The 137082-nt window shown below is 40.6% G+C and overlaps 1 protein-coding gene and 1 long non-coding RNA gene across 12 annotated transcripts; both read right to left on the bottom strand.

The window, feature by feature from the left end:
- Positions 1-2823: 2823 nt before the first annotated feature.
- On the bottom strand, positions 2824-99202 carry PTPRC (protein tyrosine phosphatase receptor type C). 11 transcript variants are annotated; one of them, XM_072128948.1, is made up of 34 exons: positions 99113-99202; positions 98933-99027; positions 57054-57080; positions 48701-48784; positions 45710-45856; positions 44336-44488; positions 41861-41932; positions 40722-40787; positions 40438-40461; positions 37804-38055; positions 36655-36768; positions 35055-35186; positions 30852-30983; positions 29141-29278; positions 27637-27836; positions 21806-21863; positions 21155-21263; positions 18883-18917; positions 18421-18530; positions 18126-18216; positions 17525-17601; positions 17299-17335; positions 17120-17217; positions 16239-16364; positions 14190-14344; positions 10544-10679; positions 10038-10187; positions 9137-9227; positions 8455-8585; positions 7509-7643; positions 7118-7243; positions 6085-6257; positions 5047-5182; positions 2824-4831 (listed from the first exon to the last, which is right to left on the bottom strand). In XM_072128948.1, exons 2-34 carry the CDS (start codon positions 98997-98999, stop codon positions 4577-4579), a joined length of 3837 nt encoding a protein of 1278 aa, XP_071985049.1. In that variant the 5' UTR covers positions 99000-99027; positions 99113-99202; the 3' UTR covers positions 2824-4576. The 11 variants fall into 11 exon arrangements, with proteins under 11 accessions (XP_071985049.1, XP_071985048.1, XP_071985051.1 ...); XM_072128947.1 differs by having other exon boundaries at positions 35055-35192; XM_072128950.1 differs by lacking the exon at positions 45710-45856 and having other exon boundaries at positions 35055-35192.
- Positions 99203-107875: 8673 nt separating this feature from the next.
- Positions 107876-130519, bottom strand: LOC140104532 (uncharacterized). Its single transcript, XR_011850352.1, has 4 exons — positions 130447-130519; positions 111367-111480; positions 108403-108531; positions 107876-108156 (listed from the first exon to the last, which is right to left on the bottom strand). It is a non-coding gene; the product is annotated as an uncharacterized lncRNA (long non-coding RNA).
- Between the last annotated feature and the right edge of the window lie 6563 nt (positions 130520-137082).

The raw sequence follows: 137082 nt of genomic DNA on the forward strand, positions 1-137082 counted from the left end.
TCAGTCTTAATCTAGTAGGGAGTTGGTGTATACTTCAGATGAATAACTGTAGTGTTACATTTGAAGATGCTAAGTATTTATTATATATTGTGTGCATTTGTTTACTATGATGAAAATTTTGGATCACATATTCACTCATGATAAAGCTCCCGAGCTGTCTCCATATATGTGAGAATAGACATATTCATTTTATGTGCTTATAGTGGGTATTGAAAGTATTCAGACCCCTTTAAATTTTTCACCCTTTGTTTCATTGCAGCCAATTGGTAAGATCATTAATGTACACGCTACACCCCATCTTGACAGAGAAAAACAGAAATGTAGATATTTCTACTAATTTAAACAAGAAAAACGGAAACACAAAACGGTCATAGGTATTCAGACCCTTTGCTCAGTAGTGAGTAGAAGCAGCTTTTGACCTACTACAGCCATGAGTCTTCTTGGCATAAATGATGCAACATTTATTTCACACCTGGATTTGGGGATCCTCTCTCTTGCAGATCCTCTCCAATTCTCTCATGTTGGATGGTGAATGTTGGTAGAAGCCTTTTACAAGTCTCTTCAGAGATGCTCCATTGGGTTAAGGTCATGGCTCTGGTTGGGCACAGAGTTGTCCTGAAGCCACTGCTTTGTTATTTTAGCTGTGTGCTAAGGGTAATTGTTTTGTTGGAAAGTAAATCTTCAGCCCAGTCTAAGATCCAGAACACTCCCAAAGAGGTTTTCATCTAGGACAGTGGTGGCGAACCTATGGGCCACCTGTGGGCACCCAGGCCATCACCCCAGCATGAAGTTCACCAGACAGGACTCAAAGAATCTTCCTACAGAATCTTCCTACAATGATAGGCAAATTTGCCCTACTCCTTTCAACTGCGTTGGTGTCTTTAGGAGGTTGAATGGTTGAAAGTTGTCAACGAACAAGGAGAAATACATTACTGCTTAAATTGCTGTGCTGGCACTTTGCAATCAATAAGTGGCTTTTGGTTGAAGTTTGGGCACTCAGGCTCTAAAAGGTTCGCCATCACTGATCTAGGATATCGTTGTAGTTAGCCACATTCATCTTTCCTTTAATTACAACCAGTCGTCCTGTCCCGGCAGCTGAAAAACACTCCATAGGAAGATGCTGCCACCACCATGAGATTGTATTTGGCAGTTGATGGCAGTGTGCCTGGTTTTCTCCACACATACCACATCAGACCAGAGAATCTTATTTCTTATAGTCTGGGAGTCCTCCATGTGTTTTTTGCAAACTGGATGCAGCTTTCATATGTCTTGCCCTGAGCAGAGGCTTCCATCGGCGCACTATGTCATAAAACCCCGACTGGTGGAGGCTGCAGTGATAGTTGACTTTTTGGAACTTTTTCCCCTGCTGCATCTCTGGAACTCAGCCCCAGTAATCTTGGGGTTCTTTTTTACCTCTCTCACCAAAGCTCTTCTCCCACTATTGCTCAGTGTGTTTGCACGACCAGGTCGAGAAAGAGTTGTTGTCATCCCAAACTTCTTCCATATAAGGATAAGGAACCTTGAGTGTTGCAAAAATTCTTCTATAAGCCTGGCCAGATCTGTGCCTTGCCACAATTCTGTCTCTGAGTTCCTTGGGCAGTTCCTTAGACCTCATGATTCTCATGTGCTCTGCCATGCAGTGTAAGCTGTGCGATCTTGTGTGTGCCTTTCCTAATCAAGTCCAATTAGTTTAATTAAACACATCTGGACTCTAGTGAAGGAGAAGAACCATCTCAAGGAGGATCAAAATGAAATGGACAGCATTTGAGTTAAATATGAGCTTCACATGTGGTGAATATTGTGATATATTTTAGTTTTTGTTTTTCTTGTTTAATAAAGTAGAAAAAATATCTACATTTCAGTCAGCATAGGGTGCAAAGTGTACTTACTATTTGATCTTTAGGTATCCTGGGCCTTTCCTGGCTTCAACTCTATCTACCTATGAAGTAGACGTTTGTGAAGCTGGAAGCATTTGGCTCCCTACTCCACCATTAAGCAAGCCTCTGCCATACATAGCAAAGTAGTATCACACTTGTTGGTTGTCTGAGCCATCTGTAGCCATGACAGGGGGAAAAAAGGGAGATTTTGTGTTAATATCTGATTCATAGCAAAAAGTAAAGAGGGGCAGGCATGACCAAAAAAGGGGCATTCTAAAGATGGGGATTACAAACATGGGGAGATGAATTGGGACATAAATACAGGATGGGGGGCATGAAGCGTCCATTTTCCTGGGATGTTCATTTACACATGAAGCAAGCAAAGACTTTGATGGCACTGAAGATGCTTTTACTGTTTAGTAAAAACATACTCAAGACTCAATATAAATATATATTTTTTGGTTTATTTTTTAAATTCCTCTTGTTCCAGAAATTTGTATAAATTAACAGTCTTTTCACAGAATATTAAATATTCTAGAATTCTCTGTTTCAGCACTAACATGTTTAATCCGAAATTTTTATATCACAAAACCATTTATATAAAATAAGTAAAAAAAATCAGCAAAATAAGCAAACGGTTCAATCATCAATAATTGACATCATAATATAACAGCTCAAAATGACTCTATATTGTTCCCTATATATTGAACGAAATGTACAGATGTGTAAGGATCTCTTTCATAGTAGGCTGAGTCTATGTATATATGGGCATAATAAAAGCATATTGGGGCAGATTTATCAAGCTGTCTGAAAGTCAGAATATTTCTAGTTGCCCATGGCAACCAATCACAGCTCCCCTTTAAAATATTCATGAGCACTGGTAAAACTCAAAGCTGAGCTGTGATTGGTTGCCATGGGCAACTAGAAATATTCTGACTTTCAGACAGCTTGATAAATCTGCCCCATTATCTTTAAAACTGGACAAATATGAAAGATGAGTAAAGTAAAATTGAAGTAATGTAAAAAGACAGCGTACATAAACAACACCTACTATATCATTACCTTTTACTCTAATCCTTCTTTTTTTCAATTATTGACATAATAATACATTTTTTATAGCCCTCCCCCACACAAGTTCATAGTATCATAGCATATTAGGCTGGGAAAAGACACAGGTACATGAATGAAATGTAATATAGACTAAGAAACTCCTTTATTTACATTATTTTGTGCTAATGTGTGAATAGAAACAATTAGGGCAAATCAACATGCAGGGAAAAGTGATTATTTCACCCAATAAACTATACAAATTAGTATATCTATCTTCTTGGATTCCCATATCTTGTTATGTGTGGGGTTAGAAATAAAATTTGTAATATTTTCGAGCTAAAATTCTATATATGTAATCAGCCGCTGGTTGTACCTCTCAGCATGTTGAGGGTTTGACAGCTAAAGTTCATAACAAAGTTCATTGTCTAGGTTGACTGAAGGTCTCTATCTTCATAGCAGGTAACACTGAAGGGCCTACACCCAGAGCAGTCAGCAATCAGCTGTTGGTCCTGGCAAAACACAATGCATGGATCTGGAGCTATGATCCCTTACTGCAGATCCCTTACTGTTCACTTCAATGAACCTGCTGGGCACAGTCATCACAAAGAGCAAGGAGTCATCTGCCTCCGTGCATTGTAATGGCCAAACCTGAACAGCTGATTGGTTGGGTGTAGGGTTCTCAACAAAGGCCTTTCCTTGTGTAGATACATCTGTATGTGTCCCTACTTGACCATCTAAAGTAGTAGAGGTATGTGTGAAATGTATTCTGACCTAGAATTAGAGGTTAGTGATAGTTTGTTTAGTCTTTCTACAAGTTGTGGAAATTGAGAAATGTCCAATTTTATAAGTAACTTTAACTATGAGGATTTCCGCAAGATGGACTTTCTCTCATGAGTATTTGAAAGAACACCTAACCATCCTAAAGGCAATACTGTAACATATGTCTCAGATCTCATCTAATGTTTGTCATATAACCTGTTTGGACCAAACCCAAAGGAGAGCAAGTCAATAGGTGGATAGAGTTCAAAGGTTACGTCATCCATTAAAAATAAAGTCATCTGTTTAAAATTAGGGTTCTGCTGCATAATGTGACCCAATATTGTATTTCACTTTTAAATATGTATTTACAAAGATGACTTACCTCTAGTGACCTATGTACCGCAATATATACTATTAATAAAAGTCAAGCTTATATTTCTTAAAAAAGCTTTAAGTTTACAAAATAACCACATAACATACAAAAATAAGCTAGAGAGCGATCTGACCAGCCCCTGCACTTTGCACATGCTAAGATTTGCCTGCTTGGAACATATCCGGATAATTATAGACAGGAACTAATACGTGGAGACATCAGATCCACAAGTGGAAGCACCTGGAGCGCAGCAGGCTGTCTATACCGAGCATAGGTTACATTGCATAGCATGTTGCCGTATTTGGAACACAAGTTACTGTGTGCTGAGAATTCTAAGGTTTGTCATATTAACAGATTTGCCTTATACCTCAATTTCTAAACCTACACATTGACCTTCCGCTTTGCTGTAAAACCATAAGGTTTGTTGATGAGGTGAAAACTAAGTTGACCTATCAGACCAATAAGGTGTAAATATGTTGACTATCCTGGTTTCCCGTGTACAGTATTTACTGGGTTGTCATTCGTCTATTCTCAGTGATACTTCTGTGAACACTGCTGCGCTGGGTCCATTGGGGGCTGTTTCGTCTACTTTAGGAGTAGGTGCAGTATCTTCTGTCACGCTGGCTGTAGCTGCCTGGCTCTCTTCTGGGGTTTTGTTCTTTGTTTCCTGCTGGTTGTCCTGGTCATGTTCCTGATGAATGGTTATCTGGACCTGACCATTCTGGGCCGGTATAGTGCTGGCCACGGTGTCATAAAGAAACTCATATTGCTCCTAAAAATGATACACCATAGTTTATACAAATGTCATATATTCTCATATATGTTCAAATATCAACAGCTTTTGTTGGTTGGAGCGAATAGTTGCCATATTACAAATATCAATGTTTATAGCACATTTATAGAGGGTGAAAGATAACATAGATATAATGACCCCTCCCATGTCTACCATGTCATTAATAAACACCACTTCTCTCTTCATGTACTTACATAAAAGGAAAGCATTCCTGATCGCTGGCGACGTAAATGTTTCACTGTTTGGAAAACATCGATAACTTCTTCAACCTTGGCACTTTCTAGAAGATTCCAGAGGGCACAGAATGTCCCGCTTCTCTGAGATCCATCACTTTGAAAGTTATATCACAGAAAGTCATGAATTACTATGCACAGTTTTTTTTAAACTTAAGCAAATCAATCTACCATCAAAATACATCATGATAAACCATCCCTGGTAAAAGTGTCCCTACTTACTCATAGATCCAGGCACCATGACGGTGGTCATCATGTGTTATCCATTGCCCTTTATGCTCATTAGCATATATTTAAAAGTTGATTTCAGAAGGAAGGAGGCCACAGATAACACATGTAAGAAGATTACCATAGTCACGGTGCCTGACTGTATGAGTAAGTGTCCCTGGTTTATCATGCTGTATTTTGATAGTAGATTTGCTTAAGTGTTTTGTAAAAAAATACATTTTGTATTTTATAGAGGAAGAAAAACTGAGACATATAGATTGATATGTGTACAAGTAAATGCTGACAAGACTCCCAAGAGAGAGTCTTTAGCAGTTACATGTGGACATATATTGATATAGTGGGAACTTTTTTTACCATGTAAATCCTACTCCAAGTCATATAAACCTATATATCACTGAGCAGAGTTATCCAAAAACAGTTCATGAGCAAAGTTAAAATTCCTAACATAGCCACTAAGAGGCAATCTAGTGATTTGTCTTCAAAGGGGTTATCTTCTGAATACAAACTTAAACCCTATTCAAATTGTTGGAGGTCCTCTAATTTCCGTGTACCACCATCTCAATGTAGAAACCCCCATATAGTAGCAATGTCACTTATTTAACTTCTTTGGGACTGGAAGAGATGGTTCAACACCTAACAAGCTCCAGCAATTCCATAGAAATATATAAAGCAATGTTGTGCCTGTGTACAATATGTTGCCAAACCCCTTATTTGTAGAAACATTTCTAAAGTTTATTTTATTTATATATATATAGCAATAGTCAAAATTACCTGCAGTGGACAAGAAGAGGGACTGATCTGTCATGCCGGCCATGCTCCTCCATTCTGTTGCATGGAATGTTTTCCCTGATCTTCTCAATCATCTCCAGAAGCCCGTTGGTGTCTTTGGGCAGATCCTCCCATTGATTATAATGAAATTGTGAAACTTTTCGGATATCTTTCCTCTAAGGGTTAAAAGAAATATAAGACAAATAATAATGATGTATTATTTGTAAAGGATATGGGTAATAGTAACATATGTAATAGTGGACATACACATAAGATTTCCCTGATTTCCCCTAGGTATGCACAGTTAGGCCCGTTCCACACCTGCGAGTGTGATGCGATGAACTTGCATCACACTCGCAGCGCATGCTACCAGGAACACACGGCCCGAATGCTGCACACTGGGAGTGAACTCAGCATGTCAGTTCACTCCCGGTGTGCAGCGTTCGGGCCGTGCGATCCTGGCAGCATGCGTTGCGAGTGTGATGCGATGAACTTGCATCACACTCGCAACGCATGCTGCCAGGAACGGGTCTTACAAAGAGGGTATTACAGGTTATTAAAGGCACCCGACCTCTTGTCAGTGATCACAAGAATAAGAGTCCTCCCTGTGAATGCAGCTATATTTTTCTTATGTGATCTCTGAACCATTTACTTTGATGTGGCTGATGGAGCCATGTACTTGGCTATTTGTATCAGGAGTAAAGAAGTCAACAGCTGCGACAGTACTTGTGAACAGTAAAAACAGCCACTTCAGCTTCTGACAGATATTTCTGGTGGTGATTGTTCTACTGTGTGAAGCCATGTTAAAAGAAAAACAAAAAAAGTGAAATAAAAAGTGATACATGGGGGGGTGGGGGGGCTTACCAAGGCTTGTTGGGGGGACACCGTGTTCCAGTGCATTAGCTATAGCCTGGTCTGGCCACACAGTCCTGAGCCTGGTAAACACCAGGGTTTATTATATATCCAACATTTTATCATCGCTAGAACATAAATATCATTGGCAAATAATGGGACTTACCAATCCAAATGGTCTCACCTTAGTATGTCTGATCTCAAAAGTCCGTTCAGTGTAGGCACCACATGGATTTTCATCAGTTAGCGCTACCTCAAGATCATCATATGTCTTACTCTTTTCTTTCCAATATTGTGCACATTCCTGGTCCTGTATAGCCATAGAAGACAGATCTATAGTCACTTCATGCATTTCTGCCATGTACAGTGCATTTTCTATTATATTAATTACAAAATTAAAAAACTGTGAAGTTTTCTATTATATTAATAACAAAATTAAAAAACTGTGAAGTTCTTCTCTAAAGGATGAACATAGAAGCAATGGCAGTAAGTCAGCAGTAAATGTGCCCATAAAATGTAGAGTGAATTTCTTATGGCAAATCATGTGGAGGACTTCATGCATTTACATTACTCACACTGCTCTCTTGGTTTGGTCCAGAAAGCATCACAATTGCTTTCATTTTCCTTTGGAAGATCATTTGCCAAAATTCTACCATTGTGTTTGGTAGAGGTGACTGTGCTGCTATCATTGATCGTGTGCCCCAATATCCCTGAAAAGACAAATTTCCAAACTGTATTACAAAGGAAAAGAATCTCTCATAAATCATAACCCTTCCATGATTTAATGTCAGTTTGGTGGGAAGAGACATCCATAGTCCTCCACCTATTCATAAAATACCATATTTTTCGGACTATATGACGCTTCTTACTATAGGACGCACCCCAGATTTAGGCTTCCAAAAAAGGAAAAATATTTTTACACCAATTAAAATATCCCTGTTGGTCGCACTAAAGCACAGCATAGACAGATCTGCATCATCTATACATTTACACACACTGCTCTGCTTCATCCATACATTTACACACAAAGCTCTGCTTCATCCATACAGTTACACACACAGCACTGCTTCATCACATGATTCTGACATCACCGCAGGTCCTGTAGGCAGAGGGAGAGAGCAGTGCGGAGGCTCTCCTCTCCTCTCTGGGAGATCGGATGCAGCTCTATATCAGGGCATCACCCGATCTCCATTACAGTGGTCAGGAGGGTCTGGCAGTGCTGAATCCTCCTGACGCAGGCACTTTTAAGCAACATTTTTTCTTCCTGAAAAGTCCATCTTATAGTTCAAAAAATATGGTAATTGTAAACTCTTGTGAGGACCTTCAATGCTTGGACATGTCATAGTTATCCTTTCCTCGTAAATACATGATGGTGCAGAGTATTATTTATTTTTCTAAGGATTGCAATGCAGATCTGGCACATTCATTTCAATCCTTGTTTCTGTAATTTCCAAATATTGAATAATGTAGAGTAATGTGTACTAGTCACTAGTCATTCACTGTCACTAAATGACAACTTACTATTATGTAAGATGCATTGATGTAGATAGATTCCTCAGATTCACTGTCCTGGTCTGTAGACATCTCATCGTCCTCAGTGTTTTCTCTTTCTGGCTCATCATCCACTTTGACCTGGACACGGTTAAATTCATCTGAAAATGAGTAAAGTAAACTATGAGCAGTTATGCAATTTGTAGTTTTTCATTTGATATGAAATTCCTTTTTTTAATAATAAAAATTTTCAAAAAATCTTGACTCCTAGCTCAACATGTCCGAAAAGTCTAGCATCGGGGGACTTAAACCTCCTTAGAAAATTGATTCAAATTGTTTACAATATTTTACAAGGTTTTGTGAATGATGTAGGGCCCAATAAAGTTCTTTGGGTGTTATATTACACCTTTGTAACATGTTAGCATTACAGCCATTGATTGGGTAAAGTATCTATTGAAATGTAAACCAACATAGTAATAATTCTCTCATTCCTTGCAGTTTCATAGTTATACATGAAGTGGTGCCATGTATATACAACAATCACAGGGGATCACTAATACCTAGACATGTTTTCTGCGGCTATATATGAACTTTAGAACATTTGTGAAAGTCCTCTATCTAGTCTATAACAGCATAGCATTTATGGCATGCAGAATATATATACACATACATATAAATATATGCACACATATTATTACATAGAATCACTTACATGGAACAACTGAGGCGCTGCGATTTTTGTCTTTGTTGTCCTGGTGGTTTCCTACTGTCTGTGGTCTCCAGTTTTTATATGAAGGTAATCTCTAAAAATGTAAATTAACCAGTAATAAGTTCTGTTCAGTCTTGTCATGTGAAAGAACTCAAGGCATTTTTATAGGATGTTAGGCTCTGTTCACACTAGAACAAATTTGCATGTATTTCCATTTTTATATAACAGCATTAAAAAATCTTGTTTTCTTAAAGTAGGTAACCCCCTACCAATGTTTGTGGAAGCATGTCACAAGTCTGTATCCTGGGATATATGCAAATAGGTTTCCTTAGATGGGACAACCACACCTCTTTTACCACCTTGTAAGGCAGTCCCCTTACCATTAATTGTGACTTTCAGGAACCCTGAAATGACATGATGTGGGATTGAAGCCAAACCAATATATCTATTCCAAAAGGAACAGATTCCCAACTGAAGACAGAACTGTTTTGATGTCCTTGCTTCTCATCAGTAAAGTGTAGGCAACTGGTTTACCTGAGTGAGAGGCTTTTGACTAGATGGAGAAAGAGTTCGCCTCACAGAAGCTTTAATCCCATTAGGTAGCAAAATAGTTGTGTTTTTCTTATCCCATCTAGAAAACCTATTTGCATATTTTACAAAATCTCCTAGTAGAGCATTAATGGCTATAAGTCCCCATTAAATCCTTTAATGACATTTTAAAGTAACTTGTGCCACCACCTGCAAAATGGAGCATATGATAGTGCCCACTGTTGAATATGTAGGCAGGTCATCCAAAAAGACACTCTTTTAAGCCTCTCTATTCCAGAACGACTGCCCAAAAAGGATATTTGAAATGAGTTTTGTAAACTAGACAACCCTATTAAATTATCATTTTCCATTTTACCTGGAATTCAGAGGTCAGTTGTGATGGTTCAGAGGGAGGGTCATTTTTCTTCATGTTGTGAAGTAAATGTGGTAACTCTGATGTGATGATTTCTGTCTCACCAAACTGATTGTATTCCACTAACGACTTGTGTATGAAGATGTACTGGGCCTGTAATTGAGGAAGAAACATTTTACAAAATCATATATCTGAATTCAAAGGGAACTTGTGAAAAGATTTAACAATGCGTAACTACCGACAGTGTTAGGAAGAAGTACTGGAGATATGTGTAACCATTACTTTTTGTATAGTTAATAGCAGCAGGACTGTGATAAATGAATTGTTAGTCTAGGATTGCACCTTCAGTCACAAACATTGGTATGCAACAACTCTCCCAGTGTCCTGGAATACTAATGCATATTTTACAGTCCTGCTGATACTAACACCACACACTAAGGTATCATTTCACAGCTATTATACATGAATGATCATATTAATATTATTGTCATGGTTGTTTCTATAGTCACCTCCACTTGGACCATCAGGCAACGTTGGCGTCTCAGCTGTACCACATAGCCATAAACATCCACCCTGCTCTCTGCCTCCAGACCTTCCAACATTGCATCAATGCTTATATAAGTTCCTGTGCGTCCAACTCCAGCACTGAAAATAAAATGAATTATAGGTCATAGTTGTGCATTATCTATAGCATACAATTAAAGGGGTTGTCCGTCAATTGAAAAACATGCCTGGTCTCTTCCAAAAACTGCTCCTCTCCTGGCCATGTGTAGTGTGTGGTATTGAAACTAAGCTCCCTCTACTTGTATACATCTGAGCTGCACTTTCAGTGCTTACAAAAAATTATAATGGGCAGCAATATAATGGGAACAACTCCCGTAATTGTTATTGTCATAAATGTCATTTGTACCAGTTTTGATAAATACCTCCCCGATACAAAATCCCATTGTACACTATACTATTTAATTTTCTTACTTTTTACATACCTATAATTGTAATGGTAAGCAAACAAAAAATTTAAAAAACGCCAGCTCACCCTCGAGGTATACTTCGGGTCAGCAATCCTCCCGGTGCATGGACCACCGTGTAAGCCTTCCACGGAGCAGGAAGTGTAGCATCCAAGAACAAATCCAGCACTTTCACGGGAGATGCAGATAAAATCAATGATTCTTTATTTCCAAGCTTTAACCCCTAGGGGACACAGCCTATTTTGGCCTTAAGGACGCGGCCCCATTCTTCAAATCTGACCTGTGTCACTATAAGTGGTTATAGTTTTGGAACGCTATGAGATATCCATGGGATTTTTAGATTGTTTTCTCGTGACACATTGTACTTCAAATTAGTTTAAAAATTTGGATGATATCTTTTGTGTTTAGTTATGAAAAAAAACAAAATTTGGAAAAAATTTGGAAAAATTCTTTATTTTCAACGTTCTAAATTCTCTACTTTTGATGCAGATAGTCATAGCACCCAAATAAATTCATAACTTACATTTCCCAAATGTCTGCTTTATGTTGGCATGGTTTTTTAAGATTCCACATATTTTACTAGAATGTTATGAGGCTCAGAATTTAGGTATCATTTTTCACATTTTTTGTAAAATCACCAAAACCTGTATTAGATGGACCTGCTCAACTTCTAATTGACACTGAGAGGCCTAAATAATAGCGAGACTCGTAAATTACCCCATTGTGGAAACTACACACCTCAATGTATGAAAAACCACTTTTAAGAAGTTTGTTAACGCTTTACGTGTTTTATAGGGGTTAAAACAAAATGGAGGTGCAGTCTGCAAATTGTAATATTTTTTCACAATACACCCATTTTGGGTGGAAAATTAAACATTTACAATGGATTAAATAAAAAAAGGCTCCACAAAGTTTGATACCCAATTCCTCCCGAATGCACCGATACCCCATATGTGGTGGTAACCTGCTGTATGGGCGCACGGCCGGGCATAGAAGGGAAGGAGGCGCCATCCAGATCAGATTTTCTATGTCACATTGTACAGGCTATAATTTTTTTCTTTTTTTTAATGTGGACCTATAGGGGCTTATTTCTTTTGCCACATGAGATGCACTTTTCTGGTACGTAATTTAGGGGAATCTATAGGCTAATTGGTGAGATTTTATTAACTCTTTGTTGGTGGAGGAAATGAAAATCATCACTTTTCAGGAAGATTTTTATGTTTTTTTTTTTTGCCCGTTTACCATACCATAAAAATAGTATATTATTTTCATTCTATGGGTCGCCACGATTACAAAAAGACCTCATTTATATAGATTTTTTATTTTTTTCCCATTTTTACTGCATAAAAAGTAATTTGGCAAAAATGTTGTTAATTTTAGCATCACCGTCTTTCATATGCATAACTTTTTTATTTTTTGCCTCACAAATGTGTTTAAGGGCTTATTTTTTGCGAGAAGGATTGTTCTTTTTAGTGGTCTTATTTTAGAGTGCATAACATTTTTTAAATCCCTTTTTAGAGCATTTTTATAGGGTATTAATTGAAAATGATCTTTTTTCTGGAGCTTTTTTTTGTTTTGTTTTTTACGGGGTTCACTTTGCGGAACTAATAACGATTCTGTTTTATTATGCAGATTGTTACGGACGCAGGGATACCAAATATGTGGGGGTTTTGTGTATTTTATTCAATTGTACTGAATAAAAACCAATTTGGAGAAAATCTTGTTCATTTTAGCATCACCATCTTTTCATATGCATAACTTTTTTATTTTTCGGCTGACAAATCTGGTTAGGGGCTTATTTTTTGCGAGAAGAGTTGTTCTTTTTAGTGGGCTTATTTTGGAGTGCATAACATTTTTTAAATTACTTTTTAGAGCATTTTTTGATAAGGTATTAATTAAAAATTATCTTTTTTTGGAACGTTTTTGCGTTTTTTTTCTACGGCGTGTACCGTGCGGGTCCAGTAACGATTCTGTTTTATTATACAGATTGTTACGGACGCGGCAATACCAAATATGCGGGTTTTTTTGTGTTTTTGTGTTTTTTATACTTTATTAAGTGTTTTTATGGGAAAGTGACATTTTAGGGGCTTATATTTTTATGTATTTATTTTTTATTTATTATAATGTGTAGTGTTAAGTGTTTTTGCATATTTTTACTTCTACATACTTGAACTTAAACCAGTGATGCTCTGATCACTGGTTTAAGTTCAATACACTGCTCTACAATACTATTTTATTGTAGAGCAGTGTAAACTGTCTGAGCAAGCTTGCGCATGCTCAGACAGTTTACAGCCAGACCCGGAAGGGGTCTGGCTGCCATGGAGACTGGGCAGCTCCGGGGCACATGCCAGTCCTCGGAGCTGCCCAGAAGTGGATCGGATCCCCCGGTAAGCGGCACGGGGGATCCGATCCACAGCGCAAACACCCTTACACGCCGCGGTCATGTTTGACCGCGGCGAGTAAGGGGTTAACACCCGCGATCGGAGCCGGCTCCGATCGCGGGTGTTAGCGCAGGCTGTCAGCTGTACTAGACAGCTGACAGCCGCTGCTTCTGGTACCGGCTCCGTTCGTGAGCCGGTGCCAGAAGCAGGACGTTATAGAACGTCCCCGTGCGCTAAGCATCTAGCGCCGGGGACGTACTATAACGTCCTGGTGCGCCTAGGGGTTAAAATCCATAATACAGCAAAGTGAAAACGGCACACATCAGACCTACGCGTTTCGTCATACTGACTTAGTCATGGTCATGGTCATGACTAAGTCAGTATGACGAAACGCGTAGGTCTGATGTGTGCCGTTTTCGCTTTGCTGTATTATGGATTTTAAAGCTTGGAAATAAAGAATCATTGATTTTATCTGCATCTCCCGTGAAAGTGCTGGATTTGTTCTTGGATGCTACACTATAATTGTAATGGTAGTATAATAATGAAAAGCCTGGGAGCCTCTATACTTTACTTGTTCATGTCTCCTGTTACCGCAGGGATTACCAATGGTTATTATAAATCTTTTGATTTGCTGAACTTGTTTAAGACTCATTAAAGTCTTTTTGAGTCTATGTGGCGTAGTTTGTGTGTTTATATTGCTTTGCATTCTAATATTTCATAATGCTGAATTGTGAGAGCTTTCTACATTGTTATTTTGACCTTCCAGAAGTCTCAGCAGCATACATGGAAAGAAAGATCAGTATTACCTGCAATGAACAATTATTGGACCACTGAAGAAATTGCTCAAAGCATTGACCCTCCGACGTAGTTTCAGCAACAGGTTGGGATCATCTGGAACGCCATGATCTGGCCAAACAGTGAACTGGATGTGAGTGATGTCACGCTCTGATTTTTCACGCCTCTATATTATGAAAAAAGTTTATTGGTCAAAATTGTAAATATGTCCATTGTATTCTGGTAAATAATGATATTAAGACTATGAAATATATATACTACAATAATGGAATAAACAGGGATACAATAAAATTGAGTCATGCTCTTCCCTTCAGGTCCAACACTATGCATTATTCAATGAACTAGCTTTGACGGGAGTATTTCTTTAAGCAGGATTATTGTGCCAAATTTTTTAGACCTTTAAAGGAGCTTTTCATATGTCATATGTATACTAGTGGCTTACAGCTTGATCAAGTTGTTAATGTCTGAATTGCATTTCAGACTTTCTGGTGAAAAGTAGCACATTTATGATTCCTGAGTATTTCCTATGCCAAGAGGGGAAGGAAAGAATTTGTAAAGTCACAATTCCTAATCCAGTATACCACATCAGCAATTATCTGGCGTAAGTCAGCTGAAGTGGAAAGTAGGTTGGCAAAAGTTGCAATAAAAGTCACAAGTTTTTGGGACAACTGTGAGACATTTGTACATCAGTAAACTGATGTATCTCCAATCATAAAGAACCCCAATGTTTTTGCTATAAAGATCTCCACCCAAACTCGAATAAGCGTTGAAATTACTCCTATACAAACAATGGGCAATTGCAGTCACATGCAGCATTTCATGTTGTGACACAATGGGGTATATTTATCGCAATCTTTTTTGTGCTTCTTTTTGTGACTATTTTGAGTGCAATGGTAAATTTGCCCAAATATTCTCAACCAGCAAAGTTAGCCGCTATCGAGTTTTTCCAGTGTTGTGTCTGATTTATCTTTAGATTACAGTTATTGACTTGTAAAAAAGATCTTTTTGCAACCAAAAAACTACTCCACGCCCCTGCTGGTGTAGCAAGAATGTTAAAAGTAGGGACTTGCCTACAAATTTTATCTAGGCACTAAGAGCAGTGTGCCAGCGTATTAATGTGCCCCATCATCTCATAAAGCAGATTGTTTCATGCCACACATATCTGGCCAGATCTAACCAAAAAGAGAGGTAAGGAAGTTCACAGCTGATTGTGAGTACATTTTTATCACTTCATGTCATATGCAGGCAAGAAAATCTGGAAAAACCCAAAGCAGAAATATCAAATTTATACAAATTTTAAATGTAAACATCAGAGGAGTTTATGGTGTTCCCATAAACATCCCATAAACATCTCCTGGCTACTTTTATCAGTGCATTAATTATTAATGCATTCATTATTTTTAGCACACCAGGAGCAAATATGCAATATACATGGAAATGAGATTTGGAGGGGGAAGGGGGGGGGGGGAGCAAACATGAAGTGCCTGTATGAAAAGTGGTTAACAGAGAAGTGGGGTTAACTTATGCCAGAACCAAAGTGAAAAAAAAACATCCCTGCTGTTTAAATTCCACAGGAGCCCATCATTTAATCCTTTGCCAATAACATTTATTACCATATTAGCAAATGTTTAATTGGGTTAACTGGTTTAATTGAAGTAAAACCATTGGAGGTTGGTACAAAAATAATTTACCAATAAAATGATTTATAGCCAATACGATTAGCCAACATCAGTCAGCAATTTGTTGTGTTGTTGAGAAATCTTCGATATGTAGTTCAACTCATTGAGGTAAGAGAGATACAGATATTCTCTGGTACCTGTGCTACTATAGTCACCAGTCTAAGAAGCATCTATTGGGGCCAGAGGAAGATACGTTTTGTATGGGTCCGTGGTGAGAGACAATGGGGCTGCTCTGTTATATGACATAGCATCTACTTAGTCTTACTTTTTCTCAGGAGGTTATTAATATGACCATCTAAAAGACTAATTCAAGTGAATCTGCAATGTCCTTGACCACTGGGTGAGCAGTGACTTTGTAAGTGAAAAGATGAAGTAACTTACATTATTGATGTGCAATTTGCGAGTAATGTAGTCAGGAAAAAATTTCTCCTCAGTGATCTTCACAGTTACATCTCCATAGTCTTCTAATTCCCCTTCACATTGAGGCCAGTACTGGGCACACTTGTTCTGGAATTCAGTATCATAATTGAGTAAGAACAAAAAAATGAGGAACCGGCTTCCCCTAGATACATAAGACAGTTGGAGAGTCTGTCACATGGCAAAGTATTAGACAATAGGGAATGTTTCTTAGAAGAGGTTGAAGAAACTCTTCCCCTGTCCACAATATGGGGATTCAGAATTCTTGGGGGTCAGACGGCTGGGATTGTATTTTATTCATTACATTTTTGCAATTCCTATGGTTTTGAGTCCAACAGGTTGGGCTTGATGGACCTAAATATTCTATAATACTATGAAGTATTAATCCAGGAATAAATCTGAAGCCAAAAAAATTGCATTTACTCCTGCATATTACCAGCCCATATAAATAAATCATTCAACAAAATTATTTGTAAAGTTGACAATCCCTTTAAGAGACTAGTTATACTCATTTAGCTTCAAAAAGGTATCGCCTGATTTCCTTACTCTTATTGTGCTCTCTATGGCTCCTTTCAGACCAGGACCCGGACATAGCACACTGCCAGCTGGAGAAGCACCTCTTACCCCTTTCTTCTTCATAAGGAACCATGGGGAACCATGCAGCCGAGCAGTAAGTTCTGCAGAATCTTTTTACAGCAATTCAAATGGATAGCCATATTGCACATTGAATAGAGTGGGGCAGTGTGCTACCATTGCTGAAACGGTGTAGTATAGATAGCACTCAAAAACGGTAGTGCGAAAGGGGCCTAACTTGATACAAGTCTACACTACTAGTTTCCACTTACACGGTTTCCTTCCTCACAGCGAGTGACCATCACAATGATTGTTGACTTCTGCTCCCAGATCATCCTCCAGAAATCATTCATTGTTTCCTCCTTGGGTCCTTTACAATATTTCAAAATTCATATAATTAAAACATAGCTTTTTATAAATTCAGAAAAGAGTAACACTTTTACCAGTTTACCTTGGGCAGCAATGTATTTTCTTGGTTCCTTAAATCCCTGCAAAAAGAAAAGAACCCAATCAGTTCAGTGTAATATTTTACAGAAAATTAATTAATGATGAAGAATTGTATATGATTAAGAGATATTATCATCTACATTATTATTTTTGATATTGAATGCAAGCTGAGCTGAAGTGACATGTCTACACACAACATGGAGCCATGGGCTTCTAACTTTTTCCCTTACATTGATGTAGCTGGCATTGATGTAATCAGATCCAGGTTCTCCATGTATCTCAGACAAGACCACCCTGTTATTATCATCTGTAAAATGAATTAAAATTTATGAGTAATTTCCACAACAACACAAAGTCCTCCTTATAAATGTAACATAACACAGCACAGTGAATATATATATATATATACATATATATATATATATATATATATATATATATATATATATATATATATATATATATAAAATGCCTGTTACCCTCCTTTTAAAATCCTTTTAAAAATATCCACCAGATCCCTTCTCCTTCTGCACTGATTTACAATGGCCACCAGCTTTTTAGACTACCATATACTCACTAAGCACTGGAAGCATCAAACACTTCCCCCTTCTTCTGGATTGGCCAGCACTTATCACACCAAAAGCAAGAGGGAGTGTCCCGGACTACCAAATCACAGTGTCTAAAGAAGCTGGTGGCAAATGTAGATAAGAACAGATTTGCGACAGAGAATTTTAAAAAGTGGGCACCATGTAATTTACCTATAAATTGACCATGTTTATATAAACCCCCGGGACATTTAAAAAAAAATTAAAAAATAAACCTTATACTTACAAGGAAGAATATCAATGTAGCGGTTCTTAGACTGGTTGCAGGGTTTTCTGGCTTCCTTGATGGACAATTTACTAAAAACACGTGGAATGCTCTGAAAATAAAAATGTGCAAATTCAAAAAATTTGGTTTGTGCTTTATTTTTTGAAGTGAATATATCATTCATTTGTATAAGCATTACAAAGTTTTTACTATAACTTTTATAACCAAGAAAATATCTCATAAAATGTAAGAGCCCATGAAAAGGCAGTTGAATTCATTGAAAAAAAAAAACTGAAGTATTTTTAATACAATGTACCTGGAATTCATCGAGGAAAAAACGTCCCTCATCTGCATTTTTTCTTTTGTATGCCTCTAGGAGTAGATCTACTGGGATGGGCTCAATGTTCAGCAGCGATCCTTCATCATCTTCAAAAAAAATGCAAAGAACAGTGATGGCATGTAGATGATGCCTGCCCTCCTCCCCATTCCCCCCTGGTGTTCAAGGAATCGGATTTTGCAGAATATATATATATACACATATATTTAAAGTGCACTCACTCTTGAACACTATAGGAACAGAAGGCAGAGTTGAGAGGATGGTTAACACTCTCACATCCCACAGAATGGGAAAGATTATGATGAAATGAATAATTTTGTTGTTATACAAGGATTTTAAACCAAGACCACCACCGCTGCACCTGGATGCATGTTTCACCATCATCTTCCGCCATAGTAGATTACAGTACAGATAGTAAATATCATTAATAAAACCACTTACCATGTGCAATAAGTGGATAGTTGTCTCTCAAATTGCTGAAATAGGGAAAATACAAGTTAACACAGCTCTAACACATGGATGTATAAAGAGAAACACCTCATCTTACAGTGAGTATGTATCAACTTACAGGGGCAAGGCACTATAGGAGAATAACTATTTCTCAATTATTGAATTATAAGAAGTTTAGTGTTTTTAATTTGACTCAATGGAGTAAATTTCGGCAATGTAAAGAGTATTCAGAGGGAACCTCATATTCACAAATACAGCTAGCGACAGGTTCCTACAGAGGCCTATTTACAACCTTATAGCTAAAAATGATTTCCCTTACATTCCCATAAATCAATTTAATGTTATATTCCCTGGTATCAGAGGGGGTGTATCCTATTCAGACGGACCCTCCAATCTACTCCTCACCCATGTCCCATACCTCTTCTAAGTATTCAGCTCTTCATGTCATGTGACCAGGGTGATGTCATCTAAGCTCCTGTTACATCTGCAATGTCTACCCCATGTATGTATCTGATCACATGAAATCACAGCATAGGGAGGTGTAGAATTTCATGGAGGCTTCTGTGATTTCTAACCCCTTAAAAACAAGTGACGTATACTGTAGTTACATCACACGTCAGCTACGGTTGTTTGGTAAGGGCTCACTGGCTGAGCCCTTTCCATAGCCAGCAAGCTTTTGCTGCATAGTGCAGCAAGCACCCACTGGTGACACCAGCGATTGGTGCTAGCAGACAAACATCCATTACATAAACATCTATGAAGAAGGGAGTAGTATTGCAGAAAGCAAGCAACTTGTTTTCACCCACCAGGGAAAATCAAAAATTAGAGATAGAGCGTACAGGGATGGAAACTGCATAACTAAGTACCATGTGAGAATAAGAGAAGTGATTATAAGACTATTAGGGCAATGTGTTAAAGGTATAATTATGCTATAAAGGTAAAAAAATTAATGGCCAGATGTATCACAGCTTTGGCACACTAGTTCAGTTTTTGCGCTTTAATTGTTACACCTGAATTATCACAGTTGATGCCTCTTAATAACAATAATAATTCTTCATTTATATAGCGCACACAGATTAAGCAGCGCTGCACAGAGCTTGCCAAATTGGTCCTCTTATTAATCACTTGTGAGTCTCTACATTCTCTCCCACACCCCTGCATAAAAATGACATTCATAGCAGAGCCCAGCTGTGTGACAAGCTGCACCCAGTGATCCTCCTCAGCAGTGACTTCTATCATCTCCTGGAGAGGATCCTCCAGTGCTGATCTTCTGCTGCTCTCCGGTAATTCTGGCCAGTATTCCTAATGTAGTCATCCTGCTATCCTGCTACACGGTTACACTTCTCTGTACTGTCATTCCCACTTTCTCTGCTTTCCTATCTTGCTTTGAACTGCTGTTTTTGCAGAATATTTGTAAACAGAATCTCATGACTATATACAGTGGCTGGATGTAGTGTAAACACTGGCTGAGCTCTGCTGCTGTAATATACAGGCTCTACACTGTTGTGATGGGAATTACGTCTCTTTAGGCTGGCTCTTTCGGCTCCTGAACAGCTCCCTATTAAATACACAATGGGGAGCCGCAGGCCAGTCAATCACTCCATTCCACACCACTTTTAACCTGTTCGTAGCAGGTTAAAGGGGGCGTGGTGAGCCGGTTAGGGGCTGGGTTAAGTGAGCCATCGGCTCACTGAGGGGAGCCGGCTCGTGTCATTCATGAAGAAGAGCCATCTCTGCAGAAAAGCTCAGTGTCTTGCTTCTCAGTTTACACCACCTTTGGGCTGGAGTACTTTTTGCGCCAAATTTGTGCCTAAATCAAAAAGTCGCTAATAATGAATCATTAGTAGGTGCAGCAAAACATCTGGATTGATAGGATAACTGAGGAAAACATTGTTATATTTGATGTTCAGCTAGTTTGGTGGCACAATACTACAGCAACAAAATGAAAAGTCAAACAACAAAAAAGTGATACATTTGGTCCTAAAATTTGAAAAGGTGAGCTTATGTTATATATTTATATAGTATTATACTTTTTTACTTTTTCACAGTCAAAAGGAAAGGAAGGTAGGCAAAGGTAGGTAAAATTGCTTCTACAAGAAAGAGGACATTATAATGGGGTGTACAAGAAGGGGTGCATTATAAAATAAGGGACTACATATATTAGAATTTTTGGCACTCCCTCCTCTATCCCACCAGTCCCTAAAAAACATTGAAAGATAACACAATATCAGCCATGATTTAAAAACTATGTTTACTACATTACCATGAAGATTTCTTTTGCAGTTTGTAGATTTTGAACATAACAAAGATCAGGGCCAGGCATGTTAGAGTTATGAAAAAAGCCAAAAATCCAATAAGAGCCTTATCATTATCTAAAAGACAAAAAAAAAGTTTATAAGCAGCTTCCTCTGTACGTACATATATTAACATATACAGTATTTTTCGGACTATAAGGCGCACCGGAGTATTAGGTGCACCATCAATAAATGCCTGCTAAAACGTGTAGGTTCCTACATAAGGCGCACCGGATTATAAGGCACACCTGATTGTAAGGATGAATAACCAGCAGGTGGCAGACCTGTGCACAGTTCAAGGCAGCTGTTGTCTGTCAGTACGGTTCATACATAAGATGCACTGTATATAAGGCACACCTTTGATTTCTGAAAAAAATCTAAGGATTTTTTGTGCGCCTTATAGTCGGAAAAATACGGTACTGTAATCCTTGAAACTACATTTTAATCCATATCCTTACTTGACTCAATACTGACTACTATTAACAGACAAGACCAGTATATGGATTTTTGCACTGGTGTGACAAAGGACAAAGTGCATCTAAAGAAAACTGGTGATTTAATGTGCCTCAGCATAAATCAAGTTTATAATATAATAGAAATGGATCATTCTGTGTACTTACACTTTGTATTTACTTCTCCTTCAAATTGCTTTCCTTTTTCTGTATGTTTATAATAAATCTGCAAAATAAATGCAAAATTAATTTAGTTATTGGTTTATATGTGGAACGATTCCCTAAGAGTAGTTTTTATAAGAACAGACAAATGACTGTCAAATGAATCATGGGCGACATTTGTCTGTTGGTCAGAATACTGATAAACATATGGGGCATATTTATAAAACTCACATAAATAGATGACATTTTATAGGTGATCATCATAAAGACCTTTAAAGGGGTATTCCAGGAATAAGCATAATTCATATACAGATGGGTACTCAAAATATAAGATAAAGTGTTAATTAGTTGTTATTTAAAATTTTGTTCCCCTTAACAGAAAATGCTGGTGACATACAATGTAATGGAGAATTAAAATGCTACTGGCCCTTTAATCAGTCCGTTGAGTTCCTCCGCGCGGTCCGTTGCAGGACAGAAGATGGCCGCTGGTCACATGTCCACATCACATGTCCTGCACCTGCCTGGGCAGGTCATGTGATCACCACTATGTTTGGCTGTAGTGGGCTGGTTGCAGTGCATCCAGTATGGCCGGTGTTTTTGTAATGTGCAGTGATAGCAGTTACACATCATTACTATGGTAACACAGCAAGAAAGTCTGTTACATCATCACTGGGAGCAGAGCATAAGAGGTAGGAGGAGTTACTGGGAACTAAAGGATCATGAAACTTGTAGTTTCCAGTGGCGGCCATCTTAGTGATAACTCCACCTACTTTAGAGTAAATCATAAAATCAAACTATTTAAGCTCAATTTTGTGACTAATGACATTGAGTATTGTTGTACATATTTATTTATATCATCATGGTTTTTTGCGTCAGACGTTCATATTCCCGGAATACCCCTTTAAGGAACTGAACACTATACCATCCACCTTCCATCAGACAACTCTTAGCTTAGACACTAACCAGGCCCAAAGACCATGTTGGAAAGACACTATTTGACTTCTATTGGTTATATATTGCAGGGCTGCTATACTATATGCATACATGGGTTTTACCCCTTATTACGAACATCATTTACAGCTCCGCCTGGTCAAGACCCCTCTGTGGTGGGTCCTGTAGTGACCCATCCAGGGTCACTAGCTGCCATGTTATCTAGTAGTGGAAACTATATGGGAGGCGGCCAGACAAATCACTAACATTGATGACATTGTGGCAGATGTGGCCCGATAGCATAATCCTTCTGTCCCCCAACTTACAGGTGCATGCTTTTGGAAAGTCCTTTTACATGATCAACAATCAACATATATGCTACATTAAGGACCTGAAGCAGAAATATGAAAATATTTCAAATATAAAATATGTGAGACACGCACATCAAAATATCCTAAAACCCATTGATTTTAAGACCTAAGACCCAAGATCACACCTAACAACCTTAAGGATTTCTAAGGCTCTCCTTATTAGGTATTTATGGGTACCGTTGCAAGACATGTAGTTCCTAACCTGTAAATGTATAGCCTGCAGATGGTATGCCTAAAAAACATACCCAAAATGACCATCAAGTGAACTTGATCATACATTATGAGGCTGTCATGTTTATACACATAAGGTGCTCAAATAAAATCCTTCGAAAGAGAAAAATCCAACTTACTTGATTGGTGCCAAGGACACGTTAAAGAGGACCTGTCACCCGAAAATGACCCCCACAAAATGTGCCCCCCATAATCCTCACCCCAGTCCCTTTCTCCCCAGCCAGTTTTTTAAAAAATTTATTCGTGGTAAATTGATTTAAAGCGATCCGACCTCTTGCTAAATAAGAGGTTGGATTCTCCTATCTTGTGTCCAGGCAGTCGGCCTTATTCATAAGGGGGGCGGCCGACACACCCCCTCCACGCCCCCTGTCTGCGGAGACCTGTAGGAGAAGCCGGCGGCATCGCATGTATTGCGTAATCACTGCCGGCTCTCCGCGATTCGGTGCTGTATGTAAGCCTGGCGTGCCCGCAGCTGCAGTTAGTGCAGCGCGGCCGGCCAGCAATGTGAAGGAGAAAGTCTTCGGCCACAGCCACTGTCAGTGCGGAGTGGCCCCATCTCGGAGAGTCGGCAGCGATTACACAATGCATACAATGCTGCCGGCTTCTCCTACAGGTCCCCGCCGTCAGGGGAGTGCTGGGGGGGTGTCACCGGCCCCCTTATGAATAAAGCCGACTGCCCGGACACAAGATAGGAGAATCCGACCTCTTATTTAGTAAGAGGTCAGATCGCTTTAAATCAATTTACCACAAATAAATAAAAAAAAAAATACTGACTGGAGAGAAAGGGGCTGGGGTGAGGATTATGGGGGGGCACATTTTGTGGGGGTCATTTTCGGGGTGACAGCTCCTCTTTTAGTATTTAAAAAGTCTTATTTTTTAATTTACATATACATCTACAAACACAGGTATTAAATGGGCACCACTTCCTACGTGGCGCGAAAAGACACGGCACTTCTGGGGTAAACAAACATTTGATTTATAGTAAGTCAGTCTTCATTTATAAAATACAATTTATTTAAACATGAGACCATATCTAAATTACTTATTATATTTGAACGGTACACCCATGGTGCATTGTATCTATGTAAGCTCCCTTGGGCTTGCAATTGTACTGTTTTAAATGCATTGATAATAGGGGGATAAATAATAATAATCTTTATTTATATAGCGCCATCATATTCCGTAGCATTTTATGATTTGTAAGATAACTGTGCTTCCCCTGTTGTGTACTGTACAAAGATGATAAGATGCTTCCCATGTAGTGTACAGCCAACCTCCATGTAGTATACAGCCAGCCCCCATGTAGTATGCAGCCAGCCCCCTGCCAAGCGGATAAAAACAATAAACGTTATACTCACCCCCGATGCACGGCGCAGCTCCCGATCCTCAGTCGTCCTGGTGGCTCCTCTTCTCTCTTCTTTCTTCTCTAGCCAGCAGAGTTGCGTCCATGTGATTTGCCGGCGGACGAACATTATGATGCGACACTGCCGCATCATAGTGTGCGTCCACCTTCAGATCGCATGGACGCGACTCTGCCGGCTAGAGAAGAAAGAAGATTAAAGAAGAGACGCTGGGACCCGTGCCGAGGATCGCGAGCCGGGCCAAGGATCCAGGCACCGGAATGTGAGTTTTAGTTTTTTTTATTTTTTATAAGCCGAGGTGAGGTTTTTCAGCACATTTTTTATGTTGAAAAACTCAGCTTATATACGAGTATACAGGGTATGTCTCCATCGCATGCCCTGACCTTTTCCACTGTTGCATTCTGTCCATATGAATTAATGAGGCCTCATGCACATGAGTATGTACACTCTTTGATTTATTCTTGTGGAACTGTCGAAGTGTTATTAGTGTATTGTGTATGTTATATCCAGTAAACACAATCACAAAATTTATATTATTCTCATTTTTATTTTGTAATTTGATTGAAAATATTTTTTGTCCATTAGTACATATGTGTCTAGTCTTAGTGGCTGAGATGTGAATAGCCCTGTCTCCACCACGCTGAGGTGGTCGGAGCTACAGCCAAACACCCATTAAAAAAACTAGCGTAAGCAGCTCCTAGCGCTACCCCATTTTTACCAGTGATAAACTGTTAGCTTTATTGGAACCCTCAGAAACTGCAGCGCTGTATAATAGGAACGCCGGACGAAGCTGAAATCGGTCCTTTTTAATCTCCATGGGAGTGATTAGGAGTAACAGAAACAGTGGGGAACAATGAGCCATGGTGTTTCTGTAACTCCCAATCATTGTAACTCAAATATAACCCTAAGGGAACAGTGTAGGAAAGCAGTGTTTGGCTGCTTCTGTATTTCTGACAACCACTCTAGTTGGGCAAATATACCAATGCTAATAAAACCCTTTACAGGTTGCAATTTTCTGGCCAAATTGGGGAAAGATAGCATACTCTATTACTTTATAATAGCAAGCAATGCTCATCTCATGACATGCAAATCTGGACCAGCCTAGTCAAAAAAAACTCCTACTGACTACTGTCCTTAATTTTCAGGGACAGTAAATGGTTTCTAGAGCTAGCTCCTTTAAAGTTGGGAATCACCTATTCTAAAAAGCAGGTGGGACTGGAAAAAAATCTGCTTCACAAAGGGCATGGCTGGCTGGACAAACCAAGTTGACAAATATGGGTAGAACACAACGGATGTTGGGCAGTGGGAGTGGGAAACGCATTTAGGACTGTTGTCTCCGGTACTGAAAGTGCAGTTCTAGTGTAATTCTGTGCTTCTACTCAAAAAGTACAGCACGATTTTCTGAATCTGTACATAAACTAAATGCTTGTAACAGCAGTAAAAATGAAGCAGCTAAATATATGGCCTTGCGGACAGATACTGTCTTACACAGCGGTGGTTGTGTTAGAATACCATGACCTATAGACAGGGGTAAGGATTCAGAGGCATGCCAGGGTAGGAAATCACGGTACATATTTGAGGTTTTAATAAAAGAGAATATATCATATTAACAATTTATGAAATGGCAACAGAAAACGACATCACCCTCGAAGTACTATGACCAAAAATTTTTTCTCTGGCCCAATAAACATAAGTGATATACCTGACTCTAAATGTAAGTTGGAATGCAGGCAGATCCCGGGTTACGTACAAGATAGGCTCAGTAGGATTGTTCTTCAGTTGAATTTGTATGTAAAGTCAGAACTGTATACTTAAAGAGAACCCGTCAGGCAAAATAACCCCCCTAAACTAAATATATTTTCATAAACTGCCATTAAAGAGCATTGTCCCTATCCCTTCATTGTCCCCCTACATGCCTGTAAACCTAAGCAATGAAGTCCTAAAGCTGTATGCAAATGACCTGTGAAATGTCCAATGAGTCATTAGCATATTCAAGCTGTCCAGCTTATTCATGAGTGGGAGGCACGGCCACACCCCCAGTGCTTGACTGACAGCCTGTATAATGATGTGAGGCTGTATAATGATGTGCTTCCTGGTGCTGGCGCCCCCTGTAGCCTGAGTGTGTATAGGAGAGATACAACAGTTCCAGGCAGCCATGTTATAGCAGAACATGTCAGGTACTTGTGTAGCTGATGTCTGTGTCTATCACATGTGTATTAGGAGGATGCAGTATGTCAGCAGATACAGCACACACACTAGCCATGCTTTACTATACATTACACACAGACATGAGCAGGGGGAGGAGAGGGGAGGGGTAACAGGGGTGACATCACTGCCTCTGACCATGTGACCAACCTCATTTACATAATAAAGAAAAGATGATTTTATAATGATTAATGTATGAAATAACTAGATAAAGGCTGGAATGGGATCCTTGTGAGCTGCTCCAACAGCTAGTAATGACAGGACAAGTGACGCAGACCTGATGACAGGTGTCCTTTAATAATTGTAACCCAAGTCTAATTTTTTTTGCTCTCTGTGACAATTGGATTTTAAAAATGTTGGGTTGTCATAAGAACTAACAATAAAGCTTCGTTATAGACACCGTTGATGACTGTTACAGGGGATCACTGTAGATCAAAAAATATTTCCAAGCTCTTATAGCACTTTTTTGGGACCTGGGGGGGGGGGGTATGTTGCATGTGATTCAGTTGTAAAGGCATAAAGTTTAAAAAAAAAATTTTGATAGAAAAGTGGTAGAAAACTTTACGAGTGTCTATACCAGTCAGTTTCATATATAAGTGAGAATCACTGGCAGTGGAGAAGACATTCATGTACAGCACTCTGGGGTTGATAAATGTTCTTTGAGGTGTACCAGCATGTTATATAAGTAAAGCCCCAACCACCCCCCACCACGGCCCCATGATAAAATTGTTAGTCTTACCTTAAACTTATAGGTTGTCAGGTAGCTCAGATCTTTTATAACAAATAGACAACTTCTTTCAATTCTTGGAGCAAGATTATCAAATTCAAGTACATATTCTCCAACAGGACCATTAAGAGAATTAGGTTCTTTACATTTTATGGTGACACCATTATTCTGTGGTCCAACATATGATTTCACATTTGTTACTTCACTTGGTTCTGAAATGAAAATATAAGATGAAAGATTTACAGAAACACTAAATTAATATAACACACAATTTTTTTCCTGCCAATTTTATCAACTGTGATCTTGCAAAAGACATTTAAGATTTTTTCTTCAAAGTAACAGCCTATTCTGGTCAGGTCTTTAGCATTCACTGCCTCAATTAACAAAAGTATATGTAGAATAATCTCATTGTGGGACATATGATCCGAATGGCAGTTATATTCATAGGTTTACTGCATAGATTATGCTACCTGCTCCCAAATCACACACAAATAAAAACAGCATTGGGACATGTAATAGATAATTCTGCAAATCAGTTTCTAAACGCAAATGGTTTGTAACCACCTCTATACTATAATTGACATTCCCTGTGGAAAGTTCTTGATCTCTATAGCGCTATTGCTCTACAGTGATTTCTTGTGTTGTATACCAAATTGTACCCCGAGGGGAAGGGAGGACAAGACCATGCACATGAGAGAATTGCGATAAAAAATAATAAATCTTTATTGATACATTAAAAGCTACATAATGTTAACAATAGTGGCACTGTGGGTGAGGTACCCAAAAGATACAGTACAATCAATGATGATGAAGCACAGGGGAAAGACAATCAAACCCGGACATTTCATGGAGAATATTCATGAAAAAGTCAAGAAAAAATTGAATAAGAAGTATCATGGCCATCGGTGGCCTCCTTATTACTGTTACATCACAGTTTTTCTGTGCAGTATATGCTCAATATTTAAATGTTATCTAATAGGTCCCCATGATACTTCTTATTCAATTTCTTGAATCGTGTGATCTTAGCTGTCCAAAACCAATCTACCTTATGGTAGGTATGAATACAAGGTTAAGGTCCTGGTAGATTGGTCATGGACAATTAGGATCACATGATTCTCCATCCATGGACAGGAATAACTGCTGATTAATGGAATTAATAAAAGGCATTTCTGAACCAACGAGCTTTACTTTACAAGCAGCCGTGCAGAACATTTATTAGATTATTTTGGTAAATTACCTAATATCCTAACCTCCCCACATTACAAAGAAACATAAAGTAAACTGGACAACTTAAACTGATACAATGATAATGGTGGCACCAAAAGTCACCAATAAGGATGACCTATTCAGTCAGATCAATTATCAACACTTTTAGCCCAGAAAACCCCTTTGATGTGGGAGTCAATGTGACAGATGCCACTGACTGGTCAAAGTTTTGACAAATTCTATAAAATAAAATGAATTGACACTGCAATAAAACATTTTCTTTTGTAAAAATAAAAGTTGAGAGACTTACCATCTTCTTTTGTCTTACAACGTATTTCCTTACTTTTACCTAATAATTTTTGGGATCTGTTATTGAATGCCGTAACATTAAATGTATACTCTGTAAAAGGTTTCAGGCCACTAAATGTGTACTCTGTATTGTTTACATCTACAATATAAAGAAAAGTAAAACAAATTGTTACACAATTCAAACACTAGAGAACAATTCTAGAATATTTGTAATGTCAAAACCTAATAAAGATACTAAACAATATCATGGGGCACATGTATCATAGTTTTTCGGCTGCCACTTTTCAAGTTTCCTGAAGTTGGCCTACTGAATCATTGCAATTTATCTTTAGTTTTTCCCCTTTGTGATACATGTGAAATTTGCAATTTATTTAAAAACAGTACAAATCTACAGAAAACACCACTAAACATTCTCTACATTTACATCTACAATAGATGATGTCACAGTTTATCTACTTCACACCTCTGTACAGAGCATTCCTACAAAACTCCAGATCATTGCTATCTATAGCTATGAGGTTACTGCAAAGCATAATACTAAATACCATTTACATAAAAACATAATTTCTTATAATGCTCATATAGATACATGATAGAGGTTCTTTACTGCTCAAAAACTGGTTGTCTCTCTGTATTGAGAAAAGTAGAATAAAAGTACAGACTTTTTATGCTTAAATAAGGTTGATGGTAGTCTTTTAGGGGTAGAATAGGAAATAGGAAATAATAATTCCTATGACAACATTGAATTATCATGGACTTGGAAAACTGGGAAAGTGTGTTTTTTATGTAAGGAAAAGAGAAAAGTAAGCTTAATCTTGTTCGATTCTAATTTTGAAAATAGGAGTTTGTATTTGTAATCTATGATATATTGTTGCATATTTCAAGTCAAAATAATATAAGAAAAAATATTACAAAAAAACGAATTCATAAATACATGGGTGTAAAATAGAAGAAATAATCTACATTATTAAAACAAAAACAGCTTTGGAAAAATGTGGAAAGTATTTGGTCAGTTAATAAGTAAAAAAAAAAACACAATTGATGACACAATTCATTTAATAAAACCTATTTTGGCAAATCTTTAAGAAGATTATCAAACAGCTACTCAGAATGAGGGCTCCATATCTCACCATCCACTACACCTTTGAACATGAGACTAACATCATTTTGTAGACAATCGTCTTGGCAATCTAATACATAAATTTGAGTTGCAACTATTTAGCATATGTTTATTTATGAAGATTCTTGTAATGTAACTGCATGTTACTGTTTAGCTCTGGGTGGTGATGTGGAACCTCAACCCAATTGACCAATTTTGTGGGTAGAGTTTAACAAAACATTTTTTTGCCAGTTGATCAGTATACATAAAGATTGGGAATGCACAGAAGAGACCTGAGATCAGATTTAGGTCAAATATATTCATGAGATATCCAAGATGGTTGTCTACAAAATGATTTAATTTAATGTTTAAAGTTGAAGGGGATGGGGAGATTTGGGGCCTGAAAATCAAAAGTTCTAAATGTTGTTATTACCCTTTTTCTCATCAATGTATATTAGCCTAATCAGATGGTTCTATGTCAATTGTAAAGCTTTGGACCAGTTAATTATTTCTATTAGACTCTCTGATTGAGTACAGTGTAACTGAAACTAAACACAAAAATGTGTCTTAGATCAGAGTAAAGAGTGTTAAAAGGAATAAAAAAGTATCTTACCTTTCCATTCCCCCTTCAAACGTTGAACTTTATATCCATCCAATGGGCCGTTGGGTTTGTTTGGCTCCTTCCATCTGAGTGTAACATTTTTCTTAGTTGTGTTACACTTCAAATCTTGTACTTCTTCTGGATCTGAAGTAGAGTAAAACAATTTGAGTTTTCATCTATTTTAAAAGATTTTTTATATTTATAAATATAATATACACAAGTATGAGCCGACCAGACTATAAGCCGAGGCACCTAATTTTACCACAAAAACTGGGAAAACTTATTGACTCAAGTATAAACCTAGGGTGGGAAATACCGCATCTACTGGTTAATTATAAAAAATAAAAATGGATGCCAATATAACCTAGTACCTTGGATTTATATAATGGGGCCCCTTTCATTTAAATATTAGGATGTATATACACTCACCGGCCACTTTATTAGGTACACCATGCTAGTAACGGGTTGGACCCCCTTTTGCCTTCAGTACTGCCTCAATTCTTTGTGGCATAGATTCAACAAGGTGCTGGAAGCATTCCTCAGAGATTTTGGTCCATATTGACATGATGGCATCACACAGTTGCCGCAGATTTGTCGGCTGCACATCCATGATGCGAATCTCCTGTTCCACCACATCCCAATGATGCTCTATTGGATTGAGATCTGGTGACTGTGGAGGCCATTTGAGTACAGTGAACTCATTGTCATGTTCAAGAAACCAGTCTGAGATGATTCCAGCTTTATGACATGGTGCATTATCCTGCTGAAAGTAGCCATCAGATGTTGGGTACATTGTGGTCATAAAGGGATGGACATGGTCAGCAACAATACTCAGGTAGGCTGTGGCATTGCAACGATGCTCAATTGGTACCAAGGGGCCCAAAGAGTGCCAAGAAAATATTCCCCACACCATGACACCCCCACCACCAGCCTGAACCGTTGATACAAGGCAGGATGGATCCATGCTTTCATGTTGTTGACGCCAAATTCTGACCCTACCATCCGAATGTCGCAGTAGAAATCGAGACTCATCAGACCAGGCAACGTTTTTCCAATCTTCTACTGTCCAATTTCGATGAGCTTGTGCAAATTGTAGCCTCAGTTTCCTGTTCTTAGTTGAAAGGTGTGGCACCCGGTGTGGTCTTCTGCTGCTGTAGCCCATCTGCCTCAAAGTTCGACATACTGTGCGTTCAGAGATGCTCTTCTGCCTACCTTGGTTGTAACGGGTGGCGATTTGAGTCACTGTTGCCTTTCTATCAGCTCGAACCAGTCTGCCCATTCTCCTCTGACCTCTGGCATCAACAAGGTATTTCCGCCCACAGAACTGCCACTCACTGGATGTTTTTTCTTTTTCGGACCATTCTCTGTAAACCCTAGAGATGGATATGCCTGAAAATCCCAGTAGATCAGCAGTTTCTGAAATACTCAGACCAGCCCTTCTGGCACCAACAACCATGCCATGTTCAAAGGCACTCAAATCACCTTTCTTCCCCATACTGATGCTCGGTTTGAGCTGCGGGAGATTGTCTTGACCATGTCTACATGCCTAAATGCACTGAGTTGCCGCCAAGTGATTGGCTGATTAGAAATTAAGTGTTAACGAGCAGTTGGACAGGTGTACCTAATAAAGTGGCCGGTGAGTGTGTATATATATATATATATATATATATATATATATATATATATATATATATTATCTATTGTTCCCACTTATATTTTAATATTATTATACCTCTGGAGTGGTGGCCATTAAAAAAAATATAAATAATCAGCTTACCGCTTCCAGTCTCCTCCGCCTCTCTTCTCTGTACAGCCGGTGAAAGGCGGGAATGACGGGAACAGGATGCATGGAAGCGCAGTGTCATCATCATGCAGCCGTGCCATTCTGGGTCAGATGGCGAAGTGCTCCAGGAAAGCCTCTCGAACAGGTCGTACTTACATTGCCAACATTATTTATTTTCTGGTATATAGTAGTCTAAAGGAAATCTGCATGCAAAATCTAGCATGATTAACCAGAGGCATTTACTCATGGATCCAGTCACCGTGACTGAGGTAATCTTCTTATGTTTGTTAGCCATGGCCTCTTTCCTTCTAAAATAAACATTTTAAATTACGCTAATGAACCTGAGGGGCTACTGGGGTGGTTCCCAGAGTGCCTCCATGCTGAAGATTCACAGGCTGTTACAATAAGAACTTTCCCCCATCCCACTGTCTGTTGAAACTACCTGTTCTGCAGTGAGATTACATCAGGCAGAAGGAGAAAGACAGTCTAACAATCTGCAAATCTACAACATGGAGGGGGGTCTGACAACCACCCCAGTAGGTGCTCAGGTTCATTAACATCATTTTAAAAGTTGATATCAGAAGGGAGAAGGCCATGTATAGCAAATATACGAATATTATCTCAGTCACAGGGCCTGTATCTATGCATAAGTGTCCCTGGTTTATCATGCTTGATTTAAATGGTAGATTTCCTTTAAAGTTTATATGTGATAGTTGTATTTTGTTGTGTTGAATGCTTGCATCTCTTTTGTGGCACAGAAAATAATCATTTGTTGGCAATATATGACCATGTTTAAACAGGTAAACTGAATAGCGGGCTAACAAGTGTTTAGTGGTCCCCATATTGTATGCATCTGCAAATGTGTACTATTAAATAGGGCACACAAGCCTTGGTTTTGGCTTTGTTTTGTCTTTTCTTTGGGCAACTTATTGTGCACCTAAAGCAAGACTACACCTCCCTTCAAAGGTCGCCATGACAAAAAAAGTCGTATATACATAGGAAATAGTTTAGAGCATTCAACTTTTTAGGGATTGTTTTGCGACTTTTGTTCACAAAATCGCAAATTCGCTAAAGACCTTAAGTCAGATGTATTAAAAAGGCAAAACTCCTAAAACACATCTGAAGAGCAGAAAAAGAAAAAAAACGGTAGGAGCAATAGCCAAACACAATATACATGTACCCCATTTTGGTGAGCGATACAGGGGCATAACAACAGTGGTAGCAGCACAGCAGCTGCTATTGGGCCCATATGTGTATACAGTGTATGGTGTCTATATATACTGTATGTGATTATATATGCTCTATATGTGTGTGCATTCATGTATAAATGTGTGATTGTAACTTGCATGAGTGAGTATACATATATGTATATTTTTAATTGGAAATGGGGTCCCCGTGCAGTCACTTGCTAGTTATACCACTAGAGTCCTCCTCCCTACATCGCCAATGTAATTGTTCACTTGGAATAGGCCTAAAGAGAGAAGACTACCTTAACCCCACCAAGCATCAGAACAATGGAACCACTGTATTTGTTAAAACTTCTTTTCTTTTAAAACGTCTTTTCACAGTGACTCATGATACACACAACTTGACTGTACTGCAACTCATTCTCAACTGCACTACCATAATTCTTGTATTTGACAGGCTCCGGAGCTCAGAAATCATATAACAACTTCCGCTTTGTAATGTTGACCCTTCTTCTTCCAAGATTTTACACACAAGGGCCACTGTCTTCCAGATATACAATATAAAAGTAGCTCCAAGCTATGATCTGCTAAATACCTCCACTAAGAACACCGTATGGTTTTATATAACATTGTTGTGGACTATTCATGCAAATTTCCCAAAGAGGCTACTGGGGCGTGGAGTAGTCAGAGCCGAAGCTACACGGCGTGGCTACTCCACGCCCCATAAGCCTCTTTGATCCTCCTATCTGATTCCTCAGCGAAGCCGGAGCTACTGCGCATGCACAGAACTCTGGCTTTGCAGATAAGTGTGTGCAGCTACACGTAAATGCGCGCTGAAGATTTCTGGGTAGGAGGATCAAAGAGGCTACTGGGGCATGGAGTAGCCGCGCAGTGTAGCCTCAGCTCCATCTACTCCACGCCCCAGTAGCCTCTGTGGGAAATTTGCATAGATCGATAATTAAGGAATACAAAAAAAAACAGGGCTATCCTTACATACATTAGATGCACCTGCCACCGGATTAAGATCTGTGGTGGTAGGTTTCCTTTACAGTGCCAAAGTCACTTTAATAAATCTGATGGGCAGCGTAGTTTCAAAGACAGTCATGAAACGTTCTGTGATAAATAACCCCCTATGGCTCTGTGAAAACAGATGCACTATGGGATGAATGTCTCACATATTTATTATTGCAGTAACAGATATCTATAAACTTCATCAAATTAAATAGTTAAGAAAGAGCAGCTTACGTCCAATCAGGGTCGTAACGTTTATGTTTTCCCTTTTCACTGTTTTGCCACCATATAATAAATCTGAATTACAGTTGTATTTTGTGTAAGGGTCCAAACCATCCACAATGTCTCCGCCTTCAGTGATGTTGCCTGTAACTAAAAATAATTTAAAAATCATTTTAAAAAGCTATTACTTACATACATCTCATTTTTACATATACCCATATGTACATCACATTTTTTGGCTATTTTTCATGCACAGTATTAGTGACTAGGTCAGGGTACTTTCAATCTATTTGTCATCTGTGTTCCAACCTGTCACATAAATTTGTTATCTTTTTAACTCTTCTTTTTGCTTTTTTTGGGGCACAATGGTGGGCAAATTTTGGGCAAATTTGTTTCCTGCATTTGTGAATTTCTTTTTTACAATATTTGCCGTTTTTTAACCAACACATTATGTAGGCATAACAATTTTTCATAGACTTCTCTATAGAATAAAAAAGAAATGTCACAAAAAATTTTACACCCCACCCAACAACAAAAAAGAGAAAATTGGAGAAAGAAAAAGAGATTGCTGAAATGGATCCTAACTGTACAGTCGCTACAAATATTACAAGTATACAATTTTTCTGGTGATGCAGAAAGTTCCCAATGTATCCAATTGTCAAATTCAGTTTATAGATTCCTATTTACACAGTGCTTTTAAAGAGGTTGTCCAGCCAAAAAACAGCTCAAAATGCTCTAAAATAGCAAATGAATGCTCACATTACTAATCTTCTGCTGGCCTTTACTTTCTGTTCCCTCTTGGTATTGACATGAGACTAAAGCAATTAATAATGGCTGTAATGCCTCATCTTTGCGGCAATGTTTGGCATCAGTGGTAACATGTTTGTTACCTCAATGGAGCAGGAAGGTGCAAAACAGCAGAGGCAAAGTAGCATGGGAGGTGGTGATGTATTCGTAAAGTGAGTATTACTATTACTACTTTAATAATAATAATACTTTTTATCATTTACATTATATTTTTTAAATACAGGATAGAAAAATATTTATGTATGACTTCATTTAGACCTGGTAGCCTGACAATTTGGATGGGAGTGGAATTATATTGACTACAAGGAGAACTGAGCTGTCATTTTCTGTGCATTGGCGGTTCAGAAAGGCTGATGGGTACCTATGACATCACATTCTTTTACCAAAGTTAATAGATTCGAAATAGGAGATGTAAGAAGGTAATAATCTATTTCTGGCTGAAAATATCCACAATGTGGCTAAATAATGTTACAAAATCAGCTATATACCTGATTATATAAAAAATAAAGGGTGTTAATGGTGGTAAATGTAGAAAGGAATTTAGAGAAAATGTGATTTCATATTATGCTTCAAGATAAACTTTCCTGGTATATTTTATTGACGTCAGAATTCATAATTGTAATGGTCTTTTTCCATATTTAAATTTTTTTAAAATCTGTTTTATAAGCCAAAACTATGAGTGGATCAAAAAGAGAGAGAACAGATACCACTTTTCCCTTTGTAATCACTCCTGTTTTTGGCTTTTGGCTTAAAAATTGCACCTTATAACCAGAAGAATTATTAAATTATCAAAGTTACAACTTACCGTCCGAACAATTAGATTTCACAACCACATGACACACGGCTTCTTTTTGGTTGTGCCATTTGAAATGAATTTGGTTTGTGGCTTCAATGACTTTTAATGAATAATTTTCACGTCCTGCAAATAAAAATGACATTAACATCTTTTTTTTGTCTATAGCACATCATTATCAGATGGATCATGGTCCTAATTTTAATGGCATCACGTCCAATCCTCACATGGCTATGCTGTTGGTCAGCCCAGTTCAAATGAATCAACAACGGATTTAATACCAATGTATGGCCAATACATTTCCCACCATTGGCTTATACTCGAATCATCACAGATTACATACTAATGTTTCTAGTTATCATTTAAGTTTAAAAATAAGAAGGCAACAGAACATTACGCGGTGGTAAACTTTTGATCTAGGCCTCTGTCATCATCGGATTGCTCTGCAGCTTCTGAATTGACTTAGACAAGTGCGGCCATCTTGGGAAATGCTGTGGTCAGGGAGGGCTATTACAGCCTTGATACTTGTTGCTTTTGTGTCGTTTGTTGGGTCTTGTCCTACTTTGATGGTTCCCCAAATCACTGCCACCATATTTGACCATGTCTAAGCTGCAATCTCTTGCGGCGTCAATCTCTGTCCTAAAATATTCCATATTTTTATTTAGTTAATGCTTGTTAATATTGCAATTCACCTATATGTTGATGCTAAAATTTCCAAAGTGCTACTGAACAATACCAATCATGAATCAACATACCATTAACACAGCAGACAGAAGAGACTGGAGGAGGACCAGCAAAGCATCAGAGCAGGAGCAGCTTTGTTATAATTGTTTTGTGTGTGTTCACCATTTGTGTCTATTTATAGTGTGTATAGTGTGACTTTTCAGCTGGAAAACCAATATTGTGGCACCGACACTTCATAAATTAAAACGCAAAAGGCACAGAAAGGAGAAAAAACACAGCAGGTTTTCCTTTTCACATGCCATACTAAATGACCCTCATTGTCACCAGCTTTTACTTGACTAAACTACCAGCACCCATAAAATTCAATCAATTCTAGAACATAATAAAGTGATATAACTTGTGATTGAAAAGAGAAAGATTGCACTTAATTATTATTATACATTGTTACTAATAATTTAAGTTTCTCTTCTTACTTACTTGGTGGAACATCCAAATTTGTGGAAAAGTTGAACCTTTCAGTACACTCCTCAAACCAGCACCTAATGGTTATTGAAGTGCACATGGAAACACTGAAATTGAAGTTTAGAAGTTCAAACGTATATTCCCCTGAGCTGGAAATGTTTAAACACTTTAAGGTATTATGTGTGAGGTTTTTCGGAATATGTATCTTCAATCTCTCAAACAGTTCCTTGTACACAGGAGGGTCCACCTTTATGTCTTTTATTTCCCCTGTGAAATAATAAAATAGGCATTTTAAATTAAATATGCTAAATATTCAAATTGACTGTCCACCAACACTATGCTGTTAACCTAAATAGAGTTAAACAATCTATTCTAAGTAATATGTCTTAAAGGAATTTTAGGTGCATGGATGATTTCCTGCAAGCTACACCCCTTTCTCGCGAGGCCACGCAAATTTTCCCGAAGGCCACGCCATTTAATCGGACAAGTCGGAAAAGGGCACAGAAAAGGTTTAAAAGCCTTGATAACTGTGTTGCAAGGCATTTTAGACAGTGTTTTTGGCGCAAAACCACCAGAATTGTGGCGCAAGTGGGTTTATAAATCCCCCCCAATATGTAAATTCCCCCAGTCCAGAAATGTCTTTTACCTAATCAGCTGCCATTCCTGTCCATAAAATAGCCACAGATGGAGGGCCATGTGATCTTACCAAGACCTTATCACAGTGTTCATAAATACAAGCTTTACATCATGAAAGGGCGATTGTTAATGGATATTTAGGAGGGAATTTATTAATGTGTCACATAACGACCTTCAAGTTCTGTTACGGTATAAGACTCTCGAGCTCTACTTTTAGATCTGCTTTTAGCGGTTCTAAACTATGCACCAACACTTTTCCAGAGACCACATTCTCCATTCCTAGAGGCCACATCCCCTTGATGAGTCAGAAAAGGTCCAAAAAATGGTCTAAAAGCCTTGATAAATGTTCTGCACTGCATTTTAGACAGTATTAGATGTTTTTGGGGCCATAATTCTAGTGCTAGTGCATTAATAAATTCCCCCTTAGAAATCACTTGTCTCTCCGGCTGTAGCATTTTATAGGCAGGAATGGCAAAGGAATGGCAACTGATGAGGTAAAAGACATTTTTAGGACTAGGAGGTCTATAGGGGTTGTGACATGACTGTCTGACTTTATGGGTTTATACCGGATTGACCATGTCTAGGGTGCATTTATCCATTGTGACACAGGGGAAGAGAATTAACAATGGGGGACATTTACATAAAGTCGGTGTCTGCATTGGCTTTATTACCGAACTGCTTTCGGAAAGAAGATACACATTTAATATTGTGGAGCTGTGCAGATACATTTTCTGTCCCTGGGACCAAAATCTGTCCCGAGCACCAGAAATGTGTCCAACAGTCGGAGAACAGGCAACAGTGTTTTGTGTCCCTGCTAGACCAAATTTCTTTTGGTCTACTTTCCGCCAGTTTACAGCACCCAAAAATGGCTGCGACACATATTAATTGTGCTTGAGTTTCCACTCCACCAAAGCCACGCTCCTTTCGGAGAAGAGTCGGAGCAGGTGGAAAAAATCATTTTTTTTCTGGTGCCGCCAGCTAATAAATAGCTCGGAGAGCAGAACATGTGGTGAGAGCGCCACAAAACTGGCAGAAACGGCATAGTAAATGTCCCCCAACGTGTCTCAGGTTCTGCCAGTTTCTAGCTGGAAAACACTGGTCTTCTGCTGTGTCAGATTTATCACTGTGATGATGAATACTGGTGCAGTATAAAACTGTGTGCTATTTAGAATTTTGGACGCATGGACGATTTCCCACATTTCACGCCCCTTACTCGTGAGACCACGCCCATATATCAAAGACCACGCCCCTTAATCGGGCAAGTCGTGAAAGTGGCAAAAAAAATGGTCTTAAAGCCTTGATAACTGTGGTGCAAGGCATTTTAGACAGTGTTTTTGGTGCGAAGCCACCAGAATTGTGGCGCAAGAGTGTTTATAAATCCCCCCCAGGCTCTGTGTTTTTGGCATGCAAATTGTGCTATAACCCTACACCGGGATGTTAGATTGTGGCGCAAGGGATAATGAATTACCATACAACCAAAAACGTTTCGAACTGTCTCCACATTTGCAAAGATAAAGTAGAACTCCGTAGACCAGCTTTTTGCAGCTTAAAGTGTGCTTGAAAAATTTGCACCAAAAAGGGTGTCATAAACAAGAAGACTAAGAATATTGGTGGTATTTCAAATGTGTCCCGAAATTGTGTGCCTCCCCCCCCCCCCCCCCAATGAAAAGTTGTAAGTGTCGGTAAAGGATAAATAAGGCGCAGCAAGGCAAAAAAAACTGTCGGAAAGTGAATAATAAATGTCTGCCAAAGTGTCTGATCCTAGACCTCTGGCCATAAAGAACCACAGCGATTACATGCACTGAGGTCTCCATGTGTTACATGTGAATAGCGCTGTGGTGACTGATGAAACTATAAAATCCAGTCCCATAGTATAACACAGAGCAGTGGTCAAGCATGTGCAAAGCTGGCTCTTCCAATGGGGCATCTGAGGAGCCCAGTTTTTGCGATTGTGGGCAGTCCCATTGGCAATCAGACACAAATGATAACTGATCACGGCACAGTGTTACTTACTGCAATTGAAAGGAATTGGTTTATCTAAAAGACAAAAAATGACAAAACAAAATTAATACATTAGAAATGAAGTAAAATCAAATAATTGGAGAATTTAACTCTAGAAGAGTGGATCATAGATAGAAAGATTATAGATAGATATATTGATATATAGTAAGGAAGAAGGAAGGAAGGGAGATAAGGTGACAGAAAGGAAGGAAATGGATGGATAGGATAGGGTTTATGGGAAGTTATTTGCATGCAAGTCAAGCAGTGATTGCTATGGTTGCGAGTCTGCTTGTCACCTTCTGGAGTAGAAGGGGAGACGTCTTCTGGTGATATGGTCTTGTTGAGATCAGTGCGTGGAGTATCTGGAGTGAGGGGACACGAACAGAAGTAAAAACTTATCTTAGAAAGATTCATAAAGTATAAGTATTACAGACAATCGGAATACATAAGCAAGATACTATAAGCACATCTACATGTGCGATAGTAAGAAACAAAGTTTCATTGTTATATTTGAAATTTTCTTGTAATTTAAGTAGTACAATGTTGTGCACCATTCGGAGGTCCATTGATCTCCACATTTATCATTCTTTATTTTTTTTTTAGCTGAATGCTACATCCTGCATATTACTTTTGCTCTGGAGACCTGCAGGCACCTTGCAATGTATTTATGGAGATTTATCAATGCATCATACATTACATCAGTGCAGAGTACAGTTAGACATACTGCTGGATGATAAATGTGGTGTAGTTTAAAGCTGTTGGGTCATACTTTACACCATCTATTAGTTGGTCTAGTATATTGCGCCAAATGAACTCATTTTTAAGCGCACACAATCTTTTCAGCAAGGTCACGTCACTTTTTTGTACCAGTCAGAAAAGTACCTAAAAACTTTGTACAGCCCTTAATAAATATCATTTCAGACAGTTTTTTGGTGCAAATAACTCCAAAATCCGAATGCAGACCACATAATAAATCTCCCCCAATTGAACAGCAATGCTTCAGGGTGAATTAAGCAGTTCTTTCTCAGACATAGGGGGGGGATTTATCAGAGCTTCTGTGCCTAGGCACTGGCTTAGAAGTGCTGAAATAATTGCAAATGATAACGTATTGCTTGCACTTGCAATTATTTTCCCCTTGACACCACTTCCATGCCAGGGGAGGCGGCAGAAATGGGGAGTGGGCAATGCTGGTGGGGAGTTGGCCAACATGGGACGTTCCTGTCTCCATGGTGGTGCACTAGCTGTTAGGACCTGGGTTGGAAAATAAACCCCACGCAGCCCCCCGCCAAGTACATCAAGAGGCCAGAGCCTCACTCATTCTCATATCATGTCTTGAGGTTGTTTTTCATTTACAAGTAACGTTTTCCATTTTACTTTTTATTTGAATATGTTGGATAGTATGTTGAGAGGATAGTATGCTGAGATTAAACCAAACCTGTGACTGGAGATGTGAGGTCCATGGTGGGGGTATGAGTGGATGCTTGAGTGTCAGAAGAGTTTGAGTCACCTGTTATAAGATATGAAGCATGAAATGATGATGAGTCTGACCCCATGGTTACTAAATCTCACATACACCCTGTTCACTTACAAGAAGACCATACATTTTATAGGCATACCATTTATCATTATTTTGTTGTCTATGTTTGTCATTATTTTGGTGCAGTTGTGGCACAAATGAAGTTTTCATTGTGCCAAATGAACATAGAAGAGAGCAAAGTCCCTCTGACACAGACCCTGCCTGCACCAAATGTATTCTTTGCTCAGACCAGTTTTCACAATAGAACTGCATTCATGATTTGCGACTTTGCTTTTAGGCACAAGTTTAGGCGCAAATATATTAATATATTGTGACTTGTCATACCAATGTCGCACACAACCCACATAGCATAAGACACTGGCAGCAGATTTATCAAAGCCATTTTAATGAATCTGACTGCAGCAGAGCTCCAAAGACAGACATAGAACTGATGCAAGGAGTTGGTCAATGATAAATCACCCCCATGGAATGTAACCAGAATTGTCTTCATCACTTTTTTTAGACTTCTCTGCATTTATAGTCAAGTACAGCTCTCTGTCCACATACATTATATAAAGTTGTCAAATCTAATTAAGAATATAGTAATCTGTCTTCTATGTATCCTGGACCTCTCTTGGTTCTCTACAGATTTATTACAATTACATATGGCAGAAATTTATGAAAGTTGTACAACAAATACAGTATGAAGTAGTTGATTGGGTAAAAATCCCTGTTAGCAATTGTTTTTTTCTATAACAATTGTGTAGCATATTTCCAGATATCTAAAGTCTTCGATATGCTCTATATTGTGCTGTTCCTCAGTTATTACTCATTGGGGGAAACCCTACACACTGTCCAGTTAGTGTTAGAGTATAGGGACACACCACTTTGACAGCCAGTTGACAACTTATTCATAATAACAAAACACAGCAGGACACAGAATAAGAAATTATTACTTATATTATAAGGAATACAAATAGTTATCTGCTTATTTGTCAGCTAATTTATTTTTTTTTCATCCCAAAAGTGAATGTTCTATAGAATCTACCTGCATAGACTTCCACATGGGTGAAGGATCAATAAACTCTGAAGGTGAAATAATATGGTGTCCCTCTAGCATAGAGGAGATTCTCTATATTCCCTAACAGTAAGTTTATGCAAAAACCCTGCCAATGCATATGGCAGGTAGGTGTTGCAAAAGTGTCCCTCTCCTTGACTGGAGCTGTCTGGTGAGCCTGCAGCTTTAAAGGGGTTATCCAGCTGTTAAAAAATACTGAGGGCCGGCCTGGGGTGGGCTAGTTAAACATAATAAACATGTACTTACCTTCTCCGGCGCTGCCGATGTCCCGCGGCGCGGTCCCTTCTATCCGTCCCCCTGTTTGTTTACAGGGGCACAGAAGCCGCGCACAGGGTAGATGGTGTCGGATGGGAGCTTCCAGCCGGCCGGAAGCTCCCTGTGTGCCCCTGTATACCAACCGGTGCACAGATGAGACGGACCGCGGCACGGGACATCAGCAGCCTCGGACGAGGTAAGTACATGTTTATTATGTTTAACTAGCCCACCCCAACCCGGCACTCTGTAATTTTTAACACCCAGATAACCCCTTTAATAGTTAACTTCTCTATGCAATGATATGCTTTGTACTTGCTGTAAGGAAGGAATAAGCTCGTTGGAAGAGTGTTTGCCACCTCACAAGGGGAGGATATACAACCCCATGTGGGAGTCCTTTCCTCAGCTCAAGTTTGAGAGGTCCTTCTTACCCCGGAAGCCAGTGAGGTCAGACTCACACTCAGTCAATGTTCCAGAGCAGGAAGCAGAGGTGTCACAGGCAATATGCCTGACACCTTAGCCAGCCCCAAGAGCCTAGGCCTGAGACAGAGATCCACCATCAGGACTCTGTCCCATCTTTACCAGCCCAGCCTAAAGCTAGTATCCATGGTGACCTGCACTCCGACCAGCTATCTCCTTCCAGCTGAAGTTCTGCTGATGTTAAAGTTGTTGCCTGCTGTTTGAAGCTCCAATTGAGAAATGTAAGATATTTTGCACCAACGTGCCGGGCCCTGGCTTCATCCAGGCCACAAGAAAGGCTAGGCCCCGGTGGGGGATGTTGCATTTACATACACACAAGTGTTACTTAGGGATGTGTGCTTGCCACTGTTTCAACTTATAGCACACAATTCCATATTTTTCTATGTTTCTATGTGCTCATGCATTCGGCTGGCTAATTCTGCCCAAGTTTGTGTAAGTTCTTATTGTAGTTATTGGTTTGTCACCGATGATGTATGGGCTGCAAACAATGGGCCACAGGCATGGTCATTGTCATATGCATATGGCCTAACTGGAATGAAGAGGATACAGCATACAGTATTGGTCCATTCATTGCTTTGCCAGACCTATGAAAGATGACATAGAGGACATAGAGGTGTTGATGATTGGAGCAGTGAGTGCCTCAGGGACAGCAGTGCTGTTGTTTGCAGGTATGGGAAGGTTCAGAGGGACACTGGTGCTGAGTGCTTGTGGGTTAAAAGGGCCACTGTGAGTCTGACCTGCAATGAACAAAAAGTGAGAGGATTTTCAGTTATTTTCCAAGGAATAATCAATAATAGGTTGAGGACCACGTAAACTGTTATTGATGTTTAATATACTTGACAAATACTTTTCATAACTTCGTATGACATCTCATTTTCATTAAGTACAAACTTAACTTTATATGGAATATTCAGTACCAATAGAAGAATATCATTAACCATTGATATGTGAATTAAAGGTATGCATATATTCATATGATAAAAATATATCCTAATCTCTTTTACAGATGTGCAACATGTTCCCTACACAATATAATGTAGGCTTGTGGCTCCCACACCATATAATGGCCCCTATACTGTATAATACAACCAGGAGTGAAGCTTTGATGCACTATGGACACTTACCTCTCTTCATTGCACCAGGGCAGTTATTTTCTGCTCTCTGCTGTCATTGGCTTGGAGCAGCAGGTATAATAACATTACTATATTGCACCTGCCTTTGTCCAAGTAGCTGTGGCACAAGGTGATGGGTTTTTATTAATAAAAAATCTTAGAAAAACACTGTGCTGCATTTTCTGCATGTCTGTATAGAAATTCTTTCAGAAAAATTAAGGTTGTGCTCCCTCTACTGGTGGCTAAAGGGAGCAAAGTCACTTCATATTAAATATTTTTGTAGACTGAGGCCCACATTTACTAAGGACCTTGCGCCAGTTTTCTGTTGGACTTTCCACATTCTTTTCATTGCAAACTGCTTGCACATGTATTTAAGAAGTGTCAGCACTGCGTGTGTTTTGCACGCAACCGATTTGTGGCACGGCTGCGCTATTCTTCATGCAACACAAATTGGTGAAATGAAATTAACATGTAAAATCCAACAGAATTGTGTCACAAGCCCCATGTTAATGGTGCACCAAAAAAAGTGCTGCACTCGGTCGGGGCATTGCAGGGGGTGCCATATTAATGATGAACGGGCGCCAGAAACCCTCAATCTGGCGCCCCTTGCACACCTCACAAGCATTGTTAGTAAATAATGGGCTCTGACCATTTCTGAGATATGACATAAACCAGATGAAAACATTGTTATGTTCTACATGCGCAGCCATCCCCATGTGTGAAAGATTAATACACTTTCACTAAATTCACTTTAGTTCTTACATTTTCAAATAATTTCTCTGTATTTGAATAAAAGCAGAATGAGTATTATGAGACAGCATTTGTGCATTCATTGCTTAGCCAGACCTATAGAAGTTGACACATAGGTGTTGATGGGTGGAGCAGTGAGTGCATCAGGGACAGCAGTGCTGTTGTTTGCAAGTATGGGAAATGGTGGGACAATGGTGCTGGGTGCTTGTGGATTAGAAGGACCATTGTGAGTCTGAGTCTGACCTGAAATGAATAAAAAGTGAAATTAAATTTCAATGAGAATCCAATAAAGATCTTGATACCAGTTTAAACATTTTCATTGGTTTCTGAAATGTCTGAGATAGGGCACAGATACAGCACACATCTCACAAGGCAGCACACACATCATGCCATGGAACAATGTGAAGTTTTGCACAAAGATGCCAGGACCACATGAAGCAATCTCACACTGCTGTGCTGTGCTCTCTGCATTGATCTGCACCATAAAAGTTCTTGTATTCAGCGAGAAGAATACTAAAGAGGGGAGGCGCTGTGGAGCAGCTCAATTTAGAGAGCTAGAAGCTACTTCCCCCTCCTCTGGGCCCCAGTGCATTGCTTCATGTTCATCCTTGGCCAGGAGACCAGTAAAAAGCTGTTTATATATGTACTATATATGTCTATACAGATGTTTTAGAGATTTGTATCAGAAAAATTGAGCTATTTGTACAATCTGCTCATCTTCCACTGTTCTTCATGTGCTATTATATCAGGGCCGCATCTGCCAGTAGGTGAGATGAAAATCTCGTCTCAGGCGGCAGATGCCCGAGCCCTGAGGGAGGCGGCAAAATTTGGGGCTGTAATGTGGGCTATTTGGGTGGCCATTGCCCCCAAATCGCCCACAGGAAAAAACAATTGTGCCTGTATCTTTAAGATACAGACACAACTGATGTACAGAACGGCACAGATCCTTCTGTCTGTGCCACTCTATTGCTCTGGAGGACTCAGGCAGTGTGGGATGATGTCATGCTGCCTGCGTACCTGCACAGAGTACAAGGCATTAGAAGAGCCAGAAAAATACAGAGGACACGAGCGGCGGGGGAGCGTGACTGGAGGCAAGGTGAGTAATTGCTTTATTATTTTGTATAAAAAGGGGGGCTGTATATAATGCAATGGGGTCTGTATATATTAGAAAAGGGTTCTATAATAACAGTAAAGGGGGGGCTGTATATTATAGAAAAGGGGGGCTGTATATGTTAGAAAAGGGGGTGGTATATATTAGAAAGGTGGGCAGTATATATTAGAAAAGAGGGACGGTATATATTAGAATAGGGGGCTGTATATAATAAAATAAGGGAGGCTGTAAATCATACAAGGGGGCTACATATTATCTAATATATATCATAATACAGGGGCTGCATATAATAGAATAAAGGGCTGCATATTATAGAATAATGGGGACTGCATATGATATAATAATGGGGCTACATATTATGTAAGGGGGTATATTATATATATTATAACAGAGGCTGCATAATATATAATAAGGGGGGCTGTATATTACATAATATGGGAGGTGAGCTGGACTTTATATACCCAGGGGGTGGCTTTTAACCATAATATAACTACATATTATATAATCAAGGTGGGCTGTATATTATATAACTTCATGGGCGGAATAAGACGTAATGATGTCCTCTTCCTGATGGAGGAGATTGTCACCTGTGAGGTACTAGATGCCACTATTGTCTGTGTCACTGACTGACTACTCGCTGCTAGCACGTGTGGTGTCACAGAGGGCCATTGACTAATTTTAAAGGGAACCTTTCACTAAAGACAGGTTGCAGCAGCCCGTGACACATGCATTGCAAATATGCCTCTCTGCCTTTTATAAGAATTTACATTACAATATAATTATTTGTTACTTATCCTTGCACCCTGACAAAATCCTGGCGTAGTCACAGGGGTTGGGCTTTGGTTTCAAAAAACACTTTTCTGTGTTACTCACTCCTCATATCTTGGCCCCCACTTTTGTGCTCCTGTACAGCTCCTCCCTCCCCCACTGATGTCAGCTCACCAGGTTGTGACCTCTGTGAAGCAGCAGGAGGGAGGAGCTGTACAGGTGTGATGGCTTCTGCAACCTGTCTTTAGTGAAAATGAGGTCCCTGGTGACAGGTTCCCTTTAAGTAATGTACAATCTGTTTAGCACCTTCTGCTCCATAACATGGTACCTGCACATATAATATTAAGTACAATCTGCTCAGCTCTTTCTGCTCTATAACATGTTGCCTGCACATATGACACTGTATACAGTACAACCTGCTCAGCTCCTTCTGCACTATAGCGAGTTGACACTAGATAAGAGGACACTGTATACAATTTGCTTAGCTCCTTTTGCTCTATAAAATGCTGCATGCACATAGGACACCTTTAACAATCTCCTTAGCTCTTCCTTCTCTATAACATGCTTCCTGCAGTCAGGACACAAAGGAGGGCATTTATTATTGCCTTTTTTCCCCTTGCTGTGCATTGTGTGCCATATTTATGAAATGTTGGTGCCACAATATTGGCCGCAGTTTGGCAACAACTTTTTTGGCACACAAATCAAAAAAGTGGTCTACTAAGTTCTATTTCACCTTCATGAATGTAAAAGTTGTGCGCCAATTCATTAACTCCTTATGCCAGGTTAAATTACTGCACAATTAGTGCTCCAAAAATATGGACCCTGAGCCACATTTCTTAAATGCCCCCCAAAGTATAAGTCTGCTCAGCACCTCCTGTTCTATAACATGTGAGGGCATCGTATTCTGGGGAAAGATAGGGCACGTGTGCTGCATCGTACCGCTCCTGTATGGCACCGTGTATGGGGAATGTATATACGCCATATATACGTCAGCTGTATATACGCCCCCCCCCCCCACACGGCAGTGTTAACATAGTATAAGCTGTATTTTATGGTGCCAGGTTCGCTATAACTTGGACTTTAACTATATACACATTAAAGGATTAAAATAAATGTAGCCTGTGGTTATTTTGGGTAAATTACACCACTGTAAGATTGACTACTCAGGCAGTATCATGTACAGTATGTGGGAAGTAAGACTGCATTACTTGACGTGCTGGAGGTAATGCGTGAGGAGTCATTGGAAAAGTTCTGGATGCTGGAAGTGGATTGAGGTGCAGGTGAGAATGTTCCTGAAAGAGCAGAATATAACATAAAGTCAATGTACACAATCAGATCACATATTTTACCAATGCATTTTATTAGTTAGAGATAACTTTCTAAGAACTGATATTGTCTAACTTAAAAAAAGAAAAATTTAATTACATAAAAACTCTAAATCTGTCTGCGAGTGAATGTGAGATTTAAGTTTCCCCACTACCTTCTTCTTTGTTTAAATGAATCACCTTTAAACTGGATGGAACCCAACTTAGAAATGTTTCCATTTAATAAGTGGCTTTGCTTATTTTTGGCTTGCAACGGTCTGATCCGCCGCAGTCACGTTTCTAGAGACAACTGGAAAGTTTACAGCTTTGACTTCATACACGGCAGTTCCCATTCACAGCTAGCTAAGGTGCGCCCAAAGGTTGCCAAAATCCTTTACATTTTACATATAAATTTATGAGTGTAATAGGTAGCTGTTTTATAGAAGCCAGTTTGCATTTGACATTTAATAGCATTTTATAGAGGAAAGGGGAGCAGTATAGAAGTAATGGTGCCTTTAATATCCTGTCGTTGAAAACGTCTAATCCACCTTACATGTAAAATTGACGAAATTATTAAACAGAAAGAAAAAAAAAATCTGCAAAGCCAAAAAGGTTATTGTTAATGAAGTCGATACTTGATCCACGTGATAAGATGATAAAAGCCTATTGTGGTCATCTAAGGAAAAATATCAGCATATCCACTTTTTATATTAAAGGGGTTGTGTCACCATAGCAAATGGCTGTAATTGGGTCCAATGCATTGTGACAAGTACTTTCACCATTTACACAAAATCTGCAGCCTTACTGAGATAACTCCTTTTGTCCTGGTTGCTGGCGCCCCCTGGTGGTAGCTGTGTCCCGTCCTGAGCAACAGCTGATCTGGCCGAGTCTGCGCACAGGGAGTCAGCAGCTGCTCTGCACTACAGATCACTCCACGGGCTCACAGCTCCTCTCCACACTGAGATATCAGCTGACACACTGCAGCCAATAGGAAGTGAGACAGGGGGCAGAGAGCTCAGCCGTCTACACCAGTGAATGAGGTGATTTCCACTGCTCCACAGTTGCTTCCAGCAGCAGATACAAGGTAACTGCACCCAGACATGACTATCTGCTGCACAGAGGAGTCCCCCCTAACATGGATCATAGCAATATAGCAGCCCTCTCCTCCCTCCACCATTAGTCAGGTCACACAGGAGGCTGCAGAGATAACACAAGTAACAGGCTGAGCTCTGACCTCTCCTGATGCAGTCCTCCTCCTGTACTCTCCACCATTCACTGTCCCTCCATGCTACACTGCTGTCCTGCAGTCCTCCTGTACTCTCCACCATGCACTGTCCCTCCATGCTACACTGCTGTCCTGCAGTCCTCCTCCTGTACTCTCCACCATGCACTGTCCCTCCATGTTACCCTGCTGTCCTGCAGTCCTCCTCCTGTACTCTCCACCATTCACTGTCCCTCCATGCTACACTGCTCTCCTGCAAAGGGGCCCCTGTCCCTAACTAGCAGGGAAGTAGCTAAAGATCAGTAACATGTGAGAAGCTGTCACCTATTTATCTATGCATCCATGCATGTCAGCCTGACCGACCATGATGCTGTGAGAATACATAGTACATGTGTACTATGTGCAGTGTCCTCTGTAGTGTGCAGGGGGCGCCAGATTCAGGATTTCTGGCGCACGTTCTTCATGAATCTGGTGCCCCCTGCACTGCTTTGACAGACTGCACCAACTTTTTTGGTGCACTTTTAACATGGGGCGTACGACACATTTCTATTGGACTTCTATTGGATCAATAATGCAGGGACTATTTGAGCACAGCAGGTGGAAGGAGACTCTGACGGCTGAGCGCTCTGTAGCACTGAGTTGTGCAATAACTGCCGCTGTCAGTGCTGTGCATGTGCCTGGCTAGGCCCCTCCCACATCTGCTTCTGTGTGGAGAAGAATAGAGGCTGAACAAGCATCATAATAACAAATAGAAAGGAATCTTTACTTCCAGGTAACCATTACAAATAGATTTTTGAAATATTTTAACCTCTTTGACAGCTTTTTGCAGCCAATTGTTTTGTGGCATAACCCCTTTAAAAGCCTTAAAGGGTTTGCCCACTTTCAGCAAATAAATGTTATTGTATGTATAATAAAAAGTTGTTTACTTTATGTGAATGGAAACCAGTCCCTGTTGATTTGTGCACACAGGTGCACAGCTCGTTATATTCCTGGTCATATGATGTCACACAGGTGCACAGCTTTTTATATCCCTGGTCATACAATGTCACACAGGTGCGCAGCTGGTTATATCCCTGGTCATGTGATGTCACACAGGTGCACAGCTTTTTATATCCCTGGTCAAAAAATGTCCCACAGGTCCACAGCTTGTTATATCCCTGGTCATGTGATGTCACACAGGTGCATGCCTCATTATAACACACAACTCTTATTACTCCCTGTGATATAACGAACTGTGCACCTGTGTAAAATCACATAACCAGGGTTATAATGAGCTATGCACCTGTATGAAATCCCATGACAAGGGATATAACGAGCTGTGCACCGGTGTGGCATCAAATGACCAGGGTTTACAATGAGCTATGCACCTGTGTGACTTCTCATGACCAGGGATAAACGAGCTGTGCACCTGTGTGGCATCACATGACCAGAGACTGGTGTTTATTCACAGAAAGTAAGCAACGGGGCTTTCTGTTCAATGACAGCAAGCAAAGATCTAAAAACTGTGAGGTTTATTTGCTAAAAGTGGAAAACATTTCAAGGCTGTGTTCACACTACTGTATACTTTTCCTACTAGCTTACAACAATAAAGTACTTTTGACTTGAAAATGGAAACACAAAGCAAAAAAAATCATTCATTCCTATCTTAAGAGAACTAGTTTATGTTGTTTTTTTTTCTATTTTTCTGATCCTATGATGGCTGGACAAACAACAGTAGTGTGAAAATATGTTCTGGCCACTTCCACATGGATGTTTTTGGTTGGTATTTTGCATTTGTGTTTATACTTTTAGTATCATGAGAACATGGCCTTAAGTTGTATATTTATGAAGACAAGGCTCCTTTCTACTATGATAATTGTATAAATATTTTTATATTGTACTTGTATGTAGGGAATATAAATCCCCTATAGTTATGATAATTATGCTTTTATAATCTTATGAAAATGCAACATTAAAAAGTCTGTGTTGTACTGAACACTGCATTGTAAGCATTCAAAAGCTTTGAAGAAGTTTAAAGAGACCCTGTCAGGTCATTAAAATACTTTAGCTGCTTATACTAAAATAAGCAGCTCCTAGCCCTCCCCCAGTTATCGCATTGGTAAATCGGTAACAGAACATATCGATAAGTTAGGAAAGAATCCACTACGTATTGGTCCAATCATCGGACCTAGCTTTCAAGGGGATTGTGGCAGGTGGCAGCAGCAGCAGCAGGAGCCCACAGAGTTGGGGCCACGCATCAAGTTTGGCTTCCCAGTAGTTCAGGGGATCTTCTAACTGGGGTGGTAAAGTGCTGTCCAAGTAGGCCACCACCTGTTGGTGCAGGGTCTGCTCTATGTCCTGCTGCTTCTGCTGGTGGCAGCAACCCTCTTCACTAGGCAGGTGAAGGAAGTTGCTCAGTAAGGACTCCAGAATTAAGCTTCTGCTGATGGAGTTGCTACTGCTCCTACCCCCCATCTCCCCACAGCAGCCGTGTCAGTAGTACATGAGTGATTACTTCCAGGAATCCCTCGGTCAGACCTGACAGAGGATGGACAATGGCGCACAAAGGCAGCGGCCAACTGTCTTTTCAGAATTTCTCTGTAGTACGCCTGGAAAAAAGTCACCCATTTTTGCCCGGTAGCGAGGGTCCAAGAGAGTGGAGAGCCAAAAGTCATCCCTATGCCGGATCTTGACTATTCGGCTGTCACTAGTTAGGCAAAGCAGTATGCTGCGGGCCATCTGCGCAAGTGACTCGGAGCGACTCTCGGCCTCCATCTCCACTGTATATTGCTTCTGGGTCCTCAGCCTCGTCTACCTCCTCCGGGTGCTCCTGCTCCTCCTCTCTTGTCATCTGAGTGGAAAAACCACTGATTTCACCAGACTCTGCTTGTGCTCTTATGTCCTCATTCTCCAGTTAAGCCCCCACCGGACTCATGTGGCCATGAGATGTAGTCTCCACTTCTCCAGTGCCCTGACCAGACAGATTTTGCAGCATAATTTCCAGGACATGAAGCAGTGGAATGATTTGGTGTGGCTGGGCAGGAAGCACATTCACCCATTGGGCCGTAAAGGACATGTACTGGTCCTGACCGTAGTTACAGCGCCACACATCCGCACTGCCGTGCACCTAGGAAGAAACTGGCCCTCCTTCTGTTCTACATATTTGTGAAGGGCTGGCACTGCATTTTTGGAAAAATAATTGCGGCTTGGAACTCTCCACCACGTTTCGGCACAAGCCATAAGTTCTCTGAAGGGTGCAGAGTCCACAACTTGGAAAGGGAGGGACTGCAGTACCAACAACTTGGACAAGAGCATGGTCAGATTCTGTACCTTAGGATGGCTGGACGCATACAGTTGTCTCTTTGTAATCGCCTCTTTCAATGACTGCTGGCGCCATGGGTAGCGAGGAGCAGGAGCATCTGGGCGGGAGATGATGTCAAAGAAAAACAGCTCCCTTTGACAGAGGTGCTGGAGCCTTGACTGGCTGAAATGGCATGTGTGCCACTAGGTTCTGCTGCTGTTGCTGCGGCGGTAGGATGGACCTCCACATCTGTTCCACATTTCTCCCAGGCTATTGGATGGTGACGCTGAGCCGTGGTGCCAGTGTTAGCTCCCTGGCCACACTTCACTGTCTACCCGCAGATTCTACATATACACACGCTCGGCTCCACTGGTGCCTTAACAAAAACTGCCACACCGCCGAGGTGGTGATTTTAATGCCAACACTCTGCACTGTGACTACTAATGCTACCACTGCTAACTTGGACCTCCGAAGTGGGGTTTGTACCCCGTGGCCGTTTGGTTCCCATCCTCGCACTGCTGCCAATCTGCTGACTCACAGCCACGGAAGCGACTTGCTGCCTGCTCCCCTGCCTGACGCGGAAGCTGATACTCTCTTCGCCCAACAATGATGAATCTCTTGCTACACCTGGCTACCTGCGATGGGCTACATCATCATCAATTTGCTTTTCCCTGTCACTGCTTTTCTCCTCAACGGTGTCAGTAAGCACAGCCTGTCTACTGTATGAAGCAGTGGATGTCTGCCCCACCTCTTTACTGCCAAGCAGCTGCTGGCTGTCCTCAAACACTTTGTCCTCGCTATATAGTGGCACTGAGCCCAGACCACCTAGTAGCTCTCTGGCTGAGGGAAATGAACAGGACAGAAGCTGGTTGAGGACAGGTGAGGGCTGCAGACCTGCTCCTGGGCCATGCCAAATTATTGTTGTATCTGACGAAGCCATGGACTTGGCTGGGGTTGTCAGATGTTATATTTGAGGAACTGGGTGATCTAGTCAACCAATCAACAACCTTTGGGTTGTTGATCAACACACTGCCGCTAGATGACAACAGCAGTTCTGGCCTCACAGAGTCACCCCTGCTGCGAGTCACTCGTGCTGTGACCTCTGCCTGCTCCACCTGCCACCTTTCTGTTTGACATAGTGGTTAATCAACTACGTGGATTTGAAACGTATTTCTTTCTCTCAACTTTAGCAACACAAAAAGTTTGGGAATTTGCGTTACACAGATACCCCACAACGGACACCCTGTAATTGGAACGAAAATCCCTCTATAAACTACGTGGATTTGACACATATTTCTTGCTCTCAACTTTAGCAACACAAAAGTATGGGAATTTGCGTTATACAGATACCCCACAACAGACTCCCTGTAAATGGAGCGAAAATCACTCTATAAACAGATATACAGATCCCCCTAAAGGCACACCCTGGGAGAGAGGCATAAATCACTACATCATCTGTGTGGATATTAAACAGATTTCTTCCTAGTGGTTTCAGTAACAAAAAACCTGCTAATTGGGGTATACAGATCCCCCTAAATGCACAGCCTTGGATTGGAGCAGAAATCACTACAGCACAGTATGGTAGAAGCAGCTGCAGAGATTGCAAATGGCTGACAGTTTTTATAGGGCTGTGTGACATCACATAAGCCTGCCGGTCACTGATTGGCTCACAGGTCTGCAGATGTCATCGAGGGTGTTCCTTTCTCCTTCCCAGAGTTCTCTGCCCCATGTAACACGTTGTGCTCGCGGCCATTTAGCTAAAAAGCGTGGGAGAAAAAAAACTTTTTCCCCATGAATCAGCGTAAACTCCAGATTTGTGACGAATCAAATTTTCTGTGAAATTCATATCAAATTCCTCTTCTTTCGAATCGATTCGACCATCTCTAGTTGATACTGAATCCTTAAAGGAAACCTACCACTGCTCGCATGATAAAATCATGCGAGCAGATGACCTGGTAGGCTATTTAATACTAATGCCGGCACATACTTTAGTTAGGCACGGCGATCGTTAGTTTAGCTAAAAAAAACGTTTTACTTACATATGTAAATAGCCCTCCGGTGCTACCATACGTCATCTTCGGAAGGGAGATGGCTTCCGATCTTTAATTATTCCCGCCTCCTTCATTGTAGCCATCACCAAACTCTCGGCACCTATCGCGCATGCGCAGATACTAACTCTCGCACAGCCGGCCGGCGATAGGTGCCGAGAGCTTGGTGACGTCACGGCTCTCGGCACCCAAAGGAGGACGGTTACACTGAAGGATGCGGGAATAATTAAAGATCGGAAGCCATCTCCCTTCCGAAGATGACGTAGGGTAGCACCGGAGGGCTATTTACATATGTAAGTAAAACATTTTTTTTTTAGCTAAACTAACTATTGCCGTGCCTAACTAAAGTATGTGCTGGCATTAGTATTAAATAGCCTACCAGGTGGTCTGCTCGAATGATTTTATAGGGTGGTAGTGGTAGGTTTCCTTTAATGTTGTCTGTCCACAACACATCAATGGGATGGCAAGTAACTAAAATAGGACTGGACTCACAAATATTTTAACAAAGAAGCTGTCAGTAGTTTTATTCAGTCAATTTCCGTAGACTAGTAAATTTAAAGGACATCTTTCACTAGATCATGGATTGTAAACCAAACATACAGACATTCTGGTGTGTGCCCCCTCTGGTAGAATCTTCTGTTCTTTAGCTTCTTATGCCCTTGTTTTTAACTGCTATGGAGTCTGGAGCCCCTCAGGCTCATTTGCATAGTTTTAAAAGCCTTTAAAAAAACAGGGCATAAGAAGCTAAAAGAAGAGCAGATCCTGCCAGAGGGGGCACATATCAGTATGGAAAGTGTCTGTGCCTGGCTGTAGTTGCTCCCAAAATAAGTGCAGGTCCCAAAGGTAGGACCCACATCAATCACCTATTTATGACATATTCTGCAAATAGCTCATAAATAGTCTAGATGGAAAAAAAGGTTCTATCTACTCCATATCCCTTTAAATCCTTACAGGTGTCCACTGGACAGCCGTATAAATGTACATAAACAGCAACATGATGGAAAGTGTCCATTTGGTTTGTCTTCTGATATAATATATCATGATGACGTTATCACATTCCACAAAGTCACGTTAAACTTTGCTACAATCTCAGGTTGCAGAATTGGAAAAAGAATTACACATATAAGTGTAAGCACCAATTTTCTGGAATGGTCTACCTCGGACTATCGGACTAATTCTGAACCTCCAAAACTTCAAACACACTCTTAAAATCCCTTTCTTTGGGCACGCCTATCACAACTACTGCATGAAACTGCAACTATCTTTACTAACCCATCCTCTGTTCCCCTCCTGTCCGTTATCCGGGAAACACCAGATACCAAGCCCCAGGATTCTCTGCGGTCTCATTGACCTTTATATATTGAACTTTATATATAAGATGGCGGCTGATGACTGGTTCGAGCAGCAGCATTTTTTATTTTTTAAATTATTTTTTTTCTGTTTCCTTATAAAGAATGTCTGGACCATTATACAAGCTCTTATACCTCTTGTGTTACCCCTTATCCACATAGACTGTAAACTCTTGTGATCAGGACCCTCACTCCTATTGTTCCATATAACAATTTTTTTACTGTATATTGTCTTATTTTATTTGTAAATGTACCCCGTGAATTTGTAAAGTGCTATGGAATATGATGGTGCTATATAAACAAAGCTTATTATTAAAACACAACCCTACAAAAGTTATATATGTGATATTTGGATTACCTTGTCCTCCCGATGGTGTATCTTGTCCTGAAAAGAAAAAAAAAGAACTTTACCAAAAGACCATAACAACAAGCTGCTAGCAAAGCCAAATCCCTAATCTGAAACCTGAAGTCATTCCTGACCCTGAATGTTTAGGAAACTTCCCAGGGACTAAATTAAGAGCATCAATTTGTCGTATTTACCCACAGAGGACGCCAAAGTACGCTATTCCCTAATTCAGAGAGCAATAAATAAAAAACTGATCTTATGAAGTGCTGTTATAAACTGACAGCCTGCAGGGGGCACTCTTATCCCAAAAATATCAAGGATTATACACGCACACATTTCATGGGTCCTCTCATCAGCACTTTCTTTTTACTATCAGACTTCATAGTGAAATAGAAGGAATAACAGTAAGGTTCTAGATCGTACATGATGAAAACACTTCTCATTAACTTATAATAAAAAGAAAGACGACATTTATTTGAATCTCTGGAAGCTATTATAGATTACAACGATATCGGTAACCACCATAATGACACATTCCTGTAAACTCACATTGTAATATAAAATACATCCTCATAACTGTGCTAAAATTCCCTGTAGACTGCAGATGTGCTAATGAAAGTAAACTTACAGAGCAAAGATTCCTATTAAAAAGTTGTGACTTGGCTTATATGATACTTCATTTACATTGTGCCCTAAAAATGACATAGAAACAAACACAGTGCAAAATCCCAAAGAATTCACTGGAGACGCTGGAAAACAACTCAAAATCATCTGACTTGGAAAAAATCTAGCTCATAACTCTTCAACAAAATCTCTATTTCCAATATAAGCAAGCCATCCTGGTCATTTAGGGGGCCCATAAACCAAAATCCATCATGGTTTTTAAAGGGAATGTCCATGGGATTGAATGACCATGAATATCTGATGTGTGGCCGACACTCAGTCCCTGCAATTAGATCCTGTAGTCAGTCCATTATAAACAGAACGCACACATCCAGAAGCAGATGGCTCCCTGCTAACTGTAGTGGCTGGAAGCTGTATCGATGGAGGAGGTTACAGGATTGAATTCCAAAAGTTTTTATTTTCATCCAGGCATTAAAAACACTATGGGGCACATTTACTTACCTGCCCCGTTGACGCCGCCGATCCGGAATGTCAGACGAGAAGACAGAGCTGCCGTGATTCACTAAGATCTTGCGTCCAATTTCCTGCATGTGACGCTTCCCCCGCTGAGGTCCGCTGGAGTTCACCTTCTTCTTCCTGCTGCATGTGAGTGCTGATCTTGCGAAACAGTTTGTTTTTTAAATTCCTTGGTTTGTTCGAATTAGTCGGGTTGTCCGATGTCCACGCCCCCCCCCCCCCCCCGATTTGTGTCGCATGCAAGCCGGCGCCAATGCGCCACAATCTGATCGCGTGCACCAAAAACCCGGGGCAATTCAGGGCAAATCGGAAAAAATGCGAAACCCGGCGGAAATGCGTCCAACAGACCCTTAGTAAATGTACCCCTATGTTTCGATTTTTAATTAATCATTTTCAAGCACGCTTAAAATTAATCCTTTGGGTGCTGTGGCTTCCTCCATCGATGACTGACCCTGGATTCGAGCACCTGAACCCTCAGCTGCAAGCACCACTTTTACAAATTACCGTACAGGATCCGGGTTGCTGCCATACTACTCCCTTTGGCTGGAATCTGTAACTACTGTACAACAGCAGTCCCTATTCTCATCAGTAGGAGCCGTGGCTGCAGTTGCACATTCCAGCCACTACACAGAGAGATGGCTGTACAGCTGACTAGGTCAGCGATTGGTGGTTTATGATGCATATAGGCTATTAATATTATTTTCTGGTCAACCAGAAAGCTTTTTTGACTTTCATGGTCTGGATCTACTGCTCCTCTCACTTTTGGTCATTATTTGAAGACATATTCAATCTACAGATAACACAGGACATTCAACATCTATAGCAGTGGTGGCGAACCTATGGCACCGATGCTAGAGCTGGCACTCAGAGCCCTTTCTGTGGACACCAAGGCACAGAATTTGCCAGACAGGAGTCAAGATGTCCTCTTGCAGTCCAAGACAGCCCAGGACATGCCATGCTCAGTGTTATTTTAAAGCAACACCTCCTTGGGTGCCAGCACTACAGGAGGAGCAAGAAGGTGTGGGCAGAGATAGATTATCATTAGAGCTCCTGCTCTGGGTCCTTTGATTCTTCCTCTTCAGGAGCCCTTAGAGGGAAGCTAAAATTCAAATTTCTACATCTTTCTATTGTTTTGGTGACCTCAGGACACCAATATGATTGAAACTTGTGATACAGTAGGGATAAGTATGTTACTGCTTAAATTGTCATGTTGGCACTTTGCAGGTGTTTCAGGCACTCTGTCTCTGAAAGGTTCGCCATTACTGATCTATAAGTTATCAGTTGATAGTATGACCAAAAAAAGTAAAAAGACAGCAACCAATCTATTTACTAAAAGCTGTTTGTTTGATGCACGCAGCCCAGGGTCCTAGTGTGCAGGATCCATAGTCCAAGACAAAAAAAAGAGAGAAGGCCACAGCATCCAATATGATGAAAAAAGGTTAAACCTTTATTCACACAGGCATAGAGAAAAGTGCAATGTTTCGATTCACAAAGATTCATTGGGGGTCATTTACTAAGGGCCCGATTCACGTTTTCCCGACGTGTTACCTGAATATTTCCGAATTGCGGCGATTTTCCCTGAATTGCCCCGGGATTTTGGCGCACGCGATCGGTTTGTGGCGCATCGGCGCTGGCATGCACGCGACGGAAATCAGGGGGCGTGGCCGAACGGTAACCCAACGGATTCGGAAAAACCGCCACATTTTAAAAAAAAATTGGTCGCACGGGCCATACTCACATGCACCATGATGAAGACGATGAACTCCGGGGCACCGCGGCAGACTTCGGCGCAGCAGCGCCACCTGGTGGACATTGGGCGCAGGACCTTCATGAATCGCCGGAAGACCCGAACGCTCGTCAGAGAAGCCGCCGCTGGAACGCGAATGGACCGGGTAAGTAAATGTGCACTTTTTTCTATGTCGGTGTGAATAAAGGTTTAACCTTTTTTCATCATATTGGATGCTGTGGCCTTCTCTCCTTTTTTTGATAGTATGACCGTCACAACCAGAAATTTGATGATACCTGGCGCTGATACAAAATGTTTAAAATGTTCATGTGGCCTTCGTAATAATGAAGTCTTCTAGAGCACGTCAGAAACCAGGAATTAGCTTGTAAGTTGCATATCAGTAGCTAAGCCCCATTGGAACTATAACTATAATGTAACACAATTGTAGTAGTACAATACAGTGGCATAAACCAATTTACTTCTTTCCATTCTCTTGTCTTTAATCCTTTAGTCACCACCCTTACAGATCTCTGATTTGGACCTCAGGCTAGGTTGTTGGATTTCTCCACTTTTGAGATTTCTCCCCAGAAAGAGTGAATAAAATGTAATCAAAAAGTTTCATATTCCGCACAATAGTTCCAATCTACAAATCATCCCACAAAAAATAATCTGCATATGGGTACATTGCTTTTGGCACGCGGCAAGATAAAGTTTTCAAACAATGGGGCACATGTATCAAACTTTTTGATTGCCCTTTTCTTTTTTTTTGTGACATTTTATGGTGCTTGTGCTCATTCGCGTCTCTTTTTTTGGTCTAAGACAGTCACCCTTTAAAGTTGCCATTGTCTAGTTTTCGGCAGTGTACCGTGTAACTTTTCAAAAAGTGGCAAAAAAGTTGCAAATGTTGGCGCAAATCTACAGTTGCCCCTGACCAGGCGCATAAATGAGCTTAAAGCTGACTTTTGGAAACTTTTTCTGACGTTTGTTTTAAAACCTTGCAAATTCACTAAAGACCAAATGTCACATGTATCAATAAGGAAAAACCCCTAGGATTCATCTGACCAGTAGAAAAGCCAAAAAAAAACCCAAAAAGAGGAACAAAGCCAGACTTATGATACCTGTGTTCCAATGTCTCTTTACTAAGGGATTAAAGGAAACCTACCATTTGATTTGATGCATTGTGAACCAAACATACCTTGAGAATGCTGTAGCTACACTGATGCAGGATCATATCTTGGTTACTCTCTGAGCTGAGTGGTTTTGCTGAAAAAACTATTATAACATTCAGGACCTTGGGAAAGCTGGGTCAGTATGTAACACATTACACACAGGAGCTTGGAATTACAAATGGCTGCTAAGGAAAGAATGATTAAGCATGACTAGTCAAGCACTAATCAACCTGAGCTTGATAACTCATACACGGCAGCTGGTGAATGGTGCAGCAATTGATTATTTTGTCTGGCAGGAAGAAAACAGCAGGAGGTGATGATGCAATCAGAGAAAAACTCCCATGCTATGAGAAGCAGAAAACAAGCAAGAGTCAGAGCAGAGATAGAGGAGACAGAGCTTCATTATCATAGTGTTATATCTGTTTTATCAGCAAAACCACTCAGCACAGGAATTAACCAATATATGTTTCTGCATCAGTGTAGCTACAGCACTCTCAAGATTTGTTTGCTTCATAATGCATCATAATGTTCACCAAGCCAGGCCGGGTGCAGGTAAGCGCGTATCATGTGGCGGTTTTCCCGAATCCGTCGGGTTTTCTAACAGCCACGCCCCCTATTTCCATCGCGTGCATGCCGGTGCCACAATCCGACTGTGTGCGCCAAAATCCCGGGGCAGTTCAGGGAAAATCAGCGCAAAATGGTAAAATTTGGGTAACCCGACGTAAAAACGAGATTCGGGCCTCAATGACCCCCAATATGTCTGCTATCTTGACATGTTGTAGGCCACATGCACTATTTTTCGGAAATTATCCGGCACATACACACAGAAAGATACACAGAGACTTGTAACGCCTTCTTGGCAATTTACACAGAGAGCTGTAGGTAAAGATTTTTTTATTTACTCAAAAATGTCAAGAAAGTATTGCTGTCCTGTTAAAGGGGTATTCCCACGAATACATGATTCTTTAATGTACTAAGGATAATTCTCTAAACCCTGTTATTAGCAAAAATATTGCATTTCACAGATATAATTTCAAGCTGTCTCTATCAGTCCTGAAGTTTACAATCATGGTTGCCCCTGGATGCAACCATAGATTCTTCTCATGGATAGCGTCTCTTGTATGCTTCCTGCCACCCTTCACCCCCCCCCCCCCCACCACCACCACCACCTCCGCATTACAACACCAGCTCAGACACAGGCACTTCCTGCTGGTAAGCAGCATCCTAAAGAGTTTGACAAGAAAAGAGGGAGGGAGAGAGGGAGGCATACAGCAGACCTTATTGTGTGTGTTATAGGTGAGAGAGCAGAGCTGACTATGTGTTTAATTGATTAGGTGAGTTAGCAGAGCTAAGAGTGTGATTGTGTTTTATATCCATCTTATGGATCTCATAATCCCTCATCTCTGATCTGTCTCATCTCTCCTTTTCTATGTTTCAGATACTAGTAGAATGTTCAGAGGCTAATTAAAAGTGTAGCTAAACCCTGTACCCTGATAATCTAAGCACATTGTCAGCACACAGCATATCATAGTCATAGTCATCTCTAGTCAAGGGGTTAAAACTTATCTTTATTGTGTAAACATCACTAGGAGATTAAAAAATGGATAACTTTCTTTCATGGGCAAACACTTTTAAGGCTACCTGCGCACATAGCATATTTGCTAGGTTATTACAATGCCACCCTTGTAGATGATGCTTTACCAAGTCTCATGTGAAAATATCCTTACGTATGTTTGTTTCTTTTTTTAACATAAGGCTTTCACCTTGACCATCTAATTAGTTTTTTTTATGTCTGCTTCTGCTTTTATTTAGCCTCTTATCCTATGAGTCCACTACCATAGATCCTATTACCTACCAGCTTGTTGGAGGATACTCTGTATAGCAGCTTCCATTGCTTACTGCTTTGGGCATTTTCTATGACTGTCATGTATTTGAGCGCTAAAGCCTGACAATCATATGAAAAACATGAGACTTGACAGGGCCGCTTTCTTTGACCTGATATACAGTTTCAGCATCAAACAGTTTATTATGATCACATAGAATTTTCATAGGATATGTTATGCTGGCACTAGAGTTAAGAACGCTATGCATTTTTCATAGTTTGTGTCTCAGGAAATCCAAACAAAACAGGATTTCTTTTGTCATTTGCCTTTTCTATATCATTGTTTATCATATTGTCTAATAATGGAACAATTCATTATGGCTGTTCTACTTTCAATCAAAATTAGAGGTGACCCAGATTATACTCTGATTCCGGAAACACCACAAGGAAGCATGAGCAGAGTTGCTGTAGGTCAGACCATTACTCCTCAATGTCCTGCACTGACCAAGTCATTATTATCTCCAGGAGACACATTGGACCCAAGGGTTTTAGCACGTTTGCTTGTCCTATTTTAATTGTTTTATGAAAAACATATCTCTGTAATTGTGCCAACCCACAGAATAAAATAACATATTATTTTTATGGTATGGTGAACTGCCCAAAAATTACCTTACCAAAAATTCATGATTTTATCTTTTCCTCCACCAACAAGAGTCTCTCAGTATGACATCTCAAGAGTAAGAACCACTATGCTGAGACCGAATTAAGTCATGTAGAGGTTAGTCTACATTATCAATAATCCTATATACTTTCTTATCAATTAACTATAGCTGGCCCAAAATTATGTACCAGAAAAGTACATCTCATGTGGCAAAAAATAAGCCCCTATAGATCCACATTAAAAAAAAAGAAAAAAATTATAGCCTGTACAATTTGACAATGCAAATCTGCTCTGAAAGGCGCTCCTTCCCTGCTATGCCCGGCCATGTGCCCGTACAGCACACGGGGGAAATCGAGTATCAAACTTTGTGGAGCCTTTTTTCATAATCTATTGCAAATGTTTAATTTTCTGCCCAAAATTTGTAAACCTCCATTTTATTTAAACCTCTATAAAACACCAAAAGGGTTAACAAACTTTTTAAAAGTGGGTTGTAGCTTCCATAATGGGGTAATTTGAACAGGTCCCTCTTAATACAGGTTTTGGTGATTTTCCCCAAAAATGTGGCACCCAAATTCTAAGCCTCATAACATTCTAGAAAAATATGTGAAATCTTAAAGAAATCATGCCAATGTACATGAGAGATTTGGGAAATGTAAGTTATGAATTTATTTGGGTGCTATAACTGGAGTTTGCCTGAGCAGCATGGGGCAACTGCATCTCATTTAGGGATAGTAAGAGATTGAATAAAATATTTAAAAAATCAGCTTCAATTTTGGGTCTTGCTTTAGAGGATTGGGATTGTACACTACAGCGAAAAATATTAGAGAAAGTATATAGGATTATTGATAATGTAGACCAGCCTCTATATGCTTCAAAATAAGAGAATTTAGAACTTTGAAAATGAAGAATTTTTCCAAATTTTTGCCAAATTTCCATTGTTTTCATAACTAGACACAAAAGATATCATCCACATTTTTTAAGTAATTTGAAGTAGAATGTGTCACAAGAAAACAATCTCCAAATCCCCTGTATATGTTAAAAGATTCCAAAGCTATAACCAGTTATAGTGACACCGGGCAGATTTGAAAAATAGGGCTGTGTCCTTGAGGCCAAAATAGGTCCTGAAGGGGTTAAAAGACAACAACATCACAACATTAAAAAAATAAAAAAAACATTAATAAGATACATACATCCTATTTAAAAATTATAACACTCCTGCATTCATAAATCTGTGTTAACAATAGCAAGAGCTGAGGGAATAAATGATCTTCTATGTCTCTCAGTATGACATCTCATGAGTAAGAACCGTGAGCTGAAACCACTATGCTGAGACCGAATTAAGTCATATAGAGGCTGGTCTACATTATCAATAATCCTATATACTTTCTCTAATATTTTTCGCTGTAGTGTACAATCCCAATCCTCTAAAGCAAGACCCAAAATTGAAGCTGATTTTTTAAATATTTTATTCAATCTCTTACTATCCCTAAATGAGATGCAGTTGCCCCATGCTGCTCAGGCAAACTCCAGTGTCCTCACGGTGTGGTAAAAGGAGTAAAGCATCACCTTACTCGTGATAAAATATGGAAATCTGGTTAAAAAGTTGTATTGTTTTTCCACTTGCTGACACCAATTTAATTTTTCATTGATGATGACACCTAATACTGAGTCATCTGAATATTTTTGTAAAAACATTCAGATTCATTTTTCCTGAAATTTGTTAACAAGAATATTCAGATCACTCAGTGTTAGTTGAATTTGGAAAATCTGAAAGCAACCACGTTTGGTGGTTCAAAACTCTACAAATCTGAAATCCTATCCCTATCCTAAGAATAAAAAACATTCTACTACTTTGTGTCGTTTGTACACAGGTTAGTTGGTTCGACGTGCTAGCTCTTTGACAGGTATTTATTAATTTGGGAGGAGGTGGTGAAGGAAGCATGGAACATACTATAATTTTCAGTGGGATGTAAGTGTGTGGTGCAAGGGATAAATGATTTGGCACACAAACAAAAAGGTTTGGAACTGTCCCCCCCCCCCCCCCATTCAATGAAGGTGAAATAGAACTCTAAGGCCCCTTTCACACTTGCATTTTTCACACACGTTTTCTGCGCGTGCTTTTGCAGAACTTGCATTGCACTCTGACTCATTGGGGGTCAATTACTAAGGCCCGATTCGCGCTTTCCTGACGTGTTACCCGAATATTTCCGATTTGCGACGATTTTTCCCTGTATTGCCCCGGGTTTTTGGCGCACGCGATCGGATTGTGGCGCATCGGCGTCGGCATGCACGTGACGGAAATGGGGGGGCGTGGGCGAACGAAAACCCAACGGATTCGGAAAAACCGCCGCATTTTTAAAAAAAAGTGTCGCTCGGCACGCGCTTACCTTCACTCAGCCCGGCTCAGTGTACTCCAGTGCGTTCAGATGCTCTTCAGCGCAGCAGTGACATCTGGTGCACGTCGGAGGAAGTGCCTTAGTGAATCGCCGGAAGACCCAAATCCACCGCAGAGACCGTGCCGCTGGATCGCGAATGGGCTGGGTAAGTAAATCTGCCCCATTGTAATCAATGGGTCTTTTTTCAGACTCACGCACAAGTCTATGGAGATGCATCAATTGTGTTTTTCACGCAGCAATTGCCATAGAAAAGATAGAGCTCAGTCCTGAGTCCATTCATGCGCATTAGCTGCGCGTGAAAAATGCATTGAAATTGCATTGAAAATACGCATGAAAAACTGAGACACTGAACAAACTCTGACTGAAAACTGATTGCACTCTGATGCAAAATGTCAGTTTTTCACTGAACAAACCCTGATCGCACCCTGATCAAACTCTGACGTGATCTGCAACGCAAGTGTGGAAGGGGCCTTATTGTGCACCAAAAATTGTGCCACAAAGTCCTAAACATAGAAGTGCCTGAAAACTGTTGGATTCACGAGTAGCGCCACAATTTTGCTGCCAAAAAAAGAACAAGTTGTAAGTGTAAAAATAAGGCGCGAAGGAAAAAAAATTCTGTCAGCTTTTTCTGTCAGGATTTACTGGCCACATGTAGAACTGCTGGGCTGAAATGACTTGTTCAGTTCAGAATTGGACTGGTAAATCCCAAACACATGAAGCAAGTTTTTCCAGAATCCGCTGTCCTTAGGTCACAGCAGATGAGTGTTGTGACAAGCCCAAGTTTTCATGGTGCCATATATAATAGATTTGTGTTCATGTGTTATGTTCATGAACAGCACGCCTGTCTAATAGAGGAAATCTACTCAACCTACTCAAGCAGCTCCAGACACAGATTTCTCAGTGCTCACTCCGTCCAGGAAATCTTTTTTTCTTTGTTCCACTTTTTGTTAAAAATCCACTTTTATAAATATGCAAATGATCTCCTGGTGCTTCTGCCCTGCAACACTGGCAAATACCCACCGCCCAGAGCACTGAATACACCCCCTGTGCCATGCTCATGCTTCTACCTGCCACCTATGTCACAGACGCCTGTGCCTGCGCCTTAGACCAAAGCCCATTTTTGGTCAGTTTTTGGCAACAAATGAATGTTATACTATATGGATCAGCAAAAGGCACAAACAGAACACAGATTTCATCCTTGTGTTGTCCACAATGTCTACAGACAAATTTAGAGGTTCCATGTGGAAAATAGATCAACCATTGACCAAACATGTCTATAATGTAAGTAGTACTGTGTGCTGAAGCCTTCATAGGTCATCATCATTAACGGATTGTTGGTGTCCAACCCCCAATACCTCTTTTGACCAAAAGCAGCAGGGATAGGTACACTTAGGCCTGTGGAGGTGAATAGGACTGAGCTTGCAGTAATTTTCCCAGCCCCGAAAATATGTATGGAAGATATTAAATAGAAGATATACATCTGATTGGTGTGACTCTGATCTCAATCCATTAAGAAGTTGCAACACATACATAGGATCACTTCAGATCTTACCACTATTTGTGCAAACAAGACTTATACAAGGTTCCTTCTTAATATAATATAACCAATACAATATTATCGGGCAACACTATAATAAACATCTGGTAGGATTAGTTTTATGGTGGTGATGTGCTCTTATAGAGACAATGCAGCTACAAACACTTGTAAAATACTTGTGAAATACTTATGACATTTTATTTCCTGCCACAGACTTGAGGAGAACACCTGCCCCAACCCCTTCCCCCAAGTATAGATACATGCATGAGCCCTAAACTGCTGCTTGTGCAGAAGTATGTCACAGAGGTGCCACACCTAGCCCTAATACAGCTGTGAATAAAAAGTGTTCTTATATAGTATAAGAATAACCTGATTTATGCTTCCCACACACATAGGGCTTTTTGTCCGCTTTTCTTTTAGCTTTTTTGATTGCAGTTCTTATGAGATATTACAAGTCTTACAGTCCTACAGAAAATATATCATTCCCCAAAACGGTGACATACAATGCAGATATCTATTAAAAAGTGTATGCTGTATTTTTTTAACTAAAAAAAAATTAGATTTTTTTTTAAAAAAAACCTTTGAAGCTAAATCTACTTTTCCAAACTAACACTGATCACATCTGCCCAGAAACACAATTGACATGTCTACAAAGAATCCCATTGTAGCCATCGTCGTAGACAGACTGTGCAGTGGTGTTTCCCAACCTGTAACTCAACAACAACTACAATGGGCAAATCCTCTTGATGGAAGTTGTATTTACAGTTGGAAAGCCACAGATTGTGATTTTGTGTTTTGACAGATATATATATATATATAGTTACCATATTTTGTAAATATTCCATTATGTATTTATAAACTGTTGAGCGTCGGGCATCCACTCTACGTACATTGTTCCCTTAGAGTGCTGAGAGATTAAGTGAAACAGTGTATGTCTGATATGTTATTGAGAAAAGTGCATCCATTACAAGCTAAGTACAGAACATCCAAAGAAAAGGAAACCTTTAAAGTGTGGACTGTCTCAAAGCCTGGATATAAAGCATTCCAATCCAACGGCTATCACTAGAGCTCCCATAGAATAGAGTGGAGTAGCAGGGTACATGCTTGGCCTGCCACCCATTAGTGAGAACAGGATCCATGTTACCTGCATTATAGAAGATCAAAGACCATTTTCTAACTTTCAGTGAAAAACCCTTTCAAATGACAGAACTTTGGACTTATAGAGGAAGATATCAAGCTCTGAAATCCACATTCTGGCTTTAGAGTTTAGTGTGCTGCGGCTTTGACAGACTGCAGCACGATGGGAGTGACGAAGGTAAGTACAGTTTTTTTTTTTTAATACCTCCACAGCCTGCTTGCTGAAACTGTGGGAAGTCTTTAATGCACTCCTAAATCCTCACCATCCCCAAGTAATCAATATCATTAGCTCCATCCCAGGACCATGCATATGACAATAGAGACATTTGCACATAAAAGTTTGCAGATAATGACATTGATTGATCAGTAGTGGCAGGGATGTAAAGAGACGGCATTGAGTAGTGAAAGGTTGTCAGATTTTAGCCAAAAAAATGCCAAGGAAAAATATAGTCACTTTGATGCTAATGTGAATGTAAGAGAAACCCTGCTGAGGTCCACAAATAAGAATGGAACCATATAGAGCACCTGAAATTAAAGGGCAGGTGCGTCTGGATCTAAATTTAAAGGGATATCATTCTGGCAATAAGAAGGACCTAGCTGGTACCTAGGAATGAGAAGAGAGCCATGCTATGAATGATGTTGCCACCTTGAACTCTAAAATGGATAGGTCACCATGACGGCTGCTTTAGCGACTACATTTTTGCAGACTCCATTGATCACTTTGTCCTGCATTCTTTATGTTTTCCTTTGAGCATGATCTTATTTAATAATTACAGTGAAACATTTTTGAGCTCAAAAAGGTTTTTCTGTAATTATTAAATAAGAATGTCCTGCCTACAGAAAACTAACACCGATGATTAATACTATGAGTTACTTTTTATAGAATGGTGATTGTCGTCTATTCTTAAGTCAAACAGGATGTGCCCACATCTTAAAGAGCAGAAGTGACAGCATGAAGTCACATGCACAACTAATGCAAATGAATTGTATGCGCAAGGTTTACAGCGGATCAATAGGAAAGAATGAAATTGGTCAGGACCCCTGCTTGGATTTCTCAGATGTTCTAGAACAGATAAGTGTTCTGACGCTTCTAAAAAAGATAAAGCACGCCTTTTTCCTGTGCACTGTGCGATACGATGGCACACATTGCACTGTGGCCAGACGCCATAGACGTCTATGGGGAAGTGTATCTGGCAAAAAATTTGCGTCATTAAAAATATGTCTCCGCAGTGGCCTTGTGAAAGGGTATGTCTTAGGGTATGTAAGAATCTCACAGAAAGTATATTAGAGAATTGTAGAACTTCCCAGAATATAAGAAACTACATTTTAAAAAATCTGAAGCCCTCTTCCGCCTTTTTACTATGCCCTCCTGTGTAGAGAAAAGAGCCTGGGAACAGGACCTTTTACTTTAGACAACACTTCTTACAAGAAATTGGCTTCTCTTTGGCCTGAACATGTTTTTTACTTGCAAAACTCCTATAAACCACTTCCTCAAACAATGCTGATAAATATCAGAAGATTCAACCAGTGAACATACAACCATAAACATTCCATGTACGGCTGTTTTAACAAATTAGTAGAACCAGTGGAAAGGAAACAGTATACTATATACAGGATAAAAGTACCAGTGTGCAGTACTATAATTATATAGATATGATAAGAGTATTAGTATTGTGCAGTGCCCAAATATACATGATAAGAGTAGTAGTACTGTACAGTGGCCATATATTATAAGGGTAAAAGTACTGTGCAGTGCTCATATATACATGATAATAGTACTAGTACTGTGTGGTGTCCATATACAGTGGTCCACAAACAAGGAATAACTCCAGCACGTCCACAGGAATACTTTAAAAAAAGTCTTCTTTTATTTCTTGTTCATGGTTGACCATGAATAAGTCAGTTTAGGATGAAACAGTCTGTTTACACTACGTCCAGGCTGATAATGTATTTGTTTCTCGTGGATGATGTTTTTTTACAGCAAGAAATAAAAGAAATTTCTTAAAAGTATTCCTGTAGACGTGTTCTATAGACTCCGTATACAGTGGGTACGGAAAGTATTCAGACCCACTTTTTTCCCTCTTTATTTCATTGCAGCCAATTAGTAAGATCAAAAAAAGTTCTTTATTTGCTACACTCTGCACACCATCTTAACAGAAAAAAAACCCAGAAATGTAGTTATTTTTGCTAATTTATTATAAAATACAATTCATGTAATTAAAAAGAAGAAAGCAAGGCTACCACAAGGCGAAGTGAAAGTAACAATGTTCACAAAAGGCAGATTCCACAAAACTCCACAAGTGGTATACAAAGAAAAGTTCTAAGTACTGTTAATAGATACATTAGATACACTGCCTATATAATATTAAAATAATATAATTAAGGGAATCCTCCGGGATGATGGCACCCTGACACACGTTTCAGCTTAGATCGCATTTGTTAGGTGGATCGAGACAGTATTTAAATTGTAGCCGTCATTTGAGATTATTTTTAATATTGTATATGGGTTTATTTGTGGTTGACATTTTTTAATGTGCTTCATTAACAAATTATTCTTAGTTTAAAAATAAAATCAAGCTACTCCCTCCCATAGAGATACACATTCCAACCTGCACAGTGTGTGTCTATGGAGGCTGCAGGAGCTCACATCTAATCTCTCTGTGTTTGGTTAAACAGCTCTGGCAGTGAGGATTAACCCCTTTACTTTCAGTTTGATGTTTAAATATATTGGGGCAGATTTATCAAGCTGTCTAACAGTAATAATGTTCTTAGTTGCAGATGGCAACCAATTACAGCTCTCCTTTAAAGGACATCTACCACCACATTTAGGGGTGGTAGACTATCCCCAAACGTATGCTCGTTACCTTAAGGGTGATGGGGGACTCCTTATGGCATGCTCCGGGCCGTCTTCTGTAAGGAAATATAGAATTTTTAAACTTTATGCAAATGAGACGGAGGCACTCACATCTCGGCTAGCTGAGCGCCTCCTGGTGCCATCGGAATCTAATTTATTCACACCCCTTCTGTTTCTCTCCTCATATGTAGGCCGCAAGTGTTGTCACCTGGCTGTCTGTTAACCTTGCGCATGCGCTTGAGGAACCTCCCTTGCACAGCCAGACGGAGACAAGTGCGGTTGCTCAAGAGACACACACAGGAATTTGTTGTGACTTCGCGCCAGAGAAGGGGGACCTCGAGAGGTAGCTCACGGGAATGTGTGAGTTTACCCACTGCCTGCTGTGCTTGCGGCTATCCTACATGGGGGGGAAGAAAACAGAAGAAGCATAAATAAATAAGATTGTGAAGAAGGCAGGAGGTGCTTGGCTAGCCAAGATGTGAGCGCCTCCGTCTTATTTGTATAAAGTTTAAAAGTCCCTATTTTGTTATAGAAGACAGCCCGAAGCATGACAGAAGGAGTACCCCATCACCCCTAAGGTAATGAGCATACTTATGGGGATGGTCTACCACCCATAAATGTGGTGGTAAATGTCCTTTAGTGTCATATTAATTTTATCAAACTAGTTTTTTGCGAGTATATCCAATAGACTCTCCTTATAGGTTCAGAAATGGGAAGTTTGCAGAGAAAATCAATATGTTTCTATGAACTACTGTTTCTGCATTGTGGCACTGCTCAAAGATTACTGGTATTATTTTTTACAAGTAGAAATATATTGGTATAGTAGGTAGTATCAATATGAGAGAGAACAAGTCAAAATAGGGGAGCAACCAAAAATGATCAGTGCTCAACTCCTTATAAAGTCAATTCATGTTGATTGTAGCTAAGATAGAGCAGTCTCACCACCCCTCTGTACTGAGAGTAGAAAGCAAAATCAGGGTTAAAGGAAATCTACTATTTGTTTCTATGCATCGTGAACCAAACATACCTTGAGAATGCTGTAGCTGCACTGATGCAGAAACATATCTTGTTTAATCCCTGAACTGAGTGGTTTTGCTGAAAAAACAATTATAAAATTATGATGAGACTGTCTCTCCTGTGGCTGTGGCTTCTCTTCTTACCCTAATTATGCAATACTTCAGAGAACACTGTATTCAATGTGTTGTTCCTGAAAGGCAGAAGTAATCAACCACTGCACTATCCTGCAGCTGCTGTGTATGAGCCATCCAGCTCAGGTTGATTAGTCCTGTCTGGACAGTTCAGGAAGCTCAGAGAAAGACAGCTGCAAATATGCACCAAACTTTCCTCAGGTCCTGAATTTTATAATTGTTTTTTGAGCAAAACCACTCAGAACAGGGATTAAACAAGATATGTTTCTTCATCAGTGCAACTACAGCATTCTAAAGGTATGTTTGGTTCACAATGCATGAAAACAAATTATAGATTTTCTTTAATAGTAGGTACTTTGTATCAAAGTTATTTCCACATAAATTTCATTACAAACAAAGACCAGCACATTACAAAGTTAGCCTTCTTCTCATAGTGTATAATGGCTTCAGTTAAGAGACATACTCATGGCCATCCACCGAGCACCTTCTCCCATTTCTCACACGTCCGTTTCTATTGCTTAGAAATGCTCTATACAGGCGGTCCCCTACTTAAGGACACTCGACTTACAGACAACCCATAGTTACAGACAGACCCCTCTGACCTCTGGTGAAGCTTTCTGAATGCTTTACTATAGTGTCAGATTGCAATAATCAGCTGTAAGGTGTCTGTAATGAAGCTTTATTGATAATCCTCGGTCCCATTACAGCAAAAAATGTTTAAACTCCAATTGTCACTGGGGCCAAACGTTTTTTGTCTGGATCTATAATTATAAAATATACAGTTTCGACTTACATACAAATTCAACTTAAGAACAAACCTCCAGACCCTATCTTGTACGTAATCCGGGAACTGCCTGTATATGTACTTTTGGAAGAGGGCAAGAGTCAGCATACAAACCATAAAAACCTGACCATAACATACAAGATGCAGTGCATAAAGTTCATTTGAGAGATAGGTGTGGGTCCTGGAGGTCGGACTTATATCTATCAGAGATATGTGGCATAATCTGTGGATTTTTTCTTAGGAGATTGAAACAGGTTTGGAAAAAGTACCTATTGTCAAGACCATTTGCAATGACATAATTTCTAAGACCTTACAATAGGAACACACATTGTTAGATGTAGCTACAGTATGTTATTTAATAAAACATTATTTGCTGTAGTTCATGGTTATGGTTTTGTTCTTAGGTTACATATTTTTATTATCCCAATGTTTTGGGATAATACATACCAGTATGGCCCTATCCCTACTGATGAACGATCCCCACCATGTTATACAGTTCAGCTACATTTATGAACATATTTCCTGCAATGCGTTGCCTAGCTTCCATCAAGCCTGGCCAGAGCCGGCCTCCTGCCTCCAAATTGTTTTATCACAAGCTGTCAACAGGAACAACAATGCAATTAAAGTCTCTCCACGGTATCAGCGATCAAACCGCAGCTCAGTGCCAGCACTTGTGGCTTTCAGCTCTTTCCAAGCAACTCTTGTTATTCAGCTCCTCTTCCTTCATCTTCTCTGATACACAGAGATAAAACACATTCTCGCCTCATATAAATCTAACCATCTGCGTTTCTGAATCTACTGTCTCCGTTGAGGATTTTTGATATGTCTGATTTTTGTCAAGAGACCTAAAGCTCAATATGCTATTTATCTATTTTCATTTTATTCTTATGTCTCCATTCAGCAGCACTAGACGGAGGTCTATGCACGCGATCAAGCGATCGGCACAAGCCAACCCCTGGGCCAGTGTTGTATCATGTGACAGCCGCAGGTTCCCCGAGGCAGCAGCTGTTAGTATCATCTTGTGAATTTAATGTGTTACAAAAGCAGCATCACAGAGCTGAAACATATTTCAACCATTCAAAAATATTTCTTAACCCTAGACGGGATACTTATTAAAGGGAATCTGAGACCAGGACAGGCATTGTAAAATAAAAATATACGTAGATAAATTAACTCCCCATGAAGTTCCAATGTCCATGAATATTTTATTGAGAGGGACAGGGAAGTAAATTGTAGCAGATAGCTAGTTGGACGTTCCCTTTGCTTTACTGAGGTCCTAATAGAAACAACTGAGTATAACTTTGGACATTTGGTATCAAATAAAATAACCAATCTGTCAGTAGTCTCCTTCCTGCAGTGGTCACACCTCCGCTGCCTCTTCATCCTCTAATCAGATGGCATCTACTGATCTGAGGGAAGCACAGTCAGACAAAATCGTTTTACCATAAAAGGGCCTCAAAGCTTGTACAACACAGAAAACTTGTACTAAAAACTAATTCTTGTTGTTCTTGCTTTTACCATTACCACCTCATCCCCCTTTAGATTTCAACTAGCAATGGCTCCTAGTGATGCTTTCTCCTTACCAGGCCATCACGTCATCTATATGAATGTGTGATTATTTCTTAAAGGAAACGGTCACCTCTACCCAGCTAAAAAGACCCCACACCCTAGAGAACACTGTAAAGTTGTTTCAATGCTTCTAATCCAGTTAATCTGCTGTGGGATTAAAACTATTTACAGAAGCTCTGGCTCGTATCCCATGCCCCTCCGCATTGCCCCAGCTTTACGTCACTACACTCCAGTTTGAAAGCGTGCACATCCATGGCCGGCTCTACAGGTGCATCATGCATGCAGTGCACCTGTAGAGCTGACCATGGATGCCGCCTTCGAACTCACAGGTTGATCGTGCATGTCTAGAGCGTAGTCACATAAAGTTCGAGAAGTGTGGAGGAGCATGGGTCCGAGCCAGAGAAGCCATGAGGATGTGGGGAGCTTGATTGGACCCAGAAGTTCTGCCGCCTCCTTGACTGGATAAATGAAAGAGGACAAGAGAAATGAAAGTTGTTTTTATCCCACAGCAGCAATGCAAATTAACTGGATTAGAAGCATTGAGGAGACTTAACAGTGTTTTCTAAGGTACTGTCCAAGACTTTTTTTAGCTGGTCGGAGGTGACAGGTTCCCTTAAATTTCCAACCACTCCCAAAGAATTGAATGGAGCGGCAGGACACATTCTCAATTACAACAGGAATCCCATTCTTGTGAACGGTGGGGGTCCCGTTATGCCTTTATCAGATAGTCATTCCCTAGGGGATAATAATAATACTTGTTGCAACCCATTTAAGTGTTGCTTCTTGTCTGGTTTAGGATAAAGGGATATTGTTAATTGGGTATTCACTTTTAACTTAATTCATCTGCCATATAGAAACATTTGTTCAATTGGATGTTATGAAAAAAATTTACCTGTGTGAAGAAAATTTCCCATAATTATAGCCATGTTGTCCCTTAGAAACAAGATTGTTGTCATTGGATACAAATAATCCAATCCTTGGCACTCAAAAATAATGCAATCTTCTTTTATTGTAGAATATTGTTCTCAAATTTTAAATTCAGTACAGCAATCCAAAATAAATTATAGTTTCGGTCAAATCTCTGGATTTTCATCAGAATCTGATTGCCGTATAATATGGAAATCTCCGTGCAGGTGAAGGTGATATAGCGTCTATGGAAAAGGAAAGGAAATAGTGTCCTTTTCCATATTCACCTTCACTTGCATTCAAGCTTTTCTATTCTATGGCAATTAGTTGCTGATGAAGGTCTAGAGATTTGACCTAGACCATTAATGTATTTTGGATTGCATTGCTGAATATAAAATGTGAGAACAATTTTTTTATATAAGAAGATCAAATTTTATTTTTGAGTGCCTAGCATTTAAAGGAAACCTACCAGTTAGATTGGCAGGGGTAAGCAGTAAGTACCGAGCACCAGCTCAGGGTGAGCTGGTGCCGGTGCTTAGTTTCGTTAGTGTTAATAACCGCTGTATCGCGGTTTTAACATTGTTTAAACTTCAGAGCAGAAGAGGCTTCAGTGCTGCGCGCGACCGTGCGCACGCAACGTCTCCGGCATTTCCTACGTAGGCGCGCGCAGCGCCGAAGCCTCTACTGCTCTAAAGTTTAAACAGTGTTAAAACCGCGATACAACGGTTATTAACACTAACGAAACTAAGCACCGGCACCAGCTCACCCTGAGCTGGTGCTCGGTACTTACTGCTTACCCCTGCCATTCTAACTGGTAGGTTTCCTTTAATTATTTGTATGACTGAGGGTGGCTCCTTAGTTTGGGCACCAACTTGACCATTTATTCTCAAGGACTGACGTATATTAAACCATTACTACAAGTTGTCTTTGGAAACTACCACAGCTGCTAGAGTTATTGCACAAAGAAACAAATAGTTTTTGCTTATAAAATGTCCAGGATTTACTGCATGTCCTCCAGCCGTTCTGTGGTAAGGAACGCTGAATACAGGTGGTCATGCAGGCATCATTACTGCATGTGTGGTCTCTGCTGTCAGGGTACAGGGGTGGTCATATCCAAGGACAACATTCTTATTTCACACAGATACTTTTTTATAATAGCATCAAGTTGAAGAAATGTATATCTATTGCAGATGAATTAAATTAAATGTATGAATGCCGAGATGGGGATAACCTTATCAGGTGGAAGTCCCCCAATAACAAACTTTCTGTTTTCTTTTTGCAGTGATACACTTTTGAAGAATCCCATATCTGCAGTCTACAGTCTTTTCTGCCTAATGGCCTCTCTATAACTTTGACAGAAACTTTCCTCTTAACTGTTCAGCTTGGTGGTATGAGCCACCCCAAATCAACCACTTAGTCTCAATCATTGTGATCTGACCAGTATTGTTATTATATTATTTCCCCTACAAGTCTGGAATCACTTCTACTTCTTGACGAATGGAGGATGAGTCCCTTCTGCCTTCTTTCAATATGTGGTTCCGGGACCTTTGGAAGACCTTTAAAGGTCCTAAAATGGCTTTTTTGCACATGTGTATTAAGACTATATAGAGATATAAGAGGATTTCATGGGTGGGGACATGAACTACCGCCAAAACTGACTATATTATAATCCACCACTGTTACAACAGCTTAAGGCCTCATTCACACTGCCGCATGGGGGACGTGTATATACGGCCAATATACGTCCCCCATAGACGGCAATGGGCGCACGGCACCCTACGGGAGTGGTACGGTTCAGCACATGTGCGGCACCGTACCTCTCTGTACCCCGTGAAAAAATAGGACATGGAGGGGGGCCGTGTTGAGCGGCGCTCTCCACCTCCTCCTCTCCCTGCGTGCTGCCGTGTGCCCACCGTGCTATGGTACAGCAGGCAACGGTAGTGTGAATACAGCGTAAGAGTGTCAAAAGTACATGGATGCTATAGGATGCTACCTGCATTCCACATAACTATCTATAATTAAACCATCTATAATTAAACTTAGCTTCAAAAGTCAAAATAACCTAAATAACCTTTATAGCTGCTATTTTTGGACTCCTCTCTGTTTTTATTCACTAGAAAGATAGGTCAGGGGCCTTTGGGTCAGTAAACGAACAGGCTCTTATGGACCAGTGGCTAAAGTGTCCCATAAAGCCTACCCTAACTCTAATACTATGACGGTATAGGTAGTATACATTTTTTGTTCCTTTCAGGTCCAGACAGATTTAGGATAGGGCTATTCTAGCCACTAAGCCATAGTTCCATAAAAACATCTTTTAGTGTCCCGAAACATCTTGACCGGTTCCCTTGAGTTATCATGGTGGTTGATTGTATTCTAGCAGAAGTGTGTCACTATCCTGTTGTAACTTTTTTCCAATCTCCAACCTTTATTTTGTAATTTTGAGTGCATCATGTTTCTGTACAGTAACAGAAAAAGAAACTCAATGTCAGGGGTGCCCCTGCGATCCATGTCGCGGATCGCAGGCACACCCGTGAACCTCTCCGTGGCGGAGCCCCACTCACCTCTCCCCTCTTCTTGTTCCTGCTCCTGTCTTGGCTGGCCAGTATGCACATCCCTGCTCCCACACTCGCAGATTTAAAGGGCCACTGGCCACTTCCGGGTTTCCTTATAAGCCGGCTTTTCCCAGCAACCCCCGCCGTATCTTAGAGCTTCAGGCCTATGAGAAAGCTTCCTTTGCAATTTTCCTGTATTCTGACCTCCTATTGTGACCCTGGACCTGACCCTAACTTCACTGGCACATGTATCATAGTTTCAGCTCTGCAAATTGTCAAATTTTAGCGACTCTTGACGTTTTTGCACCATTTTTGCAACTTTTAACTCTGTTCTTTTTCAATTACGCCTTATCTGCACCTTTGTGCAGTGTGCCTCATGTATCATTGTTTTCCAGATGTTCCATGCACCATTTTGCACCATTTTTGCGACATCTTTGCACCATTTTTGGGGCAATTCTGCACCTGGTCCAGGGCAGGTGCAAAGAAAGTTTTATTTTTCATGGACCCAATTTTAACATGTAAATTAGAATTATTTCACATGCTTTAACTGTTTAACATTTTGCACAGTAAAATTTTTACTTTTTTTTTTTTTTCATTGGTTACTTCTAAGGGTGAGGTCACACATAGCTGTTTAATAGCATTTTTAATGCATTTTGAAACTAATTACAACAGCTGAGGAGAGGTGATTTCCCTTATTTCATTACTGTTAACATTTGCGTTTACAAAACACAATAAAACCGCCACGTTAACGCATGTGTTAACATTGCGTTTACTATGCGTTTTGTACATTCAAATATTAACAGTAATGTAATTAGGAAAATCAACTCTCCTCAGCTGTTGTAATTGGTTTCAAAATGCAATTGGTAAAATGGAAGGAATCTCACGAAGGTTCCATGTGTAGGAATCCAACCAAGAATAAAATTTTCCTGGAGTTTGTATATTTCTTTGTTTTTCCTCTGACTCTGGCAACACAGTAATTTAATAAAATTGACTCAAGGTGGGAGATGTAATAGGACTTGCACGCCAGATTTCTAGTGACAAGTTCAGAAATAATTACAATTCCTAATGAACTGCCAGTTCTTGCGAAGGGGACATGAAGGGGGACTGAAGGGCTGCGGCTGTTGGCATTCCTGTGCTGCGTCTTTGGACCAGCTATAGCCTATGACGTTCAGGCCGGACAGGCCAAAGCCTCCTGATGTATCCTGCACTTTATCACGCACAAGCGCCACCACATGATAAATGTCTCTTAAGGTGCCCATTGACTTTAAATATGCATTGTATGAACATTTGCTTGGATGAACGCTATTTGACGCAATGACCTCATGCTCATGCCCGCTTAGTTCAGCAGTAGCTTATTTACCAGGGAAGTAAAAGCTAACATCATTACATTCCTGATACTTATTCCCCCAACCCTCAACTTATAAAATGGTCTAATAATTCTGCAGACTTTTCTGTTATGGCTTTGAGGGCATTTGCACAGCACAAAACACATAAATTAATAGGAAATGTTAAAAAATATTTATAAATGTATTATATGTTAAAGGGAACCTACCACCACGAATCTACCTATAAAGGTAGATCGGGTGGTAGGTGGATGTATGGGACGTGAGGATAGCCCTTTTTAGAGCTAATCCTCACGTCCCCGCTAGCGTAGCATAAACTTTATTGCCCTAATATGTTAATTTAATTAAGCGGCTACCGGGGCGTGGAGTAGCCGGACACGAGGCTACACGGCGCGGCTACTCCACGCCCCAGTAGCTGCTTTCCCCCGCCTACCCTGTGATCTTCGGCGCGCAGCTCCTGGCAGCTGCGCGCCCTCGTCCGAGAAGCCGGAGTTCTGCGCATGCGCAGTAACTCCGGCCTCGTTCCCGAGATCGCGCATCTTGGCCGGAGTTACTGCGCATGCGCAGAACTCCGGCTTCTCGGACGAGGGCGCGCAGCTGCCAGGAGCTGCGCGCCGAAGATCACAGGGTAGGCGGGGGAAAGCAGCTACTGGGGCGTGGAGTAGCCGCGCCGTGTAGCCTCGTGTCCGGCTACTCCACGCCCCGGTAGCCGCTTAATTAAATTAACATATTAGGGCAATAAAGTTTATGCTACGCTAGCGGGGACGTGAGGATTAGCTCTAAAAAGGGCTATCCTCACGTCCCATACATCCACCTACCACCCGATCTACCTTTATAGGTAGATTCGTGGTGGTAGGTGCCCTTTAAATACAAAATCGGGAGCCATTTTACTGTCACATCCATTTTGTACTTAGTGACTGCGTTCTATTTCCTCTATTTCATATGCAGATCTCATCACATCCTTTTGTATGATTGTTTATATGCACAAAGATAAACTCAAAAATCACAAATCCTTTCTGTTTCCATTTGTACCCACATTCTATTACTTCTTTTAAGACCCACCTCAGGGGGGTGGAGGGCGCAAACGGGGATCAGTTTTTCTCTATGAAGTAAAGTTTCTATATGAATCATAAAGAAAGAGGTGTAAAACTAGCCATGGTATGTGGAAACTTTACTTCTCAATTTCTCAATGCACAGGAAGTGCTTGTTCTCTATATGTGTTCTCACGATCTTTATACTGTCTCATTTTCTTTACTACATGACTTCTGTAGTAATGGTTGATAGAAGACATGCACTCATTAGAATACAATAGGTTTTTCATATAATTGAAACGTCAGAACTTTTGCTTACTTCTAAGGTATTTTCATGCCAATGTTAATATTAACACAATTAACACAAGAAGGCCTAAGTCTTAAAGATCATGATCCAAGGCTCAAGGCTTGGCAGCTACAGGTGCAATTTGGTATTGGGCTAGGGGGTTACAAAGTTTCTCTAGTAAAGCCTAGACTAGTCTTCCAAGAAGGGGGATGTATTTCTTGCAGTAGGACTTTCCTGAGATAATCCATAGAGGATCTTCTCAAATCTGTCCAGGTATGCACAAATACCTGTGGTTAAGTCCTATGCAAGGCAATAGCCCACTGCAGGTCAAAATAAAATAGATTTCAGGAAGGGATTATTTACTTAAAGTGGGCCTATCCCCAGGAATGCCATTTTATTTTTTTGGTTCCAATATCCTATGCTATGCTGATCTTAAAACTGCCTTTGACAGCATTTTAAATCGTGTTAGTACTTTATAAAACTTTATTTCACGTTACCCGATGAATCCTGGTTAGAAGGGGAAAGGCAGCTACAGCCTGTGTGTGCCTGTGTCTCCTTTACTCCACACTCATCCAGCTCCCTCCCACTTCCTGTCATGTGCTTTGAGCAGGCAGGGGAGGGGGAAGGTGTGGAGTAGCGGAAAAATGCATGAGGAGATTTTATAGTTTTAGGTTATTCCTCAGAGGGCCCATACTTTCTGGGGTTTTTTTACTATTTATATTTTTAAATAATCTGGGATTATTTTCACTTTCCTTGGCAATAGTTCTTTCAGTCTTTTTTGCTTCCTTTATATGTTTATTTTTCTCTCTCTAAACATTGTTTTAGGAACTTACACATTTAATCTTTCTCCTTTATTGCCCGCTAACTGTACCAGTCAACCACATTGTTTTTTATCAAGTTTCTATTAAACTTATTCCCATATGCTATATGTATTTCACAGGACCTTTTTAGAATATTTTTAAAAACATACCATTTATTTTTGGTGCCTTTATTTTTGAGAACATTTTCCCAGTTTATGACTTCAATGTCCTCCTTTAGCTGTTAAAGATTTGCCTTTCTAAATTTCAAAGTTGATGTTGCATCTCTTCTGAAAGTCATATTGAAAAATAATGGTGTCACTGTAATTTTGATATTCTGTCAGGGCTAATGGTCAAAATATGGCCCAGGAGTGCCCCCCCCCCTCCCACTTCTTTGCTAGTGTACTAGTTCAATCTCTCTTTAATTATTTTAAATGTCTGATCACAGAGATCTGAGCACAGACCTTTTGTAACTCCATATCACTTTTCAGGAAAGGTCTACAGTATTATAAGCATGACATGAAGATGTTTTTGAGGTGACAAAGTAATGTATTTACCGCATGGGTAGAACTGCAGTACCTACATACTGTAGGGCAGTGATGGCAAACCTTTTAGAGACCGAGCGCCCAAACTACAACAACGACCCGCTTATTTATCGCAAAGTGCCAACACAGAAATTTAATTTGTGATTTATACTCCCTGCTCTGTCACAGTTTTCATTGATACCAGCACCCTGAGCACACCAATAAAGCAGAAAATAGTCCCAGGTAGAGCTGTCACTTTAATATATATAAAATAGCTCTGTGTACAGAAAGTCCTGGGCTGTCTGGGACTGCAGGAAGATGCCTGGAGTCCTCTCTGGTGATGGCCTGAGTGCCCACAGAAAGGGCTCTGTGTGCCACCTCTGGCACCAGTGCCATAGGTTAGCCATCACTGCTGTAAATCAAAATTGAGATTGTTCAATATTAAAACAAAAATATTAAGTAGAATTATTAATTACCCTGCCTAAATATAACAACTATCAAAAGAGATCCTCCAGAGTTCACCTTCTTCTTCCCGGTGCTTGTAAATGCATGTCTTGCAACACAATTCTAAATGTTAAATCTTACGCGTTTTCCGAATCCGTCGGGTTGTCTGACGGCCCGCCCCCCAATTTGTGTTGCGTGCAAGCTGGCACCAATGTGCCAAAATCTGATCGCGTGCGACACAATCCCCGGCGCGATGCGGCGCAAAACAGAAATCGTCGAGAAGTCCGACGAAAATGCGCTCTGCGGACCCTTAGTACATGACTCCCATTCTGTCTTATAAATCACGTTAGTGGTTGGTAATCCATTAGTTAATGTAGGATTTAAAAAATATACTATAACAATTTTGAAGCATATTTCTCCCATCGCTTCCATGGCATCGCTTCCGTTGCAGTAGAATTATACTAGTAAAAATGGATTTATCTTAGTATTTCCTAGACTGAGAACATACACACATATATATATATATATTTCTTATCTTTCTACATTTCCATTTAAGAGCAAAAGAGGAATTGGTGAACATGGCGATCTTGCAGATTTTCGTTCCCATTTTGCAATTATCTTTTTTTAATCTAAGTTTCTTTTAACCTCTTAAGGACCACGGCTGTTTTAGTCTATAAGAGGTTGTCTGTCAATAAAAAAACATTATGTACATGGAGCGCTGTAGAAATAATATTATTACCTTTATGACACATGCCGTTAACAATGTTTGAAGAAGGCTCACAGACTCCTCTTCGAATATAATGCAGCAAACACCCACCAGTAATAGCGCGATTTTTAAAAAAAATTTTAAAAAAAGAAAAAACCTAAAAGTTTAAATTGTCCCCCTTTCCCTATAACTAATATAAAAATACATTTTAAAAAACATAAGTTCGTTCAGATGTTAAAAAAAATCTAAAAATGATAATCCCTGGAGGTGAAGGAAAGTAGCACCCAAATTTCCAGATGCCAACTTTTTTGCCACTTTACAATACATAAAATTTAGAATAGAAATTGATTAAAAGGGTCATACAGTCCCCAAAATTATAGAAATGAAAGCATTATTTTATCCTGCAAAAAATGCAGTCCATATTCTGAAGTATGAAAAGATATTGGCCGCTGAATATGGAGAAGTGAAGAATTAAAAAAAAAAAAAAAGCTATTCAAATCTAACAAAACCTACATAAATTTGGTATCTCCATGATCATATCCACTAAAAAATAAAGGGTATGTGTCATTTGGAGTGTACAGTAAAAGCCATAAAATAACAGTACCCAAAAAAAATGGCATAAAATGGCTAATTTTCCACAATTTTACCGCATTTAGAATTCTTCCCTAGCTTCCAAGTACATGCCATTAAATATGAAGTACTTTCAAATGGAAGTACAATTTGTTATAGAGAAAACAAGCCCCCATACAGCTCTGTACACAAAAATGTAACCCCTTTAACCCCTTAACGCTCTGCGCTGAGTCCTCTTCATACAAAGGTGGGGGTTTTTGCATATTGCAGAAAACCCCCACCGCTAATAACCGCGGTTGCACCGATCGCGGCTATTAACCACGGCTATTTAAAAGACGGCGGCGCGCAGGCGCCGCCATCTTTGTTACGATCGCCGCGCCCCCGAACGTCATCGGGGGGCGGCGATCGGTTGCCATGGTAGCCTCCGGTCTTCGTTTGACCCGAGGATACATGGCTTCTGCATATCCATTACAATGAGCCTGTGGCTCATTGTAATGTATAGTGTGCAAAAATGCCATATATTGCAATACTGTAGTATTGCAATATATGGTAGGAGCGATCTGACCATCTAGGGTTAATGTACCCTAGATGGTCTAAAAAATAGTGAAAAAAAAAAAAAAAAAGTTTAAAAAATAAAAAAAATTAATAAAATATTAAAAGTTCAAATCACCCGCCTTTCCCTAGAACGGATATAAAACATAATAAACAGAAAAAATCACAAACATATTAGGTATCGCCGCATCCCAAAATGCCCGATCTATCAAAATATAAAAACGGTTACAGGCGGCGGTGACCTCTGAGGCGGGAAATGGCGCCCAAATGTCCGAAATGCGACTTTTACACCTTTTTACATAACATAAAAAATGAATTAAAAAAAGATCAAAATGTCGCACAGACCTCAAAATGGTAGCAATGAAAATGTCGCCTCATTTCGCAAAAAATGACCCCTCACACATCTCCGTGCGCCAAAGTATGAAAAAGTTATTAGCGTCAGAAGATGGCAAAAAAAATTTTTTCTTTTTTGTACACATTCGTTTAATTTTTGAAAATGTATTAAAACACAATAAAACCTGTATAAATTTGGTATCACCGCGATCGCACCGAACCAAAGAATAAAGTAGGCATGTTATTTGGAGCGAAGAGTGAAAGTCGTAAAAACTGAGCCCACAAGAACGTGACGTGCGGGTTTTTTTCAATTTTTCCACATTTGGAATTTTTTTTCAGCTTCGCAGTACACGGCATGTTAAAATAGATAACATTACGGGAAAGTAAAATTTGTTACGCACAAAATAAGCTCTCACGCAGGTCTGTACACGTAAAAATGAAAAAGTTATGGATTTTTGAAGTTGGAGAGCGAGAAATGAGCCGAAAAACCCTGCGTCCTTAAGGGGTTAAGGACCCAGCATTATTTTCCTTTTTCCATCCCTGCCTTCCATGAGACATAACTTCTTTTACATTTTTCTATCAACAAATGCAGGCTTATTTTTTTTTTAAATGAGTTGCATTTTTCCAAAATTTTTATTTATCATAATACATAATGTTTATTAACTCATGATGAGGCAGAGAATGAAAAAAAGGCAGTTATGCTGCCTGTTTTTAAAATAAAAATTTTGCACCATAAAAATAATGGGGCACATTTACTAAGGGTCCGCACGGTGCATTTTCGTCAGGTTTCCCAACTATTTCCGATTTGCTCCGCATTTAAGTGGGGGTTTTGGTGTACGCGCTGGCTTTCATGCAACAAAAATTGACTAAGCGCGGGATTTACAATTCAAATTGTGTCGCAAGACAATGCACTCACATACACCAGAAAGAAGGTGAACTCCGGCGGACCTCAGCGGGGAAGCGACACATTCAGGAAAATGGACGCACGATCTTTGTACCAGTAGGGGACTTTCATAGGTGATGCCATGACCCCTTATATTATATACGGCAATGCTACTGTGGTGCAATGTATAACTGACATTAAACCAACTAGATCCAGCCTTTGTTTGGGCTTTTGTAGTTTGAAGACCTTGTTGGTAGCAGTTAATGGGTCGATCTTTGAAGAACTGAGCTTTTTATATTCAGAGATGTAGCAGGGGCAAGGCTGTGTGATACTGTTGGCTTCTTGCTGCTGCCATGGGTACATTGGCAGTGCCCATATGATCTCCTGCATATACATGTTTGTTGTAGGGTGGGATCTGCCCCATCATTAGGGTACACATGTACCTCTTGGGTCAACCAAAAGTTAAAGAAAAGCTGTAAATATTTGTATTTCACAGGAAATAACAACTGTGGATTATCTTTTTCCATAATTGTGATTTATTATTATAGATAAAGAATTATTATTATTATTTATAAGTGATTTATAAATGAAATTGACGCATGGGCGCTGCCATTCCATACACGGTCTTACACTGGCTACGCTTATTGGACAGTGTAGGGACATGCTCTAGACTGGTAAATTATACTGGTATATTTTAATTGAAAGGTTCCCTTTCTATGTCAGGGACTTCTAGTCTTGTCACACATAAAAAAAAGGGTTGTACAATCCCTAATAACTAAAAGGGTGTGACAAAATTAAAGGGGACCCTGGTCACAGTAGGAACAAAAAGAGAACTTTATCTTGTTGCATTTCTCAGTTCCTACAAAGTGGGTTTTAGACCCTGTACCTGACCAAAAGTTCCAGGGTGTCATGGGGTCCACTTTATTCAATTAGTGGCCTCCTCGGCCTAAGTGGCATCAAAGGAACATAGAAGTCACATCTCCTGTTTGAGGAGACTACTCAATAGATAAAACTTCAGCTTGGCCACAAGGCAGGAAACCAGAAGTACTGCAGTAATGCTGCATTCGCTGTTTGTGGAAAACCCCTTTAAGCAGATAACAAACTGCTAGGAATATTCTGTAGAAGAACCCAATGATAAGTATTTCATTTCACTGTCACATTACAATAATGGAAATCATGGAGGTGATGGGTGGTGTAGGACTCCATCAATTTAATATTACTTATGCCTCCTATAGATTTCTATTCAGTGGCACAAAACTGTGACTTATACACAAAATAATTAGCAATTATCAAATTGCAAAAGTTGCTGGCTCCAACCACTTTTACATATACAGAAATATTGCTTTATGTTCGGAGATAAATTAAAACATGAAAGCCCAAACAATAATATGTAACAGAAACTAAATAATGACATCACATATCACAATCTAATATTGACAGGCTGCAACTCACACACTCAATGGGTAGCTTCACATTAACAGGATATTGCTTTATGGAACAATATTATAAAAATCTAATCTAATTATAGTACAGTCCCAGATGATTGGTTAGGAACAATTCCCTGCAGCTGGGACCTCCATGTACAGTTCAAAAGAACTTTTGCTTTTCTTCTTTTTACGAAACCAGCACCTACATATGACTGATTTATGGACAATAGTGGGTTATAATATAGGCAGTTTGGCTGGTAGTCTGTTGGCCAAGCTTTCTAGAAGGCCCATGGCCACCCAAATCACTCACCAAATTGTATACTGAAAAGGACCTTCACCCATCAAATCTTTGAAGGTCCTCCCAAGGTCCTTAAACTGTAGACTGAAGGCAGGCATAAGAGACACGTTTTATTTGGCACAATTCACTGCTTAAATAATGAATTAAATAATGAATTAATAACAACATCTTCCATTTATGAATAATTAGCTTACACTGCCCTGGATTTGTCCTTTTCGTTTAATAACACTAATATATTTTGGTCTAATGGACCTTTTTGCTTCATATTCCTGTTGTCCATACCCTTTCCAATACTTAAGATGGACGGGTTATGCGGTTGTCTCGGAGGGCATGCATATTCCGATGGTGGGTAGAGACTTCTGGATCACAGTGATGTGCTAATGATGTGCGCCGCACCTCTTCCAGTGGTGACGTCCCAGCCTTCGGAGGTGGGGGTGCTGACCGCGACAATGCACAAATACATACACCCCGTCCATTGCAACTTATTTCAGGTAAAAGAACGACATTTATAGGCTCATTTAGGGTGTATATACCATCCGCCGGCCACACCGGTGGTCTGGGAGTTTATGTACTGTTGGTAGGCATTTTATATATACTACGCCCTTATGGGCAAGTATATTTCCCTCCCTTGACTTGTTTCTATGCCCATTGTAGTGGATATATGTATCATGAACTGACCACAACCACTTTTGTGTGTTTGTTTTTGTGGTTTTTATGTGATGTTTTTAACATTCATGTCTTTTGATTGCCATGTTCAAATAAAGATTGCTAGTTCTTATTGTATTGGTCATTATGGTTTTGACTAAAATACTATGATCCTATATACTGGCAGTCCCCGGGTTACATACAAGATAGGTTCTGTAGGTTTGTTCTTAAATTGAGTTTGTATGTAAGTTGGAACCGTATACTTTATTATTGTAACCCCCGTCAAAAAATTTTTGGTCTCTGTAACAATTGAATTTTAAAAATGTTGAATAGTCATATGAACCAGGATTAACCATAAAGCTTCATTGCAGAGACCTCTGTTAACTGTTATATCTGTTTATTGTAGCCCACGGCTAAAGTACAATAAATTACCAAAATCCAGAGGTCCGTTTGTAACTAGGGGTCGTATGTAAGTCAGGTGTTCTTAAGTAGGGGACCGCCTGTACTGGAATTGGTACTTATCTTCTGGATTTATTATATTTGTAGTGGATATCCTTATTGGTATTGATAAGGGACACATCCTCCATTCCCCAAGAAGCTGATTCTAGTACCAGATGTAGGAAGGAAATTCCAGACTTATAAGTGCTATAATATCCATACAGCCCAGTGTCTATGGCAGTCTTAATACTCCTCAATTTATGGAGATGGAGGTAGATAGCAATTTACTTTTCAAACATGAACACTCCCTACATCATTTCTCATTTGTTGTGTATATGCAGCGAACAGTACAAGGACTTTTCACTTGCAACTTCCTTTCTCAAGTTTAATTTGTATAATGTATGAAACATTTCTCACTTCCTCATTTTGCTGCAGAGACTTCTTACATACTGGGAGGGGTCAGTGTCATACAAGTCTAACTGGGTCATATATGTCACTTTAGAAGTAAAGATAAGAGAATTTATACTGTAGGGAAATATGTTAAAACCTGAATACTGCACTTTTCTTGAAAGGCTCCAGTCAGTAACATATTGAAGTGTCTGCTAGCCTTTCAGTACTTGGTAACTGTCTCTGTCTAAATCTACAGAGGGATCGGTATCAATCACTAAGGAAGTCACTTAGTCCCACTGGACTCTTTATCATATGAAAGGGCAGATATCAGATCAATGAATGACAAATTAATAACGCTTTCCATAATGCCTTTAGTTACAGAAATAGCATTGTTCACTCTGTTGTTTCTTGGACTTCTATTCACTTCTATTGTAGCAACAGACAGAGCCTATAACAGCTTTGCTTCACAATGTCGTCTGGAGAAACTGCTGCCATGTTTGTCTGAATTAATATACCCCTTTAATGATTTATTCATTAATCATCATATGAGATAATTTTTATATTGTGTGTGTGGGGGTTGGGGGTGAACATTTTGCTAAAATACTTCATTAAGAAATTCTGCTTAGTTTGTAAATATAATCAATGAACTCCTTCTCATAGAGATCTGTATTCCAGCCTGTACAGTGTGTGTCCATGGAGGCTGTATGAGCTCACATCTGATCTCTTTGGTTAAACAGCTCTGAAAAGGGAGGATTAACCCCTTCACTCTGTGTAATAAACAAGAAATTTTAACTTTACAGGAGAGAGAACCATATTCGATCTGGTAGACTCAATTTTGTCATAGCAATGTGGAAGTAATATTGTAACTAAGGGGCACATTGCAGCCTGTTTCTTTACAAACTAAGGCTCCATGCACACTGCCATTGTAGGGGGATATATACGGCTGAAAGCTTTCAGGCGTGTAAATGTCCCCATGAAGCCCAAGCATAATTTCTTGCACATCACTAGGGATTACAATTATTTTCCCTCTTGGAGAGGTGGGAAGGGCGCCGTGCCGGCTGGCAGAGTGGGAAGGCACAGGGCTTTTTGTTCCATGCCTGCACACTAGCTGTAACCCGCACCCCTTCAGGAGCCACAGTGCATCCAGTTGCTGGATGTCTCAAGGGGGAAGGTGGAAGGCCTTACATCATACAATGCCATTCGATAAATGCGCCCCCACCAAGAGCCTTAAATTTTTAACTTTACAGAGTCTTTTACTGACTCTCACTTGTCAAAACTGGGATGAGATAGTGCGGTAGCTGCTGTAATGTCAAATAGACATTCGTTGGACAACACACAGCGGGGATCGCGCAGGACCGGGTAAGTAAATGTGCCCATTGTGTCTGGTTAGAAATATCTTAATACAAAATTAATGACAATAAAACTGCATTCATTCTTAAAGGGAACCTGTCATCAGAAACTGATCTAATTAACCAGTAGCAGTATGTTGTGTAGAAACACCATCCAGATTATGTTTCTTTCATGGCTCAGTGTGGTGGCATCAAATCAGAAAATCAACTTTGAAGTGAGTTATAAAATGGTTGTATAAAGTCACGGAGGTGGAGAGCTCAGCATTAAAGTCAAGCTCTCCTCACCTCAGAATGAAGGAAATCTGGTTAGTGATGTGTCTGAATATAGGAACATCAATTACAATGAAGAAGGCATTCTGTAGTGCGGAAAACTTGACTTCAGTGTTAAACTCTCCGCCTCCTTGACTTTATACAACCCAATTTCATCTCACTTCAAAGATAATTTTCTGGATGATGCCACCGCGCTGGGCCATGAAATAGACATAATCTAGAAGGTGTTCAGCTGCTTGAGGTAGTGGTTTATCAGGGCAATTTCTGCTGACAGGTTTCCTTTAAGACAAATTTCTTTACATGTATTCGACATGGTTAGATGCCTCCCCACCTGGCACAACCAGCAGAATACTTTCCCTTTTACCATTTTCCATGTTCACATTTCTCCCCTTATTATTTCTCCTATTTCCTCTTCTCTCTCCCTTCCCTTTGTATACTTCTTCTTGTATCCTTTCTTTCCATTCATATTTTTTCTGGTTGTTTAAATAGAGTTTCCCATTACACCATTTTTATCTTATCCTCCATGACTTTACCCAGAAATTTCATTGCTCAATTTGTGTTTCCTTTTTGCAACATATATATTACATTAGAAGCTAATTTATTTTGCCTGTTAACCCTCTGCACATATTTTATGTACATCTTGCTAACGGTAATAAATATTATAGTGTATATAAAAAACAGCAGAAGATGTGGTGTCCTGATATCAGAGACCTTATTGATGCATCAACTGATGCCAACAGGGGGGCAATATTAATGAAGCAAGGACAAAAATGCACATAGAGAGTAAGGCACGCGTTACTATATATCCTGATATGGCAAGGATATAAAAAGCTTTGGGTGTTTGGTCTGTCATATTTCCATTTAAGTGAAAATCTCCATGGCAACAACCAATCTGCAGGTGCTAAAAGTCATATTTGTGGGAAGCCAGCTTTCAGATAAAGAGGGAATATTCAGTATACAGGCGGGGAGAATACCTGCACCCCTCTAATGGAGGACACTGATGTGTACTGTGCTTATACAATTATTTTATCGCTTCTCACTTCTGTTTGACAGGGCGCTTGATAAGATATGAAAACAAAAACAAAAAAGATAGTACACGCTTCATGCATCCATTTTTCCATGTGGCACATTTTTTAGCTTTGCATTTAAGGGTATGATTTAGGTTGCCTATTATATTGTCACATCCTTCGGCAGCAGATTTTACCCTTTGCTGTACAAATCCAAAGCGCAATTCACATGTGGAGTCACTGTAGGCCATACCAGGACCCTACCCAAATATCAGCTAATAAACAAGTACGTTTAGACTTGGGGTTTTTTGATACCAATTAAGTTACTTTTTGCACTTATGTTCCTAAATATTCCTTCCTTAATGGTGTTGCACAAACTATTTAAGTTATCCCCCTCCAAAGGATACAGGATAATAAGTTCATAGTTGAGGGTCCAACTGATAAACCCCTCAATCAGGAGAACAGCAATCCAGAGAACAGGGATCCTGTTGTTATTAGTGGGTTGAGCAGAAGGATGAGCATATCCCACTCCAGTCAGTTGTAAAGGAATGACAGAAATAACCAGGCACAGTGCTCAGCCAGAAATGCAAGGGAGTTACAGGGATAGCCAGGAGCTGTGTTCAGCAATATCCAACACTACAATACAATTTCATGGATCCGCAGGACAGATGCTCAACCTACCACTCTATATAATGCAAGGTTGTCCTGTCTGCCGGCGAACAGCCATGCCAGAATAGTATTCACCATTATAGTTCTGACATGGCTGTTTGTAATATATTTCAATATTATACTGAGACTTCCGTCCATAGCACTATGTGCAGTGTGTGGCATAGGGACACCCTACAATAGGGCACATTTACTTACCTGGTCCTGTCGCGATCCCCGATCTGGACTGACTGTCCAAAGAGGATGATGTCCAGCGTGATTCACCAAGATCGTGCGCCTGATATCCTGCATGTGTCGTTTCCCGCTGAGGTCTGCCGGAGTTCACCATCTTCTTCTAGGTGCATGTGAGTGCATGTCTTTGAATTTTAAATCCCGTGCTTAGCCCGAATCAGTCGGGTTGTCCGATGGCCACACCCCCCCATTTGTGTCGCATGAAAGTTGTCGAGTCGTCGCCAAAATCCGATCGCGTGCTCCAAAAATCCCTGTTAAAGGCGGAAATAGTCAAGAAACCCAATGGAAATGTGGTATGCGGACCCTTTATGACTTGTTCAGAGCCAACTTATAGGGAAATAGTGGAGACCTGTCTATGCAAATAATTAAGTATATTAATGAAAGTGACATGAAATTACAATTTTTAAGCTGTTTTTTTTTCTTTTTTAGAAATTACTCACTGTATTTAAAAAAAAGTTCTACGTCCTGTTACTCTAGCCACTAAACTTATTAATAGCCAGGGACTTGATAATTCTTTAGGAATATTCAAAACAAGTCAGACATATTACTGTACATAAAGTATCAACTCAATTTACATTACTTTGGTTGAGTATTTTGCTAACTGTATTCCCAAATTTGTTAATTATTTGTTATATTTTGCTAATCCTCACACCTGTACTGTAGTTTAAGACTTGGGTTTGTCCAATATGCCTACTCTGTGTAAATGATCAACTTGCTAAATAATAATAAGTCTGAAAATATGTTTTCTAGCTACCATCATAGTTGTAAACAATTTAAAAGGAATGGAATGTATGAGGACGAAATTATATATTATGCCCTAGATACATTGTTTTGCCTATTATATTTGAGACCTGTTGTTGTGATAGGTATTTGGTACTTATTCTGCTTGTACTTTACGTGTTACATGTATGTTTGTACAATCTATACTTATTTGTACAGCGCATTCCTGTATAATATATTGCACATTTTAGTATTTGCTCCAGAATACATGAGTGAACCCTTCAAGGTTTTTTGTAAGATTCAATTTGAATTTGAATCTATTTGGTCTGAACTAGTGTTGCCTTAATGTTCCTGGAAATTGGTATTTAACCGTTTCTAGTCTTCTAAAACACAGTTTTATTTATAATTTTTTTGTACAAAGGTTCTATCTTGTTTCAATAATATTTTGCATTTGGTCCAAAAGGAATCTGAAAGTATTTGATTTGATGCCTGAAAATTGTTAGATTGTTAGTCGAATTTACAAATTGAAAAACTAGGTACTATCCCCTTCACTCTTCCCGCTTCAATCTTACACAGTGGGGGGAAGTGCTCTTGCACCGTGTAATAGCCTTTGCCTTGCCTTATCCATTCTGGCTCATTAGCATAACAAAGAGTTGATTTTAGAAGGAAGGAGGGCATGGATAACAAATATAAGAAGATTACCACAGTCACTGTGCCTGGATCTATGAGTAAGTGTCTGTGGTTTATCATGATGAATTTTGATGGTAGATTTCCTTAAAAGTATCTATTCTATTTTATATTTCAATTACTATTTAAGAAACACATGAGAATGCACTCAAGTTGCTTTATTTGCTTTGCCCTTTTCTATGTTAGTTGTATTATACACTATGTAATATACACACATTTTGTCTGAAATTTTACACGTCATGTGTTTAGCAGAACAAGGTCATTGTGACATGACAGGAAGCAAGCAGTGGAGTATTACAGAAATGTGGGTGTTACTTAAATGTGAACACATTTTGAAGAAGAAGTAGCAATAAATAGATCAGGTTAAAAAAACTTCGAAATACATAAAATAGAAAAATATATCAGTAGATCAGATGTGAGATGCTTTAATGTGCTCTAGGTCTCCTTGGCATATAAAGGGTAAAACATCAGACGGGATTCCAGACATGAGCATGAAATTGAAGAGGCCACCTTGTTTCAGAACTGTCGTACTGCTAGAAAATCACATTTGAGAGGTAAAAGGCCTCAGGGTTTTTAACCTAAAATAAAAAGGCCCTTTTTACCGTTGAAAGTTGAGTTGATGCTGGCAGTGCCACATCAATAGAACACAGTCACATCTATCAGTCTTTACACTGGAGGAGACAATCATTGCTTGTGATAGAAGTGAAGGAGGAAGAATAAAAGTTTTCCGAGTCACACTGTAGAGGAAAGCTACTGGGAGGCAGAGAGACTTGCACTAGCAGGACAGTCACTAGAGGGTCAATGTTCACATGGAGAATAATACTGGTTGTACGGTGGCTGGGGGTCTGACAAAAGGATTGGTTTATAGGGAATCTGTAGCTGTCACTCTCCATTACACGTCACAAAAGCTAACATAACCTCCACTAATATGTCAAGTGTAGATACTGCAGCCTCTGTATCTGCCATATGAGTTATATTGTTAGTGCATATAGGCAAAAAGAATCACTCGTATGGCTAGAATGGTTCCTAATTTACCTTAGCATAGCCCCTCTGATCATCTAAAGGATGAATTTTAGTATATTCATTATTTATTATTTAAATAAATTAATTCTTGAAATTTAATTTGTATAAAAAAAATTAAATAAATTTGGCATGTTGTAAGAAACAATAGATTGATTACCGTAATTCATTGATTTTTGTTGTTTTCATGGTCCTTGTAGCATATTTGTTAAGCTTTACAAGAAAGTCTGTGGGTTTGCCATGCATATGATCAGGAAAAGACTTATAGGGGGGATTTTATTAAGACTGGCATTTTGCACACTACTCTTAATATTTTACCCCTGCTGGTGTAAAACGTCCCTGATCTACTAAGAAACTTCATCCTCCTAGTAGATCCGAAGCCCTTTCTAGCCAAGTCGATACGGTTAAGATCAGGTCTGACTTGGTGTTGATTGTAGCTATAGTCTCTGCCAGTTTTCTGCCCCCCCCCCCTGCTGCCCTTCTGTTGGCCCTGTCTCACCCAATGTGGCATGCGGGGCAGAAAAGGCAAAAAAGTGGATGTATTCCCTCAGCCAAAAAACTGGTAGATAGGCCATAATAAAACAAGGCCATAGTCCGCTCCGAGTCCCGGTTCCCACATCAATCAGGGGATGAAGTGCGTCCAACGACCCATGAAATTTCCCACTGGACACAGGCCTGAAAAATGCAGAGTGACTCTGAACCAGGAGCCAGAGTGGGATAAGTATATGTTTCACCACTTCACTTTAGTAGCTCCTTTTATTCATGAAATGGCAACTGTCATCAGCCACATCAGTAAGATCTTTTGCCAAAAAAGTAAAAATCTGTTTCATTGAACATTTATTCATCTGATGTAGCAGGTCATATACCAGTGTAGTTAAATCTCACTTAAAAAGGTTGTCCCTCAAAGCAAGTTAGTGCTCGGCCCTTGGTGTATGATATCTATGTAAACAATTCTTGAAAATGATAATATACCCCTTTTAGCTGATGTCAGGGTCTAAAAGCCTATGGTATGCCTTTGTCAGCAGTTTGAATCATTTTCAGTAGTTTAAAATAGCTTATTTATAAACTACTGAAATGATACAGAATGTGGATAAAGCTATTTTTAAAATCAACATCACATAGGCAATTGGAACCAGTCACCAGCTAAAAATTATATTCCTAGTAACAGATATCACTTTAAGATTTCTATATATAAGGCCTATGGCATATAACAAGCCCCATTCACACTATTTTTAAGGCTTTTCCACCCTGCATGTCACATTGGGCGTGGGAGAGCAGGCGGGAGGGGACCTTAACACCTAGACCACTTTATGGTACTACCTACTTGCCTATCCTACACAAAATAGTAGGTGACAATTAGGGGAAAACACAGAGAATAAAACAGGACAAACAGACACAGAAGAATAGTCATATAAATACAGGCCAAAACCAATGAGTCATTACAGTATAGAATCCAAAGACAAATTATATGCGCGTGAAAAACGGATTGAAATTGCATTGAAACGCGCATGAAAAACTGAGACACTGAACAAACTCTGACTGAAAACTGATTGCACTCTGATGAAAAATGTCAGTTTTTCACTGACCAAACCCTGATCGCACCCTGATCAAACTCTGACGTGATCTGCAACGCAAGTGTGGAAGGGGCCTAAGAGTGGAGGAAGAATAAGACGTGCATGACTCCTTTAATTACTTCAAAATATTTGAAGAATCCATTAAAGGTACATTTCAATCTGGAGTATATATATATATATATATATATATATATATATATATATATATAGTGTTTGGGAGGGGGGGGCTATAAAGGTTAGCATAAAAGAAGAGGTATTTTTCTACTTAATCAGAATCATGCAAAAGAATAATTTTGGAACAAAACATGTAAGATAGCAAGATAAGAAGTAGTGTCAAAATAGATGTCAGCACAGGTGTCACAGAAAGCTAAGGTAATGCAAAAAAGCAGAAAATATGACAATATGGGAAAATAACACTATTAAAATAATTGACCAATTAGAGCAGAAATGGGAATGTTAGTGGGAAATCAAATAAAATAATACAAATATACGCTTGATTTTTAAAAATTGTATTATTTATGTTTTTTACTAGGCTTTCTTTTTTTCTTGTGTTAGGGAATATTAAAGAATGTGCATGGGGTGAGAGACACATTATAAATCCTTATGTTTGTTTATGATGTAATATTTGCTGCTTATGATTTGACTATATTCAAATACTTTTTGTTTTGTAATATTTATATTATGTATAATGCACTTGTATGTTTAATCCATGCAGAGCATCAGAAAATGGTTACACATCTTTTTTTAAGCCTTGGTATATTTTTGGCTAGATACCTATACTGCATGTAGTCCAATCCCAGTGAAGTCTTTATAATTGGTTTTCCTGGGGTTTTTTTGGCGTAAAAAAGTCTCACAAAAGCCAGATTGAGTTTTTTGGGGGGACTTTTCACTGCTAAAATGTCTTGCATGGCTATTTCCATTACTTCATTTATCTGGCACAAACATACAACTACTGCTAGTGCAAACCAGTGCAAAGTCACATTCATGACTTGGGACTTTTGCAAAAAGTCTCATAAAAAGTCTATTAGTTACTCCAGTCCCCTGCTGGTGTATGTGCTGGGACTTTTTATGCATTTTGGGACTTTTTGAAAAGCAAAATCCCAGACAGAAAGTACACCATAAGAACATTTATTAAAATGTTTGGCCAAACTCAATTTAGTGAACCTGATGTGCAGCAGATGGTCTGTTGCAGTATAAGACTGTCAAGTTCTACTTTTAGACCTTTACCCTGGTCTAAACTGTGCGCCACAATAAGGCACACCCTTCTAATTTTTTGGGCACATAGACTATTTTCCATATGGTCACACCTCATTTTTCCAATGCCATGCCCCTTTTCATACGGCCATGCCACCTTTGTTGGATGAGTCAAAAAATGGTCTAAAAACCTTCATAAATGTGTCAGAAAGCATTTTAAACTGTTTTGCAAATCTTCTATTTTTGGTGCAGGTGCGCTTATGAATTTCCCCCCATTGACAACCATCTATCTAATTTTACCTCTAATACATTTTGGAAAGCATCATAAAATGTAACAAAACAACCTAGAAATATGCTAGTGCATTAATGAACGTAAAAAAAAACAGCAAAATAAAATACTTGAAGTAGAATTTGTAAAACCTTAGCATAAAACTCTCAGTAAATGGAAATTCCCTTTCCTATGTAGGTAACATGCATCATGTCAAACACGCAACTCAAAAACACCACAGCGATGCCGATATAGTAACAGTAACCAATATATAAGTTTATCAAACCTTGGGCATAGTTAATCTTTATTTTATGAATTATTGCTTAATATATACCATAAAAGCCAAGTTCATCACCCTACACTGTCTTTACACAACCATGCACATAGTCTATTGTCTACTAGTCTACTAGTTGTATACAAAGATGACTATGCATGTAACACATTTATATAACTAGTATATATGGCTAATGTAAAGAAACTCAGACATGTCTGATAGCTCAACATATTGGGGTTCAGGGTGCTGTACAAGGTGCAGTGACATGGTTACACCACAAATTGGTAAAGCCCCAGACAAGCATTTAGCAATAGTTAGAAAAACGCTATGAAGATCAATGATGCTGTCATAATAATTTTTTTAAAGACACAATTTGTAACAAACACAAGCACAAGATTTTTAGATCTCATCTCACAATCTGTCACAATATAATGATACAAAGCGTAACTTAGTAAAAAAAATCGAGTCACTGTAGCAAACACCAATGTCAGTAAACACTTTATGATCATTAATGTTAAGCGCCACAGTTACTATACAAGCACAAGGTTTATTACAGCTCTTACCTAGAGTAGAATAATTTTGGTCCCATAGAAGAAATCCAAGTACTATCAATTTTAGATATAAATTCATGACGATGAACCACCGAGTGCCTCTCTCCCTACAATATATACCATCCAGTTAACATCATGTTAATAAAATTTCAAAATGAACTTAGAGAAGTAACATTTTCATGTACAGGAGACCTTTGTTATCAATCCTCTTGCAGCTTCCTCTGTGAGTTACTGCTGCAAGTGCACCATGCAATGAAACCTTCAGACCAGAGCTCAGTTTCGTCCTACCTACTTCTTCAAAGCTTCCAGGAAGTTGGTTTTTAAACCGCGTTGTCATTTCCTTAGCAAAGTTATGTGCTATGAGTATGTCAGAAAGTAAGACCAAGTTGCCTAGCCCGCTGTCCAAAGTAGATACATATTTATATAGCAGGGTCTATATGTGGGAGCAAATAAAGGTTGTAATTTTGATTTTCACGTTTTTCCAATTTCTCGTAAGTCTTCTTTTGTGACAATTGGTAATTGGTAACACAGTAGTAACATTATAAAATATATGTAGCAATACTTGATGGTTCATAACTGTATTACCAGGATCACCCATTCTATGTTGATCTGATCAGAGGGTTTTATGTTGCTCTTGGTTTACTTCATTGAAACTGAATGGCATTTGGTTGTTAATTGGATGAATTTCATCTGTTTTACCCTATAGGTTGCTATCAGAATTTTACTTTGTGTTAACCCTATTTGTTTTAGCTCAATCTATCTTAGATCTTATTTTTATTCTAGGTTTTTTCACACTACTATATGTTACCGGTTGTTCTGAAGCTTGGTAACACTTCTGTTTTTTAAAGGAAATGACAGGCCAAACAGTAAGCCCTAAAGCTGGACCCGCTAGGCTGGTACTACCTACTTGCCTATCCTACACAAAATAGTAGGTGACAATTAGGGGAAAACACAGAGAATAAAACAGGACAAACAGACACAGAAGAATAGTCATATAAATACAGGCCAAAACCAATGAGTCATTACAGTATAGAATCCAAAGACAAATAGATGCTCAAAAGTTAAGCAAGTGTGAGAAGATCAAAACATACAAAAGTCCAGAGAACGCTAGCAAGAAGACTTATAGTAAGTACTGGGAAGTGAGTAGCCAATCAGAGAGTGATTTGACTGGTCCCATGACATCGAAACAAACCAGAATAGCAGGGCAGGAATATGAGTGCACACTGTCCATCAGAGCTAGCTTAACCATCTGCTGCCCAGAACAAAGTCAACTGGAGAGAGAAGGGTGTGGTAGAAATGAGACAGTGGTGAAATAGATGCACAGATGTTACAACTTTCTTTAATTGCTTTTTATAATTTAACTGTGGGAAGGTGAAATTTGTAAAATGCCCAAATGTGCCCTGCTCAAATATGCATAGGGAGCGTGGTTTGGTCTTCAAACAATGCTGTGTTTTAGTATGACACGCACATGACAGCCGCCGCTCTTAGAATCGCTTCACTCTTCAATTCCATGTGCACTTACAGAGGCCAACTTCATCAAATAAGTGAAGCAGGAATGCAGCCTGACAACGTCACAGTAACATCTGTGCCAGCTCGAAAGGACCAAGCTGAGGGCCATGATCCCACTATAACATCAAAGAGTGCACTCTTTTTACACTGACATCAGATGATTCCATAGCTTACGACAGAACCTGTTCCTTTAAACGCTGACACATGTAGAAACCCCCCAAAAGAGTGGAGAGGGTGTCCCAGTAATTTTGCATTGACGTCACTGATCATTTTGCCCTTCTTTTCACCTGTCAGTGTCCTCTTTCAATCGGTCAATAATCCATCAGTATTGCTAAAGCCAAAAACAAACAGGAGTGGATCCAAAACATAGATGACCGGTAAATGGGATACTTGCATGTCCTCTGTGTTCTGTATCCACTCCTGCTTTTGGCTATCAATCCTGAAGTTTGATGGTTTTCATCCTTCTGACATGAAATGAAGGGGAAAACCAAACATAGTGGCAACGTCATAGAGTGGTGGAGTGGCACTCTCAACTTTAGCAACAAAAAATAATTGAAATTTGGGGTATACAGATCCCCCAAAACTGACACCCTGGACTTTGAGCAAAAATCACTCTAGCATCTAGCTGCTTGTACCCAGTAGCTGATAAAGACACCACATGCAGTGTGAAATGACAAGATTGCAAATGGCCGTCTGTTTTTATAGGGCTGTGACATCACATAAGCCTGCCGGTCACCGATTGCCTTACATGTCTGCACATGTTCCTTTCTTCTTCTCTGCCCCACATGTTGTGCTTGCCGCCATTTTGCTAATAAGGGGGGGGGGATTTGTGAATTTGTTCCCACGAATCACCGTAAACTTTGGATTTGTGCAGAACCAAAGTTTTCCTGAAATTCTCAATGAATTCCACTTCGTTAGAATCGATTTGCCCATCTCTAAATATGATTATTCAGTGAGCTGCAGCCCATCTTGTGGAACCAAGATAAATCCAACAGACTTCAGTTTTGGTATTTGCCTGTATTATTGATTTATACAACAAAAGTTAAGACTTTATTGATCACATAATTCCTATTGTTGATTGGTTGAGTTTCTCTATACATATAGCTTCCATGTAAAAATCACTAAGCTTCAAGTGTTTAATTTATACTTCACTTTTACTGCAGGTGAAAAGGAGGGGATGTGCATTTGAATTAAGAAAGAACAATTAAGACCAATATATTCTTATTTCTTTTTTCCAAAGCAGGACAGTTTCTCCAATACTGTCACTGCTGCTTTCTATGACAACATTGGTTGGTCACCATGTCATTTGTTACTCTAGTGAAAGTTTACTATACACCTCTTGGTCATTTTGTAATTCCTTGAGAGCTCTAGACCTTCATACTTTCTATTACCATAGGTATAGGGCATGAATGAATGAAATTTTTATTCATTCATAAACCAGTCTGTTTAAAAAAAAAAAAAAAAAACACACAAGACATCTCTCCTGGACAAAGCACCATGCTTTCCACTAATATTGGCTCAATTGGTATAAATTGGTCCATAAGAGCATTACTCATCCTTCTGCACTGACATCCCCTCTGATATAACACTGTGGGGCACATTTACTATTGGCTGCACGCTGCAGTTTTGTTGGACCATGCACGTTCTTCATGGCTAAAAACGGCTTGCACAGGTAGTTAAGAAGTGTCTGCGCTGTGATTATGTTGCACGCGACCATTTTGTGCTGCGATTGACTCCATGCAACACAAATTAGGCGGCGTGCCGTCAGACAGTCCGGCTAATTCGGACCGAGCACCTTATTTAGCTTTCAAATTATGTTGCAAACCCTATGTTTAAGGTGCACCAAAAAAAAGATGGTGAACTCTGTCGGACCAGTGCGGGGTAGCGCCAGATCCATGATTTCTGGCGCACAATCTTTATTAATTGCTGCATTATACATCGAAAATAGCACTTTTAGTGAGCTCGGGTGACCCTGTGAGTAAATGTGTATCTATATTTATGCAATTCCACGGAAGGAGAAGTTTCTTGGTAACAATGCAGTATGTTGTTAATCTACACACTATTTGAGAAATATTCTAAGACTTTGAGCAACATGCATACTAGGGAAGTTCAGCTGCAGACACTAGTGTGAGAACACTTTGGCATCAGTGTGCTCAAGTCCTGTGGTACCTGAGTGATGTGGAGAGTAAAGGTGCAAAAACTGGTTATTCAGTTCGATCTGTGAATTATTACAGGGTCCCCATTAGTATTCACTCTATAACCCCTTTACAGGAATCAAGACTTTTCTACAAGAAGGACCCAAGGTACCAGTTTGGTTTGGGCAAAGTGGGGGGGCTAGTTGACCTCTGATGACCTCTGAAAACTTTCATTAATATCTGAAAAACTATAGCGGCACAAACGAAAATTGTTGCTGCACAAAGCAGCACAAACATAGCACAAATGTTTGACACCAATTTTGTTTGATTTGAACAAGTTGGGGGGGGGGGGGGAACTTCACTCAGGTTTCTCCCTTCTCCACTCCTCACAGCATCACCCGGATGGAGTGTGATGCACAGAGGATCAGAGCAGCCTCTGCCGTCTATATGGACTCGGTGGTTATGTGACCGCCGGGTCTAAAGGGGTTAATCAGAGCTGCTGGGTCTATTTAGACCCAGTACAGCTCCTATCAGCACCATCAGTAACAGGTGAAGGTTTTCCTCTGTAACTGAGGCTCTTATAGAAGTAAAATTTTAAAAAATTGAAAATGTCCCCAAGGGTCTTTTATGACCTTATGGGGGACATATTAAGTAAAAACACATATACACAAAATATTAATAAATATTCATAAAAATACATTGACATTTCCCTTTATTATAAAAAAAACTACAAAAACCACAGCCATAGTCGCTTGACCGAGACTATACATATTATATATGAAAATGACTAAAACAAAATAGGGAATTCATTAATTATGTTAATTTTGAGTTAATTTGAAAATTTTAAGGTAGCTTGCAAAAAAAAAGTTATGGCCCTTAAACTAGCGCTTATGAAAATTCCCTAAAAATGCCTGGTCTCTAGAGCCACTAGTGTATCGGGTGAAGACCAGGAGGTGGGACGTTGCCGGACAGCAAAAGGTATTCTCCCTACCATCCGGGATGGTGGGACAGTGCCCAAAAATCGGGACTATCCAGGATGCTTACTGTAATGGTCCTGGATGACAATAACCTGCTGACAAGCTTTTGCCTTGAACTTAGTCCCCTCTTAGCTTTTTGAGCCAAGAATCCTTGCCCACACACAGCAGATGCTGCAAAATGATGGGTGATGGGAACCCAACAGCATGATTCAGACGGTGGAGCTTGAATCAAGATCTCTGCTTCTAGATCTTTGTTATCCTACTATAGAAGTCTTCGATGTTTGTGATATTAACAGCTCGATTATTAGAAAATTGTATAACTTTTCCATTATCAATTATTTGCTGAAAGTAGACAATCCCTTTAAAGTAAATCTGAATTGTTCAGATGAAAATCTGCTAAAGAATATGTTATTTTTTAATTTTATAGGGTCTGTCCAGGTATATAAAATACTTTATACGTGTCTTGGAGCAGGCTTTAAAATGAATAAAGAGGTTATACCCACTTCCTTCCGGCATTCCCATGACTGATGCGTCTCTGTTTGTATACAAAGGCCTGCCGTACTGTCCACTGCTGCACACCTGCTACAGCATCGGTTTCAGGTGGTAGTTAACATGTTATGTGATTATTGATTATTTATATACAGTGCCTACAAGTAGTATTCAACCCCCTGCAGATTTAGCAGGTTTGATAAGAAGCAAATAAGTTAGAGCCTTCAAACTTCAAACAAGAGCAGGATTTATTAACAGATGCATAAATCTTACAAACCAAAAAGTTATGTTGCTCAGTTAAATTTTAATAAATTTTAAACATAAAAGTATGGATCAATTATTATTCAACCCCTCAAACCACCAGAATTCTGTTTGGTTCCCCTAAAGTATTAAGAAGTAGTTCAGGCACAAAGAACAATGAGCTTCACATGTTTGGATTAATTATCTGTTTTTCCAGCCTTTTCTGACTATTTAAGAACCTCCCCAAACTTGTAAACAGCACTCATACATGGTCAACATGGGAAAGACAAAGCAGCATTCCAAGGCCATTAGAGACAAGATCGTGGAGGGTCACAAGGCTGGCAAGGGGTAAAAAATCCTTTCCAAGGAGTTGGGCCTACCTGTCTCCACTGTTGGGAGCATCATCCGGAAGTGGAAGGCTTATGGAACTACTGTTAGCCTTCCACGGCCTGGACAGCCTTTGAAAGTTTCCTCCCGTGCCGAGGCCAGGCTTGTCCGAAGAGTCAAGGCTAATCCAAGGACAACAAGGAAGGAGCTCCGGGAAGATCTCATGGCAGTGGGGACATTGGTTTCAGTCAATACCATAAATAACGTACTCCACCGCAATGGTCTCCGTTCCAGACGAGCACGTAAGGTACCTTTACTATCAAAGCGTCATGTCAAGGCTCGTTTACAGTTCGCTCATGATCACTTGGAGGACTCTGAGACAGACTGGTTCAAGGTTCTCTGGTCTGATGAGACCAAGATCGAGATCTTTGGTGCGAACCACACACGTGATGTTTGGAGATTGGATGGCACTGCATACGACCCCAAGAATACCATCCCTACAGTCAAGCATGGTGGTGGCAGTATCATGCTGTGGGGCTGCTTCTCAGCCAAGGGGCCTAGCCATCTGGTCCACATCCATGGGAAGATGGATAGCAGGCCTACTTGGAGATTTTGGCCAAGAACCTCCGCATCTCCATCAAGGATCTTAAGATGCGTCGTCATTTCATCTTCCAACAAGACAACGACCCAAAGCACACAGCCAAGAAAACCAAGGCCTGGTTCAAGAGGGAAAAAATCAAGGTGTTGCAGTGGCCTAGTCAGTCTCCTGACCTTAACCCAATTGAAAACTAGTGGAAGGAGCTCAAGATTAAAGTCCACATGAGACGCCCAAAGAACCTAGATAACTTGGAGAAGATCTGCATGGAGGAGTGGGCCAAGATAACTCCAGAGACCTGTGCCGGCCTGATCAGGTCTTATAAAAGACGATTATTAGCTGTAATTGCAAACAAGGGTTATTCCACAAAATATTAAACCTAGGGGTTGAATAATAATTGACCCACACTTTTATGTTTAAAATTTATTAAAATACAACTAAGCAACATAACTTTTTGGTTTGTAAGATGTATGCATCTGTTAATAAATCCTGCTCTTGTTTGAAGTTTGAAGGCTCTAACTTATTTGCTTCTTATCAAACCTGCTAAATCTGCAGGGGGTTGAATACTACTTGTAGGCACTGTATATACCATATATACTCGTGTATAAGCCGAGTTTTTCAGCACAAAAAATGTGCTAAAAAACGTCCCCTCAGCTTATACATGAGTCAATACTTGGGAGAGAACAGTTGCGGCGCCCAATGCGATGTTAAAGAAGACAGAAGACGGCACGGAAGCAAGAAGAGGAGCCGGGAAGCCAGAAGAGGAGCCGCGATGACATCGGGGGAGCAGCGCTGCGCATCGGGACCACCAGAGGGTGAGTAAATAGTTTTTTTTTTTATTCTGGGCGGACTGTATACTACTGGGGGCATGCTGTATATTACTGGGGGGCAGGCTAAGGTGGCTGTATACTACTTGGGGCATGCTGTATACTACTGGGGGCAGGCTGGGGTGGCTGTATACTACTGGGGGCAGGCTGGGGTGGCTGTATACAACTGGGGGCAGGCTGGGGTGGCTGTGTACTACTGGGGACAGGCTGGGGTGGCTGTATACTACTGGGGGCAGGCTGTATACTACTGGGGGCAGGCTGTATACTACTGGGGGCAAGCTGTATATTATAGGGGGCTGGCTGGCTATATACTAGGCTGGGTCTGTGACCAATGCATTTCCCACCCTCGGCTTATACTCGAGTCAATAGGTTTTCACAGTTTTTGGCGGTAAAATTAGGGGTCTCGGCTTATACTCTGGTAGGCTTATACTCGAGTATATACGGTATATATACTTTTATACGTCCCCCGTACAGTTGTGTGCATAAGACCTAACAACTTTCTATTTTTCCAATAGCAACTTCTACAAAAATTGGTCTAATACTTAAAGGCTGGATTAAACAGCTGAACCCAGTGCGGTTGATCTCACGCTTAAAGGAAACCTTCCACTGCTCACATGATGAAATTATACAAGCACACCACCCTGTAGGCTATTTAATACTGATGCCGGCACATACTTTGGTTAGACACAGCGATTTTTAGTTTAGCTAAAAAGACGATTAACTCACATATGTAAATTAGCCCTCCGGTGCTACCCCTACATCATCAGCCCTCCGTCGATGCTTTCCTATTGTTATTTATTCATGCCTCCTTCTTTCATGGCTCTCTGCACCTGAAGGAGGGCAGGTAGAAAGAGGGAGGTGTGAATAAATAACAATTGGAAGGCATAGAATGATGATGTAGGGGTAGCACCGGAGGGCTAATTTACATATGTGAGTTAATCTTTTTTTAGCTAAACTAAAGATCGCTGTGCCTAACTAAAGTATGTGCCGGCATCTGTATTAAATAGCCTACAGGGTGGTGTGCTTGTATGATTTCATCATGTGAGCAGTGGTAGGTTTCCTTTAAGACCCGGAAGACAAGTGATAAATGCAGCCTTGAAATGACCATTAGTCATCATTTAGCTTGCTATGTTATAGCTCTGTACCATCTCTTATAGGGCACAGGCTGTATGGTGCTAATGTGGAACCCTACTGTACCTCATTATTTGTCTAATTTCATAAGAATTGTGTCTTGGTCTAGCAAATGATAGAATGCAAGATCTGCAGATCCAGATGCATAGAATATCACAATGGGCTTATATTTGGCGCCTTGTTAACTCTTTATTAAGACTGATGCTTAAGTTAGCACTTTACATTAAATAGCTCTGAGCCTAACACTTGTCTAAACTCTCTACACACATACATGCTCGGATTAGCTGAAAAGTGTGAAGGAAAATGGTGGTAAATCTCAGAAAAAGGTGAAAGAACCTTTTTATTGTCGGACTGTTATTATCTTGTAAGAATTGGTCATTCCCCAATATAAGAGAGTTTGGACGATCACATTGACCCGTATAACTAACCTATGCATTACACTAGTGAAGTTCCTAGCCAATGCCATATACCATATGATTAAGTTGTGGGAAAACACATTTCTTAAAATATCATATATAATTTAATAAGGTATATGTAATCTGTCAGTAATTTGGTGTCTGGTGGCCATAATGAGAAGCCTTGTAGCCAGATAAACAGTGCTGTTAAACTCTAGGGCTTTATCATGAAAGCGTATGATAAGCAATGCACGAGCCTAGTGTATTCCAGTCTATCATTCAAATCGCCATGACTTCCATATTTGAATACAGATAAGAAAGAGAAGGAAACAAATATAAACCGGCATTGTTTCTAGACACACACTATTCAATTCCAAAGAATAAAGGATGAATCATCCTAAAAGCTACAAGCGCTCGCTAGAACATAGGAACTTCTGAGCTGGTGCTTAATGTTTCTTTTTTCGACAGTATGGGTTAATCGTCTCCATGGTGCAACTTTTATCAGCATCCCTGATGATTTTAACTTGAAAAGCAGCATTGTTGCCTTATGTAGCTTTGATGTTCACATAGTCTGAGTTCCTGTGTACACCTCCTCCCTACTGCTGTTCTGGCTGTAAAATAAAAATGAAATTGACCTTAGACAAAAAAAAACATTTTTAGACTTGAAATACTTTTTATCAAAATATATTTTAGAAGAAAAAATAGGAGATGGATATATTAGTAGAATATTTACCAGCTTACTCTGAAATATTTCATTTTGGTGCAACTCAAGCCATGTCCCTTTACAGAGGTCACATGTCTTTTGTTGTACCAGCTGCTATAGCGTATACAAACTAAATCAGATAAATCTCCATTACCTGTATCCATAGTAGGGCAAAAGGGAAACTATGTGAGCTACTGCATGTACAGGAAAGGCTTGTTCATATTTTGTTTTATTCTTCCATTGTGCCTATAGGTTGGGAGTATTCCCAGTGTGAGGTACAAAACTGTGGAACAAAAATGAAGAAGTTATGTCTTGTGGTTGCTCCATTACAGAACTGTAGGAGGAATTTGTGGTTTGTATGTCAGAAGCTACATTGGAGTGTTTTTAGGTTTGTGGAGGATTAGCATTGGCAGAGGTTGAAAAAAGAGGTTTAACAGACCGAGACAGGAACATAGGGGGAGAGTTATCAGTTACCATGTAAACCAATAAGAGCTCAGTTTTAATTTTATAAACATTTGTGGGAATACCAAGCGGCCATAGGCAACTAGAACAGTTGTGCTTTCAGAAACTTCTGATAAATTTGCCCCTGCTGCGGGCCCAAGAGAGCGGATTGGGAACCAATTCATTGGGGCAAATTTACTTACCTGGTCCTGTCGCGATCCCCTATTCGGACAGTCCCACGAAGCTGAAGTCCGAGTTCCTGCATCCGTTGCTTCCCTGCCGAGGTCCGCCGGAGTTCACCTTCTTCTTCCAGGTGCTTGTAAGTGCGTGTCTTGCGACACAATTCTAAATGTTAAGTCCTGCAGGTAGCCCGAATCCAACGGCCCGCCCCTCGATTTCTGTTGCATGCAAGCCGGCGCCGATGCACCAAAATCCGATTGCGTGCAACACAATACCTGGCATGATGCGACGCAAGACGTAAATTGTCGGGAAACCCGAAGAAAATGCACTCCGCAGTAAATGAGCCCCTTTGTGTGTCATTGAGACATTGATTCTTCGACACAGGCAGCATGTTCCTCGCTCTACCTGCCTGATGACATCATCATGCCACCGCTTCATACACTGAGCGCAGGCCGGCAAAGCGCGGGGACATACATACCTGGCTGCATCAGTGAAGATAAGAAGTTGCAGGGGCACACTGGACCAGGGAAGCAAGGAAAGTAATATGTTTATCATTTTTTTTAATGCCTCCTTCTCCTTATCAGTATAATATTGGGGAACGGCAGTAGAAACTCCTGACTCTTGGACAGTATATTATGAGGGAAAGGGGTGGAAACTGCTGTACAATATATTTTTAGGTAGGGGGCATGAAAATTCCTGGACAGTATATTATTAGGGGGGGACTCGTGGACCATATAATAATAGAAGACTGCTGGACAATGGGGCTCATTTACTAAGGGTCTGCAGACCCCACACACACCAGATATTCCAATCAATTACCGATTTGCGCAGCATTCAAAAGGGTATTGGCTTTCATGCGACACAAATCGGGGGGCGGGCCGTTGGACAATCTGACGGATTCGGACTGAGTGCAGGATTTAACATTTAAATTGTGTTGCAAGACATACACAATCAGGTGCACTATCTTAGTGAATCGCGACGGACGCACAGCGGGATCGCAACAGGACCGGGTAAGTAAATGTGCCCCATTATATTTAAAACCAGGGGCTGATGAACAGCATATTTATTAGCTAAATTAACATAAAGGGCATCTACCAAGGATTGTAAAACCAAGCACACTGACATACTGCTGTGTGACCCCTCTAGCAGAATCTGCTCTTCTTTTAACTTCATAAACCCTTGTTTTTCTGAAAAAAGTAAAAAAACAATATGCAAATGGAATCCAGGCTCCATAGATGTCAATTAAACCTGGAGCACCTCAGGCTCATTTGCATATTTTTTTTAAAAACCTTTTTTCTTAAAAACAAGGATTTAAGAAGAACAGATTCTGCCAGAGGGGACACATGCCAGTATGTAAGTGTGCTTGGTTTACAATCCTTCATCCTGGGGGGTAGATATCCTTTAAGTACATATGCTACATATTACTTACTAGGGCACTGCTAACTACATATGGATTGCTGAGACAGGCTGCTCTGCTAATTTAATTAATTATGAGGTGCAGGGTTACATATGAATTAATGGACATAACATAAATGAACATAAAATTAATAAGAATATGTTGTTGCTGTATATATAAGATATATTGTGGTGAATCCTGTAGCAATAAAGTCCTGCATGAGAGAAGATATCAAAGTTCTGTAACTCATGGAGAAAAATTGTCATCTGTGAGGAGCCACCAAGATGAAGACCAGGACTGATCAGAGGTGGAAGGTTAGAGCTATGACTAAGGCTACATTCACACGGACGTATGAAAACGTCCGTATCCGTACCGTACCGTACCGTTTTTTTACGGATTACATACAGCCACATTCATTTCAATGGACAATACGTCTGACCATTTATATTGCCGTTGTTAACTCCGTTCCGTACCGTACCGTATACTGGCCGTATAAAAATATAGAGCATGTCCTATTTTCTCCCGTATTTCAGTTCCGTATGCCCTAGAAGTCTATGGGGACGTATAAAATACGGGTTACATACGTGCTGCATACGGATGAAAAACGTCACGTATATACGGCCCGTAAATACGGGACTGGAGAAATCATACGGTCGTGTGAATGTAGCCTTATATACAGTAAGTGATGTCTATATGTGCCTTATGGCAGACCTGCTGTGTAATAAATCTTTGGCAGAATATAGTAATATGCTGGTATATATTTATGTATGTGGTGTATTCTTTACTGCAATGTTATTAGTATTTCACAGGTAGGTTTTGAGTTTGTTCGTATGTGTAGTGTGTATATAGTGCATGTAGAGTATATTTGGTGCTTTGTTTATATGTGTGTTATGCCTTTTATAGTGTATGTGTTAATGTCTGTAGATTGTGTATACGGTATATGGGTATTCGGAAGAATAACGTGTGGGATGGGGCTCGCAGAGAGGGTTTAGGTGTATGGGGGCCCTGGGGTTTTGTTATGCCATAAAATGACATAAAAATTCTATCATATATGGTATTGCATAAAATAATTACCAGCAGTTACATGCAAATATACATTACCTGCTTCTAATTTGTGAAGGTAGTGACACATTTCCTGACTGGCAAAGCTGATTCACCATGAGTAAACTGGGTTATTCCCCATTTATTACCTTGCTTGACTCTCATAATTCAAAACTAAGAAAACAGTGAAAACATGTATAGAAAAACCAGACAGTGTAAAAACACAGCAAAAGTTTTTTTTTTCTTTAAAGCACTTGAGAAAAATGTTAATCTGTAAGTGATATGTACTCACTAGCCCTTACACATTTAATCAGAATTTGCATTCAAAGCTTGAAAGTAAACACAATACAAACAACTCTGTTAGCGGTGTAAACATATCACTGCTATTGGCATCAACATAACAAAGCCAAATATTATTTATACAGTATACAGTACAGTCTGAAAAGGCTCATTTCACACTGTCGTTCCTTCTTTCCGTTTCTTTCTCCATGGAAAAACTAAAGAATAAAGGTTTAGTGGAGGTTTAACTGAGCTTTGAAGTATCACTTAAAAATCCCATTGAAATGTAAATTTTATGTCATCCGTTATGGTCAGCTTAGGCAGGGATCCGTTATTCATGCGTTTTTTGGAGGAAAAAAATAAAGGAAGCTGCAGTAGTTTTCCTCCACAATAGATAACAGATCTACGCCAAACTGACCATAACGGATAACATTACATTTACATTGATGTCAATGGGGTTTTTAACTAATACGTTCAACCTCCTTTAAACATCCGTTCTTCACTCTTTTAATGGAGGGAAGGAATGGTAGTGTGAAATAAGCCTAAACAACTCCTGAAAGGTAAATCTTGTTGTTTTGTTTATTTTTTTCTCCCCAAAACATTTAAATATTCACGATAAGTGAATAGCCAATGCCGTTCATTCTAAATGGAATCCAACTTTCAGAACAATCGGTGGACAGTTTGAAAGTAGTAAACAGATGGCTCCCTACACTTACAGCTTTGTAAATGTGCTGTAAATTAGCTGATCGTTTTTAGGTCTGGGTGTCAGAACTTTACCAATTTATCATTTAATGCTTTACCCTAGCTACAGTATCATACTATGATAGTAGATATGGTTGAAAGAAGATGCAGGTTCATCAAGTCAGACATATACTCCTACAGTGTTGATACAGAGGAAGGCAAAAGTACTAATATATATCAATGGGCCTATATATTTTTGTCAGCCAGAATAAATCCTTGGATCTGCGGCATAACAATGTTCCATTGGCCCTGGGGCAAACTTCGAATCCTGGCCTCTTGCTGTCCTCAATCAATATAGTTATATCGTAGTTAATATACAGCACACATACATATTTAACTGCAATGATTATGGTGCAAATAGACCAGCAATGAATATACCACACATAAATATATGCTAAAAATAGCATACAGCACACAAAAATATATATCAGACGTGAATATACTATACATAAGTAAATAACTGAAATAAATGTACAGCGCATCAGGGCAGCCATCAGGCAGAAATAGACAGCTGTTACTCTTTAAATTATTTGCAGGTCTGCCTCTTCTCTCTGTGCTCACATGGTCTATCCTGGTCTTTGTGGTCTTCTTTTAACAGGTGACAATTCTTCTCCATCTGGTACAGAACAAAGACAATTCCTGTCCAGGACTAATCCCTGCAGAATTTGTTGCCAAGATGTCCTTAAAGGGGTTTTCCCATGAAAGAAAATTCTCAAATTTCTATCCCTTAATGGTGTTAACACAATACATTTTTAACCCTTTACTTCACAATTTTACTCAGTTTTATTGCTATTATAGCTCTTATCACTCAGTGACGGTCAGTGCAAAATTCCAGGGTGTGGATGTGGAATCTCTAAGCAGACACTTCAAGATCTATCTAGTTCTGTGAGATGAAAATGTGGTTAGATTTATATACACTTTCATTCATTTAGATGATGAGATATATAAGATGCCTATTGCACACAATAACAGTCAGCTCTCCTACATCTCTGCTATTCCACAACACACCACTACATCTGCTGTGCCTCCCTCGCCCTCCCGAAACAAGGAACTTATGTGTCTGTAGCTTTACACTCCTCACCCTGCTGCTGGCATGATGTCAGTGTATGTGTCAGTGTAAGCTCTGTGCTGGAATTGGAGGGGCTAGAGTGCAGGAAACAGAGAGAGACAGAAATCTTAGCTCTCAGCTCCAAACAGAAATACAAGATGGCCACTCCGACCATAAGTCAGAAGTTAAAGAGTTGTGTTTAGGGGCAACTGAAATTGTGTACACCAGGACTGATAGAGACAGATTGGAATTATATCTATGAAATGCTGTATTCTTTTAAATAACAGTGAATTAGAGAATGTGTTATTTTGTTATCCTGAGTACATTTAAGAAACTTGCCTTTGTGCGAATACCCCTTTAGCTCCTTGCAGCATATCACCACAATGCACCCTTGAAAATACCCTCATATATATTAAATAATATACTAAATATATTATTTCATATACTAGATTTCCTAAATAAACTATTATATAATACCCTCTGATTGAAGATATATTTACCCACTAGAATTTAATACGGTATATACAGTGCCCCCTTTTTTCATTGTATAGATAGGTAGATATAGAGTTTCCCTAAATTAAATACATACAGGAAAATAAAGATGTTATGTAGACCAGTATGCAAACCAAAGTGGATGAACTCAACCCTTTGCAGTGAACTCATGTGGCGCATTTAAAATTCAGAAATTAAAACAAAACAGCCCCTTTGTGGTTATTTTATAGAATCCCCACTCACTTCCTATGCATATTTATAAAGTTTATTAACCAAAAGGATTATATAGAAGGAGAAGAGGTGGGATGGTGCAGTGAGGTGGAATCTACCACAGGAACTACTTCAGAAAGTAGATTGCCTATGGTAGATTTCTTATAAAGAGCATTCATATCATATAAAAACATATCCCTAGAATATCCCCTCCGCACATCAGCTACTCTCAAAAGCTTATAAATGGAAAGTAGAATATGAAGCACACAGCTCAGTTCATAGTGTAGTGGCTAAACTGAGTTACTGCAGCTTAAAGGGTATTCTTATCTCAACTATTTATGATATATAAATGGAATATATGATAGATGTGGATCCCACTTCTGGGACCATCACCTATCTTTGGAATAGAGGTCCTAGACCACCTTCTTGCAGCCAGCCTGAATGGAAAGAGTGCTGCAAAACTGCAGCTATTTTCCATTCATGTCTCCATTCAGTCTGGCTGCTGGAGGGAGGTCATGACCTCTGTCCCAGAAATACGTGCGGGTCCCAGAAATGAGAGCCGCATGTATTATCATTTCATGACATAACCTGTAGATACATCATAAATAATTGAGATGGGAATACTTCAATTCAAATGATTGGACTGATGGGTACTATACCAATCATATGGCTGTCTGATAGGCTTTATGTAAATAGGGTTTAGGGTTTAAAAAAAAATTAATTGTTGTGGATTTTAACAGGCAATTCACACCCAAAATCTGCTACATCTACTATGTTTGATCGAGACCCAATCGTTGGCTTTAGATGACTGCAAACCTCTGCCATGAACCCCAGTACAGGCAGTTTATGGTATGAAATAAAGTATATCAGATTATACCACTGTACAATATAGAGTTGAATAATACACTTTAATTTTACCAAATGCAAAGCATTTGTAGCCTATCGTATTTACTTAGTAGGAAATCTGGGTTCACTTCTGCAAGTGAACATGTACTTAGATTGAGCGTAAATGCTTATGCCATATCATAATGACTATCACCAAATACTTCAAAGTAATTCATCGCTAAGCAGCAGAGAGGAGAGAAATGGAAACACAGAAGAGTAAAGCAATGAAACAAAGCCACAGATCTACACAGGAAGGAAATTAAAGGCTTAATGGTACAGAACACCTTCTGAAAAAGGGACTAGAAGCTGCACCTCTTCCCACTCAATAACCCACGTGAAATACAAAGATGAAAATGTAAAGCTAAGTATATACATACCTCTTAAAATGAGCTGGAGCAATTGATCTGTATACTGTATGTCACACATTGGAGTAAAGGACACTTTTAACCCTACTACATCCGCATTTACCATATTTATGGTTGTATAAACTATATATATATATAGTGTGTATAGTGCAGAAGGCGCACTAGACTGAGCACCGAAATGCCAGCTGCATCACGAAAGGGTTATGCGTGATACAAATGTGGTGCAGGCAATTATTAAATACCTGTGCAAGCAGTTTGCACTAAAAAGTATGTGCAAAGTCCGAATTTTTTTTAAAAAAATGTGTCGCTTGACATGCGCTTACATGCACCAGGAATAGGATGGGGAACTCCGGCGGACCTTGGCGCAGCAGCGAGTCCTGGTGGACATCGGGCAAATGACCTTAATGAATCTCCGGAAGACCTGAATCCTCGTCGGAGAACACGCCGCTGGATCGTGACAGGATCGGGTAAGTAGATGAGCCCCAATATGTTTTCCTCTAAAAAGTTAAATGGGGGACATGTATTACAGTTTCTTTTTTCTTTGATGTATAACTGAGACTTTTGGCAGATATTTTTTGCGCCTTATGTATGATCCTGTCTTTTTTCTTGTGATACATGTTAAGGTTTTTCCTATCCTGGCAGGCGCAACTTTTTGAGATATTTTGTTGCAAATGTCTTAAATCCACTAGGACACAAGACATGTGAGGGGGTTATATAAAGGAGTAGACACTACTGTTAATTTTGGATTTGAGGCCATGTTCTGCATTTTTAAGCACTCTAGTCACATCCCAGGGAGATGACGACATATAAGGCTGCACACGTGGTGTTAAGGGTGTGGTCACACGTTGCGTTTTAGTTGCGTTTTAATTGCATTTCAAAACACAACCAAAACACCACGTGTGACATTACCCTTAGAAGTAACCAATACATTTTAAAAAAATGTAAATGCAAAAATTTATGATTTTTTTTTAAAAAACAGGCTAATGCTAATTATAAACATTTAAAGCATGTGAAATAATTCCAATTTACATGTTCAAACAGGGTCCATGAAAAAAATCCTTCCTTTGCACCTGCCCTGGACCAGCCCTGGACCCTAAAAAGTCGCAAAAATAAGCGAATGAAAGTGATACATAAGGGAAAAGTTGCACAGAACATCTAGAAAATAAAGATACATAAGGCAATGCATAAGGTCCAGACCAAGGTGTACTTGAAAGACGACAACAAAAGTCATAGTGAAAAGTCGCAAAAACTGCAAAAGTTGCGAAAATTAGTATCATAGTATCATAGTATATAAGGCTGGAAGGAGACGCAAGTCCATCAAGTCCAACCTTCAAGAATTAAATAAATGTTTTATCCCCATAACCCGTGATATTTTTTCTCTCCAGAAAGTCATCCAGGCCTCTCTTGAACATGTACATAGAGTCGGCCATAACAACCTCCTGCGGCAGAGAGTTCCACAGTCTCACTGCTCTTACAGTAAAGAACCTTTGTCTATGGTGATGGTAGAATCGCCTCTCCTCTAGGCGTAGAGGATGCCCCCTTGTCCTGGTCACAGGCCTAGGTATAAAAAGATCTTTGGAGAGATCCTTGTACTGTCCGTTCAGGTATTTGTACATTGTAATGAGGTCTCCCCTCAGTCGTCTTTTTTCTAAACTGAATAATCCCAAATTTTGTAATCTGTCAGTGTACTCTAATCCCCCCATTCCCCTAATAATCCTGGTTGCTCTCCTCTGCACCCGTTCCAGCTCTATTATATCCTTTTTATACACTGGTGCCCAAAACTGTACACAATATTCCATGTGTGGTCTGACCAGGGATTTGTATAAGGGCAAAACTATGTCTTTACCATGAGAATCTATTCCTCTCTTGATACATCCCATTATTTTATTTGCTTTAGCAGCAGCCGCCTGGCTCTGGTCACTAAAATTAAGTTTACCATCCACCAATACGCCCAAGTCCTTTTCAGCTTCAGTTTTACTAAGTAATTGACCGTTTAGAACATAATTCTACTTTTTGTTTCCATGGCCCAAGTGCATAACTTTACATTTATCTACATTAAACCTCATCAACCATTTCTCTGCCCATCCCTCAAGCTTCCACAAATCCCTCTGTAATGCTAAACTATCGACCTCCGTATTTATTACTTTACACAGCTTAGTATCATCTGCAAATATTGAAACTTGACTGTGTAAACCCACTACAAGGTCATTAATAAAAAATATTAAAAAGAAGTGGCCCCAATACTGACCCCTGTGGCACTCCACTGGTAACATCAACCCAATCTGAGAATGTGCCATTAATGACCACCCTCTGTTTTCTATCACTAAGCCAATTACTTACCCAGATACACAGATTTTCTCCTATTCCCAGCAGTCTCATTTTATATACCAACCTTTTATGTGGCACGGTGTCAAATGCCTTTGAGAAGTCCAGATATACAACATCCACAGCGTCCCCCAGATCCAGTCTTGAACTTACCTCCTCGTAGAAACCAATCAGATTAGTCTGACAGGACCGTTCTCTCATAAACCCATGCTGACGCTGGGTTATAAGGTTGTGCACAGTGAGATACTCCAGGATAGCATCTCTAATAGAGATGAGCGAACATACTCGTCCGAGCTTGATGCTCGATCGAGCATTAGTGTACTCGTAACTGCTCGTTGCTCGGACGAGTATTTCGCCCGCTCGAGAAAATGGCAGCTCCCGCCGTTTTGCTTTTTGGCGGCCAGAAACAGAGCCAATCACAAGCCAGGAGACTCTGCACTCCACCCAGCATGACGTGGTACCCTTACACGTAGATAGCAGTGGTTGGCTGGCCAGATCAGGTGACCCTGGGATAGACTAGCCGCTGCCCGCGCTGCTCGGATCATTCTCTGTCTGGATGCCGCTAGGGAGAGAGCTGCTGCTGGTCAGGGAAAGCGTTAGGGTGTTCTATTAGCTTACTGTTAGGCAGGAGTGATTCTAAAAGAACCCAACGGCCCTTCTTAGGGCTACAATAACGTTATAATTTTTTTTTTTTTTATTTGCAGCTAGTACCATATTGTGAGGAATTAGCAGGGGGACTTGCGACCACTGTGTTTAGCTCTTAGTGACACACATATCCACCTCAAACACCAAAGTGGGAAAATTTATTAGGGGTTTGAGTAGAATTAGGCACAGTCTGCCAGTTTCTTTTTATTTTACGTTTATTGTTTTAATAACTCAGTGTCATCTCATCTGGCATAGTAGTGTGCTGTAATACTTGGCTAGAAAATAGCCATAGGAGAATACAAATGGCTTAATTACGCCTACAGTAGCGTTATATATATTTGATTTCTGGTTGATCTGCTGGTGGCTGTAGTTGTTGCAGTGCATCTACTAGTAAATTGTGAGCAATTTGGAGTCAGACTTGCGACCACTGTGTTTTAGTGACGCACATATCCATCGCAAAGACCGAAGTGGGAAAATTTATTAGGGCCCGGGGTTGTATTTCAATTAGGCACAGTCTGCCATTTCCTTTTTTATTTTACGTTTATTTTTTTCATAACTCAGCGTCATCTCATCTGGCATAGTAGTGTGCTGTAATACTTGGCTAGAAAATAGCCATAGGAGAATACAAACAGCTTAATTACGCCTACAGTACCGTTATATATATTTGATTTCTGGTTGATCTGCTGGTGGCTGTAGTTGTTGCAGTGCATCTACTAGCAAATTGTGAGCAATTTGGAGTCAGACTTGCGACCACTGTGTTTTGCGCTTAGTGGCGCACATATCCATCGCAAAGACCGAAGTGGGAAAATTTATTAGGGCCCGGGGTTGTATTTCAATTAGGCACAGTCTGCCATTTCCTTTTTTATTTTACGTTTATTTTTTTCATAACTCAGCGTCATCTCATCTGGCATAGTAGTGTGCTGTAATACTTGGCTAGAAAATAGCCATAGGAGAATACAAACGGCTTAATTACGCCTACAGTACCGTTATATATATTTGATTTCTGGTTGATCTGCTGGTGGCTGTAGTTGTTGCAGTGCATCTACTAGCAAATTGTGAGCAATTTGGAGTCAGACTTGCGACCACTGTGTTTTGCGCTTAGTGACGCACATATCCATCGCAAAGACCGAAGTGGGAAAATTTATTAGGGCCCGGGGTTGTATTTCAATTAGGCACAGTCTGCCATTTCCTTTTTTATTTTATGTTTATTTTTTTCATAACTCAGCGTCATCTCATCTGGCATAGCAGTGTGCTTTCATACTTGGCTATAAAATAGCCATAGCAATAGGATAGCATCGTTTGGTTTTAAAAACTAAAAAACACAAAAAAAAAACAAAAAAAAAACAAAAAAGTAAAAAAAAAAATTCAAGTTATAACTCTCATTTTCAAAATGTTTAACCCGAGGGCTAGGCGTAGAGGACGAGGGCGGGGACGTGGGCGTCCAACTACTGCAGGGGTCAGAGGCCGTGGTCCTGGGCGGGGTGAGACACCACCTGCTTATGAGGGAGCAGGGGAACGCCGCAGAGCTACACTCCCTAGGTTCATGTCTGAAGTTACTGGGACTCGTGGTAGAGAGCACTGTTGAGGCCAGAACAGTGCGAACAGGTGATGTCGTGGATTGCCGACAATGCTTCGAGCAATTTGTCCACCAGTCAGTCTTCCACGCAGTCCACCCATGTCACCGAAATCGGCACTCCTCCAGCTCCTGCACCTCAGCCTCCTCCCCCCCAGTCTGCCCCCTCCCAGCAAAATTTGCCATTTGAACCGGCATACTCTGAGGAACTGTTTTCTGGACCATTCCCACAGTCACAAACCACTTGTCCGGTTGCTGATGAGCAATTTTCCGATGCCCAGGTTTTCCACCAGTCGCAGTCTGTGGGTGATGATGACCTTGTTGACGTACTAGAAGAAGTGTGTAAAGAGGTGTCCGACGATGAGGAGACACGGTTGTCAGACAGTGGGGAAGTTGTTGTCAGGGCAGGAAGTCCGAGGGGGGAGCAGACTGAGGGATCGGAGGATGATGAGGTGACAGACCCAAGCTGGGTTGAGAGTCCGGGTGAACACAGTGCTTCTGAGACGGAGGAGAGTCCTCGACCAGAACAGGTTGGAAGAGGCAGTGGTGGGGCTAGACGGAGAGGCAGGGCCAGAGCTGGTGCATCAGCGCCAAATGTGTCAACTAGTGAAGCTCCCGTGGCGAGGGCTCCTGCGGCGAGGGCTAGATTTTCAGAAGTCTGGAGGTTCTTTAAGGAAACACCGGATGACCGACGGACTGTGGTGTGCCACATTTGCCAAACCAGGATCAGCAGGGGTTCCACCACTACTAGCTTAATTACCACCAGTATGCGCAGGCATATGAATGCTAAACACCCCACTCAGTGGCAACAAGCGCGTTCACCTCCGGCCGTGCACACCACTGCTCCTTCCCCTGTCTCAGCTGATAGTCAGCCCCCTGCTCAGGACCCTGCCACAAAAACCCCATCGTCGCCTCCACGATCCTCCACAGCATCCACCAGCGTTCAGCTCTCCATACCCCAGACGCTGGAGCGGAAACGCAAATATAGTGCAACCCACCCGCACGCCCAAGCCCTTAATGTGCACATCTCCAGATTGCTAAGCCTGGAGATGCTGCCCTATAGGCTAGTAGAGACCGAGGCCTTTCGCAGCCTCATGGCGGCGGCCGCCCCTCGGTATTTGGTCCCCAGCCGCCACTACTTTTCCCGATGTGCCGTCCCAGCCCTGCACCAGCACGTGTCAGACAACATAATCCGTGCCCTGACCAACGACGTTTCTGCCAAGGTCCACCTGACCACGGACACGTGGACGAGTGCTGCCGGGCAGGGCCACTATATATCGCTGACGGCACATTGGGTTAACTTGGTGGAGGCTGGGACCGAGTCTGACCCTGCGGCTGGTCATATACTGCCGACGCCGAGGATTGCGGGGCCTACCTCGGTCCAGGTCTTTCAGGCCTACTATGCCTCCTCCTCCTCCCACCCCTCCTCCACCTCCTCCTCCGAACGACCATCCGTGGGCATGGCGCCATCAGTCGGTAGCTCTAGGCACAGCAGCAGTGCCGTCGCTAAGCGACAGCAGGCGGTGCTGAAACTGCTGAGCCTAGGCGATAAAAGGCACACCGCCCAAGAACTATTACAGGGCATCACGGCGCAGACTGATCTGTGGCTGGCACCGCTGAACCTGAAGCCAGGCATGGTTGTGTGTGACAACGGCCGTAACCTGGTGGCGGCTCTGCAACTCGGCAGACTGACACATGTGCCATGCCTGGCCCATGTGTTAAATCTGATAGTTCAGCGTTTCCTCAAGACATACCCCAATCTGTCTGATTTGCTCACGAAGGTGCGCCGCATCTGTGCGCATTTCAGGAAGTCCAGCACAGATGCTGCCACTCTCAGGGCAGCGCAGCGCCGCCTCCAACTGCCCGCTCACCGACTGTTGTGCGACGTGCCCACGAGGTGGACTGACCATGTTATCCAGAGTTTACCAGCAGCGCCGAGCGATTGTAGACTGCCAGATGTCAACTTCCACCAGAACTGGTAGTCAGGTCAGTCAGCTTCCTCAAGTCTACAATGAGGAGTGGATGTCTGATATCTGTCAGGTGCTGAGTAACTTTGAGGAGTCAACACAGATGGTCAGTGGCGATGCCGCCATCATCAGCCTCACCATCCCGCTGCTTGGCCTGTTGAAAAACTCTCTGGTCAGCATGAAGTCGGAAGCTTTGCGCTCCTCACAAGAGACGGGGGAAGAAGATTCCCTTGTTGATAGCCAAAGCACCCTTAGGTCTGTTTCTCAGCGCATATCGGAGGAGGTGGAGGTGGAGGAGGATGAGGAGGAAGAGGAGGAGAATGTTGGCGAGACACAAGAGGGGACCATTGTTGAGTCCTTCACTGTTGAGCGTGTATGGGCAGAAGAAGAGGAATTGGAGGAGTTGGAGGAGGAGGAAATGGACAGTCAGGCCAGTGAGGGGAGCGAATTCTTACGCGTTGGTACTCTGGCGCATATGGCAGATTTCATGCTAGGCTGCCTATCCCGTGACCCTCGCGTTCAAAGAATTTATTCCAGCACCGATTACTGGGTGTTCACTCTCCTGGACCCACGGTATAAGCTAAATCTTTCCACTCTCATCCCTGGAGAGGAAAGGAGTGTGAGAATACATGAATACCAGCAGGCCCTGGTGCACAAGCTGAAACAGTATTTCCCTTCTGACAGCGCTAGCGGCAGAGTGCGTAGTTCTGCGGGACAAGTAGCGAGGGAGAGTAGGCGAGCAGGCAGCTTGTCCAGCACTGGCAAGGGTACGCTTTACAAGGCTTTTGCCAGCTTTATGTCACCCCAGCAAGACACTGTCACCTGTCCCCAGTCTCGGCAGAGTAGGGCTGATCTTTACAGAAAGATGGTGAGGGAGTACGTAGCTGACCATACCATCGTCCTAAATGATCACACAGCTCCCTACAACTACTGGGTTTCAAAGCTGGACATGTGGCACGAACTGGCGCTGTACGCCTTGGAGGTTCTTGCCTGCCCTGCCGCTAGCGTCTTGTCCGAGCGGGTTTTCAGTGCAGCTGGTGGCATCATCACCGATAAGCGTACACGCCTGTCGACTGACAGCGCTGACAGGCTGACGCTTATCAAGATGAATAAAGCATGGATTTCTCCTAATTTCCAATCTCCAGCAGGTGAAGGAAGCTCAACCTGAATAATTTATCCACTCCTCCTCCTCCTCCTCCTCATTTTCCTCCTTCTCCTGCTCTTTGTACAGTAAAGCAGAGGAAACTGGCTATTTTTTGACAGGGCCCACTGGCTCTACCTATAGTACTTTATGCATTTAATTTTTCTGGAGGGCCACCGACCCGGTCCTCTGTTTTAAACAATTTTTGGGAGTGCCACATACAGGCACTCAATCTATTCAATTTTTCTGGAGCTCCACCTACCTGCTCCTCTGGTTTGAAAAATTTTTTGGACTGCCACATACAGGCACTCAATCTATTCCATTTTTCTGGAGGGCCACCTACCTGCTCCTCTGGTTTGAAAACTTTTTTGGACTGCCACATACAGGCACTCAATCTATTCAATTTTTCTGGAGGGCCACCTACCTGCTCCTCTGGTTTAAAAACTTTTTTGGACTGCCACATACAGGCACTCAATCTATTCCATTTTTCTGGAGGGCCACCTACCTGCTCCTCTGGTTTAAAAACTTTTTTGGACTGCCACATACAGGCACTCAATCTATTCCATTTTTCTGGAGGGCCACCTACCTGCTCCTCTGGTTTAAAAACTTTTTTGGACTGCCACATACAGGCACTCAATCTATTCCATTTTTCTGGAGGGCCACCTACCTGCTCCTCTGGTTTGAAAACTTTTTTGGACTGCCACATACAGGCACTCAATCTATTCCATTTTTTTGGAGGGCCACCTACCTGCTCCTCTGGTTTGAAAACTTTTTTGGACTGCCACATACAGGCACTCAATCTATTCCATTTTTCTGGAGGGCCACCTACCTGCTCCTCTGGTTTAAAAACTTTTTTGGACTGCCACATACAGGCACTCAATCTATTCCATTTTTCTGGAGGGCCACCTACCTGCTCCTCTGGTTTGAAAACTTTTTTGGACTGCCACATACAGGCACTCAATCTATTCAATTTTTCTGGAGGGCCACCTACCTGCTCCTCTGGTTTAAAAACTTTTTTGGACTGCCACATACAGGCACTCAATCTATTCCATTTTTCTGGAGGGCCACCTACCTGCTCCTCTGGTTTGAAAAATTTTTTGGACTGCCACATACAGGCACTATCCAAATTGAATTGTCTCCATAGCAGCCTCCACACGTTGTCTCCATTGCTACCTCCAAAAGTCGTCCATATAGCTGCCTCCATACATCGTCCCTTTATCAAACGAGGTTTGTCAGGCCGAAATTTGGGTTGTTTTCATGGATTCCACATCAAAGTTGTTAACTTTGTCGCCACCCTGCTGTGTTATCCACAAAATACACTGGCAAACTTTTACCATTTACGGATATTATTTCAGCGCTTCTTGCGCATCTGTTTACATCCCCCTCACCCGCCATATCCCAAACTTATAAGAACGCTACTACACTTGATCTTATACAAAAGGTTCTTAGAAGTGCTGTTTGGGGAGTAGCCTAGAGACAGGGGCTTGGATTGGCGAAAGCTCGCCTGGCAGCGGAGCGGCAGCTCCATGCCAAGAACCAACTAACATAGTTTTAACTGCAGCACCTTTAATCTACTACTAGTTCACTGCCTCCATACATGCCCGCCTTATCAAACGTGCTGTGTCAGGCAGAATTTTGGGTTGTTTTCATGGCTTCCACAACAAACTTGTTAACTTTGTCGCCACCCTGCTGTGTAATCCACAAAATATACTGGCAAACTTTTACCATTTACGGATATTATTTCAGCGCTTCTTGCGCATCTGTTTACATTCCCCTCACCCGCCATATCCCAAACTTATAAGAACGCTACTACACTTGATCTTATACAAAAGGTTCTTAGAAGTGCTGTTTGGGGAGTAGCCTAGAGACAGGGGCTTGGATTGGCGAAAGCTCGCCTGGCAGCGGAGCGGCAGCTCCATGCCAAGAACCAACTAACATAGTTTTAACTGCAGCACCTTTAATCTACTACTAGTTCACTGCCTCCATACATGCCCGCCTTATCAAACGTGCTGTGTCAGGCAGAATTTTGGGTTGTTTTCATGGCTTCCACAACAAACTTGTTAACTTTGTCGCCACCCTGCTGTGTAATCCACAAAATATACTGGCAAACTTTTACCATTTACGGATATTATTTCAGCGCTTCTTGCGCATCTGTTTACATCCCCCTCACCCGCCATATCCCAAACTTATAAGAACGCTACTACACTTAACTTGGTGCAGGCTGGGACCGAGTCTGACCCTGGGGCTGGTCATATACTGCCGACGCAGAGGATTGCGGGGCCTACCTCGGTCCAGGTCTCAAAGGCCTACTATACCTCCAAATCCTCCCACCCCTCCTCCACCTCCTCCTCCTCCGAATTACCATCCGTGGGCATGGCGCCATCAGTCGGTAGCTCTAGGCACAGCAGCAGTGCCGTCGCTAAGCGACAGCAGGCGGTGCTCAAACTGCTGAGCCTAGGTGATAAAAGGCACACCGCCCAAGAGCTATTGCAGGGCATTCCACATCAAACTTGTTAACTTTGTCGCCACCCTGCTGTGTAAGCCACAAAATATACTGGAAAACTTTTTTCATTTACGGATATTATTTCAGCGCTTCTTGCGCAGATGTTTACATTCCCCTCACCCGCCATATCCCAAACTTATAAGAACGCTACTACACTTGATCTTATCCGAAAGGTTCTTAGAAGTGCTGTTTGGGGAGTAGTCTAGAGACAGGGGCTTGGATTGGCGAAAGCTCGCCTGGCAGCGGAGCGCCAGCTCCATGCCAAGAAACAACTAACATAGTTTTAACTGCAGCACCTTTAATCTACTACTAGTTCACTGCCTCCATACATCGTCCCCTTATCAAACGAGCTGTGTCAGGCTGAATTTTGGATTGTTTTCATGGCTTCCATGTTAACTTTGTCGCCACCCTGCTGTGTAATCCACAAAATATACTGGCAAACTTTTATCATGTACCGATATTATTTGAGCGCTTCTTGCTCACCTCCTTTGGTTCCTCTCTGCTACCCATTGGTTTGAAGCCTGAGTCCATTTAGGGTATGTCGCCATGCCACTCTCTAGCCTTCCGCTGCTGCCGCTGCCTCTGCATGCCGTCCCCTATAGTGTCAGGGTCAATTATTGGATGTTTTAGATGCTATCTAGCTTCATTCTGTCACTCTGTCATGGCCATGCTGTTGCCCATAATTTTGGCATAATGGTGCATTTAAGCAGCCTCAGAGGCATCCATGCATGCTGCCCCTGCTGTTTCCTGTCCATTTCCGTGGTGTTTCCATCCTTTTCTGAGGTTCCCAGGTGTTTGGCCAAGCTTCCCTGTGCAGAGCCTTGGTCCCATTGAAAAATGCTCGAGTCTCCCATTGACTTCAATGGGGCTCGTTACTCGAAACGAGCACTCGAGCATCGGGAAAAGTTCGTCTCGAATAACGAGTACCCGAGCATTTTAGTGCTCGCTCATCTCTAATCTCTAATAAACCCCTCAAATATTTTCCCCACCACAGCAGTTAGACTTACGGGTCTGTAGTTTACAGGATCGCTATTTGATCCTTTTTTGTATATTGGTACCACATTTGCTATGCGCCATTCCTGTGGAACATAACCAGTCCTCAGTGAATCTTCAAATATTAAAAATAACGGTCTGTCTATCACCGTACATAATTCATGCAGAACCCGGGGGTGTATGCCATCTGGCCCAGGTGATTTATCTATCTTAGTGGTTGCGAGGCGGCGCCGTACCTCTTCCTGGGTTAAACTGTTGACATTATAAAAAGAATTTACATTATTCCTCATTGTGTCTTCCACCAGGGGATTTTCCTGGGTAAAGACAGTTGAGAAGGCGACATTCAGTAGATTGGCCCTTTCTTCATCTCCTTCCACCATGACCCCCATGTTATTTCTAAGGGGACCCACGCTCTCTGTTTTTAGTTTCTTATCATTTATATACTTGAAAAATAATTTGGTATTATTTTTGCTCTCCCTGGCAATATTTCTCTCAGTCTCTATTTTTGCGGCCTTTATCTGCTTTTTACAGGATTTATTTTTCTCTCTATAATCCTGTAATGCCTCATCGCTACCTTCACGTTTTAGCACCTTAAACGCTTTATCTTTCTCGCTTATTGCTTTCCTTACAAGACTAGTTAGCCACATAGGGTTTTTCTTGTTCCTTTTATGCTTTTTCCCATAAGGTATATGTTTCTCACAGGACTTTTTCAGAATATATGAGAAAAAGTCCCATTTTTGGGGGGGGCTTTTGTCCTTGAGAGCATTATCCCAGTCTATGCCTTTAAGGTCTTCCCTTAGTTGCTGAAAATTTGCCCTCCTGAAGTTTAGAGTGTTGGTTGCCCCTTCACTAACGCTCTTAGTAAAGCGTAATACAAAATCAATGATATTATGATCACTATTCCCCAGGTTCCCCCCAACCTGTAGTTTTGATACCCTATCAGGTCTGTTGGTAAGGATAAGGTCCAGCAGTGCCCCCCCTCTTGTTGGCTCCAGGACTAGTTGCGACAGGTAATTGTCTTTTGTTGTTGACAAGAACCTGCTACCTTTGAAGGACCTGCAGGTTTCTGCCCCCCAGTCAATATCTGGGTAATTGAAGTCCCCCATGATAAGTACTTCACCTTGCTTTGAAGCCGCATCCATTTCACTTATCAGCATTTCCTCTGCTGCCTCCATTATATTTGGAGCCTTATAACAAACCCCTAGTAATATTTTATTATTCTTTTTCCCTCCTCTTATCTCCACCCATAGGGACTCCACATTTGCGTTACTGATGTCATCTCGCAGGACGGGCTTGAGGCAAGAATTCACATATAAACAAACCCCTCCCCCTTTTTTATTTATACGATCCTTTCTAAAAAGACTATAACCATCTATAGTAACAGCCCAGTCATAGCTACTGTCCAGCCATGTCTCGCTGATACCCACTATATCATATTTCCGTTCCAACATCAAGAGTTCCAGTTCCTCCATTTTGTTTGTGAGGCTTCTGGCATTTGTGTACATGCACTTTATATGGTTTTCCCTGTCCGTATTCCTTTTGTCCTTATTCCCCAATCTCATTCCAGCCCCCCTTCCTCCCCCATGGACTATGACTCTTCGCAGCTCTCTATGTACACCGTCTATTTGCCCTACACAAGTGTAATTGCCCTCCCCCCAGGTCTCTAGTTTAAACACTCCTCCAACCTTCTAGCCATTTTTTCCCCTAAAACAGCGGCCCCCTCCCCATTGAGGTGCAGCCCATCCCTACTGTAGAGCCTGTAGCCCTCAGAAAAGTCAGCCCAGTTCTCCATGAACCCAAACCCCTCCTTCCTACACCAACTTTTGAGCCACTTATTTACCTCCTTGATCTCCCGCTGCCTTTCTGGTGTGGCACGTGGTACAGGCAGTATTTCGGAGAAAATTACCTTTGAGGTCCTTGCCCTGAGCTTATGGCCTAAATCTCTGAAATCATTTTTAAGGACCTTCCACCTACCTGTTACTTTGTCATTAGTGCCAATGTGGACCATGACCGCTGGTTCCTCACCAGCCCCTCCCAGTAATCCGTCAACCCGATCTGCAACATGCCGAACCCGAGCACCCGGCAAACAACACACTGTTCGGTATGCACGGTCTTTGTGACAGATTGCCCTGTGTGTTCCCCTAATAATGGAATCTCCCACTACCAGCACCTGTCTGACCTTGCCTGTGCTCCCATTACCCTTCTTACTGGAGCAGACATTCCCCTGGTTGCTAGCGGCCACGTCTTTCTGCAGCATTGCTACCCCAGAGCTGATATCCCCCTCATCCACCAGCCTGGCAAACTTATTGGGGTGCACCAGATCAGGACTAGACTCTCTACAACTCTTCCCTCTACCCCGCCTTCTACATGTTACCCAACTAGCTGCCCCCTCATTCTGCACCTCCATACTTCCCTCCCCACAACCATCCTCCCCAGAGAGTTTGTGCTCCAGGAGCAGCAAACTTCGTTCCATATTATCAATTGCCCGCAGCCTTGAAACTTGCTCATTTAGATCCAGAATCTGGGCTTCTAGATAAGCAATTTTCACACACCCCACACAGCAGTATTCCCCGTCGAACGGCTGTTCAAGGAAAGCATACATGGCACAGGATGTACACCGTGTAGCAATGCCACTTATGGAGTCCATTATTCTAATGGGGATTACAATAGAAATATACACAGAAAGAAGAATTTACAGTCAAAGTAACACAAAACACAGAAGTTACCTGCTAAAGCCCCTCAAACCTAATTCCCTTAAACCTAAGTCACACTTAAGACACTGCACACACTTGGGATCAGTGCACACTCGCCGCCAAGCTCACACACTCGCTTTGCTAATGCTTTTTTTAAAGTTATCGGCCACAAAAATCTGCAGAGCTCACTGCACAAGATCTGGCTGCAAACCAGACAATTTAGGCTGCAAATTAGACAATTTAACTAACAGAAATAAAGATTCATGTCCCCCAATGAGTCCTAATTTGCCTCCACAAGATGACTTTTAAGTTTCTTTGAATAAACTATGCATTTTAATAAATGGGTGAAATCCATGGCAAAACAGGTAAAGCAACAAAACTCTGCAAGAAATATGTGATGTGTAAACCCAGTCTAAGACCTCCTTGTTTATGAAACCACACCAAAAACAGGTTTTACAGGCAGGTACAGTTTTACTTATAATGTATATGGGATTAATCCATTTCATCTCCTGACCTAACATAAGAGTGAAGGTTTCAGGTAGGGGTGACCCTCTATATCCACCATGTTGAACATGTTTATCAGGGTTACTATGGGTATAGCTTTGTAAAAACGTCATAAGATATCCCAGAGGTATGATATAAGTAGTGCCTGTGCAGAATGGAAGCGGAGGAGGGAATTATTATTAATTTAACCCTTTAACCCTTGTGCATGTAAAGTTATGATCTAAACTAAGTGAAAGTCCTGTAAATGAATGAATGAAGCGATTGACACCAGTTCTTGGACAACCATCCCTAGTGTCTTGCCTCCACTAAGCCTACTACTCCTGGATTGTGGTGACCTTCTGGCCAGCTATAGATGCAACCTGTCAAGTAACATACTTTACTGAAGTCCTCCACCAACATGAGCAGTGAACAGCTTTCAGGTACCTTCAGGTTTACTTTTCTATATTTTATCATCCACAGACTGTATATCATTGCTGAGTTTTCCTCTATCATTGGATTTTTACTTACATATACTGTACTGTTCCAAAGTACTGTAACAAGACACCTTTGGGCCCCAATGTGAACTTTGGATCAGGGCCCCCATATACCTAAAATCACTCTGCCACCCCAATCCCGCACATTACCCTTGAAAATAGACTGCAATACTGACATATACTCATAGTACCATGCTCCTACACCTTATACGTAGTGTCCAGCAGCAGACTCCACTCACTAATAAATAATAAATTAGCTGTCACAAAGCCCAGTCTCATAAAAAAACCTCAGTATACATTTACCTCACATGCTCTGTCTTCCTCTTCTCGCGGCAGCGACCGATGCCATAGCAGGGGCAGAGGCAGGTCTGTAAGCTCTGCCTTTGAATATGTTATGATGTCACAGAGTGTGCACGGGCAGAGCACACAGACATGCTTCTGCCCATGCACCCTGATAATCAGTAGTCTTGCACGTGTACAACTGATGAATATTACTTCATCAGTTTTTTTGGCTGGCAGGCTGTGGGCCCGGGGAAGGGGAAAAAAGGATAAATGACACCCATAATATCCTGTGAATTTAAATCTCTGCTTATTCTAACTTTAGGAAATTAGGGACAGTCCTAATGAGTGTTTGTCAAATATTTCTGTATGCACACACATAGATAGAAGTCTGTCAATCACTGAGGAGTACCACCCACTGTACTCCTAAGGATAAAAGGAACAGAGATATAAATGAGCTACAGTGAATGTTTAGCATATAGTAAAGAATCTTAATGTTTCTTTGAAGTTTCCAATCTGAATAAGAGGGATTGGTCTGCACTGCACTGCATTTAGTGATATTATCTAAAAAATAAAGAACTCACTGGAAAACCAAAAGGATTGCTAATGTACAACACAAATCTTATCGACAATGGAGTAAACAGCTGAGCGGTCAAGGATGAGACAGACATGTCCTGGTTATTCCTATATCAGTTCTTAGTATTACAGTAGAAGATGTCATCTCTAGAATGGACCATAAACCCATACAAGGAAAACCCTATCCACACCACACAAAACAAAAGATTAATAGATTATTAACTTCTGCTTCATATTCTGCTATCTGACTTCAGAAGTGGAAATTCCATGTTAACTTCAAGCTTCTTAATATCTTACGGACAGGCCGCTGTTACTAAGCAGATGACAGAATTGTACAGGATGACTCTGCTACTTGTAGAGATTAAGCTTAACAATGTATATAAAGAGAAGATACTGTATAAAGAAAAATCTCCATGTATCTCAAGGACTGACATCCAGCATTTCACCCTGCGCTCCATCAGATAGATGCTGAAGGCCTGGGCTACACAAACAAATTGGAAGTTCTTCAGATCTTGAGTGAGGTTACAATGAGGTATTGATTATGCCAAGGAAGAATATCAAAGCCTTGAGCAGAAGCATCACTGTGCACACTGTGAGAAGAAAGAACAAGACAAAACATAGAGTCCAGACAACATGGAGTCCAGCCCAAAGACAATAATCCCACAGCAACCCATGAGGTCCAATCTAATGTTTGGAAAGTAAGAAATATTGTCAAAGGGAATCTGTCAAAATGTACACACTCAGTACTGTCTGTGGGCAGTATATTATAGAGCAGAGGAAGTATATGTATATAATGCTATGTAGAAATGGATTCAGTAAAACTTCTATTTTATAAATGTAAACACACTATCAAGTCATATTTTTGCTTTTATAAGTGAACTACCTCCCTATAAAACTGTCTAGCAAAGTCTGAGTTATATTATGGACGGTTGCATCTGAGCATGAATTGGCTTTGGATAAAAAATGTGAAATTGATATACTATGTAGAATTTATTTTGCGAAGGAACTATTGTAATAACCTATTTACTTATATACAACGGACTGAACTTTTGATAATTTATGCTTAGTGGATATAATCTGAAGGAGCTATTGAATGGATTAACTATTAAGACTACTATTCATGTTACAGAATGTGAGAAGTACAGTAGTCAGATCCTATAAAACCTACATTGTCTGCTGTGTGGACCAGAGATCAGTCTCTATAAGACAGATGTGCACTGTTGGACTTGGAGGGTCAAACTGCAACTTACATCATATGATGGTGAATGTGAATGGAGAATCATTCTATCTGCTGGGATTCCTAGTGTTTATGCTTCTTCATATGACAGTATTTCTTGGGTGTGTGCTGTCGGTGATCTGTGAAATAATACTACATTTACTTTATTTTTTCACTGATTTGCAGATCAGACATAGGCCTAACTTGGTCACTCAGTTCAATGGTTCCTGATGAAAACAGATGCCTTATGGCAGGGGTGTCAAACTCATTTTCTTGGGCCCACTGTAATTATACATATAAATGTAACTGCTACATAACAGTTCAGGAAGCGAAAATGTACATTTCTCCAGTATTAATGCCACAATCAGACTCTATTGCTCTACTCTTGTTCCCCCACGTGCTGCCATCAATATCCCTCTATTAATATTTTCCTTATCCCATGAGGCAGTATAAACCTTCCTTCTATTTATCAGCACGCACCAATCTCCTCCCCTAACTGGAACTATTTTCCATACCTCTCTCCAAGGTCCTCTTGGGTCAGACATTTATCCTCTTCTTGGATACCTCCTCTACTGCTCTACTATCCCTCATCTGCGTGTTCAATGCATATTATTATTATTTATTTATAGGGATTGGTAATTCCGTGGTACTGTACAAATACAAGACCCTGCCCATGAGGGCTCATAATCTATGTGGAAGGCTAGATGGAGACACAAAGTGAGGGAGCAGAGCAGTGCAGTTGTAGGGGATCGTGAACAGGTGGATTTTTAGATAACATTTAAAGGTTTGGAAAGTAGGGGAAAGTCTGACACATTTTGGTAGCATTCCAGAGTACATGGGGTGCATGGGAGAAGTCCTAGAGATGGTTGTGACAAAAGAAGATGGTAATAGAGTGAAGCTGAAGGCCCTATGAAGATTCAGTCTTGGACAGTATTGGCTGATGAGTTCAGAGATATATGGAGGGGACAGGTTATGAACAGATTTGTAAGTCATGGTTAGTATTTTAAATTGAATTTGCTGTGCAATGGGTACCGTATATTTTCCGGCGTGTAAGACGACTTTCTGTCTTCTCTGGGGTCGTCTTATACGCTGGTAATCCCGACCAACCGCCGTGTATTCACAGCGGCGGCGGTCGGGTCCCGGTGCATGGAGAGGGCTCACGGGCTGAGCATATTGCAGCAAAGGCTGCAAAGGCTGCACCGATCGCGGGTGTTTTCACAGCGATGTCTGCGCGGCTCGTCTTCAGTCTTCCGCGCCGTCTTCTTTCTTCTGCTGGGCGCCGCCATGTTTTTCCCAGCAGCGGCGCGTCATACTAGGCACCTGCCGGTGGAAGATCAATGGCGGCGCCCAGCAGAAGAAAGAAGACGGCGCGGAACACTGAAGACGAGCCACGCGGACATCGGTGGAGCAGCGCAGCACATCGGGGCCACCAGAGGGTGAGTATATAAGTTTTTTTTTTTTTATGCTGGGATGGGCTGTGCTGTATACTACTGGGGGCTGTGCTGTATACTACTGGGGGCTGTGCTGTATACTACTGGGGGCAGTGCTGTATACTACTCGGGGCAGTGCTGTATACTACTCGGGGCAGTGCTGTATACTACTGGGGGCTGTGCTGTATACTACTGGGGGCTGTGCTGTATACTACTGGGGGCTGTGCTGTATACTACTGGGTTCTGTGCTGTATACTACTGGGGGCTGTGCTGTATACTACTGGGGGCTGTGCTGTATACTACTGGGGGCTGTGCTGTAATGGTAATGTTGTTGTTGTATGCCTTATGTTTATGAGTGACAGTTTTCCTGCTATATACCTGCATGTCATAAGAATTTAAATTAAAAAAAGGACCATGTTAAATTCAAATCTGTTTTTTTTTAAAATTTTTACCGGTGTTTTGTATGCGTTGGAAAAGGGGTAGTCTTATACGGCGAATATATCTTAAACTCTATATTTTAAACAGGAAAGTAGGGGGGTCGTCTTACACACCAGGTCGTCTTATACGCCGGAATATACGGTAACCAGTGGAAAGACTGGGAGAGAGGCAGAGGCAGAGGAGAAGTGAGGAGACAGATGCATGTTACTTAGCACTTAACTGTTAATGTTTTAGAGGTTGTGAAGTGGGAAAATCTCGGCGCTGGTGCTAGGTCAACTTTTGGGCTAAATTTAACAAGATAGTGGGTAGCATTTGGTGGACAATCAGTATGAAATTTGTACCTTATGGGCGGCAAAGGGGCCATGAAAAATATGCTGAAGAATTGCTTTAGTTGTGTGAAAATTGTATTACTTTCCACTTCAACCAGTTTACCATCAGGGTAGTTTTTTTTTTTAAATGCTACTTTCTGAGCCAAGGCTGGATCGTTCTAATGCATATTTTGGAAGGTCCGAAAACAGTGATTAGAACCATCTCCCGGATTCCTAGAAAAGATCCGATATTTACACGAATAAAATACAAACTATAGTTAATATTTTCCCACATATCAAAATATATGGCCATCAGTTTCAAGAAAATCAATGAACTGAGATGTCAGGGAAAAACTTCCAACAGACAATGTGTAAAATCTAGTATTAGACTGCTAAAAATAAAAAAAAAATGTTTAGTACACTGTAAAATCTAGTATTTGACTGCTAAACATAAAAAAAATGTTAAGTACACACCTTCTCAATACTAATATGTCCTATTTAAATAATTGTATGCTGCAGGATCCCCTTGGGCAAGAGAACTTGAATGTTAGTGATATTTCTGCCCCCACTACAGTTAACTCCCACCAACATTTGCAGCAGGTTCTGGTTGGATGATTGTCTCTTTAATTGGTACAGGGTAAAAATATTGCAGATGCTTATATCAGTGTCATAGTAATCTTAACCTGTTGTCATTTCCTCCTTGGCAGCCTCGCTTCCTGTAGAAACCGCACACCGACCAGCATGCCTCAATACCTTCCTCTTTGTGAAGTTCATTTTTACTGCAATGGAGGGAGAGACAAACGTAAAGCAGATCTTTAAGATCTATCACTCAGCTGAGGGCATGTATTGAAAATCTGCTCAGAAAATTGCAGGGAACTCTTCAGTCCTTCAGTTAGTGGAGCTTTTTAGTGTGACCTAGCAACCAACAGCATTTGAAAGCAACACATTTTCCCAACACATATATAGAAGAGCTACAAAGTTTAACACATCAGTTGCAGTGAACGCAGCAAGAATGGGTGCTGGCACACCTAGGGTGGATGTGGGTGCCATATAGTGCAGTGCAGTTACTAATATGTGACCAATGCTACAAATAACGACATGGATGGACTTTTCCATATAATCTAAAAACATTCTAGTATAGTCACTATCGGTAGCCTTACTCTATTTTGATGTGTATTTTATGGCCTAGTTTCATATTTTCTTTGGTTTTACACATACAGTGTTCACTGGTTTAACTAAAGGGGTTGCAGCTACAACTGAACCACTAAGTCATCCCCAATAGCTCCTCATTACTTGACAGGGGCATAACTTGAGGGGGAGAGAAGGGTGAGGTTGTAAGTGGCCCCAAGAGGCTTAGGGGGGCTGTAAGCTGTCACATTCCCAATTGAGAAGGCTAATTCTAAAAAAAACATACACTATAGTCAGGCCTGGAACTGGCTCTGAGCACCGACACTGAGCTGTGATCCTTCCCCAGGTAGTCCCTGCTAGTGCTAGTAATATTAATTGATGCACCCAGAACATACTACTCAAGTACAGGGGGCTGTAAGAATTAATTGTTTCTGTGGATACAATTTGTAGTGTGATAGTTAGGACAGGGGGCCTTCCCCAATCACTCTGACATAGGTTTTATGGTGGTGTAATTGTTCCATCCTGCATTATCCCACTGAGGGGTACCATACTATGTATAAAATTAAATTCTGCCAGTTACCTGTTTTTTGTTTTTTTTGCAGGGACACAGTACAGACATCTGGGGGGCAAATTCTGCAGTCATAAAGATAAAACCAGGAAAAGTGCCAGGGCTACAAAATGCCATCAGTTATTATTGTTGTTTGAATTTTTTGATAGGAGTGAGTTTGCATTTCTGCTTAGAACTGCTTAGAACTGCTTAGTAATTTTAGTTGGTATGACATGGTGGGGGGATCAGAAGTAAGGGGGAGATCAAGCTGAGCACTTGTACCATGGCCATAAATTACTAGCGTCTTTATCAATCCATGGTTGATTCTTTGTTAAAAGAAATTCTTATCATCAATCCAATCATTATTCATTATCATCCAGCAAATGACATTACTAGATGGGGACAGCCTCTGCAGTCACTGTTTACTATTAAAGGGGTTATCCGGGTTTAATTTTTTTTTTATGTCCGGGCTGGGGAGGGCTAGTTAAACATAATAAACATGTACTTACCTCCTCCGGTGCTGCCGATGTCCCGCGCCGCGGCCGTCTTCTCTGTGCGCCGGTTTCATTACACCGGCGCACAGGGAGCTTCCGGCCGGCCGGAAGCTCCCATGCGCACCATCTCTCAGCGCTTACAACGCTGAGAGATAGGGACGCATGGGAGGAGCCGTCCACATCGTGGACCGGAAGCTCCCTGTGCGCGGCTTCCGTGCCCCTGTAAACAAACAGGGGCACGGATCGAAGGGACTGCGGCGCGGGACAACGGCGGCGCCGGAGGGGGTAAGTACATGTTTATTATGTTTAACTAGCCTTCCCCAGCCCGGACATAAAAAAAAATTTAAACCCGGATAACCCCTTTAATGGAAAATGTGGCCTTAAAACAAATGAGTTCCAGCTTTGAAACATATAGGGGCACATTTACTAAGGGTCGCACCGTGCACTTTTGTCGGACCGTGCAAGTTCTTATTTCTATTACCATGAGTATAGGACATGGATGAATGTAATTTTTATTCATTCA

The sequence above is a fragment of the Engystomops pustulosus genome, chromosome 10 (assembly GCF_040894005.1).
Source record: "Engystomops pustulosus chromosome 10, aEngPut4.maternal, whole genome shotgun sequence".
Classification (NCBI taxonomy): domain Eukaryota; kingdom Metazoa; phylum Chordata; class Amphibia; order Anura; family Leptodactylidae; genus Engystomops; species Engystomops pustulosus.

Coding starts and splice junctions, on each gene's coding strand:
- PTPRC (XM_072128947.1), bottom strand. CDS start 98,999: ATGAATTTATATCTAAAATTGATAGTACTTGGATTTCTTCTATGGGAC. Junction 17,602..18,125: donor CTACATTGATATTCTTCCTT/GTAAGTATAAGG, acceptor TTCATTTTACAG/ATGATAATAACAGGGTGGTC. Junction 10,680..14,189: donor CCAATAATTGTTCATTGCAG/GTAATACTGATC, acceptor TTTTATTTTCAG/TGCTGGAGTTGGACGCACAG.